Here is a 144,179-nt window from a genome sequence, read left to right on the forward strand (position 1 = left end):
TTGCTGGAGGTTAATCCTACACCTCACCACCAAACCTATAGTATGGCGGTACGGTAACACGGTAACGGTTTTACTACCACATTACTGGCGTTTTTATCCCACCGCCGTACTTGTAATGAGGACCTATATCTTTGTAATGTTCTCATTTTTGACCTTCTCAGCATATTAAGCACATCTTTTAAATATATGAGATCAGGCCAGCGGCTTCATTACCTGGAGAGCTCCCTATTTGTGTACAGGACCCAGATGTAACAAGAAAGCAAGGCATTGTTGAAATGGCTTAGATGGATTGATGACAGGGGAGCTAGGTGTGCCACTGGTCCTTGAAAAAAAAGCGGAGTTATCCGTATGACTGACTTCCATGAGCATAGAATTGGATTGGACAGCCATTGAATCCAGGCTTCCACCAGACAGAAAACTCGATGGAGTGCATTTCTTCTGCGAGACAATTTGGAGAAGGTGATCCTCCAACTTCTGCCTCACTTTTACTTTGTTTACAATGCTTTGGTTCATTTAGGGAGTGTATGCACTTCACCGTAGGTCTATAGTTAGTTTTGTCCTGGAGTTGTTTTTTGAGACCCTGATCTGTCGCTAGTTAGGATCTTTTCGGACTTAAATTGTGCAGATGGCTTCAGGGCTCACTGGCAGGGAACGTGGTGTACAGAGGAGTTGCACAAAGAGGATGTGGAGTGAATGCATTTTTTGTTGCATTTATTTGGGTCAATTTAGAAAGACAGAATCAGTCTTTCCAAATCAACATTAAATAAATAACTCCTGCACACCTGCAAGACCAGCTGCCCGCCCAGCCATGCCCCTTGCCACACACAAGTGTGTGTAGGGGGTGACAGGCACGGCCGGGCCAGAAAATGGAAGTAATGGGCCTAAAAGGTAAGTGTATGTTTGTTAGTGTTACCTGTCAGCTTCAGGTATGCTTCCACCCCCCGGTCCTCCGTGACGGTGTTGTGTGTCCACCACCCCCCTGGTCCTCCGTGATGCTGTTGTGTGCCCTCCACCACTACCTGGTCCTCTGTGATGCTGTTGTGTGCCCCCCACCCCCTATGTCCTCCGTGAAGATGGTGTGTGCCCCCCACATCCCTCTGGTCCTCTGTGATGCTATTGTGTGCCCCCCACACCTCCTTACAGCCCCCTTGATGTAATCCTCCCTGCCTTCCCTGATTTCCTTTCCCCCTCTCCCTGCCCCTCCCCTTATCCCATTCTTCAAGCCTGATAGTGCACGCCTAATTGACTTTTGCATTTGTATGCTGCTACCGTCCTGCAACATGGGGTTAGGCACCATGTGTCTCACAACTAATTGACTTTTGCACTTGTATGCTGCTACCGCCCTGCAACATAGGGTTAGGTACCATGTATCTGCCGCCTAATTGACTTTTGCATTTGTTTACTGCTGCCGCACTGGAACATGGAGTTAGGCACCATGTATCTGCCGCCTAATTGACTTTTGCATTTGTATAGTGCTATCGCTCTGCGACATGGGGTTAGGCACCTTGTATCTGCCGCCTAACTGACTTCTGCATTTCTATGCTGCTGCCACCCTGCAACATGGGGTTAGGCAGCATGTATTTGCGCATCTGAACCCTCTTCTGCACTTTGCGTGTGATGTATTACTTCTGTACATTCCTCTTTGATGTAATCACCTCTTGCGCTTCCTTTCTGTAACCTGGAGCACTGCAACCAATCCCTTTAGTATAAGCGCCTAGATACCTCTGAGTTTTGTGCGCTATATAAATAAATAAATAAACATATTCATCACTCAGAACCCTTCATATGGCACTCGTGACCAGTGCTGGAAAATGAAACTGAGCTTTCGAGTGGATGCGAGACAGAATAACTCTGATTCCAAATAATCTAATCAAATAAGGAAGATGGCAAAGGATTTCTGTTTTATTATTAATTCTCTAAAACAGTGAGTTACAACGGACATCAACGGACGTTTGCTTGAGCTCTCAGTGCAAATAACATCAAAATAATTTTTTGTACTAAGAATTCATCATAGGTGATGTCATACTACGTGGCAAATAAGAAAAACCTACGGAGGATTGTGATAGGACTAAGGGGAACATCTAAGTATACTTTCTCTAAGGGGTTGGGTTGTGATTGGGTCTCTACTATCCGCAGGACAACTTGTGCCCTCCTCTAGTGCAATTCATCCTCAACACTATTAAGAATGCAGCTTATCACTGGCTCTCAACCTATAAGGCTATTTGTTATATGGCCCTCTACATTAGGTTGGCCCTCTTGTTCCATGTCTGGAACATTCAGTTCATTTAGCAGCACGTTTGCTCATACCCAGGTGCTGGGAGGGGGACTCGACTTTACCTCCCCTTCCAATTAGCCCAACGCCTCTCATCACCCCACCATCTGCCATTATTGTTTTTTGAACTTGGCCTTGCAATTAATTTTCATCAATGGGAAAATAAGGGTGTATGGGTACGCACTTATCTTAGTTCTGGGACTGCATGCCCATCTCTATTTTCATCCTCAGTTCACATGACAGGAGACCACGATCTGGTCCATTCTACAGTAATTAATGATTTTTAAATGAATAAACTTGGCAAACATGGTGTTCTTTTTTCTTCTTTTAACAAGGAAGGATTCAGCTTCTCATGTTCACTGCCTTTGAGAACAGATAACCAGCCTTGGCTTGCTCCAACGTTGACACCAGTCCAGACATCTTCACCATCCAGGTCCGTGGTCTCCACTAATTTCTAGCTGGGAAACAGCTCTCAATCCTTCATTTGCCATGGGTTTGAGTTTACTAATATATGACCCCGATGTCCAGTTTCTATATAATGCCAGCTTCGCCTGCAGTCTATTTACTACTTATAGCCCGCTTCTATGGTTACTTAGTCTACTTGTGTTACTGCGTCTGTACAATTATTGAACAATTTGCTTCTCTTCAATCCTTCACACACATGCAATTGTATTTCTGCATATGGAAGTTTACTTGATTCTTGACTTCATCATCAGTTTTCAATATGATCCATACTTTCTCTTCAGCCAACCTTCTAGTCCATTGTGACATCACTAACTTCTCTAACTTTTGTTCTTTCTCATATTATTTATTTATTTATTGGATTTGTTAAAGTGCTCATACAGCCTGCGGCATCGAGGCGCAGTTACAGAAATTGCTTGTTTTTGAGTTGCTTAATTGTTTTTATTTTGTCTTAGTTGCGTATTTATAACGTGCTTAAACACCCAGAGGTTTGTAAGCGCGGACCCGGGGATTAAACCTGTGTTGCTTCGTGTCGTCTTGCTTCCAAGGCACGCACGTTGACGCTGAGCTGTCCTCCTGGGACCCGAATATTCCTTTAGGGAGTTCCTCCCTTAGATTGCCATCTCTTCTGGCATACATTTGATATGGTTTTCTCAGTGGATACCTTTTCCCAAACACTTGTTGTGGTATTTTCATAACTACTGGTGTCAAGCATGGCGCAGTCTCTGATTCCCAACTTACCAGAAGGAGGGGTGTAGGACTTCCTGCAGAGGCATTCGGCTGCTCCACTGCACTCCTCACTCTGGTCTATTCATTGACCACTCCTTCATTGTTTTCCACATCTTGATACCTTCTTTTGAAGAAGTGCTTCTTCAGAGTTCAGATCTTCATTACTCCTTTCAACGATTCGGCCAATTCGATATGTTCATCCACACTCCACGTCATGTAACTGCACTGTCCATTTGGATTACAGTAGGCCCATTGTCCTATGTACGTCTTGTGAGTCTTTGGATACAGGAACTGTGTTCCTTCAGGTGCTACAATACTGTCCTCTATGTTTTTACTGATTTATTCATCAGTCAGCTCCTTGGGTTCAAACCCTGATTCGACATCGATCATGATCTTCATTCCTACGGCCTTCTTTGCTGTCTTTTTACACTGTGCAAGTATTATCCTTATCACACAGAAGCCAAACATCACCATCACTAACACTGCTCCAAGAAGCTTGAAAATGTTTGCCATTCATTGCGGAATCCATGAGAATATGCATGCAAACCAGCTGTCATCTGCAATATCCTCTGTCTCGTGTTCCCCCTTGGCATGCAAGGTTGTCAGCAATGTTATGGCCTCTGTCAAGGCCCATTCTCGTTGTCATGAGAAGATATGAACCTGCAACATGATGGGCCGATTTTGGCAGAAACTCCTCCTTCCATCGCTGTGATCATGTCAAGGACATATCTGTTTTGGAGGGTCATTAGTCTTATGGCCCTCAGCTCTTCCTTGATAGCATTGAATCCCTGTATGGTGGTGTTGATCATCTGCAGAAGCTCCATTCTGGTAATCTGTAGCCATTTAGCATTGACCATGGTCTGGATGCCAGGCATGAAGATAGTTGTGAAGATTGGCGCAGTCTTTCTGAACAGTCTATGTTAATTTGGAATAGCTTCATATGCATCTATTGATTTAGCTGAAAAGTAATTTTCTCTTCTGGTTCAATTTTGGAATTCAAGTGATCGTCTTCTCTTCTTCAAAAGGGCATCTGCCTTTGGAAATTCATCAATGTTCAGGTCACTCTGAGGAATCACTAATGCCGGAACATGGATAAGCATCAGGGAACACGTTCCTCCCCAATCCTTGGGCAGATTCATGTAGGCCCTAGGCCCACAAGCCCAATATTGATCCATCAGGACAGCTGTCCCTGCTCCCATTCTGGAAATATCAACAGTGGTTTTGCAACCTATATTATCTCCCACATGCTTCTTTCTGTTTCTTCAGAATCACTGTGTCGCATTTGCCAGTGGAATCACAAACATTGGATGCCCATGACTTCAAACATCCATCCTTTACTCTCTGTACCTCTTGCATGTATTATGGCTTCAATAGGTGAGCTGCACAGGACATCAATCCTTCTTCCCATCCCTTTTTGGATTTTACTTGTCCATAGACTAAGACTTGAGTTCTTTCCCAGCATCCAGGCAATCTATCTTCTTCAGTTCTGTCAGGACAGTCCATTTTCTTAATTTCTTCTACTACCACTTCATCCTGTTCTGTGCTAGGATACGTGAGCATCTTTCTCTTCCATACAGGTACCTTCTACATCTGTGTAGGCTTGATATAATCATCCTGGAATCGAAACAACCATTTCGATCTCCACTGCAAAGTGGATCAATTTCCTTGGAACTGTCCTCGAGTCATGCATGCTGAAAGGTGAAAAAGACATCTGGCATCATGTTCTGGAACTTCTCTTGAAATTAAAGTTTGGGCGGCATTCATGCCATAGGGTATGAGAGTGCAGACGTAACAACTTTCTTTAGACGTTCTCTCCCCCAGAATTTTCATGTCTTGGTACCACATGTTGTGACGCAAATGTGGTGCGTTGTATAGGTATGTATGTATCCCCTCATTATCCTTTTCTACACTCCACTTTCGTCTCCCAAACAGAAGGGTTGCAGCATATAGGAACAGCTCTAAAGCAGCTCTGCTCCTAGGTGACATCACAAAGGGTTCTGTCTCATCGGTAATGGGTAAATCAACAGCAGTTCCCATAGTGGAGGGAACTACAAACGTTTCTGCCTCTGTAGAAATACTAATGTAATAATAACTGTGAAACGTGAGGAACAGAAAGACAAAGAGTGTGATTGTGCAACAAAACATGATACACCAAAACATGAGTAACCACCTTTTGTGACATTTCACCAACTTTTGCTCATCCTCTAGAACCACATCAGATCTTATATTTCTCATGGTTAATATACTTTACCAAACAAATTTTAATCTTGCAGTTGCAATTCTTGTGCAATAATTGCAATCAACAGCCTTCTAATCACTGGGTCATTTTTAGGACCCTGCTAAAAATGCAAATATCAACGTCTCTCCTAACAAGAGCAGGATACGCTTGAAGTATAAACACAAAAACAGCAAGCACAAACCTATACACATCACCGTCTGTGAGGACCATAGAGGTTGATTTACTTAAAAGAAATATGTACTGAGAAATGTGTCTGGATACTGTTCTCTTTTCCTATTCTTAGTTAAGGACTGTTGTTTAGGCATGACTTTGATGCATAAGTACATTTCTAAAGTTCTATTTTTCATGATCCCTAAGGTTCTCAGCAAGGGTGCGCACTCCTGCTAGAATATCTTATCTATAAGGAGTGTCCGGGAAAACCTTAGTCCAAATGCAAAATCTGCATTTATTAGCTGATTGTTTTTTCGTCCTTCTTACTTGTCATCGTTCTAGTCTGCACAGGCTGAAATTCTTCTTCTTTACTTGTCTCTGGATTGGCAACAGTGGGGGGGTCAGTCTCGCTTTTTTAGATTTTTACATCATTCAAATGAAGTCTTGGACTTTGAAACCTGAGGGAGGTTCTATTTTCAACACAAAAGGTGCCATGAAACCGTGGCTTATGCCACTTTCTGGTAACATTCTTTATAACGACAGAGTCTCCATCAAATAACTTGGGTGCCAATAACAGTTCAATTGGTCTGGTTGCTGAATAATTTTCATCTGTGTTCAGAGACCTATGCCCCTGGCTCTGAAGATGATCTGAAATGAGATAGACGCCTAACGTCATACATGTCAAATAGCCATTCAATTCATCACCTAACATTTTAACTGTACTGTGGGCATCGCTTCTACTTCTAGATGGAGGAGTAAGTGATGTTCCCATTCGCCGTCCTGTCACTAGCTCGTGGGATGTCTGGTGATGGTCCGAACCAGCCTGATTCCGTAGGGCACATAGAGCTAATGGTAAGCAATACAGCCATCCCTTTTTCAAAGTTAACTTTATTTTGGCAATCCTTTCTTTAAGGAGACCATTGAGCCTCTCACATATCCTGTTCGCTTGCGATGATAAGCAGACAAAAAACTTGTGTTTAATATTTAACAAGAGCCGTATCTGTTCAAACACTTCATTGACAAAATGTGGCCCATTGTCGGGTATCATCACTTCACACATCTTGGAAAGAATTCTCGCACTAGAAATTGTGCTGCGCAAGTGGCATCAGGTTGTGTACACGGACCTGCCTTGATCCACCTAGAGAAGGGACACGCCACCTCTATCAGATACCTGTATGCATTGCATACTTGCAGCATATCAACATAATCAATATGTAAATGCTGAAATGGATGATTTGGTTCAGGTATTACCCCTCTAATAGTCTTTAGAGTATGCACAGCAGTACATTTCTGACACACAATACAATTGGTTATAAAAAATGCAACGTATTCTAAAATCTAAAAAAATTGGAATGAACCAGTCTTTCGCAATTGTTGGAGCAAGACTTTCTCTTGTTATATGTGTGGGGTAATGCAATTGCTCTAGCACGATCTTCAACAACGCTACTGGCATCACCGATTTTCCAGTGCTATCTTGTTCGACAATGCTTCTGTGGGGGATAAAGAGCACCCCCTTTATTTCCGTAACTCCTGCTCTTTCTGCGCTGCGCTTCCTTGAATATCCATTAATTGACTCACTGGTCATTTGTTGAACCCTTCTTGCACTATCATGGTCATGCCTACCTTTTCCTTAAGGTTTGGAGTATCAAAACTTTAAATATCTGGAGAATATGCAACCCTTTTGGCTTCTGCATCTGTGGCTTCATTCCTGCAAGAGATAAAATCTGTTTGCTTAGTATGTGCTGCGCATTTAACGACCGCTATAGCCACTGGGAGTTGTACTGCCTTAATAAGCCTGTCCAATAAGGATGCATGCTGCACTGGAGTGCGGTCTGCACAGAGGTAGCCCCTACTCTTCAAACATGCTAACCCAGCGTGTATAGTTGACATCACGTAGGCAGAGTCACTGTACAGCATCACTTCCTGCCCTTCATGTTTCTCAAACATGACAATGAGCGCTACTAATTCTGCTGTGTGCGCTGAAAAGTGAGACGGTAGCTTTGCACTTGCTACAACTTCAAATTCTCCATTTAATCCATGCCTCACTACTGCTGCACCTGAATGCCTTTCCCCACTAGTTTGATCAGTTTTCAAAGAACCATCAATGAAGAAAATATCCCCTGCTGACAGAGCATTTTACTTCACCCGGGGTATTTCATCATAGGACGCAACATAATTAGCACAGTCATGTACATGATCACCGTCAACTATTGGTTCAGATACAAATGTGGCAGGATTCACTATTTTACATCTTATAATTTTAATTGCTGTGTTTTAAATGATTACTTTATAAGCTGAAGCTCTTTGGGATGTCAACGTATGTTTAGGTTTTTCTAAAATGGCAAACAGAGCATGCTCCATGAAAAGGGTCATAGAACATCCCATGACAATACTTGTAGACTTCTCAATTGCGAACGGGGCGGCTGCCAATTACTGTTCACATGGAAAGTGTCCACTCATCACTGGATCTAAAATCCCACTGTAAAAAGCTAGAGGTTTGTACCCCAGTTTAGTCCTCTGTGTAAGTACTGCTGTCATTACTGTGCCATTTGTGTGTGAAAACAAATAAAATTCCTTGGCATAATTGGGGATTCCCAAAAAGAAGCCATGCAAATTGCTTTTTTCAAATCTTCAAACCCTTCCTCCATTTCTTCAGTCCATTCTATTTTTGCCTCATCCGCTTGTGCTTTCTTTAAAGCTTGCAAAAGGGGTCTTGTGTATGAACTGTAATCAAACATCCATGCTGTAATATAGTTGCATAATCCCAGAACCTGTTGCATTTGTTTCACTGTAGTTGGCTTGACGGTCTTCATGATCGTCTGAGCCCTTTCAGGTGTCACTCTCTTTCTCTCATGTGAAATGAACTGCCCTATGTATAACACCTTTTCTTGACAATATTGTAACTTTTCCTTGTCTACTTTGTATCCCGTATCTGCTAGAATAGTCATTAACTGAATCAAATCTTGTCTGCACTCATCTTCCGTAGTGCAACAAATTAAAATGTCATCTACATACTGTATCACCACACTCTTAAGATCAATATTGCCTAGGTCCATCTGCAGGACTCTGTTAAAGATCAATGGAAACTCACAGTACCCCTGGGGCAAACCAGTATATATCAGTTGAGTTTGGTGGAACGTAAAGGAAGTCAAGTCTTTATGTAATGGATTGAGAAAAACACATTTTTCAAATTGATCACCTTGAAATATCGGCCTTCCACTGGGATACTGCATAGTATAGTCGCCGGATTAGGAACTAAACGAAACTCTTCTTCTTCAATCTGGTTACTCGGTCTCATGTCATGTATAAATCTCCACAACCCTCCTTTCCATTTTTGGATAAGATACACTGCAGTGTTACATGACGATTCTGATGGCACCAGAATATCTTGTTCCATCAGTGCTGAGATTGTCTGGAATATACCCTTGTCAGTTTATCGAGCCATGGGGTACTGACTTTCTCAAGGTAAAATTGCCCCTGGCTTCAGCTTTATTTTGACTTCTCCTATCCCTTTCAATCGACTTACATCATAAGGGCCTGTAGTCCAAAGGAAGCTTGGCACACTTTCTAAGTCTTCCTCAAAATATGCTGAGCGCTGCTGTCGTATAGCCATTCACTGTGGGATTGCTATGGGATTTCTCTTTTTCTCTATTTTTATCCAATATGTGATGCTTATAAAAAATACCACTTTATCATCTGTTTGGTCTAAATGTCAGTAATGTCAGTCAATGTGTACCCTTCTTCGAGAGCTATTACTGTTCTGCATGCTCTACCATCATCATCCATTCCTTCAAGCACTGCCATTTCTCTTCATACCATGGATGCTTCTAATTTTATATGGATTATCTGTCCCTGCTTTTCATCAATATGTATCTGTCGTCTGAACAAAAACTCATCAGGTATCCTCAAAGTTTTTCCCACTAAGCCAGGTAGCCATGTCAGTAGAATGCTCACTCATACAAAAAAATACTCTGGCTCTACTGGCATGCCCCGCAGAGCTACTTGCCCAGTGAATGCCAGTATAAATTTGCCCACATTTAAATAGTGTATTCCTGGAGTGGAACACACTATCCCTTGGTCAGTGAATGAGATCGTCATGTTGAGTTTTGTCATCAAATCTCTTCCCAAGATGTTAACTGGTGTCTGTCGTGAATATAACAAAGGAACAGACATGTCACACTCTCCTATAGAGACTGGCAATTCATCAGTAAAATGAACTCGATTTGTAGCTCCCGAGAACTCTTGAGCATTCATGGCAATTTTTGACATTGGATATTTTCCCTCCCATATACAGGAGCATGTAGCCCCAGTGTCTACTAAAAAAGAAAAGGATTAGCCTCCTATTGTTGCATTGACCCCTGGTTCCTCTTGGGGGTCCGGTGTCACAGATAGCACTGAGCACATCACGTCACCCTGTGAACTGTCCTATTGTGGGTATACAAATATTCCTGTTCCTGTAAAATGATTGCCTCCTAACACAGTGGCACCTCCTATTCTGGGTGTCAGTACCTGTCCTGTGTTTGCATATTGCTGTTTCTGCATAGGGGCGTGCTGTGATTGCCCTTGCAGTGGATTTATTTTTACTTGCTCTGGTTGCTGTACCTGCTGCACACTTGGCACTTGTGTCTGATACAATGTCTGATCTTGGGCGAAACCCTATCTTGTCTGTGCGCTATATGGTGGAGGATAACCTGTCCCCACTCTTGAGAATTGCCCGTTCTGCACGTTCCCTTGGCTCCCACATGTGCACGCAATATGCCCTGCCATCCCACAAGTCCAACATACTGGGGGCGCTTGCCTAATAAGCCCCCCTTGGTTAAATCCTCCCTGTGTATTCTGGTTCTCTAATTCTGGTCATACTGAAATCATCCTTGATTATTTTGGAATCTACCCCTTCCTCCTCTATAGCCCATACCTCTGCCCTGTGGCATGTATCCATATCCACCTTGGTCAATAGGGCACAGATTATTCGCCTGCAATGCGCCTATTGATTGCTGTATTCCCAACCCTTCTCCACTTGTCAATACCACCCCTTCAATGGCGTATTTTGACACTTTTTCCTGGACTAGTTTGGATTCCTCGATTTCCTAGCCTCATCTTTTTTCCTATTCTTCTCCTGTACTAGCCAGCAGTGATACAATATTGTCAACTGTATCTCACCCATGGTTTTCCTTCCATTCCCACCTAATTATTCATCCGTCTATGTACTGGCTCAGGCAACCCTTGACATAAAATGTGGTAAAGTATAACCACTGTTTTTTCCCACGGCTTCCTCGTTTCAAGCTGCCATTGCTCTTGAATATCCTGAATGTAAGAAATAGGTCCTTCATCTTCCTTCATTTTATGCATCATAATTGCACCCACATCTGATTTATCAGGATATTGAACTCTGAGAGGCCTCCAAACATCTGCTCTACAATTATTCAATGGCGCTCCGTCATGTGCTGTATTTTGTGCTATCATGCCTGAATACCCTGCTCTCCTCCATATGTCATCAGCTCTCTCCACAAGGATGACTGCCAGGAGACCCTTAATGTCCCCTATGCCAGCGTATTTCCTCCTGTCATTTTTTTAAATTTGTATGTCCATTTCCCAGCGCCCGCAGTCAAGCTCGGGAGATTGCATCTTAAATTATCCTTATTCATCTATGGCCATGGAATATACTGTGGTCTAGCTCCTCCTTTTTCCAATAAAGGAAATTGTGTAAACCCCAACCCGCAATCGGCTCCCATCGTCAGCCTATCCATAGCCGGGATGATCTTCACTGGCAGCCTCCTTGATAGTAACGATCTTAGTCTGCTCACATATGGTGGTGATTTTCCTTTCTCACTATACGGTTGTCCTCAAGGACACTCTGGATATGCTATAGGATCTGGCGTTCTATTCTTAGGGTGTTCCAAATCTGACTATCTGACTTCCTTTTCTAGCTGCAGGCCTTCTTCGGTGGCGCATGCGCTCTCCCCCTTGCCTCATGGATGGACTCTCTGTCCTTGTCTGACATCTATTGTCCCCAAGAAGTACGGCTACTCACTCCTTCACCCTGTTCTAAGTTCAATCTGCTTAAGGACAATGCCCTATGCTCAAGACGGAACAGATTTTCTTCTCCACTCTGTATCTGGAAGGCTAGGGATTGATCCCGTTTTTCTCGACTTCCATATTGACTACCTTCTTTTAATTCTTGAAAGGCCTTGTCGATCTTGTCTCCAATACTTCCTCTGTCAAAATGTTCTTCCGCTATTACTCTGGATACCCCTGCCATTGCTTCCTTTAATCGGAAGGAACTCTTCTATACTATCCCTTCGTTTCGATGAAGTCAGCCTTACTGGCTCCCTTCGAATAAGGCTGGACTAAGACTCCTGCTGCCTCCTTCTTCGTTCTAGCTCTTCATCTAACTCCTTTCGTTTTCTCGCTTCTCTTGTGAATCTATTTTCCTCTTGCTTTTGTTCTTCTCGTCTTACACCTGCCCTCATTTCCTCTTCCTCTTTGCCTCTGTATCCTTCTGTTTCTCAATCTTGGTGCTACTTCTTCCTCCTCTCTTTCTCTTTCCAATCGATTTCTTTTTTCTATCACTCTCTGCCTAGTGTCATATTTTCTTTGCTCTTCTGCCCTTTATTCCTTTTTCTCTTGCTCCTCTTGATACATCTGCTCTCGTTCCCTGCTCTTTCTTTTATGTTCGTCTTCCTTCAGTCCTTGTTCTCGTTCCTTATTCCTTCAATCTTGTTCGTCCTGATCTTCCCTTTGCCTGACTTCCTCAATGCTTTTCCCATCTAGCTTGAGTAATATTTGTCCTCACATCCATTTGTTCTGCACAAGCGTTACCTCATCAGCTTTCTCCTTTTCTCTTTCTCATCTCTTGATCTCTTTCTATTTCTGTTGACACATTTGACCGTTCACTATTTTCCTCTCTGCCTTATATAGTCTTAAAAATCTCCTCTCTTCTCGTATTCTCCTCTGCACTGTTGTCATTGTTATAAGCGGGCAGTTTGTATATCGGATGATTATACCCTGCCACCACTTTCAGTTCCTTTCAAGGATACAACCCTACATCTTCCACACTAGCGCCTTTCTCTTCAGGCGAAGCAAGGGGAGCTGAAGGCTCACCATCTTCCTTCCTACATTGGCTAAGCATCCACTCCTCAGGATCCTCTCTCTCTTCCTGGTACATTTTCCAGAGCTCTAAAATAGCTAGCCTTTTCTCCAATTTCTTCCCTGTGTACACAGCGTGCAAGTATGTGGTCATGTGTTGCAATACCGCTTTTGACAGCGATCCCCCTTGTGGCCACGGCATGAACATCTTATCTGCCGTGCCTTTTACCCATTCTGCTCTATACTGTTTGAGCTTGGGCATGTGCTTTGGCAGTGTCTTGCATAAGTGCATAAGAGGAGTATCTCCCATGATGACAAGTCTCAATTGATAGTCAATACTTAGCAGATTTATTAAATGTTTTTCAAATCACTTTCTTTCCAACACTTCAAAATAATAAATATGAGTGCGCACCATCAATCGCTGCTCAAAACCTCTAATCGCTCAATTAACTATCTCTACCTTTGGGTCAGTACCAACCTCTTCACTAAGGTATTTACTTAAATATTCTCAATTTTTTTTCAATGATTTGACTACTTCTACTGCCTCTTCAATATTTCTACTTAGCAGACAAACAAGACAAACTTGTCGACGTTACACATTTACATAAATCTCTGTGATCATGCTTTTTTTCTTCCTCGCCTCTTTCTATAAATACCCTGTCACTGGGTGTGGGACATCACCTTATGTAAACCTGTTTACATGTTTTATGTTTCTCTCTAGTCTGACTGGAGTTTCAGATGTCTCCTTCTGAAGCCCCCTGGGCAAGGTCTCGCTAAGCAGTATCTCTATCTCTACACAATATTTCCCGTTATTTAACACAAACCCATCCCCTTAGTTTGCCATACCCTTTAGACTACTCACCATTTGTTCAATTGACTCAAGACCTTCGGTATCGTCTCCTCCTCCAACCAACCACTTCGCCTAGCATCCGCAGAGCGCCCGTGGAAACCGGGCAGGGATTTCATCAAAGAGGGACCTGCCCACTGTCTGACTCTACTTGTAAGTTTTCTATTCAGCTGCTCTACACAGGAAACCATGCGATCTTCCAGCGAGATGGCAGAGGATGCCCGATCGTCCAAAGCTCTGGAGACCAACATTTCTTTATGTGGAATGTTACTCGATTCTTGACTTCATCATCAGTTTTCGATATGATCCATACATTCTCTTCAGCCGACCTTCCTAGTGCGTCTATTCTCGTCCCTCGTGATGTCACTAACTCCTTTCATTCTTTCTCATATTCCTTCACTGAGTTCCTCCCTTGGATTGTCATCTCTTCGGGCATACTTTTGGTATGGTTTTCTCAGTGGACACCTTTATACAAAAACTCATTGTGGAATGGTCATAACTACTGGTATCAGCAATCTCAGATTCCCAACATACTGGAAGGATGGGGTGGGACATCCTGCAGAGTCATTCAGCTGCTCCTCTACAAAACATACTCTGGGAACACACCATTGGTGGTGGGCACAACATGAACAATGAGCATGAGCAATGGGGAAGAAACTGGACTGAGCCTGGGGCTGGCTTTGAAGTCATGCCATGCAAGGTATAGGCTAAGCGGAAGTGAGTTAGACACACTTATATTCTTAAACACAAAATCCTGTCAAATATATTAGCAAAATATCCAGAGGTCTTTTTAATTGCCTCACTGTACCTTATGATGACTCAAAGCCCTAAGTCACTTATGCTGTGTTTCCTCTTTAAGTTGCCAAGCCCTACAAGCTGTGTCACTCTGCTAGCCCTGAAATAACCAAGTGTTCTCATATTTTTGCAGTGATAAAGCCTGTTAAGAGTGGGCCCTGAAGTGAAAAAGCAACAGATGACTTCTTAGGTTGATGTAGGGAGAGTCTTTGATAGGATGTGTCGTATTGTCTGTATTTGTATTTGTATTTATTTATTTGTAGCATGCAGCCTTGCCCTGAGACATCTGGGCGTGTGGTTACAGGAAGGTGGTTACAGGCATACATGGTTTGACAAGATGTTACAATGAAAACTTGAAGACAGAACTTGGAGAACAGAACGGAGCAGGTTACACATAATTGCTCCGGACACATAACGATATTCAGCGCTAAAGTGCAAGGTTCAATGAAAGAGAGATAAAGGAAACATGGAGAGATTAGAAGAGGCAAGAGGAGCTAGAGTAGTGGATGGTACATGTCATGATGCCTACCTCCAAGGAGCCAGGTCCGACCCAGCAACCCCAGAGGCAGGCATCATTTCCCCCAGGGGAGTGCCAGCGGGCCCAAGCTGGGGCCCTTTGGATGCAGTCCTGGTGCCTTAGGCGCCAGGCTCATGTTGGACCTCTGTCCTGGCGCCTTAGGCGCCAGGCTCATAAAGCTAGACATGTGTTCAAGTGTTTTAATGTGCACTTACCTGATGCAGACCATGCTGCCACATCCAGGCCCTCTTGAGGCCTGAATGGAACTACTTTTGCTGTGGGACTACTTTCCACCCGGGTGTGGTCGGGGAAGGATACATACCTGATCGGAGGAAGGATACACACTTGGAACTTCTTCCAAAGCTATTTAAACCACACCCGATCAGCAACTCACGCTTCGCGTTGTTCTGCTCCTCGCAGCTGGACGCTCACCGTGTCAGCTCCTGCATCTGGACCTCAGCCACGCCTGTCAGTATCCTGGGTCACCTGCAAAGGGAGACAAAAGACCTTACCTGCTAAATCAGCACCACAGAGACTTCACACCGACGATCCTGAAAAGGAAGACATCATTTAAAAGCATTTCGCTACGATCGCTGCGGCGCTGCATTTCACTCACCTTTCCTGGACGCCACCATCTTCAGCAGCGATCATCCGGATCCCCAGCCACTTCCCAGAGCCTAGAGAGAAAAAGACAAGAACAAGGTGAGAGAAGGAAGGGAGTAGGAAAAGGCTCAGTTTCCTTCTAAGTCTTACCTGTTGGGTCATTCCCATTTCATTTCGGGTCTTGCCGCTTCCAGGCATCCGGACCCCGGTCCCTATGGGGAAAAAAGACAAAGGGCCTCATTACACGGAAGGCGGTGAGCCATGGCGGTATTAGCGCCATGGCTCATGCCGGTAAAATACCGGCACCGCCTTGGCGGAAAGGGGATTTACCGCCCCATTCCAAGGTTGGAGGGGCGGTAAATCCCCTTTCCGCCATTGCCCTTCCCCATTCCCATTTCTGCCCCATAGGGCTCTATGGAAATGGGGAAGGCGCTAATTACGACACCGCAATTTTGCGGTGCCGTAATTAGCTCCGAGGTCCCTTAGCGGGTTGGATTTTAATGCCTGCAAGAAGCAGGCGTTAAATCCTCCAACCCGCAAAGGGACCTCGTAGTACGGCGGTAAGGGTTAACGGTCACCGTTGCCTTTAACGGTGACCGTTAACCCTTACCGCCGTCCGTGTAATGAGGCCCAAAGACATTGAATGAGTGAATGCAAAGACATTACCCGAGCGCTCATCCAGAACTGGCCTGTCATTTACTGGAACTGCACGTTTCACTTTGGGTCGGCGCCATATCTCCGGCATTCCGAACCCCGGCCCCTAAGGGGAAAAAGACAATGAACATTATTATTAAGCTTGGACTTTTGAACTTGCAACATAACTTTTACAGAGCCTTACCTGAATAGTCAAGCTTACCTGAACTCCCATCAATCCTCAATCCAGTGAAGTAACTGGGTTTCAACGCGCCCCTGCATCAGAAGCAGGATGGAGAGCTCATCCTTCCTGACCCTAAGGTGAGACTTCACGGGGAATCATGGAAGGGTATCGTGGAGGGTTGGAAGAGAGTGGGAGGCTTGAGCATAACTCAGTCAGTAGGTAATACTCCCTTTTCACGCACAGGGGAATATTCCTGAGAGCCGGAGAAGCCAGAGTAGAGGGGCCCTTCCTGTCCATCTTCAGAGTCCTGCGCTTCACCATTGAAGAAGCATCAGCACTCGAAGCCAGACCTGCGCCTCCGTGGGAATCAGGTGAGCGTTACAGAACGCGAAGCCTACCCACAATTTCCCACCCAGGCGCTATCGAGACTTCCGAGACTGACCAGCTGGCCCAGCTTTTGGGGGAATTACGGGCGGAGGTGCACTCAGCCCGCCAGGAGACTAACGCTCTCAAAAGAGAACTGATCTTATCCAAGGAAAGAACAGATGACCTAGCCAAAAGGTTATTACAGGCCCAGGCAGGGCACACTCCTTTACCTAATTCCGGAGACATTTCCACATCAATGGGTTTGAGTAACCCGGTACAAATTAATCTACCTGGACACATGCCTTTGGCCCCGCCTGAATGTTTTGCGGGGGATCCCAAGAAATATGCCGTCTTTATGAACCAATGTCGTTTACACTTTCTATGCAGACCCGGAGCCTTCCCTAACGATCAGACCAAGGTAGCCTTTATACTATCTTACCTCAGTGGCAGTGCTGCCGATTGGTCTATTCCATTGGTAAATCAGGATGATCCCATTCTCCATAATTTTCAGGGCTTCCAGGCCAGCATGGAAAGATTGTTCGCTCGACACTCTCTAGGACAGGCCCTTGATAACGAACTGCTATCCTTACGACAAGGTAATCAGGATCTTCTGTCCTACATTGCCACCTTTAACAGACTGGTTGTGGAAACTGGATGGCCAGAAAACAAAAGGATCACATTGTTTCATCGAGGCCTGCGCGGAGAGTTTAAGGATGTCCTAGCTCAGATAGTAAACCCACCCCAGGTCTGCGCAGACTACATAGACTTGGTGGTTCAACTTGATCACAGACTTCAAAATAGAAAAGCAGATCGGTTCAAGTATGAAAACCGAGCACCGATCAAAACCCACGCTAACTCCAAGAGTACCGACATATCTGAACCTATGCAAATCGGTGGTGTTAAAGGACCATTAACGCAGAAAGAACGAGAGAGAAGGCGGCAAATGCAACTTTGTCTGTATTGCGGGACTTCCGGTCACTTTCTTTGAAATTGTCCAGTTAAACCACTTAAGAAGGTGGTTGGAGCTACTGATAACGAATTATTGACACCTGATTCGGGAAACGACCTAGCCCGACAAGCGTAGGGGTCCGCTTGCCGAGCTTGAAAACTAACTCTTTGACCTCGCATTTTGTCATGCCAATGGTGCTCGTGGACCCAAAACAGCCTCAGCAGATGCATGCTATAAAAGCATACATCGACAGTGGAGCTATTGGAAATTACATAGACCGTGAATTGGCTTCCAGGATTAAGCTTCCTCTCCGCCCGAAAGTAACCCAAGATGTCATTACTACAGTAGATGGAACCGAAATAGCCTCAGGGACAGTAACGCATTCCACTGTTGAAGTGACTCTGGTGGGTCAGGATGGACATCGGGAAGCAATCGTGTTTGATGTGATCAAGGCCCCACAATTTCAAGTAATTCTTGGAATTCCTTGGTTAGAAACACATAATCCCAGAATTGACTGGCGAGCAAAGAAGATAAGTTTTCCTGATTGTGAACCAACTTGTAATCCAGGAAATCCAGCTATGGGTCTAGCCTCAGCAACTTCCACCCCTGTACAGCTACCGTTAGAATACCAGGAATTCCAAGACGTTTTTCAGAAAGAACAGGCTAACACGTTACCTCCCCATCGGACTTATGATTGCCAAATCGATCTGGTACCCAATGCTCAACTACCTTGTAGTAGGATTTATGCTCTTACGGAACCTGAGAACCTGCATTTGCGTCAGTATTTAGATCAGTACCAAGCCAATGGTTTTATTCGCCCGTCCAAGTCTCCTGTCTCTTCAGCTCTGTTCTTCGTGCCGAAAAAAGAAGGCGACCTTAGAACGTGTATAGACTATCGCGCCCTAACTCAAATAACGATTAAGAATCGTTATCCTCTGCCCTTGATCCCTGAGCTTATCGACCAGGTGAAAGACGCTTGTGTGTACACCAAGTTAGATCTCCGAGGAGCTTATCAGCTGGTGCGCATAAAAGAAGAATGGAAGACTGCATTCCGCACCAAATTTGGGCTCTTCGAATATCAGGTGATGCCCTTCGGGTTGTGCAACCCGAAGGGCATCACCAGTACTTTATGAATGATGTTCTTCGGGAACTTATCGATGTCTGTGTCATTGTTTACATTGACGACATCCTGGTGTACTCTTCTTCAGAATCTGATCACAGAAAACATGTTAGGGCAGTTCTTGAGAAATTGCGCCAGCACAGACTATTTGCAAAACTCGAAAAATGCGTTTTTCATACCACAGAAGTTGAATTTCTTGGATTCATCCTGACACCTCAAGGAGTCCGAATGGACTCGCGAAAGGTGGACGCCATCCTCAAATGGCCATCTCCTAGCTCGGTGAAGGGAGTTCAGAGCATGCTCGGCTTTGCCAATTTCTATCGAAGATTCATCCCAGAATTTTAACGAACAGTCCAACCCATCACCGCTCTCCTAAAGAAAAACAAACGCTTCGAATGGACTCTTGAAGCCGAACAAGCCTTCCAGGACCTGAAAACCAAATTCACCTCTGCACCTGTAGTGAAACACCCGCACCCAGATCTCCCGTACATAGTGGAAACCGATGCATCCAGTTCGGCCATGAGAGCTGTCCTGTCGCAAAGAGACCCAAAAACTAACCAACTACACCCAGTGGCCTTTTGGTCCAGAAAATTTTCTCCTCCTGAAATCAACTACGCAATTACCGATAAAGAGTTACTGGCCATCAAATCTGCTATCAAGGCTTGGCGTCACTACCTTCTCGGGGCAAGACACACCATTACCGTAATTACGGACCACAGAAACTTACAGTATTTAAAGACGGCCAAAGCTCAATCTTCACGACAACTCCGATGGGCTCTATTCTTTGCGGAATTTGATTTTGTAATTACCTATCGCCCTGGCTGCAAGAATGGAAAAGCGGACGCCTTATCCCGGATTGGCATGGAAGAACCTAATTCGAGCTTAGAACCTGTGCCCATCATACCTGAGCAAAGAATCTTAGGCTTAACTTCATTGCACACTATTGAGGACATCCAAACGCAAGTAAAACAACTTCTAGACTCTTCAACCTTACTGGAATGGAGTCAGAAGAGTCCTCATTACACCGTTAAGGATTACTTACCCTGCTTCCAGGAGCGGTTGTTTCTGCCAAGTAAAGAATTGCAAGAACTTGTTATTGCCCATCATCATGAATCTTTAATGGAAGGACACCCTGGTATCGCTAAAACGGAGGAAAAAGTCAAACGTCACTTCTGGTGGCCTTCTTGGAGAAAAGACATAAAGTCTTTTGTTCTGTCTTGCGGAATTTGCACCCAAAACAAGGCTCAAAAGAAAAGGCCAGCCGGCCTACTTCAACCCTTGGATATTCCACCGGCACCATGGCACACCCTGTCAATGGACTTTATAACCGACCTGCCTCCTTGTGCTGGTTACAACACAATCCTTGTAATTGTGGATCTATTCACCAAAATGGCCCACTTTATCCCTTTAAAGGGTTTGCCTTCTGCTTCCACCTTGGCCAAGGAATTCCTGGAGAATATAGTTCGCATACATGGTTTCCCTTCCATATTAGTCTCGGATCATGGAAGTCAATTTATCTCCCATTTTTGGAAGAAGTGTTGCCAACTAGCACAAATAGATGTGCGGTTATCCACCAGCCACCACCCCCAGACCGACGGACAAACCGAGAGAACCAATCAGAATCTCGAGCAATATCTTCGGTGCATGTTACACCAATCCGAGTTAAATTGGAAAGACATCCTTTGGATCGCAGAATATGCATACAACAATTCAGTGCATTCTGGAACCGGACAAACCCCCTTTTACACTTTGTATGGTCACCATCCTCGGACCTCTGACCTAGATCCACCTCTGACCCTGGAAATGCCCGCAGTAAATCATCTGCATTCCACAATAACCCGAGCCTTCAAAGAAGCTGCAACTCATTTACAGCAAGCCAAGAAAAAGTATAAAGAAAACGCAGATTTGCACCGAAGTAAAACTCCTCCTTACCAAGTAGGAGACCAGGTATGGCTAGCAACTAAACATTTATCCCTCAAGGGCCCGCGAACCTTCAATCCCAGATTCATAGGACCTTATCCCATCAAGGCTATAATCAACCCAGTGGCCTTTAAACTGGATCTACCGTCCAACATGCGTATACATCCAGTTTTTCATGCATCACTTTTGAAGCCCGTACAACCAGGAACCCGATTGTCCAAGCCTCCAGATCCAGTTCAAATTGAAGGGGAAATAGGATTCGAAGTTAAAGACATTTTGGACTCCAAGGTGGTATAGTCGAAACTCTTCTATCTTGTTGACTGGAAGGGATATGGACCTCAGGAGAGATCGTGGGAGCCTAGTAACCATGTCCACGCACCTCGATTAGTACAAAGGTTTCACCGGAGATTTCCGAACAAGCCAAAACCCCCGGAGAGAAGAACCTTGGAAGGGGCCTTGAGGAGGGGTACTGTCATGATGCCTACCTCCAAGGAGCCAGGCCCGACCCAGCAACCCCAGAGGCAGGCATCATTTCCCCCAGGGGAGTGCCAGCGGGCCCAAGCTGGGGCCCTTTGGATGCAGTCCTGGCGCCTTAGGCGCCAGGCTCATGTTGGACCTCTGTCCTGGCGCCTTAGGCGCCAGGCTCATAAAGCTAGACATGTGTTCAAGTGTTTTAATGTGCACTTACCTGATGCAGGCCATGCTGCCACATCCAGGCCCTCTCGAGGCCTGAATGGAACTACTTTTCCTGTGAGACTACTTTCCACCCGGGTGTGGTCGGGGAAGGATACATACCTGATCGGAGGAAGGATACACACTTGGAACTTCTTCCAAAGATATTTAAACCACACCCGATCAGCAACTCATGCTTCGCGTTGTTCTGCTCCTCGCAGCTGGACGCTCACCGTGTCAGCTCCTGAATCTGGACCTCAGCCATGCCTGTCAGTATCCTGGGTCACCTGCAAAGGGAGACAAAAGACCGTACCTGCTAAATCAGCACCACAGAGACTTCACACCGACGATCCTGAAAAGGAAGACATCATTTAAAAGCATTTCGCTACGATCGCTGCAGCGCTGCATTTCACTCACCTTTCCTGGACGCCACCATCTTCAGCAGCGATCATCCGGATCCCCAGCCACTTCCCAGAGCCTAGAGAGAAAAAGACAAGAAAAAGGTGAGAGAAGGAAGGGAATAGGAAAAGGCTCAGTTTCCTTCTAAGTCTTACCTTTTGGGTCATTCCCATTTCATTTCGGGTCTTGCCGCTTCCAGGGATCCGAACCCCGGCCCCTATGGGGAAAAAAGACAAAGACATTGAATGAGCGAATGCAAAGACATTACCCGAGCGCTCATCCAGAACTCACCTCTCATTTACTGGAACTGCACGTTTCACTTCGGGTCGGCGCCATATCTCCGGCATTCCGAACCTCGGCCCCTAAGGGGAAAAAGACAATGAACATTATTATTAAGCTTGGACTTTTGAACTTGCAACAGAACTTTTACAGAGCCTTACCTGAATAGTCAAGCTTACCTGAACTCCCATCAATCCTCAATCCAGTGAAGTAACTGGGTTTCAACGCGCCCCTGCATCAGAAGCAGGATGGAGAGCTCATCCTTCCTGACCCTAAGGTGAGACTTCACGGGGAATCGTGGAAGGGTATTGTGGAGGGTTGGAAGAGAGTGGGAGGCTTGAGCATAACTCAGTCAGTAGGTAATACTCCCTTTTCACGCACAGGGGAATATTCTTGCGAGCCGGAGAAGCCAGAGTAGAGGGGCCCTTCCAGTCAATCTTCAGAGTCCTGCGCTTCACCATTGAAGAAGCATCAGCACTCGAAGCCAGACCTGCGCCTCCATGGGAATCAGGTGAGCGTTACAGTACACGCCTAAGGTGGAGATGTAGTGGGCTCGACAAGCTTATGAAGCCAGTGTTTGGTTTTGGTTTTGAAGGCATGGAATGTAGTTTCTGATCTAAGTGTGGGCGGGCTGGTGTTCCAGAGTTTGGCTGCGAGGACTGGGAAACTTGAGCCCCCAGCAGACTGCAGCTTAAATTTAGGTATAGAGAGTGTGTTGACAAACGGCTGATCTCAGTGGTCTATTCGTGATATGCTGCGAAAAGCGACTAGTCAGATAGGCTGGTGCCAGGTTGTTCTGAGCCTTGTAGGTTAACGCTAAGGTTTTGAGCAAAATTCGCTGTGCGACGGGGAGCCAGTGAAGGTTGTGTCTGATGTCTGAGATGTGGGATCTTCTGGAGATATTGAGGACCGCCCTGATGCCATTGTTTTGTGTAACTTGTAGCTTGTCTATGTTTTTTTGATTGGTCCCTAGGTAGAGAGCCTTACAATAATCTATTTTTGCCATTATAAGTGTTCTAGCTGGGAGGATCCAGTTCTCAGTGTTCAGGAAGGGTCTGCAGGCTGTGATGAGTTTACAAGTATATGCCGAAGCTGATGCTATGGCATTTGCTTGTCTAGTAAGAGATAGAGATGCGTCAAGATAAACGCCTAGAGTTTTTGCTGCATTCGACACTTTGATGATGTTGCCATCTATAGTGAATGATTTGTATGCTGGGTCTAGTTTGGCCAGTTTGGAGTGTGACCCAAGGATGAGTAGCTCAGTTTTCTCATCATTGAGGCAGAGCCCATGATCAGCCTTCCAAGCCTGGATGATAGAATAGACATCATTAAGTGCCTTTGTGTCAAGAGCAAGGTCGCCAGAGATAGGGATGAGTATCTGGGTGTCATCCGCATAGTTGGTATAAGAGACACCCAGATAGTCAAGTATGTCAAAGAGTGGCTTGGTAAACGCATTGTATAATGTGGGAGAGACACAGTATCCTTGAGAAACTCCACAGGGTACAGGGGCAGGATCTGCTGAGGCTAGGGGAGAGAAGACCCTCATAGTTCTATTCGCTAAGAAGGAACTAATCCAAGATGCGCTGAGTCTGAAAAGTGCGCAGCAGTTTTGAGATGGTGGCAGAGAATTTTGTGATCGACTAAGTCGAATGCCGCTGACAGATCGAGCAAGAGTAGGAGTGCCAACTTGCCCTTGGGGGTCATTCCGAGGTTGGTGCTAAGGGAACAATGATGCCCGTAAAGGAATACCGGCACCGTTTACCGCTACAGGCTATTCTGACCAGCCCGACCGCTATTAGCGGCATCGTAAAGTATGGTGCCGTAAATAGCGATCTGGGCGCGGGCACGCGACCCACCATGCCGGCAATAGCGGCATGCCGTAAACTGGAGTAGATCACAAGTGAAGCGGACATGCAAATAACGGCCTCATGAAGGCTGTAAAAGTGGTTACAGGCATGCTGTTAATACCGGCATCACCAACCTAACGTAAAATGCCTTGAGCAGTGTTCCCACCTGCCACAGGTGCACACAATCAGCACAGGTGGAGGCAATGGAGTCTGGCCCAGTACAAAAGGAGCACACCCACACACTACACCCCCTCCCACACCAAGATGATTCCAATAGTAGTGGCATTACTGGAGCTGGAGGACATGCTTGCATGGCCACATCAACAACAACAGCTGGCACCACAGAGGAGACGCAGGAGGAGAAGGAGGGTGAGACAGGCCCAGCATGCCCCACCAGTGCAGCCACCGTTATCATGCCGGCAGCTCCCAATCCCTCGCATCAGAGCCAGTCCCTTCAACCTAACCCATGAGCACATCCACACCATGTACCGTCTGGACCGGGACACCATCACCACCATAGTACACCTGATACACGACGACATAGTGAGCCTCATTGAAATACGCACCGCCATCCCCCCTCTACTGAATGTAGTGTCTGTGCTCCACTTCCTTGCCACAGGCACCTACCAGCACACAGTGGGGCTCATGCATGGCATATCACAACCCCTATTTTCTGAACCAAGAGCTGGATGCCCTCCTCAAGCACACAAGGGACTACATATCCCTACCATGGACTCCCCAGGAGATATTTGATACAAAAGTTGCCTTCCATGCACTGGCAGGCATGCCAAATTGTGTAGGTGCCCTTGACTGCACCCACGTGGAGTTGGTGGTCCCGCATGCCATGGAGGTGGTGTACCGCAACAGCAAGCAATACCACTCCATCAATGTGCAGATGGTATGCGATGCCAGCAAGATCATCACACATTGTTGTGCACGATATCCCGGATCAACTCATGACTCTATGTTCATGTGGAACTCCACGCTACCACGTTTCATAGAGCGACATGCTGGATGATGTGCCTGGCTGCTTGGTAAGTTCCAGGACTGGCACATGGCATTGAAATGGGTGGAGAGATGCACAAACCACCATGCTGTCAATGTTGATGTGACTGCACGATGTGCACATCACTGAACACTGTGCCCTAAACCATCACAAACGGTACATGACACTCAAATACCATATGAATGAAGTAAGGTCGACACCTATCACTACATGACTAACAGGAAACCACCACACATCCCACAACACGTGCACCATTCATCAGCGGCCCTCACCCTCCGTAACGCCATCCAGCCCTTTGCGGTACATATGCACTATGTTGCTGTCTCCAGCATATCACCACACAGGACAAGCATCCCTCTGAGCGCATCAAACTGAACCAACTAGGGAATCCACTGTCTCTCACAGGGCCGGCACACCCACAGGAGTGCTGCATGTCACCATGGGAATGATCAGAACTGATTGCACAATATTGCACAGACTACTACCAACGCTCCCTCTAAGTAAATCTCACAGAACACAACACATCACAATTATGACACGAACACAGCTGCATGCGTACATGATGCATATGCAACAAGACGTAGTGTACACCATGTATCATCTTGAATATGCAACCCATACCATTAGTCCATGCCACATGACACATTGAGGGGCTGGAGATGGCGTAAATACAACCATGAACATGTGCATGTGGGCAACGATAAACTGCCGGCATGTGTGACTAGTACAGCTGTCCATCATGAATTGACTAACATGTACCTTTTATTGCCTCTCATGCAGGTGATAGTGGCTATCCCTTGAAGCCGTGGCTCCTCACCTCTGTCCGAAACCCACAGAACAGGCACGAGGAGGACTATAATCGTTCCCATACCTGTACCCGTGTGGTCATTGAGCAGACCTTTGGCCTGTTGAAGGCACGATTTCGCTGCCTCAGCCGGTCTGGTGGGGCACTCCTCTACAGGCATGAGAAGGTGGCCAAGATCATCATGGCATGTGTCATGCAGCACAGTATGTGCATCCGCCGGAACGTGCCCCTGCCCCCTGACATTGAACTGCTACCACCTGATGATGATGAAGGGGAAGAAGAAGATGCGGGTGGACATCATTGTGGTGCCGATGCACAGGAGGGACGTGCTGTGCGCCAGTCAGTGATTGCACAATATTTCGGACACACATGGAAGCAGAGGGTGACGTGATGGTTGGACAGAGGGCACTGGGTGTGGGTGTACATGTACACTATGCACTGTAAATGAATAAATGACACATGCGCAATGAAGAATGTCCACTCAGGACTTGTTTTCTACACAACAGGTGTATTAAATATAACAATGTAAATGTAAGTGCAAAAACCCTCCACCACCATCAACCCCCCCCACAACTCCCCCACACACCCTCACCCCCTCTCCCTACCCACACAACTCCCCCACACACCCTCACTCCCCTCTCCCTACCCCCACAACTCCCCCACACAAGTCCCATTGAGTCTCCAAAGCCTACAAGAGGCTGCCGTGTCGATTAATTGGCACTCCCTGGTCCAGGGGGCGGCATGTCTTGCCGGTGCAGGGTACGTGCTGACCTGCGGAGCAGGCTTGTTTGAGTAGAACTGGAGGAAGACGGTGTGGCTGCCTGCTGTGATAGTGTAGGGGGATGCCCTGCCTCCATGGCATCCGCTATGTGGCCTAACACCTGCCGGAGGACTGAGACCTCCTCGCAGAGTCGACTGGTGTTGTCAGGGAATTATTTTGCCATGGAGACAGTGCTGTCCGTGATGGACCTGCCTAGGGCGGCTAAGTCCTGACGCCACTCCTCTCTGGCCAGTCTGTTGTCCTGGACAAACTCCCGCACAAGTGCAGTAAGCAGGTCAGACCGCTGCGGCCCATCGGGTCCACCTGTGGAGGTCGTCGGTCCCTGTCTGTTCTGTCTAGCCTGCTCAGCCTCCCTAGTAGTGTAAATTGGACTGAAGTGTCCCTCCGTCTGCTCTTGACCAGACTGCTCAGGGGTGGTGGCGTGCTCTGTATCGAGCGACGATACTTGGGGGGATGCTGGTGGAATTGGGGTATGGACCACTTCCGAAACATCGTCCTCAATGGGCACCCAGATGTTGTCCTGTGTGTCCTCCACAGGCAGGGGTGCCGTGGCTGCCACCTCCCCAGCCAAACTCGACTCCCCGGAGTGTGGTGCCTCGCATGTATCATCAGGACAGCCAATGGGTGGTGGTGGTGATCGTGGTGCTTCGCCCTCTACGGGCCTTGGTGGCACCAGTGTGATGGGTACCTGGGGTGACTTGCCTGTTGGTACACGGCACCCCCTCGGTTAACCCCTCGAGGTTGATGGGCGGTTGCTATCATCCCGGGACCTCTTCCGGGGTGTGGCATGTACAGGGGTTGCATCCTGCCCATCGCTGTCATGGTAAGTGCCTGTGGGGGTCGAAGAGAAGGACAGCATGAGTGATGTATTGATAGGCATCATACATACATTAGGACAATTGCTCACCCACACAATTGGGGGTAATAGGCATTTGTGTTTAGATGAGCACGTTCTTTGATACATGGGTGATTTATGCAGGCATACATCGGCATCACTCATGTTGGCCAAGAGCTGTGCTATCTGACATGCATACTATTTTGGACATGCACCCTGTGTGACTCGTGGCATTTACATCTTTGTGTGGTTTGTGTCATGTACGATACTGCCTTGCACCAGGCATCTGCATGTGTCTTTAATGTGTCAGCCTACTTTGCTGTGAGTATGTGTGTGTGTGTGGGACCATGGCTTGACTCTTTGAACTGACATATTGGTTGACTTTCATCAGATTTGCCATTGCAATGTTTACTTTGGACACTCACCTCCATCACCCGATGTTGTGGCGCCACACTCCATCTCGCCAACACCTTCAATGCCTTCCATCCCTATCATGCTGGTACAGATGTCCTCCCATGGGGTGAGCGTGATCGGGGTACTGGGACCTCCTCCTGTTCCCGTGGACTGGCTGCGGTTCACTGAGAGGATGTTTCTCACCCTTAGTCGCAGGTCGTCCCAGCGCTTGCGACAGTCTTTATTCATGCGTGGGGTGTTCCCCTCTGCACTGACCTTCTGGGCAAAAGTGCCCAGATCTCATTCTTCTTTAGTACAGCCTCTCTCTTCATGTTGCTTGAGAACACGGTGGCAGCATGCTCCTGTAGTGTGTCTACCAGCATCTGCAGCTCGTCCTCACTAAACCTTTCTTTCCGCTGGCGGGCAGCTACCTTCTTCAGGGCCTTGGGCATAGTGGTGTTGGAGGTGTTTCTTTTCCCAAAACCAGCAGAGTCCCAGGGGTCCTGTGTGGTGAGGATGGCAATGGATTGTGTTTTTAAAGATGGCCGCCATGCTCCTTGCCGTTCCTGTGCGATGACGCTACTTCCGGTTCTGCTTATTAGCGGTGACCGCAAATATTAGCGGTCACCGCTATTTACGGTCACTGCTAATGCCGCATTGAACAATGTCGGTAGTGTTATCTGCACTATGATTGATGCCGCTAAGGGCATTTTGGGTGCCTTTTATGGCATGGCGCAAATGACCTTACCGGCATGGAGTAAAGCTCATGTCCACGAAGTAGGAATAGTCCTCTATTAGTGGACTGGTGACAGCCCGGACACACTATTTACGCCATGCCGGTAAGGGACGTTACTTACCTCCAAACTCGGAATGAGGGCCATTATCTTTTAGGTCGTCAATTTGGATTTTTAAATCAATCAGGGCAGTTTCCGTGCCATGTGTAGGACGGAAGCCCGATTGACGGAGACCAAGTAATTGGTTAGATTTCAGATAGTCCGGAATTTGCAAGTATGTAGCTCGGTCCAGAATTTTTAGAAGGTATGGTACCGTAGTAATAGGCCTATAATTAGCGGGGTGCTTGGATCAAGGGAGGGTTTTTTGATTAGTGGGATGACCCAAGCATCCTTAAAGTTGTCTGGGACGATGCCCGATCTGAAGGAGGCATTTATAAAGGTAGTGATAAAAGGCGCAAGGTCATGCGCAGCTTCCTTGATAATAGGAGCAGGGCAAGTATCGCCTTAACAATTTGTAGGTTTAAGCTTTTTGATAATATTTTCCACTTCCTCAATGGAGAGCGGGGAGAAGCTGGATGGTTTTAGAGGGCGTGTAAGGACTGGGAGGTTAAATGAGGGTGCGTTCAAGGTATGGTCGATTAGGTTATTCTTTTTAGCGTTTATTTTCGCTTGTATTAAGGCAATTTTATCTAAGAGTGCCTTTTGGATATTGGTACACCAGACGGCGTCAGGGGAGCATGTCACTAGAGGAGCAACCGGAGACTCTAGTTCCCTGAGGATCTTGAAACCTTCCTTCATGTTTGATTGGGCCTGTGTGATACGTTTGTTGTATACATCTTTTTTGGCTACAAGAATAGCAGCTTTATAAGTGGAAGTGGCTAAAGTTAGGTTGTTTTTGTTGACAATGGAGGGTGTATTTTTCCAGAGGGACTCGGCCTTTCTTTTTTCTTTGCGCATGACTCTAAGGTGGGGGGTGAACCAGGAGTTCAAATGAGCGCAGGGTTTCTGTTTATGCTGTTTTAGCGGTGCAATGGTATCGATGGCTGTGAGCATAGCCTGGTTATAAATGTCCACTAGAACTGCAGGGTCTGAGCTGGTAGTCAGAGAGGTATTTAGTAAAGGAAGGATGATGGGAAGAAGTTTCTCAGTCGAGATATCCTTTTTGTTACCTGTTTGCGTGACAGGGGCTAGATTGGGTTTGCGGATTTGAGGACTGGAATTAATTGCAAATTTTATTTTGTAGTGGTCTGACCAGAGGCATGGAGTCACAGAGATCAAGTTAAGCTTGCAGTTTAGGTCAGCAACCCAAATGAGAGTGCAACCTTTGATATGAGTGGGCTCTTTAATGTGTTGGGAGAGGCCAAAGTCAGCTAGAGTGTTTATGAGGTCAGATACTTTGGAATCATTCACATCTTGGTAGCCTAAGTTAAAGTCGCCAAGTAGAAGGATTTGTGAGTTAGGCTTGGTGCTAGTGGTAAGAATGGATGATATATCATCAATGAATGAGGTGATGGGGCCGGGGGGCCTGTATAGAAGATGAGCTGTTATAGTTTGTTTGGGGGAGATAGGTATCTTGAAGGATAGAAGTTCAGCAGATGGTATCTGGATGTTAGGCATCATCCTGAGTTCGAGTGAGCTTTTGAATATGACAGCTATTCCTCCACCCTTGGATTGATTAGTGTCCCTATCTTGTCTAATGATGGAGTAGTTGTCTGGAACTGCAAGGGAAAGAGAAGGTCCGGATGCAGTATGCAACCAAGTTTCGGTGATGGCCAAGAAGTCTAACTTACCAGAAGTAATCATGTCTGTAATGTCCTGGGCATGTGCCGAAATATCAGGGCACCGATGAGCATCTGATTATTTGCCTTGATATGGTGTGTAGTCAGAGATGGTAAAGGGTTCAAGTTCGTAACCGGTAGACGGTTATGGAAGTGAGTGGGAGTGTTGTTGTTGATTGGACAAGGGGGTTTGGAGTTGGGATAAAGACCCTGGTGGCGCGTCTCAAGATGGAGTCTGGATGCTAGCCTCTGGTTTCTGGTGAGTGAGGTGCATGGTTGACTCCAGTAAGTGCAGGCGAGTGCAGTCTGGTCAAGGGTGTTTGTATAGGAGCACGACGAGGGCTTGAGATGCTACTAGCATGTGGATAGGTAAGAATATTAGACAAATGGAGTCTCGTGCCTAGTCTCATATTACGGGCATAGGTGGTGAGGGGCAGAGTCGGTGGTGTGGCTATGCTGGCTGTGCTAAGGGACTGATTGGTGGGTGCACAACAGCGTCTAGAGCCCAGTCTCGAATTTCTAGTATAAGTGGTGCACGGGCGATTCGGTATCGGTTTAGGGGCAAAGTGTTGGATCCAGAGGGCTGGGTCATTTAAGTAAGGGTTAGGTGCAGCCATGATGGATAAGATAAGTGGAATGTGTGATGGGGAAGGGAGAGTAGCAGGTGTGGGTTGTAGGAGTAGCTGAGGACTAGTGGTGCTTGTGGGCACAATCAGGAGCAGAAAATAGAGTAAGACACAGGATCTGAAATACTGTGATTCCCAGAAAGTAAGCTGCAACTGGAGAGACCAATGCAGTAGGCAAGATGGGTTTAGAGTTTGCAACATTTTACACTCTACCACCGTAGGCTCAAGCAATATCAGTGGCACAGAGCCTAAATGCAATCATAGGCACAGAGGGCTAAATGAAGTCACAGGCACAGAGGGCTGAATTTAGTCACAGGCACAGAGGGCTAAATGCAGTCACAGGCACAGAGGGCTAAATGCAGTCACAGGCACAGTGGGCTAAATGCAATCATAGGCACAGTGGGCTAAAAGCAATCGTAGGCACAGCGGGCTAAATGCAATCATAGGCACAAAGGGCTAAATGCAGTCATAGGCACAGTGGGCTAAATGCAATCATAGGCACAGAGGGCTAAATGCAGTCATAGGCACAGTGGGCTAAATGCAATCATAGGCACAGGGGGCTAGATGCAGTCATAGGCACAGTGGGCTAAATGGGTTGAGTATATGCAGTAGGCAAAGTAATGGTTGGTACAGAGCACATATTATATGCATAGTGCTGGGTCGTGGTTAACAGAGTCGCATGCTTGTACCAAATATATGCTGCAGGCTGGAGCATGCATCAAGTTCCGTTAGAAGCAATGTATGAGCGATCGCAGCATGTTATTATGCACGAAGCAACAGTAAGTAAGCTGCGTGGAGATGACAGTGTTGTTTGTTACCGTAGATGACGACTGACTGGTTGGTGTATGGTGAATAGTCTTAATCGAGCCGTGTAGCAATTCTAAGTGGCTGGGAGTTGGCTACTATAAGTACAGTTTGAGTGAGAGCGGGGTTGTTGCTCACCTCGTACAGGTAGACACAGAGAGCCAGTACGCCGGCACAGTCCAGCAAACAGGAGACAAACAGGGCCTTTTCCACTGCCTTCTCCGCCAGGCCGGCTCCACCTTCCGGTGATTGCTATAGGTGGATATAGAAAGTGTTGCCTAGCAACCAAGGCAACAGGCCTTGGTTTTGCACCGCGTTGCGCCGGCCATTTTGAGGGCAGGCAATGTCTCGGTGGCAACGTGCGGCTGGTGCAACAAAGGAAATATATAAAAATATGGATGCACTGGGACAGGGGCACAAAGATACATGGCAGATTTTACCAAGGCAAGATGTATCTGATTGCTGGGATCTGTGGGCTGAGATGCAGCAGATCAGCTCGATGAGGCTCGCAGAGCTATTCGTTGCTGTGGAAGATCAGGGACAGTGCTCCTAGCGAGGGGAGACAGGCTCCTGCCCTCTCCTCAGCTGGGCGATGCGGCTTGTGGTTCAAGATACCTCCATGTCCACAAGGACACCATGTTCCAGTCCTGGACTTTACTTTTACTTGGGTTTTACTTTAGACTGATGTATTTAATCAAAGTTAACCAAGACTACACCTCCAACAATGCAACCGATAATGAATGCCAGGACTGGGAAATATTGTCCTCTGTGACATTGAGTTATCTTGAAACCTATCACTGAATGAGCGCTCACATTTTGCAATGGAGATATAGTTAGCCTTTAATGCTGTAGTTAGTGACAGCATTTCTTGTGGCATACACTTTCCTTCGATGTCCCTACAGCCCTTCATTTATTATACTCACTTTCTGATAAATTTGTCTTCTGCTCAGTACTTGGAGTACCCTAACCATGCAAGCAAATAACAAGTCTTGAAGTTCAGAGAAACATGTGCCTCCTGCCGTCCTTGGGAGCATGCTGTCATGCGCCCCTTCTATGTGTGCCTATGGGATCGGTGGAGAAGGGGACGCCATAGAAGAGTTCCATCACGTTCGGCGTAACATGTCCTGTGGTCTAGTCTTTCATTCCAAGATGGCCGCCGCCGGCTTTTTCGGCTCTGTGCAGCCGACAGGGATCGCGTTGCAACTGCGCTTACCTCCGCTTTGTTGCCGACGCTCCTTGTCATTTCTCTTGGCTCTGCTGAGCCCCGCTTTCCTTTGCCCCTCTCTGGTTCTCTTTCCCTGGTTCCTTCTTCTGTTTCTCGCTGGTCTCTCCTTCCCTCTCCCTGGCTCCTTGGGTCCTTCCCCAACTCTTCTGGACCCCCACCGGTACTCTTCCCGATCTCCCACCTGATCCGGCTCCCCCTGAGAAGTCGCCTCTGCATCCTTCCAGTGGATCCCTCGCCTTCCTGTGCACCAGACTTGAGGAAAGAGGGGTACCTTTCCGGTCTCCTCGAGTAAGGGTTTTTGGCCTCTGTGGCTTTTTCCCCTTAGGTGGCTGTGGACCGGCGTCCCTGGTGACCGGGGTTACTTTCGGAAACCAAGGTCCGAATTCCACGGTCGGCCGTATTTACATAAAAAAGGATCTGCCGTTCGCAACGGAAGGAAACTGAGATCACATCAGCCCGAACTTTCAGGTGAGGAGGTGGAGTTGGGGTCGGATTTCGAAGTTGACACTGAAGGCCCCATCACTATTGACAGATTGCAACGCCCATCGAATCCTACCATGGCTACGGCAGAACAAGTTCAAGAACTTGTGGCAGCAGTACAGTGACTCAACCTTGAAGTAAGAAATTTGAATCAGGAGATGCAGCAGATCAAGGCAGAAAACACAGTTCTCAGACAGATTGTGGCGGATCGGGAACTTCGCAGTACTGACCTCCCTCCCATGCCACTTTCTTCCGGAAGGTTTGATGGATCTGCTGCACATCTGAAAGAGTTCTTAGAGGCCTGTAATGTACAATTTACCTTTAGACCTTCCACCTTTTCTACGGATCTAAGTAAGGTGGGGTTGGTTATTTCCAATTTAACCGGGAATGCCCTGGCGTGGGCAAATTCCTTGGTTACTTCAGATGACCCTGTTCTACGGGACTGGAAGATGTTCCTAGAAAGATTTAAACAAGCCTTTGAAAGACCTGAGATTAGATATCTAGCCGGGGAAGAACTTCTTGAAGTTCATCAGGGGCCGATGGATCTTTACTCCTATATCAACAAATTCAAACGATTAGCTGCAGAGGCTAACTGGCAAGAACCGGCCCAGTTTACAATCTTCCGCAGAGGATTGAAAGACGAAATCAAGGACGAACTCGCTCGCATTCCTAGGCCTGCCTCCTTCACAGAATTGATGTCTGTTTCTCTACAGATAGAGCATCGCCTTAATGAACGCAAGATCGAGAGAAAAAGAGGAAAAGGGAACCCATCTTCTTCGCATTCTACTCCCAGCTTGGTATTGCCTTCGGGAGACTCCAAAGAGGAACCCATGCAGATAGGTACCATGCAAAATCCGTTAACTCCGGAAGGAAAGAAGAGACGCCGGGACTCAGGTTTGTGTATGTATTGTGGCTCTGCAGCCCACCTACTACGCAACTTTCCTGAAGTTCCACCCAGGCATTCGGGAAACGCCAGGCCTCGAACCTAGGAAGGACCACGGTTCGAGGGGTTACAAGAGGTCCTTACGTAACTCTTTCTGTTACTCCTGCTCGCCAAGAAAATGATGTTCGACTAATGGTGATATCCCTGCACCTCTCCTGGAGAGACAAGGAGATCGATACTCTGGCCTTAATTGATTGCGGAGCAGCAGGTAACTTCATGGATACCATATGGGCTCACAAGATGGGTATCCATAGGATTCAGAATAAGGAAGATCTTAAGGTCGAAAGTGTGGATGGCACCCCCCTTTCTTCAGGGCCCATTACCCATTCCACCGAGATCCTTCAGATCACCATCCTTCATCATCGAGAAGACTTGTCTTTTGATATAATCAGGGCAGCCCACTTTCCCATAATTTTGGGTATTGCATTTCTGCGTTGTCATAACCCTACCATTGATTGGTCTTCCAACTCTCTTTCCTTCAGTTCCCCTTTTTGCTCGCAGAACTGTCTATCATCCCAGAAGTATCAGACTGCAACATTGCTGGCACCTGAGTCACCTACAAAGACCATCCATTCCATCCCTTCTCAGTTTACAGACTACGCTTCAATCTTTTTGGAAAGAGAAGAACATGAATTACCCCCGCATCGCCCGGAAGATTGTTCCATCGACCTTGTCCCAAATGCTCTGGTACCATTTGGCAGAATGTTCTCCTTGTCCATTAAAGAGAGGTCTGTTCTACGCCAATATCTGGATGCTAATCTTAAGAATGGTCTTATCCAACCCTCCAAATCCCCTGCAGGGGCTTCTTTGTTCTTTATTGCTAAGAAGGATTCTACCGAACTCAGACCTTGTATTGACTATCGAGGGCTCAACAAGGTTACCATCCGGGATAGATATCCCATGCCCCTCATTTCTGATATTCTCGAAGCTGTTAAGGGGGCGGTCATCTTTACCAAGCTTGATCTCCGCAATGCTTACCATCTATTGCGCATTTGCGCCGGGGATGAATGGAAGACAGCGTTTAGAACACCATACGGTCTCTTTGAATACAGGGTGAGGCCCTTTGGATTGGTAAATGCCCCTGCAGTTTTTCAGAGATTTATGGACCAGATTTTCTCTGACCTGCTATTTCACTCAGTAATCATATATCTGGATGATATATTAGTATTTTCAAAGACCCTCCAGGAACACTCGACTCATTTGCATGAGGTCTTTAGCTGTCTACGAGACAATCATTTGTTGGTCAAACCCAGTAAAAGCATGTTCCAGACTACCTCAGTACCCTACCTGGGATTTATCCTTTCTCAGGAGGGCATCAAGATGGATCCCAGAAAGGTTTCTGCAATCTTAGACTGGCATTCACCTACCTCGGTCAAAGAGGTACAAAGATTCTTGGGATTCGCAAACTTTTACCGGAAGTTTATCCGAAATTTCTCACACATTGTGGTTCCAATCACTTCTCTTCTGAAGAAGGAAAATCTGCCGTTCAAATGGTCTACCGAAGCAGAACAAGCCTTTGGTTTCCTCAAAGAAAGATTCAGCTCTGCACCCATTTTAAAACAACCGGAGCAATATAAGAGATTCATTGTGGAAGCCGATGCTTCTGCAAGTGCCATTGGAGCTGTCCTCCTTCAAGAACACAAGGGCCTGGAATACCCGGTAGCTTATCTCTCTAAGACCCTATCGCCCAGTGAAAGGAATTATTCCGTAATCAAGAAGGAACTCCTAGCTATAAAGGAATCTTGTGAAGAAAGGAGACATCTTCTCCAGGGCGGAACCATCCCCTTTATCATCCGTACAGATCACCGCAATCTCAGTTCCCTGCGGAAGATGGAATGCACTAATTCCCGAAAAGCCAGATGGGCCCACTTCTTCTCCCAGTACGACTTTGAAATTACCTACCTTCCTGGTAGCCAGAATGTGCTGGCAGATGCCCTTTCCCGCCGAGATACGGTTGAGGATGTGAACTCCCTCTACAAGGAAAGGATTTTTCCTGAGAAGGCATCTATCGCTACCACTGCGACCTTCCTCTCCCAAGTCAAGGATGCCACTTCCCACTCACTTCTCCCCGAACCTACCTGGTCTGGGGACTGAGTTTACTTTAAAGAGGGCCTCACTTTTGTAAACAAGAAACTGTATATACCTTCCACAGAACTACGTCATAAGGTTCTATCTTGGTGTCATGACCATATTACAGCGGGTCATTGAGGTGCCAAGAACATTGAAGACCTTATCAGGAGATCTTTTTACTGGCCGGGGTTATCATTGGACGTAAAGAAGTATGTTAAAGAGTGTGTACAATGTTCCCGCAATAAACACCGTTACCAAAGACCTTTAGGACTCCTGGAACAGATTCCGTTACCAAAGGTCCCATGGGAGCAGATATCTAGAGACTTTATTGTCGATCTTCCACCTTCGAGAGGCCATACCTGCATCATGGTAACCATTGATTCTCTCACTAAGTTGGCTCATTTTTCCCCGTTCCCAGGGTCACCTTCGGCGTCAGAAATGGCAGAGACTTTCATCCGGGACATCTTCCGCATCCATGGTCTACCCACGAAGATCATTTCAGACAGAGGGAGTCAATTTACGTCCAAATTTTGGAAAGCTCTATGTCTCCGATTGGGCATAGAAAGGGCACTATCTTCTGGATTCCACCCGCAGACAAACAGACAAACATAGAGACTAAATGGAACTTTGGATCAATACCTTCGGTGCTATGTAAATCAGTCCCAGGATGATTGGTTTGATCTCTTACCTATGGCAGAGTTTGCTTATAATAATTCTAGGCATTCTGCCACCGGACTTAGTTCCTTTTATTGTACCTTTGGCCAACATCCCAGGAATATCATCCCCACCTCCTCTACTCTCTCGGTCTGTCCTTCTATCGAGGATCATTTACAGAAGATAGTGCAAGCACAAAGAACGGCCAGATTAGCCCCAGACAAGGCCCGAGCGGGTTATAAGAAGTGGGCCGATCGAAAGCGCTCCCAAATCAAGGAGATAGGTCCAGGCTCAAGAGTCTGGTTGTCTATCAAGTACTTACCGAGGTGGATCCATCCTTCTAAATTGTCTCCTCGATATATTGGTCCATACACAGTGTTGTCTCAGATCAACCCGGTGACTTTTCGACTCCGGCTACCCAAGAGTTTGAAGAGGATTCATCCTGTGTTCCACTCTTCTTTGTTGTACCCAGCCTTGGAGAAGGTACCCTCCGGCCCAGTCAGGCCAGTTTTAAAGAACAGCGTCGTTCCGCGGTCGGCCGTATTTACATAAAAAAGGATCTGCCGTTCGCAACGGAAGGAAACCGAGATCACATCAGCCCGAACTTTCAGGTGAGGAGGTGGAGTTGGGGTCAGATTTCGAAGTTGACACTGAAGGCCCCATCAGTATTGACACATGCAACGAGGATGTAGTAAAATGCAGTGTGCATTTTAAACGCCCTACTTTCTCCACATTAACCTGTCAGGGATGCATAAAACATTACACCTTGAACATCGTTTGCAGAGATTGCAACCATCACAGTTGGTTTGTGTTCGATCTTGAATGCCTACACGTTTTTTGTTTGTGGTTGTGCACGTGTGTGTAGGGGTAGTATGGGAGGAGGGCTGTGGTAGGGGCAGAGATGGGAGTTGGGCCAGGACCAGTGGTGAACTCTGGAGATTTCCTGTGAGGCCTCTGCACTCTGAGCCTCTTTTGTGTGCTATTTCGAAATGTTCACATAGGGAAATAGTTTGGGCTTTCTGAAAATGTGTAATATACGGCTGGAATAATTTCTGGAAAACGAGAACTATGTTCTCTCGAAAAGTTTCTAAATAAAAAAGGCCAGTGCTTTTAGAAGAAAAAAAATAGTCTCTTAGTTTCCAAGGTACAACCCCTTCACTCCCTGTAACTGTTTACTGACTATGAAGTACAGTAATATTCACAGAACCACACCTTTTTTTGTGCTGTAACTTTACACCATGAAAATATACCTCTTCTTGTCCACGAGTTTCGAATATCACTTTTCCTATCCGCTGTCAACAAACACCCCAAAAACGTTCATTTGCGCGCGCATTAGAGGATGGGCCTTACAGTGACTGATGGATTTTTCTCGTAATTTTCCTGACATCTCATCTACTTCACTTCACCCATCTCTCGACAGACCCAAGCTCTTGACAAATGCCGCACTGGACAGCCTTTCCAGCCTTTCACTCGCACAGAACTCCCCAATGTGTGCCTGCAGCTGCTGATTGAACATGATCTGCTTGACTACTTAACCGACCCAAACAAGCGCCAAAGCCCGGCAATTAGAGGCAACCCACCTGGCATCAAGAACTCACCCTGGCGCGCAAAACATGCACTAATTGACTCACACTGCAATGTGATTTCGTTTAGTGTTTTGGGGAGGCGGGTAACAGAATAACGGGGAGGCGGGTAACATAGAATAACGTGCATTAATAAATGTCTTAATGCTGTTCGCGTCAAATACCAACAGGAAGTCGCACACCACAGGCAGCTCGTATCTAAGTAGTGGAAGACGTGTCAAACAAGGGGATTCGGAAAGCATTTATGGTTTATACACCTGTGTCGAAACTCCCAACATGGCCCTTCATTATGAAAGATCTGTCTGGGAGAGGAGATCCGTTTTTGTTTAATATAAAGTTGTGCAAAATAGATGCATGAGTGCTGTTTCATGGTTATGGTTTCTGCTGTTGTTTGGTGCCAATCGAGGAGAAGATTCATAACTTAGAGTTGACTTAACTGTTGCGCATGCGCAAAATGCCAATTGTTAGGTCTATTTCAGCCATGCTCAGTAACCTTAACCTACGTTGCCTTATCAATGCAGTCACAAAGCACTTACTGTTCTGCCCAAATCTTCAACTTGTAAGGCGTGAAAGTCAACCATAACTTTGTCTTAAAATGGCCCGCCTTGCTTTGCAATCGTGCAGAAATATCCACCCTTCCTGCAAGCTCTCCCTCACAATGCCTCTCAACATCACCTCATTCACCTGGAGAAGAACCCTGTCTGTATGCTGGCGACTTTGAATACCTTTTGCTGTAATAATCTGTGTACATTATCTGGATTAACTACGTTGTACTCCACGTCTTCTTATGGGGCAGTTGGTTCCCTCCTTCCTTGTGTAAATGTAGGATTGAACCCATTCTTCAGATACTCTTTCCCAACTGGACTGTTGTTACAAGATAGTTTATTACACAGATCGCCAGGAGCCTCTTGTATAAAAGGAGCCATCTTTACTTAGGTTACAGTGTTGCATGCACTCTTCAGTCTACAGGAATCATCCACCAGCCAACCTCTCTCTCATCAGCCTCTCACCAACTGTCCCTCCTGGAACATTCTAGCAGAGAACACTCATTACATCACTTCCATACTGGGCAGAGCTGATAGGAATGAGACACATCAGAACGACTATGTATGTAACCCATAGCTATTCATGTTAGGGCACACAACACAGTCTGTTTTTCTTCCTTTGAAGGCTGCCATTTTGTAATTAGGCAATAATCTTGCGTTCTGTGGGCTACACCGGCCAGTAACGGCCCGGCACTTACAGGCCAGATTTGGAGCAAGCTGAATGGCTCCCGCACCCGCCAAGGGTTTGGGAAATGTGACCTGCTCGTTGGTCCAGCATATTGGTAGCAATTACATGGAGGAAGTAGTCGCCGGAGTACATGACTATGGCATGGTTCACAGCTTTCAGTTGATTTTTTTTGTTGCACTCTAGCGAGGCGTCCAGATGTGTCCAGGTACCCTGGCCCTCTGCAAAAAGGACTTTACGATGCTTAGTGTATACAGTTTTCAAAGAGGTATTCTTGTATGCACTGATAGGGCTTTGTGGTTTCACTTATTGAAAAAAATGAACAATGATGGTTGTTTAGCATTACACTAAGTACAGCTCTAGTGAGTGCATGGAACACTGCACCTGGCTGTACTGTTCATTTGGAGAGCTGGCTGGACAGTCCACCCGATGATTGTAGTATATTTGAAATGAGTGCTGTTCACCTCAATGACCATCTATGCATATATGTTCAAGGCTAAGGATGTCTGTGAAAATATCTAGTGAGCTTTTGATTCCCCACTATATGGCAGAGCGTTTGGAATCACACAGAGAAAAGAACACCCAGTGAGGACAGTGCTGGATGAGCGACGCAGGCCGGTGATAGCACAGACATGAGGCTGGGTGCACGGCATAAGCCAATGAAAGCATACAGAGAGGTGGGTTTAAGACGGAGAAATGGCACAGAGATGCTGATGTGGCACCCACAGAGAGAAGGTGCATCAAAAATAGATAATGAAGTGTTATTTATATAGCGCCTTAATCCAAAGCGCTTTACAGAGCGCATATTTACATACAATATCACCCAACCGAAATTGGTACCTATTTATCGACCTCGGAAGGATGAAAGGCTGAGTTGGTCTTGACCAGGATTTGAACCTGCCACCTGCAGATCGCAGCAGCGAGCGCTCAACCCGCTGAGCTATCTTACCAGCATAGAGACTCGTTGCTAACACTTACATAGGCTGACAGATAAATACAATTGCTGGAAAATTAGAACTATTCTGTCCTGAAAAGCTTCATAATAAAATGAGCATTGCATATTTTGGAAACATTCATCTGCACTTTGTCTATCAAAGTACATCAACTTGACTCCCTATATTTAGTTTCCCCTTTGAAGTGTGCATTAATAATCACAGATCTACACCTTTTCTTGTTGCAGTCACATGACTTTCTGCATCATTGCTGGTTTGTGCATGTTTGTGTGTGCGGATATGTGTTTGTTTGTGAGACTCTCCAATGTGCGTGAAAGTAAGAATTCAAGTTGAGAGAGGAGCCAGGGATGTGGGAGCAGACGAGAAGAGCGGGAGGCAGATGACACATGAATGGAGGGTGAGGGAGACAGATGCAATCCAGTGATGAAACCACCAGTTAGCATCTCAATGGTGTTTTCCTAATGTTCATGGCAGAATGTGCAGAATATCTTTTGGCACAGGTGTGAAAGCCCTAGCATTTTTCATTTTTATGAATATAAAATGAGGCAGGTAATTCTGTTTCTGAAAGGGAGGTCTGCTAACCAGACACTCCTTTTATAAAAGCTCCATACTAAAAGTAAAAGCATAGTGCATCCATGTGCCACTACTTCAGCAGTCTCCTGAAATCTTCAGCTCCTGCCCTTCAGTCACACAGGGCAGGTTCACAGATCACATGTGAATTCCTTAAAGCTGCTGGACCCAAAGTCCTCACAGGGAGAGGCAGCATTTTCATCTCTGCACCTCTGATCTAAATTATAATAGTCTTGCCTTAATCAGTCTTGTAGAAGGGTACTCTCATCTACAAAATAAGGCATGCCTGGCTGTTGTATGGTGACTGAAAATAGCACTCAATTTTGAAAGCCACAGCCATCTGATATCATGCAAGTGCCAACTCTGTGATGCCAGGCACGGCTATGTCAGTGCAATTTGTATTTATGGCTACTCTGGTTGTCGCCATTGCTGCCAAGTGAAACAATAGCCATGATGTGGCCTCTAATGATTCCCAGGGAGAAAGGCTCACCTCTCACCAGGAGACTCGCTGTTTGAAAGCAGCACTAACATAACAAATCTAGCCTCACACTAAGGCACCACTCGATAGAGTTCATTTGAAGTCAGCAGGCATGGGATGAGGTGGAGTTAGAGCCGCCAGTGAAAGAGGTTAGGACATGAGAGGAGTCCCAACATCTTGTTTTTTCCCCACACCTTCCTGTCCCCACCATTTCCTGCAGGATGAGGTACTCTGGGCATGATATCACAAGGCAAGGGTCACTTCTTACAACAGGGATTGAAGTCCGTATAGGAGGCTTATGTTGGACTAATCCCCTGCGAAATGTTGCCTTTATAAGGAAGGGGTCTCAACCCCTTCCTTGATAATCTCTGAATTTCCACAATAACAAGAATAATTAATCTGGACCTCTTTTGGGTTACAGTCTACCCTAGAACCCCCCCTCGAGGGATGTGAAGACAGAAGGTTGCTAGGACACATAGAGCTTTGCAGGCTCTTATTAACACATATTCTGAATTCATGGGAGTAAGAGACCTAAAAGTCAGTGCCACCAAATCAAAGGTGATAATGATCGGGGGAAAAAAGATTAGCCCCACTATGCAGAATAACATTAAACTTGAGCAGGTGGACCAATTGAGCTGTCTGGGAGTGGTATTCACAAACAAATTGTAGGGTAGCGACCACTTAAATAAACAACCTCGGTTTATGGGCAAGATTATATGGAGCTATCATTAGTACTGTAAAATCTTTAAATTAGCAGTCCATTGCTACAAGCCTAAAAATCTATAGGGTAAACCCACACGTGATAGAATTTTATGGTGATGAGCTTTGAGGATTTGAGGACACCTATTTAATTAAATTAAAGGATGACACCTTAATTGGCGATTGGCTCTGCTTTTTACCATGGACTCGGAATTGAACCATCCCTTTGTAATTGATGAGCTCAGATTAATTCCTCTTTGTCTGTGGTTCACCATGTGGACTAATCCTGAAGTTGTTCTGTCCAATAAAATCTTGAGGGACCTTATGGATTAGAGAGAACACACACAGGAACCCTCGCTAAACTATGCGTTTAAGGCCTTAGTGTGTCATGCCCGCGCCGCTGGCGCACGCATTGGCAACCATCATGGAGTACTTGGTACTCATTGATCCTTCTAATACTCTTTGAACAACTCCTATTCACGCCTTGGTCTTTTATTTCCATTTGCTCAACTTTGGTTCTTTCTTATTTTATTAAATTAACTACATTTACCACAATGCACCTTGCTACAGTCCTCAATTCCTGGCTATTCTCATTCATCGTTATTGGGACCACAATCCCCAGAAGCCCTAGCGGCCAGTGCTGCTTCCACCTGCTCAGGACCAGAGAGGGAGGAGGCAGATTGTCTTCAGGTGTGCTGCTCCAGGTGCTGTCAATTAGCCTGCCTCAGAACAGGGCAGGGCTGTATATAAGCAGCTGCCTGCAGGAGCACAGTGTCTTGCATCTTGAGATCTCCCCGCTGCTGTTTGCCTTGACCCTCTACTTTGTATGCTGTTCCTGTTGCTGCATTATCCTGTTTTGATCCAGTGCCCCTTCCGGGCTCCCTGCCTTGCAGCCAATCACGCTCTGCTGCCTTCTACCTACAGCCCTCGTCCTCCGGGCTTCCTGCCTTGCAGCCTACTACAGTCCTCTGCAGCCCTCTACAGTCAGCGGTCCTGCTGCTCTGGGCTCACTCCTTGCTGCCCTGCTCATCTGGGCTCCTTGCCTTGCAGCCTGCCTCACTCCGGCTGCCTACAGTCCTTGTCATCTGGGCTCCCAGCCCTGCAGCCTGCCTCACTCCGACTGCCTACAGTCCTTGACCTCTGGGCTCCCTGCCTACAGCCTGCCTCACTCCGGCTGCCTACAGCCCTTGTCCTCTGGGCTCCCTACCTTGCAGCTTGCAACCCTCTGCTGTCTCCAAGCCCTTGTCCTCTGGGCTCCCTACCTTGCAGCCTGCACCTCTTCGCTGCCTACAGCCCTTGTCCTCTGGGCTCCTTAATTACAGCCTGCTCCCTCCTCTGCCTACAGCCCGTGTCTTCTGGGCTCCTTCCATGCAGCCTGTCTCCCTCCGCTGCCTACAGCCCTTGTCCTCTGGGCTCCCTGCCTTGCGGCTTGCTACACTCCTCTACCTTACAGCCTGTTTTACACTTAGCTGCCTACGGCCCTGCTCCTCTGGGCTCCCTACCTCGCGGCCCTATTCTTTTGGGCTCTCTGTCTGTCGCCTACTACTAATCTCTCTCTGTCCTGTTCTTCTGGACTCCCCTACTACAGTCCTCCGCATTCCACTACAGTTTGCCTGCACCTAGTGCCACTCTTGACTGCAGACCTGCTTCCTACTTTGCAGCCCTTCTGTTTTCCTGACTGCTGCTCCCTTGTTCTCTTCCTTGAGTCCTCTGTACTCCACCTTAGGTTATCTACTTCAGTCTAACTGCCTTTCCTTCATTTCCTTCTGCTAGATTGCTCATTGACTTCCTTTTCGCTGGATATATCTGTTCTTGTCTTCTCATGTGTCTTATGTAATCCCTTTGTACGGAGCTTGCCTGTTGGTTTCCGGCAGGCAACCTCTGCCGCTTCCCTTGTCGCATTTTCAGTGTTACAGACACCCACTGCTGTTGTTCCCAGCCATGAGCATACAGCGTGGGCCTCTGTGATAGCAATCTGTGCAGAAGGCTGTAGTTTCCTAAGGTTCGTGGAACACTCTTTCCCATTTCAGCATACACCCCAAGAGGGAATCCAGTTTGTTTGTACCTTTGTATCTTTTGCCCCTTTTGGCTCACAGCTACTGTTTCCTACTCTTCTTTCTTGTTGAACTTCCTGCTGTGTGTGCTTATCTGCTACCTTACTTCAGCACAGCCACCCAAAACCTACCTGGGTGCCCTGTGCCACTCTTGACAGAGTGCCATTCTTGACATAGTGAAATTGAACCCAGGAGACCGGGCATCATCTCCAAAAACTAAAACTAAAACTCATGCAAGATACAGATAGGAGGGAAGAAGAACTGTTCAAACAGTCCAATAGGAAGCATGGCAATATCTCCATCCCAGGCCAAAGAATTGATTACTCGGACCAGATTGGTTCCTGCATTGGTAGGGCGTTTATAACGCGTCCAGGTTCGGCTTTCTGTGGAGTGGTAGCGTATATAACTGGAGAGCACACTCCTCCTTCCAAAGGTCTACCTGCCCATACTACCCTCGAGTAGAAGAGGGCATAACGCACTTTATGCTCCTATCCTATGTTGTTTTGTTTATTTATTAATGGATCTGTAAGAAATTACTAGATTCCCCCATGGAGGAACCCTCACTAATACTGATTCTTTTATTCGCTGATGATGATGCGGTTTTGATGTCCCTTACACGGGGTGGATTGAGGTTGCCGTTGGACAGCTTTACTGAATTCTGCAAGGATAATGGGCTTTCCATAAATGCTAGTAAAACAAAGAGTATGGTGTTTAGGGCAAACCGGGAAAAATACAAGGCCCGGATATAGCTGAATTTTTGAGGGAGAACCAATCGAGCAGGTGAATACTCATGATTATTTAGGCCTGAGGGCAGCAGGCGGATGATCCACTCAGGTAGACAAATCTAGGCCATCCCAAAAGAGGCACTCTGAGGCGTTATCCAGGTTTTGTCATGGGCAAGGATGTCAACCCATCAGGGTGTTGTTGGAGGCCTATAAATTACAGGCCAGGCAGACTGCACTGTTTGCGTCAGAGCTCTGGGGGCATGTAAACCTTTGCTCCTTGGCGGTAGGCAAAAATAAATTTACCAGGCAGCCACTAGGGCTGCCAAGAAGTGCTCCAAGCTTGCAGGTTTTTTCAGAGTTGGACTTGGAGAGAATAGACCGGCAATGTAGCTCTCAGCCCCTGTTCTATTGGGTAAGGCTGTGGTCGACCGAAAGCCTAGCAAATTATAGGGAAGCAGTGTTAGACCACTGAGTCAGCCAAGGGGCACTGTGCTTCCCTGGTTCCAGCATATATTAAGATACAACTGGCAGTCTTGGGGCTGACAGGATTGTGGAATGAACTGGAACAAATGCATTCCTCATCAAGGGAACTATGGAAAAAGCATTGAAGGTCAAAGTAGAGTGTAACATTCTGTCTGATGTGTGTGCAAATTCAAGAGCCATGGATAATTGGTATTGCAAGTCCACATTTGACCATGAAACCTATGTAGATGTGGTGCAGCCCAAGTTTACAAGGTCCTTATATATTAATTTACATCTAGGAATGTTTGCCACTAGAAGTTGGACGAGTAGATGTAGGACTGGAGGGGAGGTAGTGTGCCCAGTATGCAGGGCGGTATCTGAAAGCACTGTGCATTTCCTCCTAATGTGTGAAGGTCACAAGGATCTTAGGGTTCGATTCTTGAAGCCCCCATTCTTGGCTAGAAAAGTTCAAACAATCATTGAGGTGGAAAGTCTGTGTCAAAAATCCTCTGATAGTTGGACAGTCCACTGTGTGTGTAATTATTTGTGCAGAGCCTGAAGTAGGAGGTCTGTGATGCTGAAGATTCAAACTGCCAGCTGTCATCCTAGCGTAGAATAAATGACATGTATTACTAGGGTTAATTTCATTGTCATTTTCATGTCTACAGGAATTTTAAATTATACTTTTATTGTAAGTGTTCCCGTGTCCGTAGGTGGTCAGGGGCTTAGCAAATATAGAACAAGAGCTATGAGTAATACAATGTACTTTTATTTGAGGTTGGCATAGTCTGTTTCAGCTGTTTGCTTTAATGCATGTTGCATTGGCTTTTAGCATATTACAGCCTTATTAAGACATGGCCGCAGCACCCTTAGACGACGAGATGTGGGAAATGTTTTTATAAATAGTACATGAACTTTGAAGTGTGTTATTTGGTCTGTGATTGACAAACTCGTATTGTATTTATTATGGATTGTATGTTCTTTTTATGGTAGTAATGTATGGGTGCTTCCCTATTTTTTGTTCACGGGGGATTGGCCTCACATTGGGAAGAGCAGATATAAAATATAGTATTGTATAAAGCCAATTATCCCTCTCTAAATCCAAATTATTTCAGTTAGTGCGCGAGTTTATCAACTTAAGCTCTCTATGTGTTGCTTTCAATATTTCATCAGACTCTCTCCTGTCAAGTACCGACTCAGATAGGCTCTCTAACAATGAGCGACAACAGTTTTTTTCAAGGATCAGAGCTGCTGGATTGGAGAGTTGTTGGATTTTTAAATGAATTTCTTCTAGTGTCTGTAAAGTAGTTATGCCAAGAATTCTTTGTTCAGAAATTATAGGCACCGGCTCCGGGTTCGCATATGCTTCTTCCATTCCTATTCGGGATAAGGCATCTGCCTTGCCATTTTTACAGCCTGGTCGATAAGTGATCACAAAATCGAATTCGGCAAATAATAATGCCCATCGAAGTTGGCGCGATTATTGGGCTTTGGCTGTTTTTAGATACTGCAAGTTCCGGTGATTACAGTAATGGTATGCTTGGCACCGAGAAGATAGTGTCGCCAAGCCTTAAAGGCGGATTTGATGGCTAATAACTCTTTATCGGTAACTGCATAGTTTAACTTGGGTGCCGAGAACTTTCTGGACCAAAATGCCACTGGGTGAAGTTGACCAGTTTCAGGATCCTTCTGGGACAGGACAGCTCCCATGGCTAAACTGGATGCATCAGTTTCCACTATGTATGGAAACTCTGGGCGTGGATGCTTTAAGACAGGCACAGACGTGAATTTCGCTTTCAGCTCTTGGAAGGCCTTTTCAGCCTCTTCGGTCCACAAGAAACATTTGTTCTTTCGCAAAAGTGCTGTGATGGGATGTACAACATGTGAGAAGTCCGGAATGAATCTGCGGTAGAAATTGGCAAATCCGAACATGCTTTGCACCCCTTTAACTGAACTAGGTGATGGCCACTTGAGAATTGCGTCCACCTTTCGTGAGTCCATTCGGACTCTTTTTGGAGTCAAGATAAATCCAAGGAATTCAACTTCCGTAACATGAAAAACAGATTTTTCCAATTTTGCATATAACTTGTGCTGGCGTAGTTTCTCAAGGACTGCACGTACGTGCTTAACATGGTCTGATTCTGAGGAGGAGTAGACAAGGATATCGTCTATGTATACGACAACACAGACGTCAATGAGTTCACGAAAGACATCGTTCATAACATACTGGAAGGCTGCTGGTGCATTGCACAACCCGAAGGGCATCACCTGATACTTGAATAAACCGTACTTGGTGCGATAGGCCGTCTTACATTCGTTGCCTTTCTTTACACGTACCAGATGATATGCCCCTCAGGGATCTAACTTAGTGTAGATGCAAGCATCCTTTACTTGGTCTAGTAGTTCGGGGATCAGAGGCAATGGGTACCATTTTTTTACCGTAATCTGATTTAGTGCGCGGTAGTCTATGCACGTTCTAAGGTCACCTTCCTTTTTTGGCACTAAGAACAAAGCTGAGGATACAGGAGACTTGGAAGGGCGAATAAAGCCATTGGCAAGGTACTGGTCTAAGTATTGTCGTAGGTGAAGGTTCTCAGGTTCCGTAAGAGCATAGATCCTGCTACAAGGGGGTTGTGCACCGGGTATGAGATCGATTTGACAATCGTACGATCTGTGAGGAGGTAAGGTGTTTGCCTGTTCCTTTTGGAAGACATCCTGGAATTCTTGGTATTCTGGAGGTAGTTGCATGACTGCTGTGGTTACTGTGGCCAGGCCTGCGTTCTGATTTTTCTATGGGTAACAGGTTTGTGCACAATCCGGGAAGGTTATTCTCTTCTCTTGACAATCAATACAAGGATTATGTGTTTCCAACCAAGGTATCCCCAGTATTATTTGGAACTGTGGGGCTTTGATTAGATCAAACACAATAGTCTCTCGATGCCCATCCTGACCCAATAGTGTCATCTCTGCGGTGGAATGAGCGCGCACTTTTGAGGAAGTGCTGTTGAGAAAGGGCTGTCTACGGCTGGAGACGCTGTGACCTGCTGCCTTGATTTACTGTGGATGCGAACTGAACTGAACATTACTGGAAAGAAAACGAACATTTGAACTGCCTGCTTTTTTTTTTTTCTCCAAGTTCTGTGGTTTCCGCCCCTTTCCCCCACAATCCATATAGCCTCACGAACTCGCGCTTTTGCGCGCGCGCTTTTGAGGAAGTGCTGTTGAGAAAGGGCTGTCTACGGCTGGAGACGCTGTGACCTGCTGCCTTGATTTACTGTGGATGCGAACTGAACTGAACATTACTGGTACGATCCCAGCCTTCTACAAAGGATTCTGTGAAGACTGTTTGGTTTCTTTTTCTGTGCTAACGCTTACAGTGTTTCACTGTGTTTCTTTCCGTAGGAAAGAAAACTAACATTTGAACTGCCTGCTTTTTTTTTTTCCAAGTTCTGTGGTTTCCGCCCCTTTCCCCCACAATCCATATAGCCTCACAAACTCGTGCTTTTGCGCGCGTGCTTTTGAGGAAGTGCTGTTGAGAAAGGGCTGTCTACGGCTGTCCACGGGTGCCGAGGGTGGAGGGTTCCCCCCTTTTTTGGTAATTGAAGCTCGGATTCAGTAAGCTTGTGCTAAGTTTACTTCTGAAGATTGCTGTTACTGCTGTTAGAGCGGATTGAGAGGGAGGTTTGGGTGAGTGTTATTCAGCTTATAACTTCCTGCTAAATTGCGTGTTGCATGAAGGGGATTACTTATACGCTGACATTGGGGATGCCAGCGAATATAGTGGTTACTAGAGCTTCAGTTAATCTCAAGCCTGCGACCCCTAAATCTTCCCCGATTATTGCTCTGAAAAAAAAATTAGGAGGGCTGCCTAGCGTGACTCCGGAGAGAAAGAGCTCTACCAGTGACATACAAGGGTTTTATATAACAAGGTGTGAGTCGGAGGTACTTACGTCCACGTGTGCTGGAAATTACGCTGTGAGCGCTAACAATATGGAAGTGAGTGAACCGGCGCCACAAGTTACATGTGCGAATTCTAATGTCTCAATTTCGGATACCATCATCGCTAATGAGATATGTATCTCACAACGGCCGATTGATGGGACTGTGGTGGGCCCTCTCATTGACTTAACAACGCAAATCCCTACCCAAATAAGCCCCCCAGATATTGAGCGCCTTATAATTAAAGAGGGCGATGGAGTAGGAATTAATGATAAGGGAATGTCTCCATTGTAGGTGATTGATCTAAACACAACCAATTTAGTCCACACCAGCATTAACGCCATTGATACTAGTCTAGTGCTGACTGAATTCCCCCATTACAAACGATAGAACTAAGGGTAATGAGGGTAGTTTGTATGGCTCTCCGAGCCTCTTTGACCATCAAACACAGGTTCCAAAAGAGTTAACATCCTCATTTGCCTATCCTACCCCACGGGCTCCATATCATGAGCTTGGGAAATGTGGATGGTAACAATTGTGCTCAAAACATGAAGGGCGCCTTAGTAGAAATTACGTTGAATGCCATAAACATTTCTATCATGTCCCTTTTTAAATTGTTTGAGACCCTAGATACAAAGATAACCCGCCAAGCAGAGCAGTTGGAGTTGATTACCCTGAATCTAAACAAAATTACTAGATATATAGAGTTGGGTGAAAATGAGATAACCAAAATAATAAGAGACGCTAAAAACAGAGACTGCCTACAAGTAGCGTTAGATTCAAAAGAGAAAGGGGAGGTGGGAAGTGTAATACCTGTTTTACCTGTCTTTGATGCGATCATTCGCCCTGTTGTATGTATAGATGAAGTTGTGCCTAGCATTGCCACTAACACTGAGACAGTGCTAGTAGAAGACTATACGCCCCCAAAAACGAATGAAGATAAAACTGATGGTAGTAACCAAGACAGCGAGATTGTGGTGTATAATATGTTTGATTTAAGAACTAGTACGAAACAGAAGCCAGCTACAACGAATAATAAAAAGAAAACAAAGAACCAAAAGCAGGCCCCTCGGATAACGAAGTCCGCGACCTCCCAATTTGTAAAGCGCCTGCAAATTGCTACTAAAAGTAGAACCTTAGTGGGAGGAGGCCTGAATGCTAACACCACCAATTTACGGCAATCTAGACAACCGGTAACTAGTGAGACCGTGAATGCTGTATCTCCTAGAGATCATGCTCCGTTAGATGATTTGGTTTCTTTACTTGCTAAAAAAGGGATTGAGGAACAAACACTGGCCCAACGAACTATTGAGAATGTTACAACTCAAATAATACCCACAACCTTGCTGTCAGGCACTGCCCTCCCAAACTGCCCAAAGAGCGGTTCTATTACAAATATTGTAAATTCAAGTACCCTTTTAGCCAGCGATTCTCCTTTGGATATACTTAAAGACATCAAAGTGACAATACAAAAATCCGTTGATGAATACCTAAGATGGAAACAGGAGCAAGATCTCCCTTTAAACACAACAGGAGAGAAGAGAAAAGTGACATTCAATTGTAATGTTTCCACACATCAAGTTGAATTAATAGCAAGGTCTGACACGAGACTAGAACCAAACTCTTGGTTAGATAAAAAATGGTCGACTGGTGGCGTAGCAAAGAAATTAAAACACGCTTTAGATCCGAAACTTTTCCATAGATTCATTCTGAAATGCCGTTCCTCGCCACACATAGCCTATGATTTAAATAGGACAAGTGTGTTGATGATATTTGAAGATATAGAACAGTTAAGAGATATTTCATCAACAGATATCCAACAAGTAGAATTCTTGAATGAGGGGAAGTTGGACGTTGTTCGGTTGTGGATTTCTTCAAATTTAGTAAGAAATACCATATGGCAAGCTAGGATGGAACTATTTGACATGGGTTTTCTATTAGCGGTAGATCCCACTATTCTATCTACCACTAAGAATATTGAACAAACACAAGACCCAAATGATGGTGTGAGTATCAGAGCTTCAAATATTTACCATACACAAAATACAGGTGAGCAAAATAGGATGATGAGAGGCCCAGGGAATAATGAATACAGACCCGATGGTTTAAGATCATAACAGAAGGAGTTACAGTGTGATACGCTGATGCTAGCGAGTTGGAATACTTGCGGTTATGTACACCTTTCCGTTGAGGGCAGCAATGTCCTAAATGATTATGACGTTGTTGCCCTTCAGGAGACGTGGCTGGTTGATTGCCCATGTATGGAACAATCATGAAATCGCCTTCCACTCAGCCAAAGCGTATAAAAAAGGTCGCCCTTCATCTGGGTTGATGATTGCTATTAAAATGGGTAGAGGACTGTCAATTACACCTTGGGCGGCCCCAAATATATCCATGCAATTGGCCAAAATCTTCTATGCCGGTGGTTGTTTAGCTATTATTAATCTATATCGCAATCCAGTGTCTATCCCAGATAAGATATTTATCAAAGAATTGGAGAATTTCTTCAATATGATCTTAATGACTCCTGAAATAACGAATATTATTCTGATGGGAGATCTAAACCTTCATTGTCTGAAACCCCACAAAATGGAAAAGAGTTCTATAGATGTAACGTGGGCGAATGTGATGGCCAATCGTAGCATGATGATGCTTAATGGTGCTATACTGGGTGACATACCAGGCAATGAGACTTGGCGTAGAGGAAATTGTAGCTCTATGATAGACTATATATATACTGATAAAGTTACCTTCCAAAACACCGTCTCATTTAAGGTGATGCCTCAGAGTGCAAGTGATCACCATATGCTAACCATGCAATGGAATTATAACAGAGAGCCCGTAAAATCAGGGAATGGGCTGTACACTGGCCTCTTGACAACTAATAATTCAAGGATACGGTTTAGGTGGACTGAATCTAAGCTTAATGAATTGAATAAAGAGTTGCTAGGAAAACAGGCAGAAATATTATGGGCTGAAGAACCTTACAATATTACCCTCCAAATGTTTAAAATGCATTCTGCAACAAGAACTCATGCGTACTTTACACCGAGACATAGTGCTGATGAGCAGGTACAAAAACGTAAAACTATGCTGAGACGCGAAAAGAGATTAGCGCAATTATTGCCTGCGAATATTAGGTTTGAGGTGATTCGTACTCTTCAGCGTGCCTACACGACGTGGGTGCGAACACGCAGATGCATTTTATATCAGACAGATGGAGAAGAAATGCTTAGAGTGATAATGACAAAAAATATAGCCTAAATATGGGGACTTCTTAACGCTGCTAATCACTCAAAACAAGTTCCTGTCCAAATTAATGGTGTAACTGAGTCCTTGTGGGTATCCTACTATATGGAATTATATGCCGATCCTGGGATAGATCAAAAGCAACCTGTACAGAGAAATAACAACACTGAATTACTGCAAATAACTATAGAAGACATACTAGGATATATATATAGATCATCCAATTCCAGAGCCCCAGGTCCTGATGGACTGACTAACTGTATGATGAAACAGTTCCCGGAACTGTGGGCCCTGATCCTTTACAATATCTTTGCTCATGTTCTACAAACAAATAGTATCCCTAAGTCTTGGAAATCATCTGTGGTGGTGCCCATCTTTAAAAAAGGTGATAGGTCGAACCCCGCCAACTATAGACCGATAGCGCTGCTAGATATACCTGGGAAGATCTTTTGTAGGTTTATCTTACGAGACTTTAACATCTGGGCAAGAACATATGATAAACAAGATCCACATCAAACAGGGTTCATACCTGGCATGGGGACGTCTATAAACCTGCTATCATTAACAGCTATAATACAGCATCACAGCCACCTAAAGCAACCCCTTTACTTTGTGTTCGTTGACTTTAGAGCGGCGTTTGATTCAGTAGTTAGATCTATACTATTCGATAAATTAGTACGCGAAAAGTGCCCTACATATCTAATTAATTTGATAAGAATGTTACACTCTGAGACCAAAATAAGAGTGAGACTAAATCTACAAGGCCTGCTAACTAATGACATTATGACTCATAGAGGCCTAAGACAGGGATGCATATTAGTGGCAACCTTGTTTAATTTTTTCATTTCAGACATATGCAGAGCCTTTAAAGAAGTTATAAGTGATGCTCCGAAATTAGCAGGCAAAGCCCTTGCGGCCCTGCTATATGCAGACCCCCCGTGGCCTCCAAAACCTGCTTGATGCGCTTGCTAGATATGTAACTAAGAACATGCTAATTGTGAACATGAAGAAAACAAAGGTAATGATCTGTAATCCAAATCCAAGGGGTGTCCTAAGCAAAAAACAAAAAACATTAAGGTGGTGCTTACAAGAACATACCTTGGAAATAGTTCCACTATATACATATTTGGGAGTTGTTATTGATGGCCCGGATAACAAGATATATTTGCAGAGCCTCAGCAGGAAATTGAATATGATGATTTCACAGGCTTTGATTATCCAGGCCAAGTATCGGAAATTTACCATCATACCTGCCCTATCATATTTCAAGCAGAAAGTGGTACCGGTATTACTGTACGGTTCTGAAACAAAACCATATATAGTGGGAAACATTTGGTTGCGTTTCGAAAGTAAATTTTGGAAACGCATTTTAGGATTACCTAAATGCATACCCATGGCCTGGATTAGGACTGAATTAGGGCTTATATCACTATATGCTCGTTACACCTGGCAAATGACATCACTGTTTAGAAAGTGTATTTTGGCCTCTGGTAAGAACAAATTGATAAATACGCTGGCTGATTATGTGTTTACAACTAATGACAAGTTCATGGTGAAATGGCGATACACTGTAATTGAGGTATTGGCGGAAGCAGACATCTCCCTTGATGATCTACTTACGAATCCAGGTAGAGCAAAAACCAAGATATTTCTGCATGACTGGTCATGTACAAGAGAGAAGTGTTTGAACTATCATGATTTCCCCAAAAACCCGTACTTGCATAAAAGGTGCAGTGTTGTAGAACCATATTTGCTTAAGTCCCCATCACATGATCATAGAAGACAATTTCTGAGAATACGATTTAATCTATGTGAGACGAGGGATCTAAAAGCAAAACGTAAATTGAATATGAAGGAAGACAATTTATGTCGCTTTTGTAAGATCATAAATCAACCTGAAACCCTACGCCATCTACTTACAGAATGCCTAGCACTCAAACATAAACAAGAACAATATCTCAAACCCTTGCTATATGAATATACCTTAATAACATCAGAGACTCTATGGTGGTTGATTTATTGTGGTCGCACTACTGCTCTAAGACTTGCTACAATCGCCTTTGTGAATACTTTGGATTTAGAAAATGAACAAATGATGACAGAGACAAAAAAATGATATATGTATCATGGAAGTAATCAGTGAGTGATAAATGATGAAATACCATGATGGAGTGGATTTTTTTTGTAATGTACGGCTGGATAGTGTTTCAAACTACCTATATAAAGAGGTGCAGTTAGGTGGATAACGAATAATGCCTAACTTGTAACCATATAGTTGTGATGTATATATATATATGTACAGATGTCAGAGCTAGAAAGAATCTGATTGGAGTTGAGCGGAATTCTGCGCAGGAAATAGAAGGAATTTGGGCTGACCTCAATTACATGAACATTTATAAGCTGTTTTAATGTCACAAGAAATGAATTGATGCTTGGGAAGGGATAAGAATTTTTTTTTTTTTCTTCGAATTGGATTGTTGTAATTATATGTTGCTATGAAATGTATTATTGTCTTCTGATCCGCTCCCCCATCCCTGCCCAAGTTTAATAATTTTAATAATTTTAATAATTTTATTTTTTGTAATTTTAAATTTTAAATCAAATTTTTTCCCCAAATTCTAAAAATCTGTTGCAACTTAGTTAAAACTATTTTCCTTCACTGATCTCACCTGCTCTGATCTGTATGACCTGTATGAACTGTATGTGTATATAGATGTAAACATGAAGATTAATGAAGAGAATGAAATTATTGTAAAGCTGATTCAGTTCAGTTATAACAATAAAATAAAAATAAAAATAAAAAGAGTTACAGGTCCAGAGGCTATTTCAGTTCCATCGACTGTGGTGATGACATCTGAGGTGGTTTTTCGGCAGAGACGTAGATTCATCCTGGAAGCCAATTCGTGGTCCATATAGTTCCCTACAGCCCGCTATCAATGTATGCCCTTACTGCGTGCATACGTGAGGGTTGTCTAGGATCAATTAGGACCATTGGTATGATCAGGTGCGAGGTCTGAGTGTCCTTCTTTAAGCTTGGCAAGCGGACCTCTACGCTTGTCGGGCGCGGTCGTTTTCCGAATCAGGCTCTTTTGGACTTTTATCAGCTACTCCTACCACCTTCTTGGGTGGTTTTATAGGGCAATCCCGTAGAAAATGTCCTGAGGTTCCACAGTACAGACACAATTGCATCTGTCTTCTTCTTTCCCTTTCCTTTTGAGTTAAGGGTCCTTTCACCCCCCCCCCCCCGATTTGCATAGGTTCTGATGCATCTGTTCCTTTGGGGGCAACGTTGGATTTAACCAATACCCGATTTTCGAACTTAGCTCGATCAGCCTTTCTATTCTGGAGTCGTTGATCCAGCTGGACCACTAAGTCTATAAACTCTGCGCAATCCTGAGGTGGGTTCACAACTTGAGCCAAGATGTCTTTAAGTTCTCCCCGAAGTCCACGATGAAACAATGTAATTCGTTTTTCCTGAGGCCATCCGGTTTCCACTATCAATCTATTGAAGGTTGCGATATAGGTTAGCAGATCCTGGTTACCCTGTCGTAGGGACAAAAGTTCGTTATCCAGGGCCTGTCCTTGAGAGTGCCGGGCAAATAGTCTTTCCATGCTTGTTTGAAAGCCCTGAAAATCCCGAAGAATTGGGTCATCCTGAGTAACTAGTGGAATTAACCAATCAGCTGCACTGCCGCTGAGATATGATAATACAAAGGCTACTTTGGCTTGATCGTTTGGGAAGACTCCTGGTCTGCATAAAAGGTGCAAGCGGCATTGGTTCATAAACACGGCGAACCTTTTGGGATCTCCGGCAAAGCATTCGGGTGGAGCTAATGGAATATTTCCTGGTAGGTTTATTTGCACAGGGTTACTCGATAACACAGGAGCTGGGTTTCCCCCGGAACCAGGTAGGGGTGCTTGTCCAGCTTGAGTTTGCAGCAGTTGTCTAGCAAGATCATCTGTGCGCTCCTTCGATACAATCAGTTCTCTTCTGAGGGCATTAGTCTCTTGGCGAGCAGAGTGCACTTCCGCCCTAAATTCCCCCAATAGTTGTGCCAGTTGGTCGTTTCCTGAGGTTTCCATAACGCCTGGGTGGGGATTTGTAGATAGGCTTCACGTTCTGTTACGCTCACCTGGCTCCCACAGGGGTGTCGGTCGGACCCGGACTGCTGCGGCCTCCACCCACGTGATGCGTAGTGCAGCGATGACTGACTGGATCTGCCCTCCTACTCTTGTCTGCTTTGCCCGTAGAAATATTCTCCTACAAGTGGAGAGATAGATTTAGCCACTTCACTGGCCTGAAGATATTGGAAGAGTTGTAGACGAATCCTGACTCCAAAAGGTCCTGGCGAAGAGCTGTAAGTATATAGTTCGTAAGAGTTCAAAATGTCTGGAATTCACTCCTGCCCAATTCCTCTTTTATCTTGCAGCTTTGACCCAATAAGAAGATTGACAGCTGAAATCGCTCCGGTAAAAGTCTGTGTTACCCAAAACTGTCCGGTAAATAATGCCAAGGGTTAAACTTGCTGCTTTCTCCTTATCTTACAGGTGCGACATTAGAAGATGTGGCGTGCTGAAGAATTATACCTCTGGCGGTAAAATCAGGTAAGCATATGGCGGCTAAAGAGATTGTCTCTGTCTGTTCTCTCTGCTCACCTTGTTGTTTCTTGTCCCCCTTAGGTGCCGGGATTCGGCGATGTAAAGATGAAGACAGCGCCGGATCGAAGAGATGCTGCGTGGAACGGTGAGTATGGCGCGGCTCTGCTGCTGGCGATGTGACGCGTTTAAAACAAAGTCTTTCCTCTGGTCTGAAGATGCGATGAATCCGGAATCAGGTAAGAAATCAGGTAATACTCTTGTTCTAACCTTTGCTTCTTTCCTTCTTTCTAGGTGCTCCAGGTTCGAGGCGGGCGTGGCAGAAGGCTGGATGCTGCTGCTGGCACGGTGAGCGTTACACTGCTGGATGCAGAATAACGCGAAGCGTGTGCTGCTCTTCGGGCGTGGTTTAAATAGCCTCCAAAGTAGTCCCAGGTAGGTATTCCTCCCCGACCACACCCAAGTAACAAAATAGTCCCTAAGGTAAAGTAGTCCCTTCCAGGCCTCACATGGGCTTGGATCTTCTTGCAGCATGGTCTGCATCAGGTAAGTGTGCACCTATGAGCCTGGCGCCTATGGCGCCAGGACTGATGTCCCATATGAGCCTGGCACCATAGGCGCCAGGACTGAACCCAGACAGCCCCTAGCAGGGGTTGCTGGGTTTTCTCAAGGCAACATGATGTCTGCTCCCGGGGCTGATGGACGTGGTCTGGATGCCCGGGGGTATGCATCATGACACTGAGTATGGTGAATATCCTCTGTGTTGTGAGTGCAGCCATCTCCATATGTCGGTCAGCTGGAAGCCCTGTGTTAGTGTAGCCAGGGCCTTTGCCGCAGGGTTTGTTCTAGTCATTTTGTCATCAGATCTGTCTAGCTTGGGATCCAGCATGCAGTTGAAATCTCCTCCCATTATCACCAATCCATCTATGTATGGGCCAATTTTAGTATACATGTTTCTAAAGAACATTGCTGTTTCATTGTTTGGGGCATATACGTTAATAAAATTGACCTCTTTGTTGCTCACCAGCCCCTTCACCATAACCAGTCTGCCATCTGCATCTACCTTTTGTTGTAGCAATTTAAAAGGGACTTGGGGTGCTATCCACGTCAGAACCCCTCTAGCATACGCCGAGTATGTGGCTCCCACAGTGGTCCCCTTCCACTTTCTCTCTATCATCCCCAGTTTCTCTTTAGTCAGGTGGGTTTCCTGCAGCATGGCTATATCTATTTTTTGCCGCTTTAAATACATCATCATTTTGTTTCGTTTAATGTAGCTGTTTAGCCCACGTACGTTCCAGGTCACTATCTTTAACTCCCCCATTTTAGCCATACCCCACTCCCTCCACCTCCTTTTTCCTGTTCCTAATGTTAAGACCTAGTTGAGATAGTAGACTCTTTGCACCGTCTTTCAGCAGCCCCCTCCTCCTTTCCCCCCTCTGTCTCCCCTCCCATCTCCCCACTGCTCCCTTCACAACTCCCCCTCCCTCCCCTTTAACTCTTCCCAACTGTTGCCCAGCTCCATCCCTGGATCTCAGGCTCTCCCACATCTCAACCTCCAACCGGCTCGCCGGTGTAGAGGTTGCCGCAGGTGAATACTTCCCTACTGTATCCTACCTAAACTACCTACTGGGGTTAAAGTCGCGCTACCGGTATCGCTCCCGTGTAACAATGTCAGTGTCTCATGTATTACTTATTTAAGTGGCCCTTCCCAACCACAAACCCCAAGTTGCGCCTCCCTTAGTCCCAACTCTCCCTAAGGAGGAAACTGCAGTTCACTTATCCTTATCCTCTGACCTCTGACCGCTCGCCCCGTCCGGGCAGTTTATCTCATCCATCCATGTCGCAGCGTCCTCTGGAGTCTCGAAGAAAAGCGATTTGTCCTTGTGTAGGACCCTGAGCTTTGCCGGGTAGAGCAGTCTGTATTTCAGGCTAGAGTTCTGCATCCGTCTCTTGACCTCCACAAAGCTCAAGCGTTGTTTTTGCACCAGGAATGTATAATACGGGTACGCAGTGATATTCGCCGAGGCCCTGTTGATTGTTCCGCCTTTTCGGAAATACTCCTGGATCTTCTCCCTATCTCTGTAGCTCAGTATTTTAGCTATTATCGGGCGGGGTGGGGTGCAGGTGGAGGTTTCCTGGTCAAGGCTATGTGAGCCCTCTCCACTGTGAATCCTTGGGAGAGCGACCCGTACCAATTTCTTGCAGCAGCATAGTCTCGATGTAGTTGGTGGGGTCGGGATTCTCTTCCCCCTCCGGGAGCCCGACGATGCAGATGTTGTTCCTTCTCGCCCTTCCTTCTGCTTTTTCCGCGCGGTTTTCCAGGTTGTCCACTTTCTGTTGCAGGATATGTATCTCCTTACTGTTGGCCTTGCTCGTTTCTGCATTAGCTTTCGCCTCCTTTTCTAATATTCCTGTCCGTTCAGCTATAGATCTGACATCTTGTTTTAGGAGGTTGACATCAATACTGACCGCGTCTATCTTGGCTTCCAGGGAGATTTTCAGTTCCGCTATGGTGGCGTCTAGCTTGGACTCCCACGCTGATTGCAGCGCAGCGATCGCTTCCAGGATTTGCTGGTCACCTCTAGGTGGTTCCCCTTTGCCTGGCGTGGTCTGCCCCGCTGGACTTGCTCCTTCTCCGTTTTGGCTGGGTTTGGTGAAATTGTCTAGTGAGGATTGCTTAACCTTTGAATTGACTGTTTTGGTCGTCATTGTGCTCCCTCAGGCCTCTCTGCTGCCTCCTCCTGCCTGGCTTACAGGTTGTAGGTCTCTCCTGTGAGCTGCAGCTGGGGTGCTCCGGTGAGGTGTATCCCGCTTGATCTGGATTGTGTTTGTTCCTCTACATTTTCTCCGAGCGTAAGTCTGTTAACGCCGTAACGTGGCCTTCTTGCTGCAATGGGGCTTTCCAGGTTCCCTTCAATGGCGGATACAACGTGAGTTTGAGGCGCCTCCAGTATTGTCTCTATGTCTGGGCTCCCTTTGATGGTACGTGCGGGCCTCTACCAGACGTGGCGTATCCTTGTGTTGTGTTTCACAGAGCGCTGGACAGCCTGGGTTCATCACTCAGACCGTCTGTGTAGTTGCCCCGATGCTACCCGATGTCGCACCAAGCGGTCAGTGTCTTTACTGAGTGGTAGCCCTTCCGGGTTATTTAGGTTCTGCTGACCCTGGCACTTGTCCCAATCTCATTTGTAGCTCCCCGGCCGGTGCCTTTATTAGGCGCACTACCAGGATTGCTGCCCCATGGGGCCTTCAGCTTTGCCTGTTTTGTATCCCCATGTGCTGCCTCAGTTTATTCCTCATTCCCGGCTTTCCTACCGGTGCCTTCTATCGTTGTCCACGTGCGTTCCCCTGCACGTTTCCCCATGCAGCATCGGGTCCCTTAATCACTGCGTGTCCGTGTCTGCGGCGCACATCGCTGTAGAAGGGATAGGGTAGATGAATGTCCACGTTCCCGAGGTCCTGTGTTCCCCATCACGCTTGGTAGTCACTCTAGTGAATGCAGATACTTAGGTGTGCGGTCCGGCAGTCCGCAGTGTCTCGCTGAGGAGCTGGGTATTCTGGTGTTCCGGGTCGACTTCCTGTAACTGCCTTATCCGCGTTCCGATCCAAGGAGCCCAGTATCCCAGTTCAGGCACCCCTTGTGTACCTCGTCTCTCCGTAGTTCGCTGAGCGGAGGTCTGGTCACTGCACTTCTTCGTTCTCTTTCATGTTCGCCATAGCGCGGCTGGGGATCTCAAGCTGTCTGGGCTCCGAACGTTTCACGGATGCCTGGCTCGACCTTGTATCCGTGCTGTTCCTCGCACCATTTGTGTTTCCTATGTCTGTTTCTTTCGATCCTACTGTGCTCTGTGTTCAGTGTACGTAGCTCTAAGGCTACAAAGTGTCTGCTGTTTCATCACTCGGGCTTCGGCTGCAACAGTAGCGCCCGGAGCGGTGGCAACCTCCATATGCGTGCTTCTTGTTGCTGTGGCTCGTCCTTGCACATGTCCGTTTCGGCTTGGATGGTCAGGCGGGTCGTCGCTCGGGCACTGTGCTTCTTAGCTTATTACTCGCTGGGCATTCCGCTGTTACTTTAAGGGTGCCCGATCTGTATTCTATATTGGGCAGAGGATCGCAATGGCTCTTGTTCTCCATACTTCAGCTTCGCGGGTTGGTGCCAAGCCTGACGGCGAGTTCCTTTGTTCTTCAGGCATCCACCATTTTGTGTCTGGGCGTCTGCTTCCTCCTCAGTCTCGATTATGTCAGCGCTGCCGCTATACCTCTCTCTGCTGGCGCCCAGCCACCTCAAAACGGGCTGCACATGTTCAGGACCCTGATCCTACATTTCCATCCAGCACTGGTAGCAGCAAGTACACTAATTTTGAGGATTTATGTCGGATGAACGGGAGCTCCTCCGGGAGCATGTCTCTTTACATGGCTTCCTTAGCCACCTGTAATGGGCTAACATCACCATATCCCCAAATTGCACCACCATATTTGATAGCCCCTATGGTGCAGGCATTATATATGTTTCCCACAATACAAGTGGCTGTTGCTTTCGGGTTTTCATAAATCTGTGGATACCACCTGTCAGTTGTCGAATTACCAGGGCCTGTTTTTGTACGTGGGCCTGCCCATTAAACCTTTCATTAATTTGACCCGCAAGGCAAACCATTACAGCAGATTAGTGGTATGCAGTCTTTATATCGAATATTTTGTAGTGAATTAACATATATTGAATATTTTATAATGAAAAATGTTATAGAGAATGCATTTAGGGGTGGGGTAAAGGGTTAAATATTATTGGGAAATGGTTGGTATGGGTTTTTAGGGGTGGGAAATGGGGATTTAGGGAGAAACTTCCCCCCAAAGAAAATAAAAAAATAAAAGTGCATACTCTAAAGAAATTTCGATATAAGATATTCGATATATGTTCATTCTCTATAAAAATCATTTGTTATAAAGACATGTAACCAGATTTAGTAGTGTTTTCCTGGAGAGACATCTTGCTCAGAAATTTCTCAAAGCTTTAATCAAATTCTGTAGTGCTCTCAGAGTCTGTGCAGTAAGAACTGTGTCACCCGCATAGATTAGTGCGGCAAATGGTGTGTTACCAGTTTGTGTACATCAGCATTACAGCGTAGTAGGAATGCAAGTAGTTTGATAATGTACAATGAAAATAACAGAGGTGCCAAAACACACCCCTGTCTAACCACTGTTTTATTTGGGAACCAAGCTGTACAGTGACCCTCACTGCCAGAACAAATGCATGCCTCATTAGCCTCATGGAGGGCTTTTAATGCTTCCAAAATGTATACTAGATATTCATAGGACCTGAGCACCGCCCACAATGTGTCCCTATTTACTTTATCGAAAGTGGTGCTCAGATCTATGAATGCTAGGTATATAGGTTCCTGTTTTATATGTAGTGAGTGGGCAATTACCAAGTATGAATTCAAGCATTGCTCTATTGTTCCCAGCAGTTTGGGCTTAAAACCCAGCTGAATTGGTGACAAGATGTCCTCCACTATTACCCATTATTCTAATATAGAGAGCAGGCATTTCCCAAACATTTTAAGACACGTGTTCAGAAGGGATATGGGTCGATATGACCCACCTGGCCTACTGGTGCGAGACATGGTCATGGCACACGTCCTCCCTAGACAATTCTCCTCAGTGCATTCCAATCTGTCCCATTGCGATGGTGGTGATTCCATCACAACCACTGTGAGTGCAATTGGCCTGTTTTCCCGTACATGCCAGGTGCACATGAGGGGAGCATACAGAATTGTGATCTGATCACCTGAGATGAGAGCCTAGCCAGCAGCAACAAGTTAGGTCTCTTAGAGAGGCTCTCAGTTATGGCTGCTGAGAGTCAAAAGCATTTAGAAACAAAACACGTTTTAACTCTCAGTGTCTGCAGGTATACTCCCATATGTCTTCTTCCTAACAAGAGAGAGGACAACTGGGAAGGAGCCACCAGCCAGGAGCCAGCAGCATTTAGGAGCCTTGTGGCTTAGTGAGTTCAGTTTGATGTATTCTGGTCCAGATCCTCAATTTTCCTGATGGTACATTAAAAGTTATTTGTGTCCCCAAAGGTAGTCTGAGATCATCTAACCCAAAATAAGCCTTTCTGTTTTTTCTAGATGGCTTGCAGCTAGTGAGTCAATCCTTTAGTCAATCCTAAATAGAGACTGTTACAGTGCTGTGCTGTGCAGTACTGCAAGCTGTCAGAGAAACATGCCCCTGGTCCCCTCACCTTTATGGGACATGTTCAGAAACAGCTTGTGATAACTTGAAACTGCAGGGAAAAGAGAGTGATCCAGCTAAAGTGAAACCCAGGTGTATAGCTGAAGCTACCAGAGTAGGAGACATAGCCAGGGTTAGTGAATAATATAAAAGCAAGGCAGAGTCAATAGGGGGCACAAAGCAGATGATCTTCAATTTGAATATTATCTTATGTTGTGGTATTTCATGTTATTAGGTGCATTCAGACTGGCTGTTGGGGCTGGCACCTCCCCATTCACAGACCTGACGCTGGCGCCCTCACTGCAAAGTCCACATGGACAAAAGCTCCGACAGTTGGGGCAGTCGGCGTATTAGCGTTGAAGGTGTTAATGAACTGATAGACCATTTTACGTTTGCATCTTGATCATTATATCCAATGCTGGATTAAATATTTCTTGCCTCCTATGAGTCATCAAAAATACATAATAATATGTAGAATTTACCTGCTATATAATGCAGGGGCAAGATTTGGGACAGGCCCATTGAGCCAGTCCAGTGTTCCCCATACACAAGTGAATTTATTTTATAAAATGGCTAAACGGAAGGCTAATATCCGATTGACATCAGCTACTTCATCTGCTTCAGAGTTAGATCATTTATTGGACCCAAAGCTTCAGTTCTTATTTAAGAAATTGAACTGTTTCTCACAGATCTTGTAATTCATTGCACTAAATTCAAATCAAATCCAGCGGCTCTAACGGACAAAATGCAATTCAAAACCTCTCACCAGATTGATCCCCTACCACTAACTGTGTGCATAATAATAAGGAACCTGCACTCTGTCCCCTGCACATAACTAAGGAGCAAATGGCACCCGATCTGAGACACCATCGCAGGAGGTTCAGCTGGCAGGGCACAACTATTATGCAGCAGCTGTTGCCCACAATGACGTCCATCCTGGGACGCCATGATCAAATAGATTCTCCCTTCTACAAGAAGCTGAGGATTTGGAACCTAAGGAAAAAAAAGTGAAGGTGGACACAGAAGTCGATACTTATCATATATGTACTCTGACTGTTAGCTCTGGCATGGGTACACTAAATGAGGTATTACATGATCCTTGGTAAAAACAAAAGACAAAATATGAACTACAACTGAAGGCTGTATACATTGTGAGCCTATCTGGTAAAATTGAGAATTTGCAGAACTATATGTCCCATATGAAAGTACAAATTGAATTTTATTGTCGATATTCCAAGACTGAAACAAGTTTGGGAAGTATTCTTACAAAGAAGCTAAATATTAAACTGTGTGTGTTACAGCCTAGTTGAACTTTGACTAGGCCTGGGCCAGAAAAGCAAGCCAAAAACGTAGATTGCATCATCCCCACCCACAAAATCAATATATCAAACATACATCAGATCCGAAGGCAAATAGCCAATAGTGAGGGATGAGAAAAAGTGTAACGACCCTCCATTCATTGAAAATATTTCAATTGAGGATATTGCTACCAATAGATCAAATCACCTATAAAGGGATACTAAGATACTGGAGGCCAATTACAAGTGAGTGACTATAGATCCAGAGCCAGGTTCCTTTTATTTGTCTGGAGCCCCAAAACAAACAGGGAAGGTCTGAAAATATGAGCCTCTCATCAATAAATGCATTCATTGGTTACTCCACATGAGAGGCTGCCTTAGTATTATCCGTTCTGGCACAAAGTCAGACAAATGATTTACTGCTCCCTCAAATAAGCACATGGATCTGATAAAGATCATGTTGGTCCATCAGTCGCTCATTGAGGATTTAGTCCCTGTTGAATTTAGAACACTGCCTCCAATAGGCTCTAGAATACAGCTGAGATGCAGACCATTGGCCTCACACATTTCTTAACAAAAATCTCGAGACATAGAATTAGAAACGGAACAACCACTGATACTCTTGGATTTATGTCTTCCCCCCTGCAGTGACCCCTGCTAGCGACCTTTCTATTGACAATTTTGTCGATGGAAATAGTTAATGAGTCATGCACACACCGAAATCAAAATTCTTTCATGGAACCTAAGAGGCCTGGGTAGCATGGAAGATCATGTAGAATGGCATGAATATGCCGCTGAAGCACAGATATATGTCTCCAGGAAACCTGCAAGACGGAACAAGTACATAGACCTGGAGATTAAGCATTCTTTTGTCCTGCTTCTAAAGGCTTTATAGGTCACCCAAAGAAGGGGGATTGACAATATGGATTCACTCTAACTGTAACAAAAAGGTGATGGGTGGAAGGCTTTGAATACATCTGAACCACTGGCAATGCTCTGTGCAATCTTCCACACCACTGTTTTTAGCCTGTCTGTGCCAATGCAAAAGGGGTCCAGCCATATGCAAATCAGTCAGGTATTGCCTCCAATGGGAGCATCCCAGTCTGAACTACTAGGCCATGTGCCCTCTGCACAGAAACACAATCAACCTTAGACACGTTTCAGCCTTGTTGGGCCTCATTAGTTAGGTGCAGCTTGGTTTCCTATTGCGCAGCGAGCAAGGGACCCACATCTGTGCATACCCTCTCTCACACAGGAGAACAAACAATAACCAGAAATGTGATAGGTGAAATGTTTTGAATAAATCTGAACCAATGGCACCGCTCTGGGCAAACTTCCATAGTGCTGTTTTTGAGCCCTTCTGGGCCATTGCAGAGGGGGTCAAGCCATATGCAAATCAGTCAGGCACTGTCACCAATGTTAGCAGCCCAGCGCAAACTACTATACCAGATCCCCTCTGCACAGAAACCCAAGCAACCCCAGACTTGTTTCAGCCTTGCTGGACCTCATCAGTATGGTGCAGCTGGTTCTCTATGTCGTACCGAGCAAGGGACCCATGTCTGGGCATACCATTCCTCACAGAGGGAGACAAACTGTATCCACAAATGTGATGGGTATAATGTTTTGAATAAATCTGAACCTCTGACACTGTTCTTGCCAACCTTCCACACCACCCAAGCTACTCCTCACTGATAAAGCCCAAAGAGGCCGAAACATGTCTGGGGATGTTTGTAGTCTCATGCAGAAGGGATGTGATCTAGCACTGCCTCTTTTGGGACGGCACCATGCCTAGTTTGCATATGGTAGTTCCCCTTTCTGTAATGGCTTGGAAGGCTAAAGAACGGTGGTTTGGTGGCTTGCCCAGAGAAGTGCCAGAGGTTGGGATTAATTCTAAACCTTTCATCCATCACCTTTTGTTTTACCTTATGAACGTGCACCAGAACAATATGTTATTTGTTAACTCGGTCAAGTTGTATCCTGCCTGGAAACAATTCTTGAACATCTATGTACAGCTGCTTTACATATTTGCCCTTATATTATCAAGAATATCATTAGTGGTCCAGTTCCTTCGAGTTGATAATTACTGTCCTTAATGATGAACCAATATTCTTTTAAGTGTTGATATGGCTATTTGGTCGCACCTTTGTTTAAAACAACATAACTGGCCCTTCTTTTATTTCCAAGCACCACCCGAGGTGCAGTTACCTTGGATGTAATTTCATAAACTTCAGTCCCTTAACAGGGCTTTTTAGAGGGAATGTTATCTTTTACCACACTGTTGTTAGTGTAACTTGTCCATTGTGACAACCCAAGGTTCAATTAATTTGTATGGATATGAACCATAGCCTTAGCAAGGTGACCGTGTAAGGTATTCACTGTTCAGGAGAACAACATTAACATTTCAGTCTTTTTTGAGACTGGGTAAAAGGAAGTTTCAGATGGACGCAGCATTCGTGGAAGGTTTTTCCTGCAAATGTCACAGCAATTTGCGAGCCCTCTTCAATGTCCAAATCTTGTTATATGGAACTTTTTTGGCTTAATCTGTAAGTACCTGTGACTTTTTTAGAGTTGAAGGGGATTTTTTAGAATCACTTTGCTTACCTTATTGTTAGGTACCATTTGATGTAGTAACACTGTGTGAGACTACACAACACTTATCTGCTTGGCATTAGGTAACCCACCTTTTTGTATAGTTCTGTACTACACAAGTTGGTAGTGTGACTGAGAAGCCAGGCCTATCTCAAGAGGGGTAACTGTTAGCTGTAGAGATGTAGCAATGAAATTAGTAAATACAAGTAACCTAGTAACACTTACACTCAAGGTTTCCGTTATAAATAGTTATTTATTTATTTAACATCAGTTTTTAAATAAGCTTTCTTTAAAAAGGGCAAGATATGTAACACTGTAAATATACTTTAAAATACTTTTTAGAATCAAAGTTAGTTAATACTCTTTGGATAGGCCTCTTACACAATTCCTACACCCTGAGGTGACTTCACTCACAAGGACTGTATGGCATTCATAAATCAGATTTTATACTTTGCAGATTCTAAGGTTGCAGAAAGGAACGTTTTCAAGGACGGAAAAGGTTAAACAGGTCCTCAATAGATGTGAGGACACTTAAATCTGAAATCTAGACAAACCTATCCCAGCAATAACAGTCTAAACAAGTAACCACCTATCATGACAAAGAATATCAAAGTCAATGGGCTAGAAGAGTATGCAGGGAGCCAGGACAGCCAAAGTCAATTGGAGCACAGTCTATGGAGCTGAGGCACGTCTTAGATAAAATATCTTGTTTAAAGTTAGAGAGTTTGTAGACAAATCACTTGTAGGGTCACAAGCTGTTAAGCCTGTTAAAAGCAGAGTTGGAATCAACTCGACAGGTAAGACAATGCAATTCCCAACTGAGAAGAGCACAGCTAAAAAGGCAATGAGGTAAGTACCCCAAGCCTAAACAGTAGCTCTGGTTTGAAGAAGAGTGGTCCAGCTGGATTCTGTCCTGTTACAATGGTACAGACCCCGTGTTCCTGAGCCTCAGTGGGGTCAAGAGAGGGAACGTCTGAAGGGCTCCTGTGACGGTAGTTTGGCGGTCATTGGCAGCTACGGTCTCTTTTCGATTCAGCGGCACTTTGCATTTTCAGCACTTGACAAACAGCACTTCTGCAGATCTCGGATACCAGTTGGGCTTCCTTCACTCTTTGGGACTTGCACTCTCGCGAGGGGACTCAAGATTTGGTTGTCCTGCTTCTAGAGGGTCCTTGGGAGACTCCTGGAGCTTCTGGATGGATTTCAGATGTTGCACTCGTCTATGGATTTCTCGACCCCTGGCACTCAAGTCTTGCAGCAACAAAGAATTACACCCAGTCTGGGAAGATGGTCCAGTGGAGTTTGTCTCTGGGTTAGTTGGTCCCACTAACCCAAGGGAAGAAGTTGTCCCTTCCGGATCTTCTCTGTCGAATTGAAAAAGGAGTTTCAGCACAGCAGCAGTTTTTCATCGGCACTACAAATGTCCAGGAGGATGCAGCAAGCTTTGTTCACGGTTTCTTTTTCGGTTGTTTCTCCCAATGGTCGACTCTGACTCTAGTCCCAAAACCCTTGCCATTTAATCAGGTTTCTCCCATTCATGCACAGCCTAGGCTGTCAATCACACAGCATGGTGGCTGTCCTAGAAGGATAGCCAGCCTATCAGGACTGGTTGCATTCAGGCATTCACAAAGACAAAGGACAGGGGAGTTTCGGGAACCTCCCTAAGATCCTGCCTTTCCAGACACACTGGAGCCAGAGGTTTCAGGGCTGAAGCCCGCCAAAGGCAAAACAAACAAAGGGCTCAACCCGGGGTCAACTTGCAGAGTAAAATCCAAGAAAGACCTCACAAACATAAAATGACGCAAATAGAAGCCTGGGGCCATTTTGACAAAATGGTCACCCATGCGTGCTATACTGCAGCTGAGAATGTAGGATAAGGGGCTATTAGGTAACCCCCCAGTACTCCACATAAGATGTTGTGTGCTGGACGACCTACAAAGAGAAAAGGTAAGTAAAGTCAATTTCTCTTTACTATTCTTGGGAAAAGTAGTTCACACAAGAAAAGGTATTTAAAACGTTTGAGAAATCTAAAGAAGTATTCTGTGACAGTGCACTGAGGGTGCTATGTGTAACCATACAAAAAGTAGATGCCTATGGAGTTTGTCAGACTCCAAAAAGAGTCAAAACACCTAGGGCATCATTGCAAGAATGCCGGTCCGGAAATAGCATGGCTGGTATATCCATACTAGCACCTTTTTCCGGACCGGTGTAGTCCGAGTAGCAACGCCGGTATAATCGTCATTGCCAGAGACCCGCCACGCCCGGCAACACCATTGCCGGTATATGCTGAGACACGCGGCAGCCATGCTGGTTATACCAGCATGGCGTAAGTAAGTTCACATTCCGAGGTGCATGGACACACAACCACTGGCATGGACATGCCAGCAACAAAGTGAAAATTATGCCTGAAACACTGGCATCGCAGACCCGGCGTTAAGTGGATTGTGGTGTGTAGAAAAACACCAAAGGTGCACAAAAACAGCACAGGTGGACCTACACCCCTTCCAAAACCACAATGCTACCATTAGCACTAGCAGTACTGGAGCTGGAGGACATGCCTGCAGAGCTACTGATTGAAGCGGCAGTAAGGCGGAGGATGCAGCAGAGACGCATGAGGAAAAGGAGGGCCATCATGGCCCAGCAAATCCCCAATGTTCAGCACGTTGTAACACACCAGCAGGCAACAATCCCTCGCCTAAGGGCCACTCCATTCAATCTCACCCCCCCTCAAATCCACACCCTGTACTGGCTAGACAGGGACACCATCACCACTATAGTGAACCTGATACATGATGACCTGGTGAGCCTCATAAATATCCGGGCAGCCATCTCCCCCTTGCTGAAGGTAGTGTCTGTACTTGCCACAGGCACATATCAGTAGACAGTGGGGCAGCTGCATGTTATCTCTCAACCCTGTTTCTCCCGTGTGCTCTTCCAGGTGCTAGATGCACTCCTGTCCCACATACGTGACCACATCAGCTTACCACAGACTGCGGAGGAGGTGTATGCCACAAAAATAGCATTCCATGCACTTGTAGATACTGTACCGTAACAGGAAGCTGTACAATTTAATCAACGTACAGATGGTGTGTGATGCCCGCCAACTCATCACACATTGCTGTGCAAGATTCCCTGGCTCAACACATGATTCCATAGTGCCCCACTACATGGCATGACACGCTGGACAACATACCTGGCTGCTGGGTGAGTCTAACTACTAGGCCATGTGGACTGTTGAATTGGGGGGGTGCAGTAATCATCATAGCCAACCGGGCTGCTGGCTGAGTCTAACTACAAGGCCATGTGGACTGTTGAATTGGTGCTGGGGGGCAGTAATCAGCATAGCCAACCTGGCTGCTGGATGAGTCTAACTACAAGGCCATGTGGACTGATGAAATATGGCCCAGTATGAGATGCATAACCAGTGGATGTGCATACTGCATGCATTAATCCATCATCATTCCTACCACAATTTCCTGTAACCTTTACCAAACCTCTGTGAAAGTGCACAGAGGCCGGATAGGTCATCAAAAGGCAAAGTAAGAGGAGGAAAAAGAGCAAGGAACCTTATTACCCACAATCTGCACAATAACAAACCTCACACATAGAAAGGGACATGGCCCTACTCAGCGTTGCGAGGGCATGAGATGTGTATGTGTGTAGGTGTAAGTGAAGGTGCAAAACAGTAGTAGCATGCCAAAGCGCAAGGCCTTGACAGCCCTGTCTCCATGTATGCAATGCATACAGTGCATACATAACTACATCTATTTGGGCCAGCAATAAACCAAAATCACATGTACCAGAATGCACCACACCATAGTGACAATAAATGACAAGCAAAAACACAGTCAAGGAAACACACAAGTCATGATGCTTAACCAGAGATTCCAGAAGCTGCCGCACAGAAAAAATGTGTGACTGCACACACATTTCATAGGTATACTTCGTGTTAGTACCTGTGTCATGTCTCCTTAACGAAGACCTTTAAATTGAATGCGTTTAGACCAAATATGCCAAATTGAGAAAATCCTTGACTACCACTAATACATGATTCTAAGGTGGTGGCATCACCCAATTCAGCATTTACCATTACTAAATACACTCCCCCACCCTTATTGCAATTATGTAACCCTTTACCCTTCATACACATATTCCTTCAATTTGTGTTTTCGTCATATGGTTTACAATATATAAGGATGTCTAGATGAGGGATTGCTAATAAAGACTGGATAGCGTTACTACCACTAAATCACACATGAAAATGATTTAAATGCCAAAAGTAACATTTTACAGGGACAGGCAATTTTCATTTGTGACACATTAATGACATTTACATACATTCATGTCAGTTACTTGGAAATTCTTAGAGGTAAAGTTGTCTCTGAATGGTCCATGTGAAAGCAACTGCACAACACACCCCCCACACGCATCCTGACAAATTTCCCTTGGGGTACATGAAAAAGAACAAATGCTATGTAAACAAATTTTTGCCTGTGCATGTTAGTCTTCTCAAATGAATACTATACAGCCTGTACCAACATGAAATGCCCAGGAAATTGACATCTAGTCTTTCTCTTGCTCCCATGCAGGTGATGCTGGATATCCCCTGATGCCACGGCTAATGACCCCATCAGGCAACCCCACAACAGGCACGAACAGGCATACAACCGTGCCCATGTACGCACTCGCTGCACCAGTGAGCAGACTTTTGGCTTGCTGAATGCCAGGTTCAGCTGCCTCAGCAGATCTGCGGGGGGGCTTCATTTACAGCCCAGTAAAGGTGGGCAAAATTGTGCTGGCATGTGCCATGTTGCACAACATGTGCATCCGGCGCAACATCCCCCTGTCCCCCGACATGGACATGTTGCCACTCAAGCCTTAGGACAAGAATTATGATGAGGAGGTTAATGCACTGCGCCAATGATGGATGTGCCACACGGCGAGAACTGATACATCACTACTTTTGAGCACATATTACACACAGGGCACTGGACATCAAGCACATTGGGCATTGGACATGGATCACACTGGGCACTGGACACTGTACATGAATAAATGCACTTACACTGAAAGATTAATGTCCAGTAATGTATTTTTTTGTTGCAAGACCAAATATATTGTGACAAGAATAACTATGTACAATTGTGAATGGCCTTAACTACCTCTACGATCCCATCCAACTATCCCCACACCACCTCCCCAAGTATCCCTCCCCATATCCCCTCCCCAACTATCCCCACACCCCCTCCCCAACTATCCCTCCCACACACATCCAATCTTTGTCCTATTTATGCCCCCTTTCAGTTGGAGGGTGTGCCCTTCTGCAGGGCAAGTCAGCCGCTGCGATCTACTCAAAGGGCTGCTTTGCAGGGAACTTGTGGGTGTGGTACTGGAGGATGGTGCCAGTGGCGTGGTTATGTGCTCTTGTTCCACAATTGCCTGCACCAACACGGCATCGACTCAATGAAATTGATTCATTGCCCTCTCTCACACGCCGTGCCAGATGGTAAACTCCCTCTGTGGCCCTGCCCAGCATCCGTGCAGTGTTCCTGGAGGTGTCTTGCAGTTTCTGCCGCATGAGCTGAACCTCGGTAAGGTATTGTTGTACCATTGTGTGCAAGGCTTGCTGTTGTTCCTCCATACTAGAGAGACGCCCCTCAATGTCACGTGCATTGCATAGGGGTGGTGGTTGACTGGGTTGGGGGCTCCAAGGGCCCACGGGACTGAATCCAGCAGTAACAAAATGATGACAACTTTGACACACTGGCCTGCTGCCTGCTCCAGAGGCAATACCGGCTCTCTGTCCTCACCAAGAAGAGAGAGCCCACATCCAAGCCCGCGTCTCTGCAGCTTCCAACAACTTGGCTGAACTCTTTAAAATCTGCAAGGGACTGGCCAATCCTGCTGCAGTCTCTACCTGCCCTGTCCCTTCCCAGGCCCTCTGCACGGCTCTGGCTTCTCATTTCATCTCTAAAACTCTCTCTCCTCCTCTCCCCTTCCTCCCTCTACTCCCTGCTATTTCTATGGCCCTTCTTAGGCCACCTCTCCCCCTCCTTCTCTGCCTTTCCACTGTTCTCCTCTGACAAGATTTCCAGACAAGTCGGCTCTATGAAAGTCTTGTCAAAACAGGTTCACCCCTGCTCCTCAAAAACCATCAAGGACCAAATTGATTCCCTGACTCCTGCCCTGACCGACTTCTGCAAGCACTCCTTCGCCACAGGAGTCTTCCCCTCACCCCTGAAGCACTCCCTTGTGCACACTCTTATTAGGGAACCCTCTGCCGACCTGCCTTGCCTGGCCAACTACCGTCCAATCTCCATCACTCCTTTCCTGGGCAAACTCCTGGAAATGCAGGCCATCTCCCACCTTAATCTTAACACTGAATCTATTGGTTGTCTCCATGACCATCAGTCTGGCTTCCGAGCTGCCAGAAGCATGTAAACTGCTCTCCTGAACATCCGTGAAGACCTGCTCTCCAACCTTGACTCCAACACCCCCTGTGTCCTCATCTTACTTGATCTCTCTTCTGCCTTTGATACGGTCAACCATGCCATCCTGCTCAATCGCCTCCATGAAAACCTGGGCATCACCGGTCAGGCCCTGGCATAGTTGACTTCTTTCCTCTCTGACCTACCCTCCCAGGTTCAACTTGGGTCCTTCCTCTCCTCTATCTCTATCTCTACCTGTGGTGTTCCCGAGGGGTCTAACCTCTCTCCCTGACTGTTTAACCAATACCTGCACTTCTTGCCCACTGCATTGCAGAACTCTGCCCCAACTTCCAGTGCTATGAGGATGACACTCAGCTCATTATCAGGCTACCCTTAGCCACCTCTTCTTCCTCTCTCATCTCTGACTGTCTGTCCGCCATCCAGGAGTGGTGCGCCAATGATCTCTGCCTTAATGCCAGTAAGACTGAGGTTCTCCTCATCGGCACACCAGCCCCCTCCTTTCCCGTCTCTCTCTGGCTGGCCGCTCCTGGCCCTCTTTCAGGGCCCACCAAAAGCCTTGGGGTTATCTTTGACTCCACACTCCCCTTCTCTCCTCACATCTCTGACACCTATAAGAAGTCACACTACCAGCTTCACCTCCTCAGAGGTATTCTTCCTTTGCTCTCCTTCCTCCAGAAGCTCACTGTCTCCAGAGCTCTGGTTCTCTCTAGGCTGGACTACTGCAACAGCCTCTTTCTAACTCTACCTGCCTCTACTCTCCGCCCTCTGCAACTTATTCAGAACAGGATGCGAGACTTGTTCTTGGCCTCAAGCCCGGGGATCGTATCTCTCCAGGACTGAAATCCCTGCACTGGCTCCCAGTGGCTGCAAGGATTAAGTTCAAAACCATCTGCATTGTCCACAAGGCGTTCTGGGGCCTCAATACCTTCAACTCTCTCTTCCTAAATATCTTCTTTCTCGAGCTCTTTGCTCATCCGCCTCCAACTCCCTCAGGGTCAGTCGCTCCTCCAAGCAACGAGTTGGTGTTAGACCTCTCTCTTCGGGTGGGGCCACCCTCTGGAACAGCCTCCCTTCCTCACTGAAACTTGAGGAGAGCCATCTCCGGTTTCGGAAGCACCTCAAAACCTTTCTCTTTGCTTCTGCTTTTTTTCCTACCCTCCCCTGCTTAACCCCTGGCTGAAACTGCACTGGTTACCTGGCCACCCGCTGATCTCAGGGCCAGGTCTCCTACACCGTGAGTTGCACTCCTGCACTGCCTTCCTGGCAACCGCCACACTCTGGACTGTTGCTGTATCCCTTCAGTCCCTCTACCAGCACTTGATACAGGATGTCTTGCACTTGCCACCTGCTGGCCATACTTACTATGTTATTAGTCTATTATCCTGTGTACTGCACTCTCCCCTCCCGCTCTCCCTTGCACTTCCTTTATCCCTTCCCATGCACTTGCGTGATCTGAATGACACCTGGCCGAGTAGGATCGCGGTTTGTCTTCCCACTGTTCCTCCTCCCTTGCCTCATCGCGCCTTGAAACACTTGTGTATAGGCGTGTTATAAATGCCATATCATATCATATAATATCATCCGCATAGCTCTGGTCGCTGAGTATATTGTCTACTCCACCGTCGTCCCCAATGTTGTCCGGTCCACCCCCTTGCGGAAACGGTGCAGGTTCATCCTTCGGGGGTGGGGGCGCAGGTGCCTCCTGCTAGCAGAATGGGCGGGCGGCAGCTTCCTCCTGCTGGCGGGGTGGGAGGGCGGCAGGTGCCTCGTACTGGCAGTGTGGGTGGGCGGCAGGTTCATCCTGCTGGCTCGGTGGCTGGGCCACAGTTGACTCCTGCTGGCGGTGTGGTTGGGTGACAGGTTCATCCTGCTGGCAGGGTGGCTGGCCAGTAGGTTCCTCCTGCTGGTCGGGTGGGTGGCCGGCAGGTTTCTCCTGCTGGCAGGGTGGCTGGGTGGCAGGTTCATCCTACTGGCGGGGTGGCTGGGCCTCAGGTGTAGTTGCTCGCTTCCGTATGTTGGTGGATGCGTTGGTATCCTGGCTGGAGGTGGTGGTTGTCTGGTCGGCGGGGCCATGCCCTGGTGGCCCTGGATGATTTTGGCTGTTTGTTGTCATTGCCAGATGATGTGCCTATCGGGGACAGTAAGGCAGGGCATCAGTGATGGGTGTGGATTCATCATACAGACATTGATGTTAGTACTTTCCAATGTATGTGCATTGTCATGGACATGGTGGTGGGCATGGCAGGTTGCAGACGTGCATGTGTTGGGGAGGCTGTGTCGGTGCATGTGTGGTGTATGGACATGGTGTGAGCAGTGTCTGTTGCCTGGGGTACTGGTGTTTCCCAGTTTGGGTGTTATGGGTGTGCCCCACAAGCTGTATGACATGGTGTTGTGTCTGATTGTGAAACGGATGTGTTTCACATGTAACTGCTGCCTATAGCAGTTGCTACGTTGATGTTGATTTAGCAGGATGGGACATGGTGGGTGGGACAAGTGTGACACATGTATCATTGATGTGTGCATCTTGTCATCCGCTGGTTGTGGGGGAACGTGACACTGACGTGACTTTGGGCATGTGGTAGCATGGCGGTGACGACAGCAGACAACAGTTGTGCAATGTCAGCGGGATGGGTGTCTGAGTGCCTGCAGATGTAACTTGTGGGGGCAATACAGGGGACCTGTGTGATGTGTGAGTGGTCTATGGGTGTGGGTTGTAGGCAAGTATGATGTGCATGTGTGCAATGAGGTTGAAGGTGGGTGGAATGCCAGCAGGGCTATACTGTCCTCTGGTACAGCATACTTGACATATTGGCCTACCCATTGGCATTGGTGCTACAAGGTGTGTGAAGTGGCTTTGGGCTTACAGGGACTCACTAGCATCATTGGATGAGACGTCTCCAGCCTCCGCATCTCTGACTCCCTCTATTGCCTCCATGTGCATAACACTGTTTCAAGTTTCCTCCCATGTCTGCAGTTTTATTGAAGATGGTATTCCCCCTCCTGTGGCAATACCCTTGCACGCTCGGCAGCAAGGAAGTTCCGCACAAGGAGACGTAGATCGTCCCACCTCTTTTTGCAGTCCCTCTTTGTCCTGGGGGTTGTCCCCACCACCGACACCTTCCGGGCAACCTCCTCCTAGATGGTCTTCTTTATGATTTATGTTTAGCACCGTAGGTCATTCCAGAAGACTTCTGGAGAGTGCTCAAACAGCGTGTCTGTCAGCATATTCAGTTCTGGTTCACTGAACCTTGGCTTGTGCCTCCATACGCCAGGTTGTCTTGAGGACAAGTCTCTCTATGTTTTTCAGTGCTCAGATTGTGCCTCAGACTCCTGTGCACTGAAGAGTGCAATGGATTGTGTTTTCATAATGGCCGTCAGTAAATTTCCTGTTCCGGCAATGACATTATTATTAGTAACAATAATACCAGTGCTGGTAACATCGGTGTGCTTGGAGCTGGAAACAGAGTCAGCGAGGATGCCGGTATGGGGGTTTTTGGGGCCATTTGATGGTGTTACTGGCATGCCAGTGCTACTGTTTTCATCATGCCGGGAGGCGCGAGCACGCTGACTCGGAATCAATGGCAGCAGTGCTACACGGACACGGTAGCACCGGCATTCCGGTATTTTACATTTTTTACCAGCAAACTTGTAACGAGGCCCCTAATCCAAATCAGGTCAAAACACATGAGTAAGAAAAATGTCTCACTCCAGTGTTAAAATTAAAAAGTCCTAAAGTTCAGCAAAAGAGCTGGGGGCTAAGGTTGAAGGAATTAGCCTACAAATGGGAATTCTCCCTAACCCTTATGTATATACACTGTTGTATCCACATTCTTCACAATTGGTAACATGGGTTTTGTTATATTGTTTTTTTCAGTTAATTTCTGACAATATTCGACCAATTAGGTGAGCAAAGATTATTTATTTTTCTTTGGCCACCAATGGGTTTGTGAATTTGCATGTAGGTGCACATCAACAGTTGTTCAATGAATGCATTTTCAGTGTTTTGTAATGTGGGTCGCTTGCAGGTCCATATCTACTTTGAGATAGTTTAGGGACAGTAACAAACTTTTTAAAAATCGTAGTTTGGATGTTGTCTTGCCAAGTCCTTCATATGTAAGAGGGCAGTGAATGCATGTTTTCCCTTTACTGTATTTTAAGCAGAAACCTTTTTTAGTTAGTTTAAGGATTTTCCTCTGATTATCTTCATTTTCGTAAGTGTGTGGTTTGAATTAACAAAGTGTTTTTTGGCCCTTCAGGAAGATCCTATAATTATTGTAAAGGAATTGAAACATGTAGGGCATGGATGTCTACTCTGAGTTGTTATCCTCACTTGAAGAGGAGTTTTGAGACTTTTAATGACCTAAGTAGACTATGTATGTCCATGTACTGAGTTTTTTTTTGTCAAGTGATGCTGCCATTTGTTGCATTGTTAAGTGATGCTGTTATTTTCTAATTGAAATTGACCTTCATATAAAAATATAAAATTGAATTGTTCACACCAATCAGTTTGAGGGGAGGCCATGTTTTGACTGTATAGTACCAAATCCAATTAGTTTGGTTCCATATGTTTCCATATGTTTCTCTCAAACACGCACAGGGGTGTTGTGTGTCATAATTGATATGTTAGCCTGTGCTGAACCCGGCAGTATAATTTAGGGTTTCACTCTCTTGGTCACAAAGTTTTAATAGGTCCACTCCTGGTTTAGATTCGTCTCCATAGAAGCTCTGGGAACCAAAGAAAGACTGCCGATATGCACATTCTTCAGTGTTAGGCAAAGTTTGTATGCCGTACCCTTTGGGACCACTACACAAAACTAGGACTACAGGTGTAAGCAAACTAACCTTTGGTATAAGTCTGTACTACACAGTTTTGGTAGCGTTGCTTATTAATTTATTTCCCAATCAGTTATAAAACATTCACTAGAAGGAGGCAATCTATTTCACACAAAAATATACTTCAGCATTTAAACTACTTTGAAGGAGGAGCAAAAAGGCATTCAGAATATTTGAAGTAATAGCAAAAAGGCATAGGTTAATAAACAGAAGATTGCAGTTGCTCTTAAACAGTGCACATAGTTTGAGTTCAACAAAGGAGTACATTCAATGCAATAGGTTATGCCAAAATCAATGGGATAAACTCTTGTATGGGATAAGGCAGTTCTGGTAGTTAAACGGAAAAGTCTTTGACAAAGTTCTCAGAAGTAGTTTATAAAAGAAAGGTTCATATTTTGGGTCAGAAGCTGAATAGGCCTGCAAGTTGCCAAAGTTTCAAGAACTTTCGCAGTGAGAGGTAAGTTCTCTCAGTCGGGTTTTCACAGTACCTTACAATGAAGAAAAAGATGCAGCTGAAGACGTCTGTTCCTGGCAGTTCCTGCAAATCTCACTGTTCCTGTGCCTCAGTCGTAGGGACAAGAGGGAGGACATCGGGGGACTCCTGCACTGCACTGCGACTGGTCAAAAAGCTGGCAAATCGTCAATTCCAGTAGCTGTAGTCAAGCACACAAGCTGGTGTCCCTCTCCCTGGTTATTCGCTTTCCTGCAGCACTCTGAGGAAAATACAACCAGTTCAGAGAATGGTATCCAGGTGGCTTAGTGTCGAGTTGATTGGTCCCACCAACTCAAAAGGAAAAGTCATCCTTGCAGGGCTTCTCTGTAGAGATGAACTTGGTGATTTGGACATGCAGCAGGGCTTCACCAGGCAAACCAACGGTCCAGGAGTTGCAGCAGCCGTCCTCTTCAAGCTTGTCTTCGGTTCTTTCATTCCAGTGGTCGACTCTGCCTTCCAAGCCAAAAGATTCACCTTTTATCCAGTTTCCTCCCATTCGTTCCAGCCTAGCTGCCATTCTCCCAGCAGGGTGGCTGTCCTTGCCGGACAGTCTGCCAGCCAATCACGCCAGAGTGCATTTGGGTCTCCTAGGAAACTAAGCACAGGGAGTTTCGGGCACCTGTCTCACTTCCTGCCCACCCCAGAAACTCAGGTGCCAGAGGCGGTCTACAGTCCTGAAGCCCGCCAAAGGTGTAGGAACAAAGAGACCAAACCTGGTTTGGCGTGCAGAGACAAACTCTAGAAGGACCTTTGCAATACAAAATGGCAAAAAAAGAAGACCGGACCTGTTTAAACAAAGGGGGCTCAGACGCCATCTTGAAAAACATGGCTCCCGCGATTTAACGCTACCAGTGTTCGCGGATGGGAAAAATCATGGCAGTTTGTTGTAAAACCACTGCCACCAGCCATTTTGAGAGGAAAGGGTAGCATTTGACTGCTATATGAGTTTCTAGACACAGGGGATACTAGGTAACCCCTCCAGCACTCTATTGCAAGTTAGGGTGTGCTGCGTCTAGGAATTTGAAAAGGCTAGTAAAGTCAATTTCACTTTACTTTCTCTGGGAAACAGTAGTTTATCCCACAGAAGGTATTTAAACCTTGGGACAGCCTAAAAGGCTTCCCTGTGTCACTGCACTGAGGGTGCTGTGTGACACAAATGAAAAGATGTTGTGTATGGAGTTGTCTAAAACTCCATAATCAAAGAACACAAGAGTAAAACACACATCACAAAACATGAGATAGTGGGAAAAAAGGCTCATACTCTCTCCAGGTAAGTCCTCAAAATCCAGCAAAGTTGCTGGGGGTTTCTAAGGTGAAGGAAATTAGCACATTTATGAGAATTTCCCCTAACAGTCCTGAACACCTGCCGTTTAATTCCAGGTACATATGAAGGAGTCTAATATTTCCGGACTTACTGTTAAAAGGCAAGTGTTGGACTTGGGAGCAGAAAGCGTGGGACACGGACTTAGGTCAAAGGGGTTCAGTTCTTTTAGGCTCTCCAAGATGCTGCACAGTGAAAGGGATCAGCTTCCCTCAGTGTCCCATACATGGAAGTCATAGTAAGCTGGGAAAGAGGAGGGAGCACTGACCATGAACGCAGTTTCTTCTGTGGGCAACTGTTCAAGTGGCATGTGCCAGGGGAATGTGACTGCGCTCATTGAATCTGAGAATATAAAAGTTTCTCTGCTCAGGGTTCCCAAAATGTTTCCAAGGGTACTCGCTCCAAACCTGAGCATGTACGTAGGGACACAGGTCTTGTCATTTTCATTGTATCTTCAATCATGTAGCAATGAATTCTACTTTTGCATCATGGTCCATGTCTGGTCCAATCCCACTCATTGCATCATTAGATTCAAACCAAATACCGTATTTCTGGCTATCAGGTTCCAATCAAATCCGGAGTTTTCTCAATTCATGCCAACTACCATTCACACTTGGTGGTGGATTTACTTGGCGCTCTTGCAGGGCTGTGAGGGGATTCTGAGAGGTCATTTTTGTCTGAGCTCCTGGAATTTGGTTTCTGTGTGAGGATTGACTGGCTCTCCCATTGCACAGTATAGGGCTGCTGATGATTCTATAGATGGGCCCCAAGAACTCAGGGACTTCTGGGCCTTTATGTCTTAGGACTTTATGTCTAATGCCCTGGAGGTAGCTGGTTGTAGACGCAAGATAAACTGGAGACATTTAGAAATAAACGCGATGCTTCTGCGTCACATGGATTACATTCTCTAACTAAACACACCTCAAACATTATGTGGTGTAATTGCAGTGATGAGGCACGCCATTAGGTTGGATTCAAGTCTTTTCTTGCTCCAGCAGCAGGTACCCCCGCCTTGCCAGCTTCCAGTAACTGATCTTGACAGAATATATGTCCCTGAATCTGGGAATGTTCTTAGCATGTAATCCACTGGTGGATAGACTCATTCCCATGCACCTAGCAGCCTGGTGATGAGTGCAGGATATGACAATAATCGATCAACACACCAATGCACGTGCACTGTTCAGATATTTATTCTGGAACACTTTTCTGGCCTTGTGAGAGCAGCATTCAAAAACCCATGAAGGGAGATTCTCATAACTTCATTGGGAGTTTATGCAAGTGTTAACTGTGTGCAGAGTGACAGAATCTGTCTCTTGGTATGAGGTAGTGTCATCATGGGTTGGGGGCACTGAGTGTGCCTGGATGGGCAACACAAGATTATTTGTCACAAGGTTATTGCCCTTTAGGAAGCATTTGCAGATGGAGAGCAGCCAGGCAGCATTCCCAGACACCCCAGAGTGGTTTGTGATTGTGGTTATTTCTCTTACACTAGGCCACGTTGCTTGTCTTAGGGTGGTCAGGCGTGGCAGCCTTCTGGGATACCTGAAAGAAAATGTCAGTGTCAGTTTGTTCTGTGGAGTGGTTTTTGGCTTTGGCTTGTTCTGCCTGCATGATCAGGCTTGTAACCGACAACGACACTAGAATGTTAATATTAATTTGGGTCTTTTCTTTAGCGTGGTTGACAAATGCAGCTTATTCACTTTGGGTGGGAAGGTTTTGAAGACTTTTATGAAACTTGAATATGTGAATTGCTGTGGTTTTGGTCACTTTAATGGCTTGTGAACATTGCTTGTTCTTTCAGTGATGTCAGGCTTTGCAACCATTCAATCATTGCAACTCTGATGCAAATGTGGGTGGTGATATGGCTAGGGATGTGGATGGTGACATGAATAAACATCATGTAGATGCGGCTGTCACTTAGACGTGTTTACAGGTGTTGGCATGGACTAGAATCATAGTGGTTTTGGGGAATCATGCTGGCGATGTGGTTGAGGTGGGGTGGATGGTATTGTGGATGATGCAAGTGACATTCACAATACCACACACAATAGCAACCAACCACATGGCAAGGGCTACTCTCGAAGTTGTACACAGCAGGGCATACACTCTTGTGCAGCCAGGTAAAGGTCAGTTGAGCAAATGGTCGGACTTATTTTCTTGTTTCCTACCTCCATCCCCTTGGTCCACGCACAGGATGACTGATTCCTCTTCCAGGTACACTGCTCCTCCATCTGAAACACTTGTGTATAGGCGCGTTACAAATGCCATATCATATCATATCATCTGTGACTCATTGTAACAAAATGCCTTTTTCCAGTGATTGAAGTGAACAGGAATGGTCGGGAGCACTGTTCTACTACTTTTATTTTTTTCCATTTACCATTCCTCTACTTCTTACAATCATATTCACCTTTCTATTGAATTGATAGGCCCTTTAAGCAAGGTAGCGCTATATGGGATAAATGGGGATGCAGAATTTACTCTTACACCAATAATAGGACCGACTCAGGAAGTAGGCAAATCTTTAGCTGTTTTATTAACAATTATCTAAAACAGGGAGTAGAACGTACATAAAAGAACATTCGCTGAAGTCTCTCAATGATTCACATGAAAAAACAGAGTTATATAGTAAAAACTCATCATCATTGACATCACAGTACGTGGCAAAATAAGAAAACCTAAGTTGGATTGTGGTTGGTCTACAGGGAACATCTAGGTATACTTTCTATGGGGAATAGGATTGTGATTGGGTCTCTAAGGTCAGGTGGACAACTATGCCCACCCCTAGTGCAAGTCATCTTAAGTATCATAAAATACACGTTTCATTGGGTCTCAAACTATATGGCTCTTTGCTATGTGGCCCTCTATGATTGGTTGGTACGCTTGTACCCTTCTGGAATATTCCACTTGCTAGCAGCACTCAAGTTGGTACCGCAAGTGCTTATGGGTTGGACTTGACCATGCCTCCCCACCCAATTAGCCAAACATCCATCATCACTCCTGCTGTCTGCCATTCGAATTGTCTTTGAACTCGGCCTTGCAAAGTATCCCTGCGTCTGGGAATAGAAGAGAGTGTGATCATGGTCTTATCTTCAACTCCCGATGTGGCTTGCCCGAAGTCTATTTTCATCTAGACCCTGTGACAGGAGACTGTGTTTGAGCTATTTGTTTCGTATTTAACACTATTAAATGAATAAAACCTGGCACTCCTAGTGTTTTTCCAGTACACCCTAACAGGAGGTTGCCTCGCTTCTCACGTTCATTTTATCTTCTCGAATAGATAACCCGTTTCTTGGCTGCCCTAACCCTTCAAACTGGGCCAGACAACCTTTCTCAATTCTTTCCTCATCGTCAACTGTTGTCTTCTACTGCTCCACACTTTCAGCCCTTCTGTTCATGGGGTCTTAGTTTGCTAAAACACAACGTGGAACAGCCCAGATTGTATACACATATATATATATAGATTTATGGTCATTGCATCGAAAAAGATGCATCGAAATGACAATGCATTGAAAAAGATGCATTGAAAATAAAAGCATCGAAATTCTTTGTTTTGCATTAAAAGTACATATCCATTCAAACTTTTCCATCAAATCGATATGTACTTTTAAATGTAAAAGAAAGAATTTCGATGTGTTTATTTTGTACATTAAAAAATTACATGGAGCTGTCCAGTGCTGAAATTTCGGGCACTAGCCAGCTCCTTGTAATGTTTTAATTTTTTTTGTATATTGGTGAGTTGCCTCCACCCAGCCCCCCAAAACCCATGCCCACCCCCCTTAACCCTAACCCCTACACTAATCTAACCCATGATCTAACCATAAATCTAACCCCAGCCCAAACCCTACTCCCAACCCTAACCCTATCCATCAATATTAACCATCGAAAATTATTCAATGAATATGCTTTTCGATGGAAAAGCAATTTAATGAACAATTTTCAATTGAAAGGTATTCGATGGAAAGGTGTTAGATGGAAAGACACGATACCATATATATATATATATATATATATATATATATATATATATATATATATATATATATATATATATATATATATATATATTGGCGGCACTGCCTGCAGTCTATTCACTACATATAGCCAGCCTTCATGATTACTTAGTCTACTTGCGTTTCAGCATCTGTACAATTATAAAACGGCTTGCATTTTTTTCAGTGCAGTGCTCTCCAAACGTGCAATCTTCATTCCGCACATGAAATTTTACTCAATTCTTTCCTTCACAATCAGATTCCATAAGATCTATTCACCTTCTTCATTGGCATCGATTCTGGGTGTGTCATTTCTGCTTCATGTGACGTCACCAGTCTTCTCTTTCATTCATCTTCATACTTCTTCTGGGATTTCTCCTAAGAGGCTGTCTGCTCTCTGAGGATTCATGAAGAACTGTTTTCTCAATTGATACCTTGTCTCAAAGGCTTTTCGTATCATGGGCATCATTACTGGTGTTTTGCATGTCGCAATTTCCGGTTCCCAACATATAGGCAAAACAGTTACACTATATAGAGGATGTCTCCATTCATGTCCCTGTGCAAGTGTAAAGGTGTAAAAGGAGCCTTAGTTACTAGCCACTTAGACTATTGCAATGCCCTGGCTGCAAGACCTTGTCACATGTTGCACTATGCCTCCACCGTCCTGCTGAGAAAACAGTTCCACTACTTTTTTCGGTACACTTCTACCACTGCCTATTTCACAAAACAGTACAGGCATTGTACTGTACTTTTTGGGCACTATCAACCTCGTACTGTAATTTCTGATCACTATGGGCCTTTTTGATATTATATTATGAAACAGTTTGGGCTAAGGCATGAAAATTCACAATTCAAAGCCCTGCTCCCCACACACCAGTGAACCATCCTGCAGTCAAATGTGATGTTACTGAGAGTGTCATAATTCCCTGCTCTGCCAGACTTGAAGGCAGGGGCTCAGGGATTTCAAAGAAAGCAAGTGTGGTTAAAGCTTGACTAGGAGGTGTGATCTCCTTCCTGCACCCGCTACTAAGAACAAACTGACAACTTCAAAAGGGGTCATAAAAGCTGTGGTCAACGGCTGTGGGGAGTGACGCGCCATTCCCACAGAGGGGAAAAGATCCTCCCAATTGACATTAAAGGACTGATTTCATTTTAAGCATTTTTCGCAGTAATTAGAATGAGAACAGTTTTTTGTTTTATGCTGTTTTTATGTAATTTCCAGGCAGTTTTAAAGGGATAAAGTGCATATTTCTAGGACTTTGGAGACTGAAATGGCCAGTTAGAATGGTTATGTGGCTGACCTAAAAATGGGAGAAATAGGACAATTGGTGGAAAGATGGCAGATGAAATTATGAACATACTGTCATGATCTCTGCTTCCAAAAGGTCAGGGTTTTCCCAACTCCCTTGGAAGCAGATCCATAACCCAGGTTCCGAGTGCCAACCAGTCCCAATTGGGACCTTTTGGACCCAGTCCTGGCGCCAGTGGCACCAGGCTCATAAATATGCCCAGTCCCAGCGCTGGAAGCGCCAGGCTCATAATGCTTGGGTGGACTTACCTGCAGCAGACCATGCTGCTTACTTGCCTGCTAGTTGAGCCTCTGATCCTCTTCTGTTTGGAACTACTTTTCCTGTTGGGTGGGGCAGGAGCCACTCCCTAGATTCAGAACACTGGAACTCTTCTGGAAAGCAGGAACTCTTTTCTTACCTAGGCGTGGCTGTGGAAGGAGACACCTAAGCACTACAGGAGGCTATTTAAACCACACCCGATGGATGAATCTTGCTTTGCGTTATTCTGCATCCTCTGCAGCAGAACGCTCATCGTGTCTTCTGCATCTGATCCTGGGCCTAAGGAAAAAGGCTTACCATCCTGAATCCAGTCTTCAGCAACACCTATAAAGACAAGAAAGAACAGGTTAGCATTACGGTCTTCAGTGACAGCTCTTCACTTACCTGGTCCATCGGCTGTCACCAACGCCTCGCGCTGCATTCCGGCATCTGAAAGACAAAGGCTTACCTACTCTTCGTGCGCTCCGGAGGTCTTCACACTGCATTCCGGCATCTGAAAGACAAAAGCTTACCAACTCTTCGCACGCTCCGGAGGCCTTCGGCGCTGCATCCCGCATCTGAAAGACAAAACAAGGTGCGTTTAAAAACATTGGGGAACTTTAATACTCACGTGCCATTACTCCTTTCCACATCTAACCCAGTGGGTATTCCGGCACCCTGCAGCCGCTCCGAACTTGTACCTGCAAAATAAAAAGACAGTTAGAGCGCATCGTGAAGCAGGCAACAAGCGCTTACTTTCATGCTTCCAGGCGCTTCTATTCATCACACGGGCTCCATCTTCAACTCACTTCAGCCCGTCATCCGCCATCGCCGGAACCCTGCAAAACAAGAAACATCATTACTAAAGACTTTAAAGACATTAGAATTACTCGAAACTTACCGTTCGTGCAGGAAACGACGGACAGCAGTCCTCTGAAGTCAAGAGGCCTGCTCCCCTTATCCAGTGAAGAAACTGGTTACAGCACCCTGCCCCGAGGCAGATGGAGAGCACAGCGTTCACTTACCTAAGGTGAGAGCGTTAACCTTTGGGGTTCTACAGGAGAAGAGAAAGGGAAGAAGAGAGAGACATTCAATAACCCAGTTCCTTAATCCCATATTTTCTATCTGCAGACATCTTACCCTTCGAGTCAGACAAACAGTGCACAGAGGTCCAGCCCAAAGAGCCAGCCGTGTGTTACACATCACCTTTGAAGATACGGTATACGCCCAGTCAAGACCGGCGCCTCTACGGGAATCAGGTGAGCGTTACACATGCTTGATCATTTGCAGGGTTATAACTGTTATTCATTTTGTGAAAAGAAAAAAGGTGCCACCGGGCCATGCTACATTGTACAAAGTTGGCGATTGGCTTACCTAATTCCCTATGACCAACTAAAACCACATATCTAGTTCATATGTCAAGGGCTAGTAGAATTATGAAGCTAAGAGACATCTGTTCTTTGTCAAAAAGTGGCTAAGAGAACAAAGAATAGTCTTAAAATGCAACCAGACAGATGGTGCTCTCTTCCCTTGAACCAATCATGCCAGGAGGCAGAGAGAGTAATGGTAAACTGTCCTATCCGAGCAGTAGGGGTAATTACAAAGTACTCTCCCTAGATTGTAAAGTGAGCAATGTCATGTGTGCTATATAAAGGGGACTGTACTAAGTCAGGGGACACACAAAAAATATGGGGAGACAGGAGAAGGAGGATGGATAGAAGGCAGCTGCACCATACCATCTTTGAGAGTGGAGTGACCAGACTCCTTGCCTAGCTGTCCACAGTGTCTTGAGATCCAGCTGGCTTTCCATAATCCCAAACCAAGGCAGAGTGCAGTGACCAGACCCCTTGCCTAGCTGTCCAGAGTGTCCTGAGATTCAGCTGGCTTTCCAGAATCCCAAACCAAGGCTTACTGTTAAGTAACAAATAACCCCAGCCCTCAGTTGTATAAGCCCTTCCTTTTGTAGCATTGCACCCAATAATTCCCCCATTTAAAATCTCACATTGCTAGTGTAATTCATTCACCTTCCCATAGAAGAATCTGTGTTTAGGCTGTGTATGTTGGCATATTCCCTTTGGTAAACCTCTAAGTGTCTATGTAAATCCTTAGCATATTTTTAAGTAAATCAATTCCCCCATTGAAATTCACGGTACAAGATGCTTGAAATTCGAAATTAACCACCTTGTCCCTGGTGTCTTTCTTTAATTATTATAGTCATTAAAGTGTTGCCGCAAAATAATTAGTCTCCTTGTATCTGAAAACCGAGTTTGTCTGTGTATTGTGTGCATCACCCCACAAATTCCTATTTGCATCTGTCATATTAAAACCCCAAACCGTAGTCCCTTAGAGAGTAATCCCTTTTGCCTACAAGTCGACCTGTTATGTGCCTCTATCCTTGTCATAGAAAACCGATTTTCCCATTCTGAGCTAAACCCCTTCCCTCAGCTGTCAGTGATTGTAAAACAAGTGTAAACAAATTTCCATTTGCCACTGTATTTTCCTTTTGCATTTGCTTTCTCCCAAAACCGATTTTCCCATTTCATTTACTCTTTGCACTGGTGTGCTGATTAGTATTATCTAAGCCTCCCTATCTCCTCAAGTGTAAGCAACACAAATGTCCTGTCATTCTGTCCGCTAGCCGTTTTGAGTAATAATCAAAATCCCATTCTGCCATTTTCCTCCAAAAACAGGTTTTCACTTTCTTTGCTGGCTTCCCATCTTGGGGTGGTGGGCTATACCCCAAATCTAAATTTCTCTCTCTATTCCTACTCCTTGACACTGCCTACCATTCAAAGTAATCAAGTTAGCTGATGTTTAGGGGTGGGTGTTGCAAGGGGAATTGCTAAACCGTTGGTTTTATCTCTTTAGGAAATAGTTCGTTTTCTGTGTTGCAATTAAAGATTGTGTGAATTGTAACAGGATATCTTAACCTAATTGTTTTGTAGAGATTAGTGCATTTGTGTTACCACAACATTGGTGGCTGTGAAATTGTTTGATTTTACCTTTTCATTAAATAATAAATTAATAAATATCTTATTGATGCACACCGCCAGATTCCTGGTTCATTGTGACACGTGGTACTTGTGGTGGTTGGGTGCGAGACGGGTTGGAGGCCTACTCAAAGAAAAAGAACCCGTGGTTTATTAAAAATAAAAATCGCCTTATGTATGCCACACTCATTGTCGGGCAAGGAGTCCCTGGCTGGAGTGTGCTGTGTAATAAAACTACAACACTCCTCTGCTTTCGACACGGTCAACCACATCACCCTACTCAACCCTGTCCATAATAACATGGGTACTACCGATCAGGCTCTGGCTTGGCTGACCTCTTTCCTCTCTGATCGACCACCCAGGTACAACTTGGGTCCTTCCTATCTTCTATCTCCCTCTCTAACTGTGGTGTTCCCCACGGGTCTAACCTCTAGCCCTGACTTTTCAACCAATACCTGGCAACTCTCGCCTAGTGCATTTCCATTTTCTGCTCAAAATTCCATTGCTATGCTGATGATACCCAACTCATTTTCAGGCTTCCTTCAACCACCTGCTCTCCTTCCCTCATCTCTGATTGCCTTACTCTCATTCAGAATTGGTGTGCTGCCAACAATCTTTGTCTAAATGCCAACAAGATGGAGATCCACCTCATTGGTACACCTTCACCATCCTTTCCCCTCACTCTCTGGCCGGTCTCCCTTGGCCCTCCTCCTACCCCTACATGCGAGGTCACGGACCTCTGGGTTAACTTTGACTCCACACTTTCCTTCTCCGTACACATCTCTGTCATCTCTAAAAAGTCTAACTTCCTACTGCACCTCCTCTGAGGTACACTGCCTTTCCTCTCCTTCCCTCAGAAGCTCATTGTCTCCCAAGCTCTGGTTCTCTCTAGGTTGGACTACTGTATCAGCCTCTTTCTAAATCTACCTGCCTCCACTCTCTGCCCTTTACAACTAATCCAGAACAGAACTGCAGGACTTGTCCTTGGCCTCAAGCCCTGGGATCGTATCTCTCCAGCTCTGAAATCCCTTCATTGGCTCCCAGTGGATGCAAGGATTACATTTAAAACCCTCTGCATTGTCCACAAGGCTTTCTGGGGCCTGGGTCCAAAATACCTTCAACTATCCCTCTGTAAATACCTCCCCTCTCGAGCCTTTCGTTCCTCTACTTCTAACTCCCTCAGGGTCAGTCGTTTTTCAAAGAAATGTGCTGGGGTAAATCCTTGTCTTCGGCTGGGGCCTCACTTTGGAACAGCCTCCCTTCGACCCTGAAACTTGAGGAGGACCATCTGCTGTTCTGGAGGCACCTCAAGACCTTCCTCTTCGAGTCTTCCTTTGCCCCTCTTCTCCCCTGCTGATCTGTTTTTCTCTCTCTGTCCTTCGGGCACAGGTACCTGCTCACCCTGCCACCCTCCTGCACTGCCTCCTGGCCACCCCTATCACTGGGGTCTGTATTTGTACCCATACAGTCCCCCACCCACTTTCCTTCTGCACTTATTAGATATACCCTATCTCACCAACCCAGCACTTGCCACTTTCTGGCTGCACTACCACTGTTTATCGCCTTTATGTATTTACTTATATTACGTATTGTTATTTATTCTGTTCTCTCCTCTTTTCCGCACTTTCCACTTCTCCCCTTTTCCAGGCACTTTCCCCCCTTTTCCCTTTCCCATGCACTTGCGTGTTCTCAATGTCACTGGGCCTAGTAAGATCATTGTTTTTTTTCTCCCCTGTTCCCCTCTCTTTGCTTGGTCGCGCCGTGAAACACTTGTGTATGAGCATGATATAATTAAAATACCATTTCATTACATCCAAGACCTATATACATTACATGACATCCTCCTAACTATCCTTCTGCTTACCTTTAAATGCAGTGTCCACGACTCCCTTGTATGGCTACCCACTACCCCTCTCCACCCTCCGGCGCATCACTTACTCTGGAACCTCTAATCATACTCACTCAAACTTCATCTAACCCCTCCCCACTCCCTTTAGGAGCAGCCCCCTCATCCTCCATCCCACTCCACACCCCAATGATTTTAGACTCTGAACCATCCAATCCTTCTACAATCAGATATTCTTGTGCATTGAGCATTTTGGATCCTGCTTGTTCATCAGTCTGTGAAGACCAGTGCTGAAAGCTGGATCAACCCTCATAACACAGCTACACTTGCAGCCTTGCGCACTGGCTCAGCTACCTTCTCCCCCTCCTCTCTCCTGACTAAAGAGGAGGCAGAGTTTGCCTCATGATTATGGTCAGATCTGAACACAAAATAATCCTGGACACAAAAACAAAATAGCCCACACTCACAAACAGCAATTTGTGACCTTATTAGAAAAATGGTTTGAGTAGTACCCAGGGATGCATTTTATGAGACCATATGTAGGAAAATGTATATATTTTGAGGAACATCAGGACAGAAGCATTGATCAAACAGTACAGTACCCTGAGTCACAAAACTGGCCCACAAAACCTAACTACACTGTCCTGTTAGGGCAGCCTTTTGGGCATTACCTTATTACCATATAGGTCAGTCGGTGTCTTCTTATGGTCAACAGGGCATGTGTATACACAAGTCTTCTACCCTCTTCCTTCAAACAGATCTTTGTTTAACTTCTGTCAAGAAACCCCATCACTATCATTCTTACCTATGGGCTCACAACAGTAAACTCCTTCTTTTATGACTTGGGCGTACTACTTAGATGCCTTCCTTCTGCAGACTCTGTTGTGTTCAAGGGAGACTTTAATTTCCTGAATATTCCTCATCGACTCCAACTTCACACCTCTCGTTCTGATCTCTCCCTCTAATTACTCTCTTCACAGTCATGGTAAATCACTCAACCTCATCATCCTCTCCTTGTACCTCAATTCTACAACCCTCTGGAAACAAACATACAAGTGACCCCTAAACTATTGACCTGTCTCCTTTTTTCACCCATTCTCAAGCATTTGGTTTTTAACCCTAAAACCACTTACTTTGTGGTGACAGTCTGAAATCGCGACTAAAGCTTCAACAGTTCTTTACCTTAACAGCTATGGCAGCTAAACACAGCCTACTGAACATCTTTTCAATCTGCCCCAACTACCTATATCCTTCTATTGAGTCTGAACACTTTGAATCTGGCTTTTCACCAACTAAAAAAATTAATTCAGGGGTTGGTCACCCTGAGTTACCTGGGGGAACCCAGACGTGGACTCCCTGCTCACTGTGCTCAGAGAGGCACAGCTCCACCTCACTGATGAAGCCCAACAAGGCTGAAACACATTCATTGGGTTGCTGTTGGTACTCTTGTTCAGAAGGGAATTACCATAGCATTTCGGTGCTGGACTGTCCATGTGGGCGGGACAAAGACTGATATGCAAATTGATATTTCCCATCTGTGAAAGGTACAGTGAGCAAAAAGCGATTGCTGCAAACTCTCAAAGTGCGAAAAAAAACAGAACAGGTTATCATGCTATGCTCTTTCTGGAGAGGGGCACCTGCTACCTTTTTGAAAAATGCGGGTAAGTAATTAGGCCATTACATCCTCGTCCCTCTTCCTCTTCCCACTCCAACCAATCAGTAGATGACAAGCCAGGTCTGGTCGAACAAACCAGAGAACTAAAGCAGAATAGTGCACACCTGTGAATGTATTAATGGAAGCCAGCAGTTCACAGAACACAGTATACATTAAGCACTGCAGAACCAAATGCAGATCAATCTCCGATGACTGCCAGCTGGTAGTCTTGCTCAAGAGTCGATGGCGAGCCGATGTGGTGGACTGAAAAATATCTATGATAAGACCTCCTGGAAGGCTGCCCAAGACTTAGACATCGGCCAGGTGGACCTCCCGAGCACCCTCCCATGGGCGGAGGGAGGCCAGCCAGCTCATAACACCAAATAATAGAAGCTTTGACCCAACGGCTCATGGAGGCTGTAGACATCTGGCCGCCCGCCTGCCCCGCGCCAAAGGTCACCAGAAGGGAGTCATAGTACAGCAAGTAGGCCGTCCTGTATGGTAGATCCGCTCTGCCCTACCCGCATCCAGTAAGCTAAGGGCCATGTCCTGACCCAGAGATTACCCTTCATGGAGAGACAGGAGTACCAGATCCTCATTTGGATGGACAAGAAGATCACTTTAAGGTGGAAATCCGGAAAGGGACAATGCACCAGATCCTCCGCCAGGACATGAAGGTAAGGAGGAGCCTACAAGAGAGACCCGCTTTCCTCAGACGCCTAGCCAAGGAAATGACCAGCAGCAAGCAATCTTGAATGTAAGAGGTTTAGGCTGACAGACTCAAGAGGTTCAAAAGGATCCAACACCAAGTGGGAAAACACAAGGGGAAAGTCCCACGTGGGGCATGGACGGTGAATATGAGGCTAAGCCTGAGAGAAGTTCATAAGTAAAAGGGCAGATAAACCCCCAGTCTCCTCGATACCTCCCCAAAGATCTAGGCTTTCGACGAGGAAGCAGCAAGACCCAGAGCAAACCCCTCTTTTAAGAACTCCAGAATCAGAAGGGGTGGGCAGGTCAAGTGAAGAAACCCCATGCAGGAGAACCAGTTCACAAAGGACTGCCAGTGTTTGTTGTAGGCTTTCAGCATGGAGGCCTTAAGACATTCATGAATATCTACCGCCACAGCATGGCAGACCCCTTTTTTTAACCACACCAGCTAATTCAACATCCACACCCTTAGATGAAGGGAGTCAAGGGAGAACTGAGGAAGAAGCGGGAGCCTCAGCGGACCGCAGCAGGGAGGAAACTGACAGGGGGCTCCAATGCCAAATCCGGAATCAGAGGGTACCAACCCCCTCTGCACCAGGATGGAGCCACCAAAATCACAGGGGCCCCCGCCCGCCAAACCCTGAGGTGAAATCTGATGAGCAGGGGAAAAGGAGGGAAGGCGTACAGGAGACCCCAGGGCCACGGAATGGATACAGCATCCTGCACTCATGCTAGAGGATTTCCCTCCTAGGAGCAGCAGGTGGAAAGGAGATAAGAGAGGTGGGAGGCAAAGAGGTTGATGACAGGGGTCCCAAACCTCTTGCACAGTGCTTGAAATGCCCACTGTCTCAGGATCAAGTCCCCCAGGAGAGGGTAGACTATGCTTAGGATGTCTGCTGCCAATGCGTTCCCCTGGGAGATGGACTGCCTCCAGGGACAGGAGATGAGTCTCTGACCAGGCCATTAACCTGGCAGTCAGAAGCACCAGAGATAGAGATCCTGTCCCCCTCGGATGGGAAAGGTACCATTTTGTCACCATATTGTCTGTGCAAACCAAAACCGCTTGCTCTTCCAGGTGCTCAGCGCAATGAACGAGGGCATTGTGGCCTGCTGCCAGTTCCCACTAATTGGAAGAAGCCAGAGCCTCCAATGGAGACCATCTCCCCTGTGCCAACAAAGTCATAAATGGAGCCCCCATCCCTCCATGCTGACATCTATTGTCACAATCCACAGGGATGGTTGTAGCTGGGGGAACCCCCATAAGAGATTGTCGAGGGACAACCACCATTGGAGTTTCAACCTGATGGACTTTGTCAGAGGTATTGGAAGAGCATACTGCAGGGATGTCGGGTCCTGAGACCCCAAGGTGTGGGACACCATAGATTGGAGGTGTGCCCTGGCCCATGGGATGACACAAATAGATACATCCATGTCCCCCTGAGGCTGCAATCACAATCTGGCTGGGGCCAATGATCTGGTGAGAAGATTCTTGAGACTTTCCTGGAGTTTCACAGCCTTGCACCTGCACCTAGATTGTATCAAAATCTGTGCTAATGAATTCCAGGCAGGACGAGGGTTCCAGGTGGCTCTTGACCAGGTTCATCTTCCAACCAAATCTCAGGATGGTCAGGCAGACATTAGTCATTGTCCGTCTGGCTCCGTCCCTGGATGGAATGTGGATCAGCCAATCGTCCAAGTATGGTTGCACACAGACCGCCTGGGGATGCAGAATCACCACCTAAGGGGCCAGGATTATGGACAGGAGAGTCATCATCATAGACTTCTGTTTGGAGATAAACAGATTCATCCTCATAGGTTGATGATGGGGAAAGACTCCCCTGAAGGCTTTGAAATCAGGAACAGGATGGAGTAAACCCCTTGACACTGTCTGTTTAGGGAACAAGCTGCATGGCCTCTTTGCCAGAAGGGAAGACATGCCTTGCTTAAGTTCTGCACCTCTGACAGGGTCCCTGGGTCAAGGAGTAATCCTGGTACCAGAATCCAAGGGACATGAGATGAACTTGTGAGAATGCCCTTCTCGTACCACCACGCACACCAAGTCATCTGAAATCTCCAGGTCCCACCTATGACAGAAGGCCCCTAGACGTCCACTCACTGTAAGCTCGGGATTAAGACAGGACTGGATGAATCCAGGATAGTCAGAAAGAAGTAGCAGCTGACATAACAGCTGTGGCCTAGCAGGCTTGGATGTAGAGGGAATGCCCATGCCCCTATCTCTACCACTGAAACTCCCAGGCTGGGTGAAAGAGGCAGGTCGGGAGGCCTAATATATGAAGGGTTCTGAGAGGAGCCAAACCTGGATTTGATGGGTAGAGCAAGGCCAGAGTCCACCCGAGCTTGCTTAACCAATTCCCCTATTTTCTAACCCAACAACTTCTGTCCAATAAGATGGATATGGAGCAGGATTTCTCTTTCTGGCCAACGTCTCTTCCTTCCAGCCCCACAACCAGAATTGCCTTCTGGCAGCCACCACTGAAACCTCATCCAAAGCCAGGGCGCGAAAGACATTGCAGGACATATCAGAGGCAAACATAAGTTCTTTCTCAAGTAGATCAACCAGTCCAGAGAAATCAGATACCTTGTCTATAGTCATCAAGAGGGACTAAAAATCCTTGAGCTCCTATTGGGAGACTTAAGCAGCATAAATCCCTGCAGAGAGACCAAAGGTGGAAGCAGCATGTGTCTTCTTGAGAGAGCCCTCGATTTTTAGATGATAAGGGAATTCAGCCAGGACGTAGTACATTTTAGGCCAATGTTTTAGTATCTCCACCTTCTCTGGATACCTCCATTCTCGATGAACAATGTTGCAGATACTCTGAAGCAAAGGCAAGCCCGTCTGCCCACGCTGTACCTACAACAAGCCTGCCCCCATTTGGCCAGGCATCGCACCGCGCTGACATTGTTCAGGAAAACAAAATGTCGGGCGCGACACGGCACCAGAATGAGGCTTGGCTTCTTCTGGTTGCTTAGCAACAAGTGTTATTTAAACACCAACTTCCGCCGGCAGGCGGAATAGCCGGCGGCCACTGCAAGGCCAGTATAAGGCCCTGTTTTGTCCCCTGTTTGGCACATGGGAGCGTGGCGTGGCCCATCCACTACGCCCAACCTATTTGTCCCTTCCGAACCTCCATATTGGAGCCCCTATACCTGGACCAACAAGCATCCGCACTTTGCCATATGCTACATGATCCTGCACCCTGCAATTTCTATGCTCATCCATGTGACAGAACTGTAAGTACTCTCTACCTGCTTTACAACGCTCAGCCCCGTAATAATCCTATGTACTGCATCAGTGCTTCATATTGACGCCACTACCTTCGCACACCAACTGCATTTGTACGTACACACAACCGGCGGCTGGCCTTCTTGGCGGTATATATGTAGTATTGGGACTGTCAATTCTAGGTGCCCTTTGCATTTTTGCATATTTAGTGAGTATTTGGACTGTCAATTCTAGGTGCCCTTTGCATGTTTGCATATTTAGTGAGTATTGGGACTGTCAATTCTAGGTGCCCTGTGCATGTTTGCATATTTAGTGAGTGTTGGGACTGTCAATTCTAGGTGCCCTTTGCATGTTTGCATATTTAGTGAGTATTGGGACTGTCAATTCTAGGTGCCCCTGACATGTTTGCATATTTAGGGAGTACTGGGACTGTCAATTCTAGGTGCCCCTGGCATGTTTGCATTTTTAGCTACTATTGGGATCATCAAATGTAGGTGCCCAGTCGCTGTTGCAACATTACCTATGCCTAGCTCCTACAATTAGCATTCACGTAGCGCCTTCCTATATTTTGCAGGAGTGACCATAGAATATCCTACCATGCGTACCAACAAGACTCACCTCATATATACACTCTATTCCTTATTCCTGGCTACCTTCATAATTACCACAACAATGGCCTACACTAACTCCACACCCTGTAATCTGCAGGAGAGAAATATGTGACTTAGAGCCAGGCTACCACGACTTTACGATCTCAAAAACAACAGAACGAAACCTTCTATCCACAAACACACTGTAACTGCCACTAACCTTAACCCATCTGCCACAGATGTTGAAAGACCCTCTAAAACACAGATTCACCTTCCTCATATCCAGAAGAGATCCAAGTACCCCAAACCTAAACCCACTCATGAAAAACCACCAATCTGACTTTATCAGGAGCACTCATCAATGCGAGGTCCCTCGTAGCACACAGCACGGAGATTGCGGACATACTCACTTTGGATAACATAAACTTTTTGGCTGTCTCTGAGACCTGGCTCCATGATGCGGCAGGCCCCGCACTTATGATTGCCATACCAGACAACTACAATATACTCAGAGTCAACCAGCCCAACTCAAGAGGTGGCAGCCTGGCTATTATTGCCAAAACTAAATTAGCAATAAGACTCACCCCACCTCCAGCCATCACATCCTTCGAACTACTTTCAGCTAAACTACCCATCTCCAATAATAGTACACTAACTATCCTCCTGGTGTATAGACCACCTGGCCCACTTGGGAACCTTGAGGAAGACCTATCCAGCCTCCTCACTAACAATATCAAAGATTCCACTCAGCTCCTATTACTAGGTGACTTTAAACTGAGATTCAATGATGTTGAGGACAAACAGGCCCAATCCATCCAATCAATCTTAGTTGAACATGGCCTCACACAAAAGTCCTAGCTCCCACACATATAAAAGGACGTACACTAGATTGGATAGCCAATCTGAATTGTACTACCACCATCGCTAACATCATACCTCAATCCTGGACAGACCACCACCATATCTGCTTTTCATCTATCATAGAACCCTTTCAAACAGATACTCGTGAAATAGTACCACCTGTGCCTACTAGAAGCAAAAAAGATATTACTGCTGAAAAACTACTCCCTCTCCTCCTACCAGCTCTTACTGCTAGTGGCAACAACCCTGACCCAAACTCACTAGTTGATACATTTAACATCTCCATGTCCAAAGCCTTGGACACCATTGCCCCTATCAAACTACGTAAAAGCAAACAAGAATCACACCTCAATTCCTGGTTCACCCCCCATCTCAAAGAACTATGAATCCAAAAACGTAAACTCCAAGCAATCTGGAGGCACTCACCCTCAGCTGAGAATAAAAACCTACTTGCCAATCTTGCAATCAAATACAAGAAAGAATTAATCCAATCTAAAAAAAAAATACATTCAATGAGATAATCAGTAAAGCTAACTCCAATTCTAAAGAACTCTTCTCCATCCTCAGGGAAATGGAAAACCCAATTGCTCCCACGGGCAATGTCCCCACGGACAAACAATGGTGCACTAGCATCCAAAATGCATTAGCAAATAAAATAACAATGTTACAGTCCAGAATTGCAAAGCAGAATGCCTCTTTGCATTCCACAGGAACCCATACCACCCTTCTGACAGATACACCAAGTACAGATGGACTAGGTAGTTATAAACCATTTAGGTTCACTAACATTTCCATACTGGAAACTGAAAAGGTTATCTCATCTCTGAAACCATCGAATTGCCAGGGTGACAGTTGCCCGGCACAAGTAATTAAGGACTCTGCTAGAGACTTAGCACCCTTTATCTCTAAGCTAATCAATGCCTCCTTTAGATCCAGGACTGTGCCCACCAATCTCAAAGAATCATGGGTACTGCCTCTCCTCAAAAAACAGACCCTGGACCCAGCTATCCCTACCAACTACAGGCCCATTACCACGGTCCCGTTCCTCTTTAAAATCATTGATAGAGTAGCCTACTTCCAGATCCAAAAATTCCTGGAGACGAGCCAACTACTAGGATCACGCCAATCTGGATTCAGACCACAACACTGTACTGAAACAGCCTTAATTGACCTTAAGACACAAATCGACAAGCTGAAGGACAAAGGTAAAACAGCTATGCTCCTCCTCCTTGACTTATCAGCGGCCTTTGACCTGGTTGACCATGCAGTGTTATGCAAGCATCTAGCATCCGCCGCCCATTTCTCAAGTGAAGCCATAGCCTGGGTACAATCCTTCCTAGCCAACCGTACGATGAGAGTCTTCTCCCCCTTAGCTTCAGTGGACCCAATACAAATCACCTGTGGTGTCCCACAAGGTTCATGTGTCTCTCCTTCAATGTACAACATCTTATCTAAGCCACTCTTTGACAAAATTGACAGAGTGGGGGTAACCTATACTAATTACGCGCACGACACGCAGATCCTCATACCACTATCTGGCAACTTTGTCGCAGACACAGCTCTAGTAAACAAGATTTACCTGATCATTCAGGCATGGATGGCCTCCCACGGCCTCTGCCTGAATGACGACAAAACAGAGATACTGATCCTGGGTTCCGACTCTAACCTTAGAAAACTAAACCCCAGCTATACAGCCTTCAATATAGATGGTAACATAATCAAGGTGGTAACCGAGGTAAAAACACTAGGCTTCTACCTTGATTCCACACTATCTCTCAAAAAACAAGTCAACTCCCTGGCCTCATCTACAGCCTACACCTGCAGATTAATCAGGGCCTGCAGACCCTACCTCTCCAAAACTTACTGTATCACACTAGCCAATGCCTTAATAATGTCCAAATTAGACTACTGCAACGCCCTATATGCAGAGGCCAATACAACTATCATAAACAAAATGCAAATATTACAGAACAACGCTCTCAGAGCAGCCTTGGACAAACCCTGCAGAGAGCATATTTCCAATACCAGGAAAGACCACCATTGGTTAAAAATTAGTGACAGAATTCTCCTCAAGACGCTGTCTATCACCTACAAAGGTCTCAACAATACAGCGCCACCATATATCTCGGCTAGACTGACCAGAAAAACCTCCAGTCACCACACCAGAGCTTCCAACCATCTTCTACTAGAAACCTCTAGATTCAGACTTACGAAATCGGGCGGTGCAAGCTTTCCTGTCAGAGCTGCCCATGCCTGGAATACACTTCCATCTGTACTAAGAGATGATCAACCATATTCTAGATTCAGATGTAAAGTGAAAAGTTGGCTTCGGAATAATGATACCCACTAAACTGGTCCCCGGCTCTAGTCCTTTGGATTTATGCATGTAAATACTCTGAAACCTGTACTTTCCTGAAACTTGTAACATAGACTATCCCTTTCCCCCCCGTGTGATGTGTCCTAACAGTTCGTATATTTGTACTGTAAATACTGTAATAACATGTATGCATTTACTGTATGTAACCAAGCTTAAGCATTCTTGTTATGGTTGCGCCCGGCTACCCCAGGGTTTGGAGCGCATTATTAAATAATAAACTAAACCCTTGTACCTCGGTTGGCACATGCCAACTGTAGGCATCCGGGGCATCTGAGCGGCCAGGGAGCCCTTGGGTGCCTTAATGTACAGCAGGTCCACACTGATAAGGAGATGGCTAGTCACTTCCTCAATAACCTCTCCCTTCAAATACTTCCCCATTGTATCCCATCCTTCAGGAGCCTCTGTATCCACCAAATCTATCACCTGCATCAGGTGTGCTGGATCAGCACCCACCACTGGCAGGGCAGAAGGAGACTGAGTCCTCTGGGGAGTGGGATGAAAATGCCTATCCAGAGCCTCCTCCACCGTAGCCACAATAAACAATTTTAGGTTTTCCACCAGCATGGAGAACTGAGGAGGAGGGGCACTGGGCTGCAGGTGAAAAGAATTGCTCCTACTAAAGTCCTCATGGCCCCTATCCCCCTCGCAATGGGTAAAAAAGCGACTCCTGCTCCTCCCATAGTGCTTATGAGGGGAACAGCATCTGGAACAGAAGCGCGACCTGGAGCGGTGGGGCTTCATAATCGAATGATCAGCCAAGGATCAGCAAGGTGCATCCAAGAACGGCAAGCACAGACAGCCTTACCTGCATTGCCTCCTGCTAAAAAAGCACTGGGTCGTGGCGGTCCCCTGACGCAACCCAGAAGAGCCCAGAACACTTCCGGTCACAGAATTTCGGTCGTAGGAGATGGTATGGGACAAAGAGCTGCACCCTCAAAGGGGGCATTTTATGCTATGTTCTGCTGGCAGAGGCGCGGGTCTTCTCTGTGGGATGAGACCATGGATGCCCCATGCAACATACCATACTCATCTGTCGTAGATAGGAAACAAAAACAGGCCGTGTTTGTGAGGTGCCTCTTCTTATCCTGGTTGCCTCTGGGGGAGGCACCCTTCCCCATGTGGATGGGGTAATTAGTCATTTTCTTTTGCTTGTAATCATACTAAGCATGTGTTGGAGGTGGCGACACCTTATTGGTTGGACTGGGACGAGGAAGAGGGACAAGGGGATATAGTTTATGACATGCATGTTCATCAACTGTTAAGATAGTGCTATCAGATTGATTGCACACAAGAATTGAAATTCGCTCTGTAAGGCAGGTGTGCAATGTAGTGATTGCCTGACGTGTCACATGATGGGAGGGCCCCGGAAGGCACAGGGAGTGAGGTGGCTGTGTATGCGACTTCTTTGGGCAAGGGTGGCGCCATTTGGAAGGCTGGATCCCTCAGATAGAGATGGGCTGACATTGGCGACAAGGGTTTTCACTCGTACCTATGAGTGTTGCGCATGCCGGGAGGTGTACCAAGCCCAACCACGTCGGACCACTGAAGACTTTTCGTGTCCCAGAGCAGCTGTGAGGTGCCACAGAGGCACGAGATTGCCGGGGAATCACTGATGTGTTGCCACTGCTTTTTTATACGGTATGCGCAGCCTGGTGCAGCACAATTTGACTGTGTGAGCTGGCGGCTGACAGAGAGTTAATGAAGTTGATTCCCACTAGAAATGAAGAGGCCTTGAGTGGTGGATAGGCCCAATTGGCAAGCTGTGCAAACTCAAGACATGCTTAGGAGTGGTAGGGTAGAGAGAGAGCAATCTGCCCCCCAACCCGCTGGCAACCCAAAGATTCAAGCACATGACAATTGGTGAGCTGCAGAGAAGACACAGTGTTTGCTTTTTTCAGTCACGTCAGTATAGCGGGGCAACACCATTATATCGCCATTGCGACTCCACCAGCTGGACAGATCAGACACTACCAAACGGTTTCATGGTGGGGCAGTGAAGTAAAGCACTGTGTGCAGCGAAGGCACTCAAACCTCTTGATGGCCAAGGGGAGACATGCTGTAGTCATACCATGTTGGAACAAGATCGAGTGTCAGGACCTGCAATGCCATCACCTACGCCCCAAGGAGGCATACCATCGAGACTACAGGAAAACTTGGTCATGCAGCTGCCAACGTCATGGAAACCAGCAGCCTAGGGCCAGATGGAAAAGGTGGATGAGGGATTTTGATGCATATATACTAACCATAGGCCCACTTGATGATGAAAAGAAATATAGCCTGCTGTACTTAGCAATAGGGCCGAATGTGAGGGATATTATGGACAAACTCCCAGCTGACACCACGGACTCCTACACAGGCCTTAGGGACACCCTCACTGAATATTTCACCCCTCACACTAATGTACACTATGAACGCCATGTGTTTCACACGACTAAGCAGAGTAAAGGGGAATCAATGGATGCATTTGTGATGTGACTGCGCATGAGGATAAAACACTGTGATTTCAATAATTACTCCAATGAAGAAGACCTGGGATCATGAATCACTACTTGCTGTAAATCCCCTGTGTTCTGAAAGCACCTTCTACAGAAGCAGCAGTTGCTTGATGAGATTTTGAAGCTGGCTAGGTCCAAAACCGCTCTGGAACTACAGGTGGAAGCCATGGAAAACATCAAGGTGTCAGCGGCATCATCTGAAAACATTCACAAGATGGCCACATTCTCAGCACCCCATCAGAACAATTACCCTTTTTGTTACTGATGAGGTTATGAATTTCTGCATGAAGGTGTATTCCATGCCCTGTGTCAACAATGAACAGTGTGTGGGGGAGGACCATGTCATAGCCGGTCAAGTGGCACAGCGAGTAGAGCGCTCGCTTTGACATCAGTGCAGAGCCTGCGAACGCAGGTTCGAATCCCGGCAGCGCCAAACTCAGCGTTTCATCCTTCCGAGGTCGATAAATGAGCACCACACACCGTGGGTAATAATAAGCAGCGCTCAGATACCTGAGGGTTCGTAGCGCTATATAAATGCCAAATTATTATTATTATTATTATTAAAGCGGTGTGCCACATGTCCCGCAGCCAGGCAGAGGAGAAAACACACAAGTGGGGCCACCCAGGATAAAAGACAAGTCATCAGCTCCACAAACGGGGATGCCAACACCATACAAACTCCCAAACAGGTACTATGAGGATCAAGGAGAAGAGAGTCGAAGACATGACAAAGCAACACTAGAATGGCCACTCGTCGATCTTCCAGTTCGAGAACGCAACGAAAGCGCAGGATATATGCGAGATGCTTAATAGAACAATCTACATCAGACAGCCGTTTCAGCTGTTCCTCGGATAGAACAAAGATTCAAACAACCCATCAAGGAAGAACAAAAGAAGAAAGGCTATCTATATGCCGTGGGAAACCCACCACCAAAGAACACAGCCCCATCTTATTACTCCAAATACACAGATTGTCAGCAGGATTCCTCGTGGATACGGGGGAAAACTTGAAAGCCATCATTGAAGAGATTTATGAAAAAATCCTGACGGCCTGAGACTGCAGAGGTACACATATATCCCTATGGATCCAGGCGCCCTTACCGAGCAAAGGTTATTTTCTGATGGAATGCAAATAAAAGGGTCAGTCCAAGGTTCTGACCATACACGTGCTAGATGCTGCCGCCGAAAGTGGACGTTGTCATGGGTATTAGGCAGGTATTTGGGGCAAGCTGGGTGGAAGTTTGGCAGGCCTGGCAAAGGCACACAAAGAACCCATAACAAATACCTCTTTTCATTCCTTCCTAGTGTTTGTAGTAACTTCCTGGTTACCACTTCCTGTTGCCAAACAGGAAGTGCATGGTAACTCATGAGCTCTCTAGTGTTTGGGTGTGGCTGGCTATATAGGCCACACCCAAGATTCTTCCAGTGCTTCGTGTTGCTTACTGTGAGCTGTATCAGCAACACACTTGGCGTGCTCTGGATCATCCTGTTTCTGCTTACCTGCTCCAGATCATTCAGCTTCAGTTTACCTGGTTCTTACTCCACGCCACAGCTATCTCCAGTCAAGAGGGGACTTCTACACCAGCATCTGTAAGAACAAAGAAGAACAGCGTTAACACGCGCACATCACTAACACTGTGCATACTCACTGAATCTACCCGCGACGTTGGAATCCAAGTTAGTTGCACAAGTGCACAAACCCCTGTAAGAAAGAAGAGACATTATTCATTACGCTCGCTCCAATAACGCAGAAACTTATTTCACTGCGCTCTCTCTCTCTACGTGGTGCATACTTACCAAAAGCCTCGTGCAAACTTACCTAACTACCAAGTCTCCAGTAGCGCTGAACCCGAACTTGAGACGCTAATACCACATAATTTCTCCTGCAAGGGAAAGGGAGAGACATTACCAGGCACGCTCGAATTGAAGGCGCTGCACAAACCTACCAGCAGCTAGCTTCTACATGCAGCGCTACTCACCCACAAAAATACTGGCAAACAAAGACAATACCGACAATTTTGGACACTCAACATTCTCTGCGCAACGTTCACTTGTGGGAAGGACTTTCTAGCCAGTGAAGAAACTGGCGCCTTGAACTCTCGACCTCGCTGTGAAGGCATAAAACAGCGTTTGGCATCTGAACTCAGCCTACAGACATTGGCACCAAACACATGAGTGAATCGCGCCCCTGAAAATGCAAGATGGAGTGAACACCCTACTAAAGATCAAGGTAAGTCCATAGGGGGACAACACAGCACACATTAAAGAGAAGGGAAGGGCCCAGAGGAATCGGGTGAATTCAGGTCTGAGTTTACACCTTGTATTTGACAGGTATTCCTCTAGGTGAAACAGGGGAAGTGAAGACTCAGGGTCAAGGGAGGCTTGTCCATCGCTCCTGCAGAGACACAGGTGAGTGTGACAGAAGCATCCTGATTTTCAGAGCTGCACTAGACATGGGTCTAATTCCCATACTATATCGTCTCATGGCACACAAGTACATTGATTCACCCGACAAAATAGAACAGCTATTCCCCAAGCTGTTCAAAGGACTAGGCAAACTAAGGAATAGACGGATAAGCCTACACATTGACCCAGAAGTGTGCCCAGTATCACAAAACAACCGGGGTATTCCGATAAATATCCAGAGACAGGTCGAGGAAGAACTGCACCATTTACTTGAACAAGACATCATCAAGCCAGCGAGTGGTCCCACCCTGTGGGTCTCGCCCATAGTTCCAGTCCCCAAGAAAAGATCTGACAACATCAGAATTTGTGTTGATATGCGTAGACCAAATGAAGCAATCATGAGAGAGAGACATCAAGTCCCAAAAATTAGGGACATGATACACTTTTTAAATGGTGCTCAAATCTTCTCCAACTGGACCTCAACAAAGGTCATCACCAGCTACAGTTAAGTGAAGAGTCCCGAAACATAACCACATTTATCACACATTTGGGACTTTTCCGATATAAACGGCTGAGTTTTGGAGTATCGTCGGCTGCTGAAAATGTCCATGCGGAAATGTACAATGTCATCAAGCACATTAAAATTGCCTAAATTATAGCGATGACATTCCCTTGTTCGGGATAGACAAGACCAGCACGACAAACCGCTGGCGAGAGTGTGCATGGCATTAGAGGCAGCAAATCTCACACTGAACAAGGAGATGTGTGAATTTCGAAAAAGGACATCTACCATTTTCTGGCATATTTTATGAGTGCAGGGAATGTTGCCAGACCCAGAAAAGGTGGGTGTGCTTACAAACGCTAAGCCGCCTGTGAACGTATCTCACCTACGGATTGCCAGCTACTGCACCCAATGTATATAAATTGATGCATCTGTGAGTGAACCCCTCTGCATACTCAACAAGAGGCAGGTGCCTTTTGTATGGTCTGAAGCATGCCAAGAAGTGCTTGAGACCATCTTACTACGTATCTCAGCTGTAGACAACATGGCCTCTGTAAATATAGCCCGGGAAACTGAGCTCACAGTGGATGCCACTCCTGTGGGATTGGGAGCCATCTTGGTTCATGCAGACTCGGAGTCACCCAACAAAAGGCACATTGTTTCATATGCCAGCAGGAGTCTTTCTCCAACGGAACAGGTGTACTTGCAGGCTGTGAAGGAGGGATTAGCGGTTGTGTGGGCCTGTGAACATTTTCATTTGTTTCTATATAGGAAACCATTCACAGTGGTGACTGATCATCAAGCACTCCTATTCATTTTTGGAAACCCACAGGCAAACATGCCTCCTCGAATCACCAGGTTGGGCCTCCGTCTCCAGGACTACCAATTTCCCTTCATAGATAAACCAAGCAAGGAAGAGAACCCAGCTGATTTTCTGTCCCATCATCCGGTCCAATCAGCGGAGACAAACTCGACAATTTCAGATCAGTAAATACACTACATAGTCCAATCAGCTACCCTGGAAAGGGTTGACGTCATGTAGACAGAAAATGACCCAGCCATTGAAATCATCCTACGTTGCCTAAGATCCGGAAAGTGGAAGCAAGCCAAGCAGATGGGGGAGAACACATGTCCAGAGACACAAAAAGACATTCAAGGCCTACTTCTGGTGACGCAAGAACTAATGTGGGAGGAGGAAGGTCTGCTGTTGAAAGGAGCCAAAATGGTGGTACCTCAAAATCTGTGGAGAAAGATGCTGGAACTGGTAAATGAGGGTCACAGGGGCATCATATCCACAGAGACTATTGCACCAAAAGATTAGGTTTCCACACATGGATGTCCAAGTTGAAGCGCTACTCTAAGATTGTCACACATGCGCTGTCCTGAATCCTCATACCTGACTAGAGCCTCTACGGATGACAAAGCTGCCCAAGCACACATTGGATGGAGTGGCTGCAGACTTCTTTAGGCCCATTGCAGGAGGTCAACACATACTTGTGGCCATGGATGAGTACTCCGGATACCCAGACCTACAGATAGTGGTGTCTACAGCGGCCTATCATGTCATCCCAGCCCTGCATAGAATGTTCGCAGCATTCCCTGGGTGGTAAAATCTGATAATGGTCCCCCATTCACATGACATGACTTCAAGATGTTTGCTGAGTATATGGGTTTCAGGCAACGAAAGATCCCCCCGCTGTGGCATCAGGCCAACGGGACAGTTGAACAGTTCATGAGCAACGCAAAGAGGACTGTCCAGATTGGTCATTTGATGGGAGAACCAGTAGAGGAGATAGGCCCTCATTACGACCCTGGCGGAAAGTAACTGACATGACCGCCACAGCGTAAATAGCGTTTCCGCCATAGCACGATGGACAAAGTGCGGCTAATTCCGATCCATCGGGCACGAGCATAACGCCATGGCGGAAGTGCAAAGTCCGCGATGGCGGAAATGGCCCCAAAATGCCCCTTACCGCCGTCGTACGCCGCCCTAGGTGCAACTCCGCCACCCATCTTAGCGGTCACCGTAATGAGCGGGCAGCGCAAATTACGGTCACCGTAAATATACGGAAACGGAAGTAAAAACATGGGGCCGGAACGGGAAACAGCACGCCGTACACCTATAAAATCAGAATCCCAACACAACCATCAAAAATCCGACCCTGAGACACATCCCAACCCGTTAGCCACCACAGTGAAAAAAATAAATATGGGAAAAGCTGCTAAAAAAGCGTGCGATCGCAAGCGGCAGGTCCACTTCTCCCATGAAGAACTCACCGTGCTCACAGAGACCCTCCAGGAGAATGCTGCCGTCGTCTTCTCGACGCAAATGACCAGGACGGCACTTGCGAACAAGAAGGCCATATGGGCCCTGGTGGCACAGCGGGTAAGTGCGGTGGGGACCGCACCCCGCACCCCACAGCAATGCAGAAAGTGATGGGACGACTTGCGGATACGCGTCCGGAGCATACTTTCGGCCAACCGAAACATTGCCACAGCCACCGGGGGAGAATCGGAATCACCCATCAAGTTGACCCCCTGGGAAGAAATCTGTGCCTCCACCATTGGAATGGAGAGCATAGAGGGAGTCGGAGGGATGGAGAAAGGAGTGCAGACATCCGAAGAATCAGGTAGGTGGCCCAAATAAAACAATGCTAAATCCACAATGTCCAATCATGTGAAGTACCATGTGTCCCCATAGTGCAATAGAAACACATGTCCAGGAGAACGTCCACATACATTGCCATGATAGCGCCCTTCAAAAGTCAGATCAAATTCATAAATAAGTAAAAATCCTAAAAACACCCTCTACATGTGCAGCATGCACACCCTAACTGCAGGCTGCAAAATAACTGCATCCTCAATCCACACAAAAATGAGACCACCTCCAAGGCCCTGACCCAAATCACCCTCAGGTACCACCCCAATGCATGTGATACATTGCCATTCCAATTTCCACAGACCCATAAATAACGCTCGCCCTCCTTTACTCCACCACAGGGTCCGAATCAAACGACGAGCTACAGGACACCCCTACCAGCACACCTGCAAAGAGGGCCAAGACCAACGGCCAAAGACCCTCCACCTCAGCTGCACGGAACAAGACACGGCAGCAGCACAAATCAAGTGGCAGCACACTGGAGGGGACTTCAACAGGCACCCCAGCAGCCAGCATGTCCACAACAGCAGCACCACAGGTCCCCCCAATGGATGCCACAGAAGGCACTGCTTCTGGTGGCAGCAGCACCATAGGTGACACTGCTTTCATGCCAGCATGCTCCGACACAGAAAACGGTGCTGTAGATGTAGGATCCATCCATGACCTGTCTCAATCCCCCTGTTTGTTTCATCCCGTACACCATGAGGAAACCACGCAGGGGCACCCACAAGACGACGACTGGCCAACCCCCACAAGGCCTGTGGCAAGGCAACATGAGGTGATCAGCCCCTCTGTGACACCACCGCAAATGGGCATGGCCCAGCAGAGGCAACAGTCCCTCGAGCAGATGATTGTGCAACAGCAGCAACTGGCCACGCTCCTCAAGGAGCATGCTGCTGAATGTGGGGGTTCTAAGGCAGCCATTGAAACATCTACTGAGACACTTAGGGCAGAAATGGAGCGAAGTACAGAGACACTAAGGGCACAAATGGAGAGAAGCACCGAGAGCCTGAGGGGGGAACTGCATGCGACGTCCAAAGACGTATGTGGTGAACTTGCCGCTGTGCGCCGTGTGCTCACTGAGCTCTCATAAACCCTTAGGGACATGCATGGACGTGAGCAGGCAGAGACATCATCCGTTACAAGTTCCGTCTAGGGCAGCCCCCAACGTAGATCTGGGAGGAACCTGCGCTCCACAGGCAGGGGTGCCCCTGATACCCGGAGAGGGGGCTTGCAATAGCGACTGCCCACTGACACTGAGCATCTTTGGACACTGGTGTTCGGGGGGGAGGTAGGAGGGTGGAGGGGGTGTGTTGTGCTTCTTTGGGTGGCGGGTCGATTGGGTGTGTAACATCATTTCACATTTGCTATACATTTCTTCATATTCATCCAATGAGATGTGTGGACATTGATCTTTGTGTACGAGGGCTTTCTTGGCGTACAGTCCACATTGTGCATGTTCCAGACACACACAGTGCCACAAGTCCCGTGTCCATGTAACAGCCACCAGGCGTGAGTGCTAGAAGCATGCATCTATGAGATTCTGACGAATTTCACGGGCCTCCTGTGCCTCGCGGACTCCTTGAGGTGCTGCCACATCCCCACCCTCATCATGACCATCTTCAGGTGCTTGCAGTTCTGCGTCAGGGGGCATGGCCACATTTCTACGTACGCACATGTTGTGTAGCATGACACATGCCATGACCATCTTTGCCACCTTCTCATGGCGGTACAGGAGTGCCCCACCAGACCTGCTGAGGCAGCGGAAACGAGCCTTCAGTAGGCCGAATGCCTGTTCTATGACTACACGGGTACGTGAGTGGGCATGGTTGTAGTCCTCCTCAGGCTGGGTCTGTGGGTTCCGGATTGGTGTAAGGAGCCATCTCTTCAGTGGATACCCGGCATCACCTGTATGTGGACAAAGAAGGATGTTTGTGGAATAACATTGCTACGTACGCATCCCCCCCCTTCCTGCCACGTCATTGACGCATCACCTACCCCACATTCACATGCATCAAATGAGACTCACTGAGTAGCCAGGATCGGTGCCCTGCGTGTCGCTCCATGTAGCGTGGTATTGTAGAGTTCCTCAAGACCATAGAATCATGGGTTGATCCTGGAAATCGGGCACAACAATGTGTAAAGATCCTGTTGGAGTCACACACCATTTGTACATTGATAGAATGATATTGTTTCCTGTTGCGGTACTGGACCTCCATGGCATGTGGGACAACCAATTCCACATGGGTGCAGTCGATGGCACCAATGCAACCCGGTATGCCGCCAAGTGCATGGAATCCCACTTTTGTGTTTGTAAGCTCCTGCTCCGAGCGTGGTAAAGAGATGTAGTCGTCTGTGTGCTTCAGGAGGGCATCAAGCACTTGGAATAGTGTCCGTGACAATAGTGGCTGTGAAATGCCATGCAACTGTCCGACTGTGTGCTGGTAGGTGCCTGTGGCCAGGAAGTGGAGTACAGACACCACCTTCAGTAGGGGTGGGATGGCGGTTGGGCTATCTATCATGCTGACAAGGTCAGCGTGTGTCATGTTGACAATGGCGGTTATGGTTTCCCGGTCCAAACGGTAGAGGATGTGGATCTGCTCAGCAGTGAGGTTGAACGGATTAGCTCGGAGGCGTGGGATTGCGGGCTGCCTGCGTGGTGGTAGTGGCTGTGCTGGTGGGCCTTGCTGCCCGTGCCTTGCCCTCCTCCTTCGTCTCCTCTGTGCGGCCGGTTGTTGTAGTAGTTGGTGTTCGTCTTCTTCTTGAAGTTGGAGTACTTGCAGTGCTATCAGGTCCCCCAGGCCCAACATCGCTAGCCCTGTCGGTAGCATTTTGGAGTGGGTGTGGTTGTGGGAGGGGTTTGGGTGTGCAATTTATGTGTTTTCAGGCTGTATAGCCTCCACCTGTGGTGATTCATTCCACCTGTGCCAGCTGCAGTAACTATTGGGCGAGCACGTCCCGCACACAACGCTGCAATTTGACGCATGGCATCTTGCAATTACAATCATGTATTTAATCCCGATGGCAGTGAAATATTGGTTTATATGTTAATTTTGCTATTGTTCCATTTTTTAACATACTATATTTGCAGTCGCGAACAAACTAGTGAAGGGTCAGTGGAATGTAGTACTCGATGAACGGTGGACCCTCATGCAGCACTGTACCGACGTTCACCGACGGGCGGGGAGTCCCATTAGTGATTGGAGCCAGTTACCATTTTCACACACAGCCGCACTACATAGATGTATTTGTGAATTCAAGCGTTCACAGATGCCTTTTCGACATGATGTTGCAAATGAGGAATTCGAAGGACAGCGCTTTTGGTTTTCAACTAGCGGCGAGGAGACGCCCACAGGTCTGACAGGGAATATAACGTTCTATTGTTGAATGTCCTTGGGACAGGGCCCATGACGAGAATGCAATGGTTGATATGAATTGAATGGGATGCGCAATAGCGTAGTGGACGATAAGGCAGGACGTTCCCAATTACATGTTATTTCACTACACTAGAAATCCGGCCAGGAGCACAGTGGATTTTGCAGACTGCATTACGCACAGACTCAATGGAAATTTCAAATGTTATGTGAGTAAATATTCAGGCGTTTTTATACCGGGATGAGGGAATGATGAATGGATGCATGGACAGATGATTTAATTGAGGGTTTGCCATGTACATGGCTTTTTGGAATCTATCCCCTTCCCCTGCGCTATGTGATGCAATGCTGCCATAGTGAGACCATCGTCTATCTGCCCTTGTTGAACCCTCCCTGTCTCGACGCGCCTTCAAACACTTGTGTCTATGCACGTTACCAATCCCATCAAATGGATTCTGTTTTAACAGACGCATGCACACAAACACTCGTTTGTGATAGTGTATTCACCTCGATTAATATCGTTATGATTCCCAAGTTATTTTTGGTTGAAATTAATCCTTTTGAGTGGGCTAGCATGCATATGGTTGTAGATTTAGTGTGTTGAATGAAGTGAGTAATACTTATGAAGTTCGGATGCCCATACTATTTTTATTTTTATTCATTTGGGTGACAGGTATCTCCTCCCCTTTTGCCGCTGCCATCTGTACGCAACTCCTGCAGATGGCTTCTACAGTCGACACCTGCAGCTTCGAGTTAATCAGTGGAGCACCATTACGATCTTATGGGACGATCGCCAATGGGCCACATGCCCTTACGCAGTACTAGTGGCTAGGAGCAACATCTCAAACTTTCATCTGGACTAGTGCCTACTTCATGGGACGGCCCTGCGGTTCTAGGCGCTTCCATGTTGCCTTTTTGAACGTAAATGTAGCCCCTGTGTACCATGAAGGAACAGGGCGTCACACAAGAAGTAGCTGGTCATTTATTGCGGATGCAGCCCACAGTAATGATAATTATTTGGGAGTTTATGAGCAAATAGCTGAATGGGCTTGGTGATTTTGATGTGCATTAAATTTATATTCAGTTATTTACCGTGTAGCGTTATTCTTTGCTAGTAATGTAGCATATTCCCATTGGTGCCGCGATGTATTGTGAGATGATATGCATTGGGTTCCGGCTTCTGAGTAGAGTTGTGTGGTACTGTACTGGCCGCGTTTGCCTACGAAGCCCAGTTAGGTCAGGGATAGGGGCTGCCATTATGACTGTTTTCATGATGTCATGCTCAGGGGCGGGGGATTAGCTTTTGTGCAACAGATGCCGGTCAGCCAGGTGAATTGGTGGAATGATGGGATTATCAGAATATGGCTGGTCACAGGTGCCTGTGTTTGCGTGCGTTTCTTGGAGGGAGACTGAGGTCAGGTCCATTGGAATTGCTGCTGTATTCGTGCCATCTGTGCCCTACAGCTCCCATTGGCCCCTCTTGAGATGAGCCTGGATGCTCAGTCACTCTGCCAACTTGTGTGGTACATGCTTATGCTGATGGTTGGTTTGTCTACTGGCAAGAGTACAGGGCTGGTGCAGTCTCCCTCAGGATACTGCTTTGGATGTTGATTTTAACTGGTGGCAAGCGATGGGGGACTATTGTTGTTTTGTCTCATGGAATATTTCAGTTCATTTTGGTGTACTTGTACCTTCACATGCCTGTGCTGCATCAGTACGGCAATGGTGACATGCCAAATATGGATGGCCACTCACAAGCCACTTGGAGCCCCTGCATGCATTTGATCGTTGGCATGCATGGGTGACTTGTACATTTCACTGGTTGCATAGTGTGACTACATTGCGCCTACGGGGAGTTGTGCAATGTGGGCAGGGAGTGGAGTACAGGCACTCAGTAGGGCCATTTACGGTTGGTTCGCGATGCCGTAATTCTCGCCATGGCGGAATGGTACTTTCCGCCATGCTTGATGGCGTTGAGTACATGTCCGCTAGGGTCAGACTTCGCGTACCGTTGCGCCATGGCGGAAATTATGGTTTCGCAAGGCGCGCGTGCGCGTACTTGGTGCAGTTAGCGTTGGCGTTCACTACGGTGTCACTAATGGCATCGTACTTTACGGTGACGGGTCATAATCGCAACGAGCGGTATTCGATGGCGGTATTACATTTCCGCCATCATTTTTCGAATTCCGCCAGGGTCGTAATGAGGGCCATACTCTATCAACTCCTGAGAGACTACCAAAATACCCCACATAGCAAACCAGCGAAAACACCATCACAGGTCATGTTCGGGAGAAACGTCAGAATGCAAGTACCACACATCGATCTGCCCGAGAAGAGGTATTCCCATGTTCCGGAGATGAGAGAACGAGATGCTCAAGCTAAGGTGAATATGAAACAGCATGCCGATGACAGATGATGGACGAAAGAGGCGAATCTTCAAGATTGGGATACAGTTGTGGTAAGATAGTTTTGCACCCACACACACACACTGCATCTTTCAGTAGTGCCTAGCTGACTGTTACTCTTATCAAAGGACCATTAATAACGGCAGGGGAGAGACAGTGGCAAAAAAACAGAAACTCCTTGCATTTTGGTCAGTTTCCAGAAACGCTGGAAGGACAAAGGTGGAGAGAAGTAATGGAGTGACAGAGGCCAGAAGAACCTTATGATCTTGATGGAGAAGAGTCTGATGTTGAAATTTGGAACCCTCCTGAACATTCCAGGCCAGAGAGAACAAGCCAGGACTAAGCCAAAAAGACTGATTGAAGAAATCGAGTGAAGTTACTTCATGTTTAAAAAGGATGGTGGGTGGTGTAAAGACTGGACGGGGGTGTCTGTACTCCTGCACTCTATATGGCAGAGTAGAGGCACAGAGGACCCCAGCCAAGATTCTCTATTGTTGGTAGCAATGGACAAGCAATCAGGGCCTAGCTTCTCATGAGTTGATGCAGGCTGGTTCTTAAGTACTGTGTAGTCCCCAAGCCCCCACAAAGGAATGTACAAACACTGTATTAGTTAAAACACAGTCTTTATATGATTAAGTTCAAGGTTATGTACACAATCACAATAACTCACTTTGTGCTCATTGAATCTACAATGGCAAATATATACAATTCTAAGTGGTACCACAATTATAATGATATTTCTTTAAAGTGCATCAACTGTACTCTGGTTAAATGTCACACAAATCAATCAATAGAGGTAACCAACAATAGACATAGGAGGAAAGCAGTTGGTTAGAACAATTGGCAGAATACTGCCCCGTTACCTAGACACAGTTCTGTGTGGAGATCCCCCCACCTGGGAAACCTGTAAATAAAGATATCATACAAGTCCAGTCCATATATTGTTCACAAGAGTCTTATTTGCTTCTAAAATAGTTCTACCACCCCAATGTACTTGGAATAGTAGAGTTTGTCGTCGGGTCATCGAGCGATCCTTGTTGAGTGGCTCCCTTTAAGGCAGGAGCCACGGATCGTCGTGATCCCACAAGGAAAAGGGTTCCTCGGTGATGATAGTTCAGGACCGCAAAGAGTTTTGTGGCCCAGCAAGGTTGTCGAGTCGTTGGTGTCTCTGTGGTCTTTAGGTGGCAGGAAACCCACCGGCAGATGCTCCTCGGCACGTCGGCAGCCTCGGCTTTCTCCGGCGGGACAAAGCGGTCGACGGTGCAGGCGAGAGCGTCCTTGGATCAAATATTACTTAGGCAAAGGGAGCACGGCAACTCAGGTCGGCGACGGTGGTCGTCAACGGTGGTGGACAACAGTGTCTGGGTGCTTCTCCTTGTGATTCCGCGCGGTCCCCATCTCCGGTCGGCAGCCTGTCGTAGGTCTGTCTACCAGGGAGCGTTGGCAAAGATTAGCAGTGCATGATGGTCCCTCGTAGCTCGGGAAGAGGGCGCCTAACCAGGTCCTCTCTGGGTCAGTCCTTGGAGACACAGCAAGCAACTTTCAGATTGGTGAAGTAGAGCAGCAGCAAGACTTCTCTTCTTCCAGCAGGGCCTTAAGGTTAAGCTTCAGTTTCAACCTCAGTTTCTCTTCAGCTTCTGAACACGAATTCTAGCAGTGAGAGGCCCCCAGATATACTAGTTGATATCCCATTCATTCTGCTGGGTCACTCTAAGGCAACCAATCGGTCAGAAGGGCATTCATGCAGGCAGGCAGCCAATCAGTGCATTCAGGCCATTCACTTCTCTCCAGACACTCACAACAAGTTCTCTCGCTCTCTCTCTCTCTCTCTCTACGTGGTGCATACTTACCAAAAGCCTCTGTGCAAACTTACCTAACTACCAAGTCTCCTTTAGCGCTGAACCCGGACTTGAGATGCTAATACCACATAATTTCTCCTGCAAGGGAAAGGGAGAGACATTACCAGGCACGCTCGAATTGAAGGCGCTGCACAAACCTACCAGCAGCTAGCTTCTACACGCAGCGCTACTCACCCACAAAAATACTGGCAAACAAAGACAGTACGGACAATTTTGGACACTCAACATTCTCTGCGCAACGTTCACTTGTGGGAAGGACTTTCTAGCCAGTGAAGAAACTGGCGCCTTGAACTCTCGACCTCGCTGTGAAGGCATAAAACAGCGTTTGGCATCTGAACTCAGCCTAAAGACATTGGCACCAAACACATGAGTGAATTGCGCCCCTGAAAATGCAAGATGGAGTGAACACCCTACTAAAGATCAAGGTAAGCCCATAGGGGGACAACACAGCACACATTAAAGAGAAGGGAAGGGCCCAGAGGAATCGGGTGAATTCAGGTCTGAGTGTACACTTTGTATTTGACAGGTATTCCTCTAGGTGAAACAGGGGAAGTGAAGGATCAGGGTCAAGGGAGGCTTGTCCATCGCTCCTGCAGAGACACAGGTGAGTGTGACAGACGCATCCTGATTTTCAGAGCTGCACTAGACATGGGTCTAATTCACATACTATATCGTCTCATGGCACACAAGTACATTGATGCACCCGACAAAATAGAACAGCTATTCCCCAAGCTGTTCAAAGGACTAGGCAAACTAAGGAATAGACGGATAAGCCTACACATTGACCCAGAAGTGTGCCCAGTATCACAAAACAACAGGGGTATTCCGATAAATATCCAGAGACAGGTCGAGGAAGAACTGCACCATTTACTTGAACAAGACATCATCAAGCCAGGGAGTGGTCCCACCCTGTGGGTCTCGCCCATAGTTCCAGTCCCCAAGAAAAGATCTGACAACATCAGAATTTGTGTTGATATGCGTAGACCAAATGAAGCAATCATGAGAGAGAGACATCAAGTCCCAAAAATTAGGGACATGATACACTTTTTAAATGGTGCTCAAATCTTCTCCAACTGGACCTCAACAAAGGTCATCACCAGCTACAGTTAAGTGAAGAGTCCCGATACATAACCACATTTATCACACATTTGGGACTTTTCCGATATAAACGGCTGAGTTTTGGAGTATCGTCGGCTGCTGAAAATGTCCATGCGGAAATGTACAATGTCATCAAGCACATTCAAATTGCCTAAATTATAGCGATGACATTCCCTTGTTCAGGATAGACAAGACCAGCACGACAAACCGCTGGCGAGAGTGTGCATGGCATTAGAGGCAGCAAATCTCACACTGAACAAGGAGATGTGTGAATTTCGAAAAAGGACATCTACCATTTTCTGGCATATTTTATGAGTGCAGGGAATGTTGCCAGACCCAGAAAAGGTGGGTGTGCTTACAAACGCTAAACCGCCTGTGAACGTATCTCACCTACGGATTGCCAGCTACTGCACCCAATGTATATAAATTGATGCATCTGTGAGTGAACCCCTCTGCATACTCAACAAGAGGCAGTTGCCTTTTGTATGGTCTGAAGCATGCCAAGAAGTGCTTGAGACCATCTTACTACGTATCTCAGCTGTAGACAACATGGCCTCTGTAAATATAGCCCGGGAAACTGAGCTCACAGTGGATGCCACTCCTGTGGGATTGGGAGCCATCTTGGTTCATGCAGACTCGGAGTCACCCAACAAAAGGCACATTGTTTCATATGCCAGCAGGAGTCTTTCTCCAACGGAACAGGTGTACTTGCAGGCTGTGAAGGAAGGATTAGCGGTTGTGTGGGCCTGTGAACATTTTCATTTGTTTCTATATAGGAAACCATTCACAGTGGTGACTGATCATCAAGCACTCCTATTCATTTTTGGAAACCCACAGGCAAACATGCCTCCTCGAATCACCAGGTTGGGCCTCCGTCTCCAGGACTACCAATTTCCCTTCATAGATAAGCCAAGCAAGGAAGAGAACCCAGCTGATTTTCTGTCCCATCATCCGGTCCAATCAGCGGAGACAAACTCGACAATTGCAGATCAGTAAATACACTACATAGTCCAATCAGCTACCCTGGAAGGGGTTGACGTCATGTAGACAGAAAATTACCCAGCCATTCAAATCATCCTACGTTGCCTAAGATCCGGAAAGTGGAAGCAAGCCAAGCAGATGGGGGAGAACACATGTCCAGAGACACAAAAAGACATTCAAGGCCTACTTCTGGTGACGCAAGAACTAATGTGGGAGGAGGAAGGTCTGCTGTTGAAAGGAGCCAAAATGGTGGTACCTCAAAATCTGTGGAGAAAGATGCTGGAACTGGTAAATGAGGGTCACAGGGGCATCATATCCACAGAGACTATTGCACCAAAAGATTAGGTTTCCACACATGGATGTCCAAGTTGAAGCGCTACTCTAAGATTGTCACACATGCGCTGTCCTGAATCCTCATACCTGACTAGAGCCTCTACGGATGACAAAGCTGCCCAAGCACACATTGGATGGAGTGGCTGCAGACTTCTTTAGGCCCATTGCAGGAGGTCAACACATACTTGTGGCCATGGATGAGTACTCCGGATATCCAGACCTACAGATAGTGGTGTCTACAGCGGCCTATCATGTCATCCCAGCCCTGCATAGAATGTTCACAGCATTCCCTGGGTGGTAAAATCTGATAATGGTCCCCCATTCACATGACATGACTTCAAGATGTTTGCTGAGTATATGGGTTTCAGGCAACGAAAGATCCCCCCGCTGTGGCATCAGGCCAACGGGACAGTTGAACAGTTCATGAGCAACGCAAAGAGGACTGTCCAGATTGGTCATTTGATGGGAGAACCAGTAGAGGAGATACTCTATCAACTCCTGAGAGACTACCAAAATACCCCACATAGCAAACCAGCGAAAACACCATCACAGGTCATGTTCGGGAGAAACGTCAGAATGCAAGTACCACACATCGATCTGCCCGAGAAGAGGTATTCCCATGTTCCGGAGATGAGAGAACGAGATGCTCAAGCTAAGGTGAATATGAAACAGCATGCCGATGACAGATGATGGACCAAAGAGGCGAATCTTCAAGATTGGGATACAGTTGTGGTAAGATAGTTTTGCACCCACACACACACATTGCATCTTTCAGTAGTGCCTTGCTGACTGTTACTCTTATCAAAGGACCATTAATAACGGCAGGGGAGAGACAGTGGCAAAAAAACAGAAACTCCTTGCATTTTGGTCAGTTTCCAGAAACGCTGGAAGGACAAAGGTGGAGAGAAGTAATGGAGAGACAGAGGCCAGAAGAACCTTATGATCGTGATGGAGAAGAGTCTGATGTTGAAATTTGGAACCCTCCTGAACATTCCAGGCCAGAGAGAACAAGCCAGGACTAAGCCACAAAGACTGATTGAAGAAATCGAGTGAAGTTACTTCATGTTTAAAAAGGATGGTGGGTGGTGTAAAGACTGGAGGGGGGTGTCTGTACTCCTGCACTCTATATGGCAGAGTAGAGGCACAGAGGACCCCAGCCAAGATTCTCTATTGTTGGTAGCAATGGACAAGCAATCAGGGCCTAGCTTCTCATGAGTTGATGCAGGCTGGTTCTTAAGTACTGTGTAGTCCCCAAGCCCCCACAAAGGAATGTACAAACACTGTATTAGTTAAAACACAGTCTTTATATGATTAAGTTCAAGGTTATGTACACAATCACAATAACTCACTTTGTGCTCATTGAATCTACAATGGCAAATATATACAATTCTAAGTGGTACCACAATTATAATGATATTTCTTTAAAGTGCATCAACTGTACTCTGGTTAAATGTCACACAAATCAATTAATAGAGGTAACCAACAATAGACATAGGAGGAAAGCAGTTGGTTAGAACAATTGGCAGAATACTGCCCCCGTTACCTAGACACAGTTCTGTGTGGGGATCCCCCCACCTGGGAAACCTGTAAATAAAGATATCATACAAGTCCAGTCCATATATTGTTCACAAGAGTCTTATTTGCTTCTAAAATAGTTCTACCACCCCAATGTACCTGGAATAGTAGAGTTTGTCGTCGGGTCATCGAGCGATCCTTGTTGAGCGGCTCCCTTTAAGGCAGGAGCCACGGATCGTCGTGATCCCACAAGGAAAAGGGTTCCTCGGTGATGATAGTTCAGGACCGCAAAGAGTTTTGTGGCCCAGCAAGGGTGTCGAGTCGTTGGTGTCTCTGTGGTCTTTAGGTGGCAGGAAACCCACCGGCAGATTCTCCTCGGCACGTCGGCAGCCTCGGCTTTCTCCGGCGGGACAAAGCGGTCGACGGTGCAGGCGAGAGCGTCCTTGGATCAAATATTACTTAGGCAAAGGGAGCACGGCAACTCAGGTCGGCGACGGTGGTCGTCAACGGTGGTGGACAACAGTGTCCGGGTGCTCCTCCTTGTGATTCCGCGCGGTCCCCATCTCTGGTCGGCAGCCTGTCGTAGGTCTGTCTACCAGGGAGCGTTGGCAAAGATTAGCAGTGCACGATGGTCCCTCGTAGCTCGGGAAGAGGGCGCCTAACCAGGTCCTCTCTGGGTCAGTCCTTGGAGACACAGCAAGCAACTTTCAGATTGGTGAAGTAGAGCAGCAGCAAGACTTCTCTTCTTCCAGCAGGGCCTTAAGGTTAAGCTTCAGTTTCAACCTCAGTTTCTCTTCAGCTTCTGAACACGAATTCTAGCAGTGAGAGGCCCCCAGATATACTAGTTGATATCCCATTCATTCTGCTGGGTCACTCTATGGCAACCAATCGGTCAGAAGGGCATTCATGCAGGCAGGCAGCCAATCAGTGCATTCAGGCCATTCACTTCTCTCCAGACACTCACAACAAGTTATGTGTATTGGGACAAGTAGCCAGCCAGTCAACACTCCACACTGCATTCATACCAGTTTCGGGCAGGGCTGTCTCAGTCATTGTGTCAAACACCAGAAACCAGACATCCACAACAAGGAGTGCATATTGGTCACACACTCCATTCACCCAGGTCCCACCCACAGGGTGTACACATAACATACAGTCACTGGAAAGGCTCCAGCCAGTCTGGCCTGGACTTCACAACAACACTATGTATGGAACTTCCACCCAACAGCCAGTCAGGGGGAAGAGACAGAGTCAGGGCTTCCCAGGACTTTTGGAAAACAAGGTAACAGGCAATAGAAAGCAAGAGGCCACAGGGGCCATCTTGTCTCCTATCAGGAATCAACTGATTCCAATGGCAGGGCGTGGGTAATGGAGGATACTCAGAGCACCTGTCAAATTCAGCATGGAGCTGCCGCCAGCCCATACCCTGCTCTGTAGGTCACACACAGGTGTCCAAAACATACACTAGGGGCACAGGGTTGCACCCCCACCCAGGGGTGCCATAAGGGTATCCAATGGGTCTGTACACCAAACCAAAAACAGGAAGAGCCGCACTGCGAGGAGGCCCATATGGACTCCTGGGTAGAAAACAATACAGAACAAAAATGAAAAGAGGTAAAGGACAAGGATATGGAGGCCCTGTCCCTCCGATGCATTTCCTGCATCACAGGTGGTTGTAGTGTTTACCTAACGTGTCACATGATGGGAGGGCGCAGGAAAGCATGCGGAAAGTGAGGGGTTTGGCAGTTAACCAGTACATTGTTAACTTCCAGCCTGTGTCCGCGCCTTCTTTGGGCAAGGGTGGCGCTGTGTGGGAGGTTTGTTCCCTTAGATAGCGACGGGCGGACATGAACAGTGGGTGAAGTGGGCGGGCAGCTGCGACTTAGGCATCCAAGTGGCACAGTCAGCTGTGTGCCACAGTTGCAGAAAATCAAGAAACATGTTACAAGTGACCTAGTGAGGATTTTGCACACACGCTTCATGCTGGTGTCACTCATAAACAGATCAGCATTTTTGACATGACAGGAATGTAAGCAGCCATTAGGAACAAGACTGGTATTCAACATACAAGCAGAAAGGTAATATTTTAATAATGCGGCAGTTTCTAACAGCCGTTCCCCACTCAAGGGTTATACAGCACACAAGCACCGAGATCACGGGAGCCTGAACCACACACAACGTGGGAGGGAATATTTTAATAATCCAGCAATATATCGAAGCCGTGTGCTAACTGAAGAATAGACGCGCCCAGGCTCTGATGGCAGCGGAGGGGTATGGGGGGGGGGGGGTTGTGTTGGGAGGCTATACCTTACAAGCATATGTACAAGCGCGCAGATCATTTCTTAAATACATCACAGGAAAGCGTTGACTGCTGCTCCATCCCTCAATCCAGCGGCCACTCAATGCCTCCTTGGGGATATCATGTGATAGGCCCTGGGCACGCAGCAGGCATTAGCTGAAGAGTTGCCCTTTCGTTGGGCTGGGCACGGTGCCAGCCCAGCAAAGCTCATTAAGTGCAAGTGTATTTACAAATGCTCCTGACCCGCCCCCCTCCCTCTGCCCCCAGCCTGTGAAACAGCTGCTCAAAGCCTCCAGCGGCCCCTCCAGACACCTGAACTGTTTTTCACGAGTTGATTCAAAAAATCAGAGTCATTGACAACCAAACGAAACTGTGTGCCTGCCTTTTTGGATGGAGGCTGCACATGGTAAGGCGGCAAGGGCGCGACCGGGGTCGAGGGGCAATGGGCAGTATGATATACGTCCGGAGACACAGGCCATGTTTACACCTAATAAGGATATTTTAAATCATTCTGTCATAGTCCGCCAGTCAAAAGCTATGGTTGAATTTCTTAATAGAGGTCTTCATTACTCCTTGTCCAACTCCTCCTCGTCTGAGTACTCATAACACCCCGCCCTCATAACTGAATCACTTCAATCTCTTTGGTAACTACCAAATAGTCTATGGGTAAGTGCCCTTCCCTTTTTGCAACCTTCGTCTCTCCATATGTTTTGCACAATGACTCCTATGATCTTGCACCATTGACTACGCTGGCCAGGGCTGATGGTAGATCTAGTCCAAACCATCTGGAGAGGTAAAGATTTCAGACACCTGCTTTATATGAAAGGGAGGGGTTGGAGTCCAAGAATAAATGGAGTGATATTGGGAGTAGCTGTTTTGAAGGCAGAACTCCTTGCTGAGTAAGGGCTTGGACAAAGAAGAGAGATTGGGAGGTACTGACTTTTTCTGTCTCAGCTGCTCCTTCCTGTCACAGGAAGCAGTTTGCCCTTGAACTGCAGCAGCTACCTGCAGAATGTGTCATTGGACATTGGATCAAGGTGCCTAGTGGTTAGGTTGTTGGCTGATAAATCAAGCTTGAATCCTGATTTGCCCAGTTGGCTAAAGTTTTGGTACCCAGTGCACGTTATGTCCTTGTGACTCAGTTCGCACTGTTGTCGAAGTTTGGACTTCTTTGAAGCAAAAGGTTATCAGATGACTCGGTGTCACTGGAGACACCATGCCCCCTTCATGTCTCCATCATCAGCATTCAGGGGGACTAGTATCCCATCCATTGCATTGATTTCCAGGTATTAAAGTGAATTGAAGACGAAATCAAAATCCAGGACTGGAATAGGGTGTCCCAGGTGACATGCAGTCAACTGGTAACATTATTGCCACATAATAAGTTCCTGTACTAAGTGCTATGGAAGAAATACAAAATGGCAGCTCGGAATCCATATTTCAGCACTGCTGTGGCAAGATCGTTTGCTGTGGAAAAGACACCAATGGGGGTCATTTATTTTTTCTGAAGTAATTGTGTGTAGGCAACTGAGAACATTAGAACGTTTGTGCTGTTGCGCCCCTCCATGCAATGTCCCACAATTGCAAAAGGGAGCACAATAGTAAAGCAGGGAAACAGATGAAATTGCATTTAAATCTTGCTTTTCTACTATGTTTTTCAAAAGGTGTCTCCTGCAGTGCAAAAGTGAGGCGTAAACAACTTGCACCATGGTTTTACTCCTCATGTTTACATCCCGGGGCTTACAAAATGACCAATGTATTCACAGTTTCTATATTTTAGTTCACTGCTGCAGGGAGGGGGCAATCACTGCTTGAAGTGAGGTTTACCAAAGGGTATACGTTTAGTATGCACACACTGTTTCCTCTTAAGGCTGGTCCTTTTTTTAAATTATTTTAATTTGGTTTGTATTTTGATCCAAATATCCGGTTACTTGGAGTAGATCAAGGCCTCAGCCAAAGGTAGACGGGCCTATAGAAAACTGGCGATTTCCCTGTAGGCATCTGCACCCTGGGCCTCTAATGTGTGGTCAACTTATTTTATTTTCAAATGATCTCATAGGCAAAGGGCTGGGCTTGCTGACAATGTGTGATATGGGGCCACTTATTTCCAGGGCCTTCTTTGTTTCCCAGTCCACCCCTGGCTGCACCTCCCAGATTTGAATAGGCCGGTCAATGAAGGCCCAGTACTGGGAAGCAAATGTGTCCATACTGGCCAGAGACATCTATTGACTCCACTCAAAGCACTTTGCAGGCGCAATCCACGGTAGCAGGAAAAGAATAAAGGGTTTAGCAACTAATATGGATACAATTGTATACATGTTTTAGTTCAACTTGTTATTGAAGATTGATTGGAAGAATAATGTCTATAGACCCAATTCTCTAAACTTGTCTTTCACTTGCAGCTGCAATGTGCTCACACAAGAGAAATAAAAGCCTGCATTTTGCGAGTGACAGAAGACACAAAAGCAAATCTGCCCGCGCAAACTCATTTGCGCCCACCCGGCCAGATTATCAAAATCTTAATTGACGCAAGTGTTGAGATGCGAAAGGGCATCTCCTTAAATGCCGCAACAAAAAAAAAAACTGTACCCTATCCACAAAGGCATCTGAAAGTGTGTGTCATACATACACATATTAGATTTCCAGTTTCAAGCCTTTGCGAAATAGCACGAATCACGGGGAGTTTTTAAAGCACATGCCATATTCACATATGGGATGCATTTTAAAACCCACAGAAAGCAAATACATTCCTCTGTGCTTGCGTGAACAGGTGCAGGGGGAGGGAGGCAAGGCAAGACCGTGTAAGTTCTGACCCTCTTATGCTTTTTTATAAAATGTAACAACAGCGGAATGGATAATTGGTGCCACTCTCACATTTATACCCACTAAATGTATTTTTTTGTATTTTTACAATGAAGGGCCCTTTTTTAAATGTACTGCCTGCAGACACGTGGGTGCTGTGGGCCTATCATACATTAGTGCCTGGAGCATGATCCTGCGACCAATTATGCAAGGGGCAGACCAGCATATTCTTTGCATTGTCGCACAGTTCTACTGAAATGGGCAGGTCACCTTTGAGAATAGGGGTCTCTAAACTGGTGCAATAAACAATAGTGCATCCCCTGCACTTTCTTTTGATTGCAGCACCCACAGATTCTTGCTACGAGCAGTGTTTGGCGAAAGAGGGTAACCTTGATTCATGAAGGGGTATTTGGTCTGCTATCTTCTCAGAAGCTCTGTCTCTGTCTGCCATAAACCGGGCACAATGGAATGCGTAACGCAGACAGGGTGTTATTCTAAACCTTACCTGTATTCTTCTCTACCCCAGTTTGAAATGTTCATGTGGTTTTTATCTGAAAAAATAACAAACATTTAGAAAAATCCAAAATGTCAGTCTTTGTAAGTGAAGCAGCTATATTGTCTTTTGTTTTAAAAAAAAAAACGGACCAATTATGATATGTTATTTATAACGCACTTAATACCCGGAGGTTTCTGAGCGCAGACACGGGGATCGAACTGTCGTGCTGGGTGTCATTTTGCTTCCAAGGCAAGCACGTTGCCCCTGAGCTATCCTCCTGAGACAATTGGCTTTGGTTGTGTCAATGCTTGTTTCTATTGCCAATTTGGACCAAGTGGGGAAAAAAATGAAAATGGCCTCTGCTGCAAGACCCTAAATATGATTTCACATTTGTTTACATGATTTTTTAAAGAAAGAATTCAGGCTTTTCGTAAACAATGACAACCAAAATACCATTTCACAAGGCAAAGAAACAAATCTTAGCTGGTGACCAGTACACCAAGAGAAGCCACAAGATTGCAAGACTGGAAGCATAGAACTGCAAGAGGGAAAACAGGAATTAATCCCTTTCCTGCTGCATAGCCAGTCTCTGGGAATAAGGTACAAATACAGATAAGACTGGCTCCCTCCATCCCACGGAACAGGGAGGATCTGAAGATCATACTCTTCACAGAACATCTTGCCATTTGCTGATCTCTCCTTTCAACCGTACATCTCCCCCTCTGAAGCTTGCATCTCCCCTGCTCCCTCTACCTATGAGAGCACTTTTGCTATCCCAGTGCTCTTCTTGTAAGCTTCTAGGTGTGCCCCATATGTTTAGAACTCCATTGCTTCCCTAATTGGTTCAACCTTTATAAATCTCATATATATATATCACCACCCTATTGTTAAGCTGAAACCATTGTATATAGACTTTTCTGAACATTCTATTGCTGATAATGTTTGACTCAAAGGACGGGTTTGGATGACATTTTCCAAAATAAAACCTTTGTCACAGCCATCCCCAAACTGGAAAATTTGGGAACAATTTGTTATAAAATGAAAATAATATCAAGAAAACAAATAAATGCTGTTTTCAGCCTATTCTCATTCATCATTTCCAATAGAATAAAAGTGCAAATTGTGAGGAACCGTAGAGCAAAAACTGTTGGACGGGGATGGACCAAATAAGAAACATCTAGTGCACTAAGAGTTGACTTAATTTCCTTGGCTGGTTTAGGGTAAATCCGTCCAGTAGTTTTAAAAATATTTGACGAGACTGGCCACCAGGGGGCGCACGGATGAACGTCCTCTCCGTGTGAGCACCGCCCCCATGGTCCCGAAATAGCGGCATGAGCCCCCGCTGACGGACCCCCCCACCGCGAAAGTGCGAAAATCCACAATCTGAAGAGACCCCCCCGCAGCGGAGAAGAAACCCGACGGAAATCGGGCCCGATTTCGCTGAGAACGAGGCGTTTTCAGGAGCGCCCGCCTGCTGCACCACGGAAGACCCGAGAGCGGCGACCGCTGTGACGGGCCTCCCTGGCGGTGACGGTCCGCGCCCTGGGCCTACCGAGCAGACTGGACCCGGAACCCCAAAAAGTGACACCCCCCCGGGACCGGCATATGAACACGGGGTGAGTGAGGACCCCCACTGCGAGACTCCGCGGCGTCGGACCCTGTGCCCCGGCGGCGCCGCGTGACACGCGCACCTCCTCACTGCCGGCGGTGCGTGTTGCGGCCTGTGCCCCGGAAACTGCGAGCTGTGCCCCGAGAATCGGACACGCTCTAGGGAAAGCAGGGCATCGACCCCTGCAGTTGCTGCTTGCTGGATCCAGATCCCCATACTCGTGCTGCTGCCCCCGGCTCCACCGGGGGTGCCGTTACGCACCGGGCCGCGCCAGATCCCGGCGGCGAGCCCTGAACCACGGCGCACGGCCCTGGACCCTCCCTCCTTGCAGTAGAGGTGGAGACGGCCCGCCTGAAGGCTGAGGAGGCCGCGAGACACCGTATCCACAGAAGGACGCAGCCCACAGCACGGTCCGTATGAAAGACTGATCCCCACGTGCTCCTAACTACTGGCTGCCTCGGTATACGCTCCCCGCGCCAAACGCCATATTTAAGGAACAAGGGTAACCTGCTACCCCAGCACTGCACACGGGGCAACCCCTGCCTAGGATCGCTTCTGGACCGTGTAAACCCAGCGTTGGGGACACCAAACACTGCCCAAACGTCGTGCTCCACGTACAACGGATTTCCAGCAATCTGGCACAGAAAGTCCCAACAGAGGTCTCCTAGAACGCATAGGTGACCCCAGCCCAGGGTGAGCATACCCTACCCCGTGACTCCCCGCTGACCTGACCCAAGGAATTGGCCCACACCACACGAAGTGCCGAGAACAAGTGACAACACTGAGCCTGCTACCCGTGCATCCTCCCAGAGGGTAGGGCCCCCTATCCAGGGGCGTGTGCCTCCTCCAACCCGAGACTCTGCGCATGGACCCGCGCCACAAACTGGCCAAATTCGCTTACGGACCATCCCCCGCACCCTCTGGGAACATAGACACCATGGCCACGGACCCATCGGAGGCAGGTGCTGCGGCCACCAAAGGAGACATTGCCACTCTACTCTATGAAATAAAAAACATGAGTGCCAACCTTGGCGGCAAAATCGACAAAATCACCCAGAGAATGGACAGCTTCGAGGAGCGATTGGAAAGCGTGGAGAATAATCAGACTTCGATTGATACCCTCGAAACTCAGATGGATGTACGAATTCGCAACATTGAGAAAAGAGAGATCGAGGCAAAGCTCAAGATGGATGACCTGGAAAACAGGGAAAGGAGAAATAACCTTCGTTTCTTCGGCATTCCGGAACGGGAGGGTGAAACTGAGAAAGACCTCGGAGACACCATTCACGACATCATCAAAATACTAACAGCTGACGAAGACATTGATGAACCTAAGACTGAACGCATACACAGAGCTGGAGGACCGCCTGGCGGCCCGCGCTCTGTACTGGCCAAATTCCACCGATACCAAGACAAAACCAGAATTCTTGAAAAAGCCAGGTCTGGTGGCCCGCTCACGATGGGGGGCGCGCAAATCACCATCTTCCAAGACTTATCTTCACTGACGTTAGCCCTAAGACGCCTTTGCAGCCCCCTGACGAAATGGCTGAAAGACCAGAATATAAGGTACAGATGGGGTTACCCCTTCTCGCTTACCTTCGAGCATGGTAGCAGAAAACTGATCCTACGCTCCGAAGAAGAAATCAAAGATTGTATCGCCGATCTCCTTGGAACGAACCAGGGAAGCAAGGAAGGTATCGACGGCGAGCGCCCGGGAATGCAATGGGAACTCCAGGGCCCTAGGCGCAAGAGGGTGAAGGGATCAAGAAAATATAGACGCCCCAACAACACCCCCGAGCAGACCTGAGCCAAGGGACCCGGGCGAAATCTGAGCTGACCACAACCATGGTCACAGTGAGCTGCACTGTCTCCCGCGGAGACCCTTACATGGTGGACCCCGCTGAACGGATGTCGCCGCTGGCGGGGCATCCCTCCGGACCGAAAAGTGATGAGGACTCCCGTGGAGAGACCAGCAAACCGCACGTAACGTTGGAATTTTTCACCTGTTTGTTGTTACTGTTGTTGAAACTGTATAATGTTTGGGGGAGGGAGAAAGAAGATGGGGGCTCACCCTTAAGTAGCGATGGGAAATATGATCGGGACCGTGGGACGACGGTTCCTACTGATGGTCCGCCAACGGACCATACGTTTCCACCTTGTCCGTTCCGGACGCCGTCAACGGCTGCCGACGCAGCACACCCCATTCCTACGCTCAAACGAACGCCACCGATTATGGTGGGACACGAGAGAAGGGGAGAGAGATAATGAACACTTGGGAAATATACAAATATCACTACACTCGCTTCAAGGTATCGCGTCTGCGATGACACAGGGTACTGGCAGGCCTTCCCGGACTCTGGTGGCGAATGATTCCAGGCTACAAACCATCAATGGCATTGCATGAGAAGGACAAGGGCAAGGGTCTTCTCAGAATTGGGTCAATCAATGTGAAAGGACTGAACTCTCCCACCAAGAGGTCACTGGTACATAGAGAATTTCGAAGGTCTGGCATAGACATTCTCCTCATACAGGAGACGAAATTTGCGAGGGGTGAGGAGCGGACAGTTCTGGGAACTAGGGGAGGCACGGAATTTTGGGGCTCTGGCCCGCTCAGAAAGGGAGGAGTTGGAATCCTCATTAAGAAAGGAGTTCGGTTTGAATTAGAGAAGTCCTGGTCGGACGTGAGCGGACGAGCCCTCTTGATTGTGGGGAAAATTGCAAGGGTTCAGGTCACGATTGCCACAGTGTACTCACCCAATACCGGACAGACCGCATTCCTCAGGAAAACGATCCCCAAAATAGTGCTGGAAACTGCAGGCCATCTCGTTGTGGGAGGCGATTTCAACCAATGGATGGATCCATCTGTAGACTGGAGACCAGGTAACCCCGACACGCGGAATCAACATAGAGGGGCCCGCACTGAATTCGCTGCCCTGATGGAGTTATACGACCTACGTGACGTATGGAGAGCACAGCACCACGACGAAAAGGGCTTCACTTTCTACTCGAACCCTCATGGCACATTCACGCGCATAGACTATATATTCCTCTCGTCTGACTTAGTGAAGTCCACAAGCCATTCCAGTATAGTTCCGATTACATGGACAGACCACGATATGGTACTGGCAGACGTCGATTGGGCTGATCTGCCTGTCGCCGGAGGCTCTTGGCGCTGCAATGAGTCCCTTTGGGCCGACACGGTTTTCAGGGGAGAAATGGAGACCGAGATTGAAGAATATCTCAGGACAAATGACAATGGAGAGGTCTCCAAACAAATGATCTGGGAAGCTGGGAAAGCCACATGGAGAGGCGTGCTAATACGTGAGGGCTCCTCTAAGAAGAGAGAGCGGAGGATTGTCGAAAACAAGTTACGCAGTGAAATACACCAACTGGAGAGCGAATTGAGAGATGGAACAGAGGTAGACTCCGCCAAACTAGACATGGCCCACCGCAAAAGAGAAGAACTACGACTGGTGGAACATGGCCAGGTGGTGCGGAAATTGCAATTCCTGAAACAAACATACTATGAAAAAGGCGACAAGGCCGATGCGCTCTTAGCCGCTAGGCTCAGGGAACGGAGAGAGGAACGCAAGGTTAAGGAGATATCAGACCCCAATAGCTCCACGACACATACACCCTGCTCAATACCCGAGCGTTTTGCCACCTTCTATGAAAATCTATATACCTCAGAGCTGCTATCGGCTCACCCTGACATAGCGTCCTATCTGTCCCAAATTACCATTCCTACGGTAACACAAACAGAAGCCGAACTCCTTGATAGTCCCATAACTGAAAGCGAAACGAGAGAAGCAATCAAACGACTCAAATTAGGGAAGTCTCCGGGCGAAGATGGCTACACGGCCGGCTTCTATAAGACCTTCGCCGATCAATTGTCACCCTTCCTCACGGAACTCTTTAACGAGATAGTGAGTTCTGGGAATGCCCCAGATTCCTTTAAAAAAGCCCTCGTATCTGTTATCCCTAAAGAAGGCAGAGACCCCAAATTATGTGGATCGTACCGCCCCATCTCCCTCCTCAATCTGGACGCAAAGATTTATGCCAGGGTATTGGCTGCCAGACTAGAAACTTTAATGCCCAAACTAGTCCACTCCGACCAGGTCGGATTCATTCTTGGCAGGCAGGGCGCTGACACCATGCGCAAGACTCTGCACCTTGTCCACGCCGGACGCGACCTTCGGGACGACCCGGCCCTCCTTTCGCTTGACGCGGAGAAGGCTTTTGACAGGGTGGAATGGGACTTCCTAGGTGCAGTCCTCCAGAAAGTGGGGATAGGCCCCAAATTCTGCGATGGGATACGAGCTCTATATGCCTCTCCCAAAGCGTCAATTTTCGTTAATGGAGAATACTCCAGGTGGTTTGAACTGCAAAGGGGGACCAGGCAGGGATGCCCGCTCTCAGCGATCCTGTTCGCACTTTCCCTGGAGCCTCTGGCACAAAAGCTCAGAGACGACTCCCGAATAGAGGGAATGCGGCTAGGAGGGATCGAATACAAAGCAGCGTTATACGCTGATGACATCCTCCTACATCTAACCAGACCTATGACCTCAATCCCTCATGCCATAGCCCTAATAGAAGAATACGGCCGATTCTCCGGATTCAGAGTGAATATGTCTAAGTCCATCCTCTTTCCCCTCCGAGGTGACCCGGTTGAAAATGAGGCAAAGTTCCTCTCCCTTGGGCTCAAAATAGAACATGTGACATTACAATACCTGGGTATAAAGATCACTAGAACCCTAGACGACCTCTACGAGGCCAACTTCCCCCTGCTTCTCCGAAGCTTTGAAAGAGATCTCGAGAGATGGAGCAAACTGACGATCTCATGGCTGGGGCGTATCAATGCAGTCAAGATGGTGTGCCTCCCCCGCTTTCTATACCCCTTCCAGATGTTACCGATCGCGATACCCAATCAATTTTTTGTCGAGGCCCGGAAGACCATGCTGCGGTTCATCTGGCAGGGGAGGAGACCGAGGGTCCCATATGACACGCTTATTCTCCCCATAGAGAAAGGGGGGGTGGGTCTTCCTGACTTATGGAATTATTATAAAGCTGCCCAGTTGCGCGTCCTAATCCCACATTTTAGGGACCACAAACACTTGCAATGGGTCCAGATGGATAACCACTATATGTCCCCCGCCACGGTAGCAGAATGGCTCTGGTCCCCATACCAACGGGTGCAGAGGAGAATTAAACAACACCCCATATTGACCACTATATGGAACATATGGCGCACCGGGAAAGGGATGCGAGAAGTCACCACCTGGCCATCCCCGCTCAGTCACCTATGGTCTCCTGGCGTAAATGACCATATTCCGAACCTAGAGCGATTCCAGTCATGGTATGAAGCGGGCCTTGAAAGGGTGGGACAACTCCAGAAAAAAGACTCGTTCATTACACTACCGGATCTGACAACGGCACTGGGGATAGGTACCTTATCGACATTTCACTTTATTCAGCTAAAAGGGGTGTTGACAAAATCTGAATGGAGAGTAAAATTGAGAAGAGACCTCACCGCCTTTGAGAAACTTCTGGACTCCAGATCAGAAATGAAGGGCCTCATATCCGTGATGTACCAAACACTTTTGGCAGCAGGAGGTGGCAACACAAAACCCCTCAAAGCCAGATGGGAAAAAGACCTAGGTGAAGAGATACTCCCCGACCAATGGGACCTGATGTGCAAAGCCGCACCCAAATCCTCCATCTCCAGCCAGTACAAACTCCACGCAATAAAGCTCCTACATAGATGGCATTATGACCCACTCCGACTCTCTAAAATGTCCCAATCCATGAGCCCGAAATGTTGGAGGAGATGTGGAGAAAATGCCAACTATTGGCACATGTGGTGGAGCTGCCCGCGCATCAAGGTGTTCTGGACTGAGGTTTTGGGATGGATTAAGGAGATAGATAATATCCACAGAGAACTTGACCCACACCTTGTTTTGTTCGGCCTTGAAAGGGACGAGGAAGAGTGGCTCCGGGTGAAGGGCCTGGCCCCCCAGCTGTTGTTAGCGGCAAGAGCCCTCATAGCGACCAAATGGAAGTCCCACCTGACCCCAGGGAAGACAGAGTGGATCAAAATCGCTACAAATATTTATGTGATGGAAACGATCACCGCCTCCCTGCACAATAAATCTGCGAAATGTGAAACCCTATGGATGGACTTCAAGAACACGTACATCTCACCCCCGTCTGCCTCTCAATCAGAGGAGCCTCGAAACCCGACCGGATAATGCCATGCCCAAAAAAAACAATACAAAATACAAAAAGCGAGTCATCTAAGTCCGACTGCCAATAATTTGCAATGCTTAGCCCTGCGCAAACCGCACGATACCGATACTAATGTTAGACGATTGCATGTGTGATGTACAATAAACCAAGTGGGGGGGGGGGGAGGGAGGGTGGGAAAGAAGTACGGCAAACAGCCAACGAAGCATACTTGGGCAACTGGGACTGTCGCACGACTAAGAGACTCTTGCCATATTGTTTTGATTTGCATCTCGTGCCTGACTTGCCCTCCCGAGGGATGTAAAACTGTGTTTAAACAATGTTTGCAATTTTTCTGTTCCTTGTAAAACCAATAAATATAAAATTTAAAAAAAAAAAAAAAATATTTGACGAGGAATGGTGTGCTCCCTGCTCCCACAAACATTTATATATCTCCCATAGTGCTTTGTATCACAGAACATTTTCAGAAATGAAATCTGCCTTTTTTTGCTAGATGTGAGCTGTAAGGGATTTCAATCGGGCACACACCTAAGTCTCGTCCAGCATGTAGTGCGCAAATAAAACCTTTATTTATGTTTGTCTATAAATTCAATATTCGGAATGATATACCACTCATATCACACCCTTCTCAAAATACCCCCCCCCGCCCCTCCCGTAACACTGAACCAGGAATCAGGCTAGTTGTAAAGGTAATTATTTATTTATTTATTTAGAGTTTAAAATCACAATATATTTTTAATAGGTTACAACAATCACCAATGGGTGACAAGAACAATGAATAATATCTTTAATGCACTGGGAATCAGGTAATGAACACAAAAAGAAAGCAGCAAAGAAAAAACTACTTTTGGGTTGGTTGGAACAGATAGCACTATGGTTAGAGGTTCCCGCTGCAACACCACTCAACCAACCAATAGACAATTTAAATAGATGTGGGGAGAGAGCAGGTACTTAGGAATAATACAGATCAAACAGAATATCACTCCCACCTTCCCCCCTTAAACACAAGTGAAAAACGAATTTGACTTTTCAACTGACAGTATGGCTTTGAAACTGGCTGAGCAAAAACACTAACAGGGTAATTCATAGAAATTCGCACAAAAGTGGCGCACGCGGGTGGCGCACAGTGTCCCCGTGCGATACACTGCGCCAGCCGCGTGCGAAAAAATCCTTTTCATCGCTCAGCGAATTCATGGATTTTAGCCTCCGAAACCAGCCGTGGCGCAAAGTGGTGCAGCGACCCTGCAGCAGCGCCAGTTACGCCCCCAAGAACGCCCTCGCGCAAGGAAAAGCCTTTCCCAAATCATCGCAAAGGGCTGCGCTAACCCTGGACCAGTTCACAGGGGTGCCAAACAGCAAACGCCAAGCGGGGAACGTGTATTTCAGTGGTTCTCGGGAAGTTTCACACGCGATTGTCCTGGGTACGTGTACATCAGGGGTGCGTGGGAAGTAACACACGCGATTCCATCAGGGCACGTGTATTCCAGGGGTGCGCGGGAAGTATCACACGCAAAAACAGCAGGGTACGTGCATTTCAGGGGTGCGCAGGAAGTATCACACGCGATTCCATCATGGGACGTGTATTCCAGGGGTGCGCGGGGAGCACCACACGTGAATTGCAGGTGTGGGTCCTCCAAGGTGTACCCTCTACACCCTCCACGGCCCCTGCAGGCAGCCCACACCACAGGGGCCTACCCTGCACATGTCCCGCAGGCAGCCCATCCACCATGCCCATGCCCCCAGCCAACCCACATGTCACCTTGAACTACTGCCCACCAACGCATGTTCCCTGCACCCCCAGCATCCAGTGGCACCCTCCACCAGGCCCCCAATCATGCCCAACTCATGTCTCCCAGAATCCCCACCCCCAGTAGTGCAGGGCACCCTCCACCAGGCCCCCACACATGTCTCCCAGCACCCCCACCCCCCAGCATCCAGGGGCACCCTCCACCAGGCCCCCACTCATGTCTCCCAGCACCCCCACCCCCAGCAGTGCAGGGCACCCTCCACCAGGCCCCCACACTTGTCTCCCAGCACCCCCACCCCCCAGCATCCAGGGGCACCCTCCACCAGGCCACCACTCATGTCTCCCAGCACCCCCACCCCCCAGCAGTGCAGGGCACCCTCCACCACGCCCCCACACATGTCTCCCAGCACCCCCACCCCCCAGCAGTGCAGGGCACCCTCCACCAGGCCCCCACACATGGCCCCCTGCACCCCCACCCCTCAGCATCCAGGGGCACCCTCCACCAGGCCCCCACTCATGTCTCCCATCACCACCACCCCCAGCAGTGCAGGGCACCCTCCACCAGGCCCCCACTCATGTGCAACTCATGTCTCCCATCACCCCCACCCCCCAGCAGTCAGGGGCACCCTCCACCAGGCCCCCACTCATGTCCAACTCATGTCTCCCAGCACCCCCAGCCCCCAGCAGTGCAGGGCACCCTCCACCAGGCCCCCACACATGTCTCCCAGCACCCCCACCCTCCAGCAGTGCAGGGCACCCTCCACCAGGCCCCCACTCATGTCCAACTCATGTCTCCGAGCAGCCCCACCTCCCAGCAGTGCAGGGCACCCTCCACCAGGCACCCCACTCATGTCTCCCAGCACCCCCACCCCCCAGCATCCAGGGGCACCCTCCACCAGGCCCCCACTCATGTCTCCCATCACCCCACCCCCCAGCAGTGCAGGGCACCCTCCACCAGGCCCCCAGTCATGTCCCCCAGCCAACATGTCATCACAATCTAGATCCCTGGCCCTTAGGGTCAGCCTCCAAATGCGAAACACCCACCCGAGTATTGCATCCACCCACTTAGAAATGGAAATAACATGATAGAACCCCAATTGTAAGTTTGGAAATGAACACATGTCCCTCACATACACCCAATGGGTGTCAGTGAATGTCAAAACCCATATCATGATATGCATGAAACCAATGAGATGATACTACACATTGAAGTTTGAAGAAAAAATATGTATTAAAAGCAACATAAATTGAATAAAAAATAAAGAAACAATAATGGAAATTTTAAATAAATAAACCAGCATGTCTGTGAAATAATGCAAAACCACAAATCATAATCCAAAGGAAAGGTGTCCAAAGTCACAGTCCACAAAAGTAAATCCAATGGAAAATTAAAATCGAAAACCATTGCTCCATGGGTAAATCATTAAAAAAAATGAAAATCCAACAGTCAACTATATACAGATAAACAATCCAGGGTCCATGATCCCAACAGAAGAAATGAAACAAATCTAATAACACTACCTAAAATAAAAAACTATATACAAAAATGTGGCCCATTGTCCAAAAGGTCCAAAAATAAATCAAAACCAAAGGAAACCTAACACTAACTACAGAACTATTTACAAGGGCAGCGGGCTAGTCCGACGGCTCACTTCGGGATGTTCCGGGCCAGGGCATATTCGAACTCCTGCTCAATGTCCCGGAGGCGGTCCTCCTCCATGGCCCCGAGGGTCCGCAGGGCCGTCGACATGTTCACCCCCAACTCCCTGCGGATTGCCTCGAGGCACTCGGCCCGCCTCAGGGCCCTCCGCATGGAGTTCTCCGCCCTGACCATCGTGAGCCGTGCCTCTTCCGCCCGCTGCCGCTCCGCATCTATGGCGTGGCCCAACCGCTGCCACACGGAAGACACTTCCCGTCCTGGGTCCTCCTGCCCTCCGGCCGATGCCTGCCCCTCCGATGTCGAAGGCCCCGAGCCATCATGGCTCCCACCATGTTGCTGCTGCTGCTGTGCCTCTGCCCGTGCACTGCCTCCTGCTGCCTGCACATCCTCCGCTGGCTGGGGTGCAGTCGTTGATGTGGCCACCCCTGCTGGACGTCCGACTCCCGACTGTGGCAGGGATGCCTCCTCCACCAGCCTGGCCGCACCGTCAGAGGCAGCTCCACAGGGCACCCAGGTGACTAATGGGTGGGAAGACGGCACGGAGGACGACTGGCGCATAGGGGATTCAGTTGAGGAGGGGGTCGGAGCAAGCCCCATCAAACGCCGGAATCCAGCCTGGGTGACCTGTCCCAGTAGGCCGACGCGGTCATTGAGCCATTCGAGATGACGTGCAGTATCCTCATGAAAAGACTGCAGGTCACCTCGCATGGCCCGTTGACGCAATGCACACCAGTCAGGACAGGCTCAACCCAGACCCGGATAGCCACGTCCGCAGGCAGAGGAAAGCCAGTTGTCGTGAGCTCATCCCCTGCCTGAAAACGGGTCTGGACGTAGGCATCCCTGCTGGTGCAAGATGATGCAGTGACAGGATCAGGGACAGGATTGCACTCCGCGGTGACCTGTGCTGCCTCCTGTCCCTGGTCCTGCACTGCACCACTGTTAGGCGGAAACCTGTGCAGTTCCCTCTGGGACCACTGCAAAAGATTTAGGACTACAGGTGTTTGGCAGTAAACCCACTTGGTAGCAGTCTGTACCACACAGATTCACTTGGTAGCTGTGGCTGAGCAGTCAGACTTCCCTCAAGAAGAGTTAAGCAGTATGTGGAGTATACAGTATAGGGCAATTCTTCACAGTAAGACAAGCAAACACGCAACGAAGCTCAGTGTAAAGATATTAAGGTATTTATTTATAACGGAACATCTATGGAAAACACTATGGCACTATCACGGCAAACACTTCAATCACAATTACTCTACGAAGAAGAAAACAATCAATCCCCCTAACAATATTTCGACAAGTCTAGGTTCTACCGGTATCACTTATTTTCAGACAGAGGTGTATACCTCAACCTAGATGGCACTCTAATATCAGTTAGGATGGGAGAGAAAAATAGGCAGGTTACGAAGTCAACACAGTTCAATACTTTACGGGAAAAAATGAAAGGCAAGAAGACAAGAACCACAATAGATCATAAAGTTCAGAGGCCAGGCCCACTCGGAGAGAGGCAAGGCGATTTGTCCCAAAAAGTCTTTTTGTGGAAATGCGTTCGAGCCCGTATAGCAAATTGTTATTGGAAAATTGGAACCAGTTCAGAACCACACGTTAAAGAAAGCTTGGAGGCGACCCAATGGAAAGGCGAGGATTAAGACACCTCACTCGATCCGACAGAAAGGGAAGCCAGGCGGATACGGTACCTTGTTTGTGGAGAGACAGCTCCGGCGGGGGCAGTTGTTCCTGGTGGTGGATGCACGTCGGGTCTTTGCCAAGAGTAGAGATGATCTCGTCTTTGAAGAAAAGTGAAGTCCGGTGCACCACCAGGGAAGAGACCAGCCGCGGAGTGCTCCGTCACAAGGCACCACCTTTTGGTCGCGGTACAGGGGTAGTGGCTATCCGGTTGCCGAGGTGCTCTGCACGGGCAATTCGACCACTGCGTCCTGAGGCGAAGAAAAAGGAAAAGGGGACTGGTTGTTCCCACCAGTCAGGGGAAGAGACTCTCCGGCAGGGAGATCTCCTCTGTCGTCGGGAAGTGGTGAGTCGGTTCCGCAGGGCTCCACCGGGAGTGTTGTCGTGCAGGTCGGCTCAGCGTTACCCTCGTCGGATTCTTAGATCCTGTGGTGACTTCTGAAGATCCAGTCCCAAAAGCCCTGCTTTTATGCAGAAAACCCCCATTCATTCAGCCTAGCTGTCAATCAACACACGCTAAGTGGTGAGCGGGGAGGCTCACCACTTGGGCCAATCACACCAGAGCGCGACCGGAGTTGGCAAGGCAACTCGGTCCAGGGTGCCTAAACCCCCTCCCACACCCCTGTGGTAACCCAGACAGAATGGCACCACTTTGGAGGGTCTCTGTCCAGAGGCCCGCCAAAAGTGGAACAAAGGGCTCAACCTTTGGTTTAGGAGTCACAGAGACGAACACCGACGCCATTTTAAAAACCAAGTTCTGGCAGAAAATACCATCCGATAAACTTATTTAAGATAAGTAGACCGGTGGTACGTTAGAGATTAACGAGGAAAAGTATCAATCTCCAACAATGGGACGAATCCCATAGGGTTATGTTCGGGGTCGAGCATAACAAGTAGTTTCCACTGCCACCAGCCAAAACTCGACGAGGGGGACAGGACAGTGCCCCCTCGAGTAACAGATCTAGGAGTAATCGAATTACCCCTACTAGCACGTCCACAATAAGATGGTTTGTACTAGTTCTGTTAGTAAATTTAGGTCTAGTAAAGCCAATGGTGACTTTACATGCCCGGGGAGACAGTAGTAAGGTCCCCGGGTACGGAGTCTATGGTGGAGGTGTGCTAGGACGCCCCAGTGTTACGGCACGTAGGGTGCGGTGTAACACACATAGAAAAACATATGAGACCCTATGGAGTAAAAGACCCCATAGCCCATAGAACACATTGACATTCAAAGGAATTACACACATTCATGTCCAAGAGTGGGAGGAAAAGAGTCTCACTCTTGGCAGGATGGAAAAAAACAAACTCCAGAAATCCAGCAAAGCTGCTGGGGGACTCACTAGGTTAGGAAACTCAGCCTAAACAGGGAATTCTCCCTAACAACCACTAGCACCAGTAGAATCCCCACCTCCAGACCCTGTCTCTGTTGCTTGCATGGCCTCCTCCTCCACCAAATCCCCCACCAACCTGGATGACTGCGTGTCATCTTCCCCCTTTGGGCCCTGTCGGGTCCCAGCTGCCCCTTCTGCTGCCGAGGAGTCCAACTCTGACCTCCGCCTCTTGGACCTCCCCCCGGCAGCTGCGGCCTGGGACGCGGCACCGGACTCCTCACTCCCCGACGGGGTCACAACCTGGGAGGGGAGCCGGGCCTTGCTTCTCCGGCTGGCGGTGCGATCCCCGCCGCTGTACTCCACAGCACCTTCTCGCCCTCTTCATCAGTTGACGCTGCAGACAGGGAGAAATAAAACACAGGCATCAGGGCACTGTACAATGGACACATACACACATGACAGTTGCACATGAGTGGCATTGGCAAACCTCAGACATGGCATCACAATCAGCAACACACATGTCATTTCAACTTGCACACATGAGCCATACCACAGCCATATCGCAACATCCAGCACCATCAATACACATACAACAGCATGAGCAGGCAAAGGTGAGCCAGACATCACATGCAACACAGGGAGTGCACTACACATGCACGCACACCACCACGCTTGCATGCATGTGTACACCTCAGCCAACTGTCGCAGTGTTCAGATGGGCATCAATGTCACATCTGCCAATCAGGCTTCCACATCCCGCTGTCACATGCATCCATGTTGCATCACTGTTGCACCCTTGTCAAATACACACACATGCACATGTACACAGTGCTGATACATGCAGCTGAAAACAACATACATGCGTGACTTCACGAACATGCCTACTTACATACACATTCATCCAAACATGTGTGCCCACACAACTGCATTTGGCATGCAAGCCTACACACACAAGCACCATCCATGTCTCACACATGACAGCCCTCGCATGTGTTAGCTTCACGGCCCTGTACACCCCCACCCATACTCGGCCCCATACAAACAGATGTGCAACCTGCACACTACTGGCACATCACCACACGCACAGCTTACAATCATGATGCATGTACACTTACCGCTCGACTCCAGACGGGTCTGCCTCTCAAGGACCTGGACGTGGAGCGCTGGGGATATGCGTTCCAGGACCCTCATCTGATCTTCCGACAAGCGGCCCCGGCGCCCTTTAGCATCCGCTGCCTTCAAGAGGCGCCGGGCCTTGTTGAGGGTCGTGGAACTGAAGTCCTACCAGCGCTTCTTGACATGTTGGAAGTCGCGGACTGCCACCCCCTCCGCGTTGATGGCAGTCACGATGTCCGTCCAGATCCGAGTCCGTCCTTCCTTGTCGGTGCGCACACTTCCGAAGAGGGCATCATACTGCCCCAGGACTTGCTCCACCAGGACCAACTTCGGTGGCAGTGAAGCTGGTGCCCCTCTGCCTCTCTGGCCGGGGGTTGTCAGTGGTGCCAGATGTTGCAGTGCCCGACATGACAACCCCAGAGGCAGGAGTGGGTGGGCAACTGGGTCCTGGGGCTGGGCTGTGTAGCGATGGAATCCCAGTCGGGAGTCTTCGGTTCCAGCAGGGGTGGTCACAGCAACAGCACCCCTGGCTGATGTGCAGGCAGCAAATGGCAGGGCACGTGGGCAGCAGGCAGTCAGGCAGCAGCAGATGGCAGGTGGGAGCGTGCTCGGGGCTCTGAGGGGCAGTAAATCAGCTTTCTGGGCAGGAGCGTGGTCTTCTGTGTGCTTACGCGTGGCCAGCTTGATACAGAGTGATTTGGCACATGAAAATCCTGCAAGTCTGCGTGTAATTCGAGGAAAGGCCCTTAGCGCGTAAGCGCGTCTGCACGCATACGCGATTTCATTGGCCCAAAGGCCCCCATGCGCATCTATGACGTCACGCGCATGGCCGTAGAGAATGGTGCGTGTAAAAAAAAAGATACACGTCCGAGTGTCAAAGCGTGTAATTGATGGAAATGGCCTCATCGCGTATGCGCGTCTGTGACGTGTGTATAAAAGGTACGTGTAGAACGCCATTTCCTTGTATGTGATTTTCGTGGAGAGCGAGTTGGTGAAATCTTTACTTCTTGTCGGTTCACACGCGATTTACTTCACGGCGTTTCAAGTTCGTACTCCCTGTTACCTCTGACAGCTTTTTCTCTTTTCCTCTTTTTCCTGGGCCTGTTTCCTCAAACAGCGTTCCCTTCTAATGTTGTCCTGTCTCCTCAGACAGCGTACAATTCTTCTTTTGGCGGGGGTGTTGCCAATGCGTACACGCGCATATTTTTCACGCTTTTGTTCCTGCCAGACGGTGAGTCGCGCACATATTTAACATCTGTGCTTTCCCCGTGTGTCACATACCCCTTCAGAGGTCATTCTAGGCTGCGTGTGACACGCATACGTTCATTCTTGTGTTTCTGGGTGCCACAGCGTAGTGCAGGTTTATTTTTCCACACACGTGGTCTAGGAGGGGTTGCGTGCACCTTACTTCCCTTTTTTGGGGTGGCTGTGCGTTGAGTGACCCGTCATCTTTCCCCAGGGGTGACATACAGCCTTGCTAGAGCACTAGGGTACGATTACCATCTGGTACCCAACCCCTTTGACCCCCAATTGCCCAGGACAATAGTTCACAGCGACTCCCATACGCACAATAACATCAGTGCCATGGCTGGGAGGCGAACAAGCCGTAAGGGTGACAAAGATGGCCGAGCCCCAAGTGGTTGCCGTGGTGGATCCGGTAGGGGACGTGGCCGTGACTTGCAGGGTGCCCCTAGCCCCCCATGTGTGGAGGAGCAGTCAGGGACACCCATGCCCCCCGCCGGTTGAGGGTAACGTGGCTGACACCATCCATGCTCAGCCCTTTGTTGGACCAGCCCACTGTGGAACCAGACCTGGCACAGGGTGACTCCATGGCTGACTTCCAGGTCAGCAGGTCTAGGCCACGTGCGCCGGTGCACGTTGGTGTCATCACGCCACGTGGATCAGGGGCAGCTAGGTCATCTGCTGCCCCGCGTAGGCAGGCTGGGGAGGCTGCAGGGGCAGCTGCGGCTCCATCCACCCCACCTCTCACACACCCAGCCAGGACAGTGTCGGTCCAAGTCCATCCTGCTGACATCCCCCCTGACACCATCACACTTGAGCTAATGCCTGCACCAACTCCCATGTTGAGTGTGCAATCCCACACTCCTAGTACAGAGTCCACTGGGGCTCCTGCCCCTAGAGTCCAGAGCGGCGTAGGACACTCAGGATCCCCACCACCTTCCAAGCGGAAGAGGAAGAGTGCTCATCCAGTAGAGGCTGATGCCCCAGACACGGCTACACAGTCCGGCCCGTCAAGGAAGCCCAGCTTCAATGAGGCCGAACTGAATGCACTTGTAGAGTATGTGTCCACACATGACCGCGAAATGGTGATTGTTGCAGGATCCAAGACCACACCTGCACAACGTCTGGCACACTGGCAGACCATCGCGGACATCATAAGTGCCCTTGGAATCGTGAGGCGCACAGCTAATGAATGCTACAAGCGCTGGAATGACCTGAAGCGCAGGGCAAAGAATAAGCTGGCCTCAAGTCATGCTGCTACTCTAGTGACTGGAGGTGGGTCTCCAGCAGAGGACATAGAACTCACTCCACATGAGCATGTTGCTGGGGACTACGTCACGGAGGAACAGATCCAAGGCGTGGGAGAACTGGCAGATTACGAGGCATTGTCTGGTGAGTGCACATGCATGTGTGTGTCATCCATGTGCATGGTGTGTGTGTGAGGGCTTCTGTTTGGGTGCCAGGTGAGGGTGTGTGTGCCTGAGTGGTTTGGGTCACCCATGTGCCTCATCCAATACATTCTGCGCACCAGCATTTGGGTATAGCAGTATCCCTTCTGCCAAC

This window comes from Ambystoma mexicanum, chromosome 1p (genome assembly GCF_040938575.1).
Source record: "Ambystoma mexicanum isolate Mex_15411 chromosome 1p, UKY_AmexF1_1, whole genome shotgun sequence".
NCBI classification, from domain to species: Eukaryota; Metazoa; Chordata; class Amphibia; order Caudata; family Ambystomatidae; genus Ambystoma; species Ambystoma mexicanum.